This window comes from Hordeum vulgare, chromosome 3H (genome assembly GCF_904849725.1).
Source record: "Hordeum vulgare subsp. vulgare chromosome 3H, MorexV3_pseudomolecules_assembly, whole genome shotgun sequence".
In the NCBI taxonomy this organism is placed as follows: domain Eukaryota; kingdom Viridiplantae; phylum Streptophyta; class Magnoliopsida; order Poales; family Poaceae; genus Hordeum; species Hordeum vulgare.
This window is the reverse complement of record NC_058520.1, coordinates 442,901,433-443,045,611: the sequence shown is the minus strand read 5'-3', so window position 1 is coordinate 443,045,611 and position 144,179 is coordinate 442,901,433. Positions and strand designations below refer to the sequence as shown.

The window sequence follows — 144,179 nt, the reverse complement described above, 5'->3', positions numbered from 1 at the left end:
GCTGTATCACCCTTTCCTCTTCAAGGGAAAAACCAACGCAAGCCCAGTCTCCGTCAACGTGCCAATCTATGGCACTGTTGTCTGTTGCCGTAGCAGAAGAATTTCTGGCGCCGTTGCCGGGGAGGATCAAGTCAAGAACTCATCCAAGTAAGTGTCGCAAACTCATCTCTTGCATTTACTTTTTTTGCCTCTCGTTTTCCTCTCCCCCACTTCTGAAAAACAAAAATTTACAAAAATATTTGCCTTTTTCGTTTGCCTTTTTCATTTGCCCTTTTCTTTCGCTTGCTTTCTGTTTGCTTGTGTGCTATGTGCCTTCAATATGCTTGCATCTTCGCTTGCTGAAAATCTAGTGATATGGATCCTCACCCACTTGCTAATCTATTTAAGAGATCCACATATGTGGAACCATTTGCTATTGAGTTGAGCGCACTTGACTTTCTCTATGGAGTTTTGCTTGAGATGCGTGAATCTGAAAATCGTGATGAAGAAACTTATGAAGTGATTCACGAGGGCTCCTTGAATGAAAAGCATGATTGCAATGATTTCATTATAAATCCTATTAATGACAATCATGCTAAAAATATGCAAACCCTAAGCTTGGGTATGCTAGTTTTGCTATGTCCACTACTTGTTGCAATGATCATGATTGGGTTAATGATTTTTCTTATGATCTTGAAAATTTGTTTAAGCCTCATGATGAATATGATATTTGAAGTAATATTGAAAGTGGGTTTGGAGAAGTCATGACTTTAGTTGATGATAATCCCACTATTTTTGAAGAGCGTCAACTTTGCATGCATGTGGATCATGAAAAGAATATCCTATGTGATAGCTATATTGTTGAATTTGATTATGACCCCACATGCAATTGTTAGGAGAGAGGAAAATATTGTGGTAGGAACTTTCATGTTACCAAATTGTTGGAAATATGCCTTAGAGGCAATAATAAATTAGTTATTATTATATTTCTTAGTTCATGATAATCGTTTATTATCCATGCTATAATTGTATTGATTGGAAACACAATACTTGTGTGGATACATAGACAAAACACTGTCCCTAGCAAGCCTCTAGTTGACTAGCTCGTTGATCAAAGATGGTCAAGGTTTCCTGGCCATAGGCAAGTGTTGTCACTTGATAACGGGATCACATCATTAGGAGAATCATGTGATGGACTAGACCCAAACTAATAGACGTAGCATGTTGATCGTGTCATTTTGTTGCTACTCTTTTCTGCATGTCAAGTATTTGTTCCTATGACCATGAGATCATATAAATCACGGACACCAGAGGAATGCTTTGTGTGTATCAAACGTCGCAACGTAACTGGGTGACTATAAAGATGCTCTACAGGTATCTCCGAAGGTGTTCGTTGAGTTAGTATGGATCGAGACTAGGATTTGTCACTCCGTGTGACGGAGAGGTATCTCGGGGCCCACTCGGTAATACAACATCATACACAAGCCTTGCAAGCAATGTGACTTAGTGTAAGTTGCGGGATCTTGTATTACGGAACGAGTAAAGAGACTTGCCGGTAAACGAGATTGAAATAGGTATGCGGATACTGACGATCGAATCTCGGGCAAGTAACATACCGAAGGACAAAGGGAATGACATACGGGATTATATGAATCCTTGGCACTAAGGTTCAAACGATAAGATCTTCGTAGAATATGTAGGATCCAATATGGGCATCCAGGTCCCGCTATTGGATATTGACCGAGGAGTCTCTCGGGTCATGTCTACATAGTTCTCGAACCCGCAAGGTCTGCATACTTAAGGTTCGACGTTGTTTTATGCGTATTTGAGTTATATGGTTGGTTACCGAATGTTGTTCAGAGTCCCGGATGGGATCACGGACGTCACGAGGGTTTCCGGAATGGTCCGGAGACGAAGATTGATATATAGGATGACCTCATTTGGTTACCGGAAGTTTTTGGGAATTACCGGAAGAGTTTCGGGCTCATCGGTAGTGTACCGGGAGTGCCGGGAGGGGTGACGGGGACCATCGAGAGGGGTGTCACGCCCCAAGGGGCCTCATGGGCTATGGGAAGAGATAAACCAGACCCTAGTGGGCTGGAATAAGTTCCCACTAAGGCCCATAAGGTTTGAGAAGGGAAAAACACAAGGTGGAAAGAGTTTCCAAGTGGGAAGGTGGAATCCTACTCCAAGTAGGATTGGAGTAGGACTCCTCCACCTCAAATTTCGGCCAAACCTTGAGGGTTTGAGGCTGCCTCCTCCCCTCCCTCCCTCCTATATATACTGTGGTATTATGGCTGACTTGAGACAACTTTGCCACGGCAGCCCGACCACATACCTCCACGGTTTTTCCTCTAGATCGCGTTTCTGCGGAGCTCGGGCGGAGCCTTGCCGAGACAAGATCATCACCAACCTCCGGAGCGCCGTCACGCTGCCGGAGAACTCTTCTACCTCTCCGTCTCTCTTGCTGGATCAAGAAGGCCGAGATCATCGTCGAGCTATACGTGTGCTGAACGCGGAGGTGCCGTCCGTTCGGCACGAGATCGTGGGACTGATCGCAGGACGGTTCGCGGGGCGGATCGAGGGACGTGAGGATGTTCCACTACGTCAACCGCGTTCACTAACGCTTCTGCTGTGCGGTCTACAAGGGTACGTAGATCACACATCCCCTCTCGTAGATGGACATCACCATGATAGGTCTTCGTGCGAGTAGGAAATTTTTTGTTTCCCATGCAACGTTCCCCAACAGTGGCATCATGAGCAAGGTTCATGCGTAGATGTCTTCTCGAGTAGAACACAAGAGTTTTTGTGGGCGGTGATGTGCGTTTTGCTGCCCTCCTTAGTCTTTTCTTGATTCCGTGGAATTGGTGGATCGAAGCGGCTCGGACCGACATTACTCGTACGCTTACGAGAGACTGGTTTCATCGCTACGAGTAACTCCGTTGCTCAAAGATGACTGGCGGGTGTTAGTTTCTCCAACTTTAGTTGAATCGGAATTGACCGAGGAGGTCCTTGGATGAGGTTAAATAGCAATTCATATATCTCTGTTGTGGTGTTTGCGTAAGTAAGATGCGATCCTACTAGATACCCATGGTCACCACGTAAAACATGCAACAACAAAATTAGAGGACGTCTAACTTGTTTTTGCAGGGTATGCTTGTGATATGATATGGCCAACAATGTGATGTGATATATTGGATGTATGAGATGATCATGTTGTAATAGTTAATATCGACTTGCACGTCGATGGTACGGCAACCGGCAGGAGTCATAGGGTTGTCTTTAAACTAACGTTTGTGCTTGCAGATGCGTTTACTATTTTGCTAGGATGTAGCTTTAGTAGTAATAGCATGATTAGCACGACAACCCCGATGGCGACACGTTGATGGAGATCATGATGATGGAGATCATGGTGTGACGCCGGTGACAAGAAGATCATGATGATGGAGATCATGGTGTGACGCCGGTGCTTTGGTGATGGAGATCAAGAAGCACATGATGATGGCCATATCATGTCACTTATGAATTGCATGTGATGTTAATCCTTTTATGCACCTTATTTTGCTTAGAACGACGGTAGCATTATGAGGTGATCTCTCACTAAAATTTCAAGACGAAATTGTGTTCTCCCCGACTGTGCACCGTTGCGACAGTTCTTCGTTTCGAGACACCACGTGATGATCGGGTGTGATAGACACAACGTTCACATACAACGGGTGCAAAACAGTTGCACACGCGGAACACTCGGGTTAAGCTTGACGAGCCTAGCATGTGCAGACATGGCCTCGGAACACATGAGACCGAAAGGTCGAGCATGAATCGTATAGTTGATATGATTAGCATAGAGATGCTTACCACTGAAACTATTCTCAACTCACGTGATGATCGGACTTGAGATAGTGGATTTGGATCATGTACCACTCAAATGACTAGAGAGATGTACTTTTTGAGTGGGAGTTCTTAAGTAATATGATTAATTGAACTAATTGTCATGAACATAGTCTAATGGTCTTTGCGAATTACGATGTAGCTTGCGCTATAGCTCTACTGTTTTTTATATGTTCCTAGAGAAAATTTAGTTGAAAGTTGATAGTAGCAAACTTTGCAGACTAAGTCTATAAAACCAAGGATTGTCCTCGTTGCTGCGCAGAAGGCTTATGTCCTTAATTCACCACTCGGTGTGCTGCACCTCCAGCGTCGTCTGTGGATGCTATGAACATCCGACATACACGTTTCTGATGACTACGCGATAGTTCAGTGCAAAATACTTAATGGCTTAGAAGCAAGGCACCGAAAACGTTTTGAAACGTCACGGAACATAAGTGATGTTCTAAAGAGATGAAATTGTAATTTCATGCTTGTGCCCTTGTTAAGAGGTACGAGACCTCCAACAAGATTCTTTGTCCAGAAAGTAAAGGAGAAAAGCTCAATCGTTGAGCGTGTGCTCAGATTGTCTGAGTATGACAATCGCTTGAATCAAGTGGGAGTTAATCTTCCAGATGAGATAGTGATGGTTCTCCAAAGTCACTGCCACCAAGCTGTGAGAGCTTCGTGATGAACTATAACATATCAAGGATAGATACAATGATCCTTGAGCGATTCGCGATGTTTGACACTGCGAAAGTAGAAATCAAGAAGGAGCATCAATAGTTGATGGTTTGTAAAACCACTAAGTTTCAAAGGGTTAGAAGGGACACTTCGTGAAACGGAAAAACAGTTGCTGCACTAATGAAGAGACCCAAGATTAAACCCAAACCCGAGACTAAGTGCTTGTGTAATGAGGGGAACAGTCACTGAGGCGGAGCAACTCTAGATACTTGGTAGATAAGAAGGCTGGCAAAAGTCGAAAGAAGTATATTTGATATACATGATGTTGATGTGTACTTTACTAGTACTCCTAGTAGCATGAGGGTATTGGATACCGGTTCAGTTGCTAAGTGATTAGTAACACGAAATGAAAGCTACGACATAAATGGAGACTAGTTAAAGGCGAGGTGACGATACGTGTTGGAAGTGTTTCCAAGGTTGATATGATCAAACGTCGCACGCTCCCTCTACCATCGGGATTGGTGTTAAACCTAAATAATTGTTATTTGGTGCTTGCGTTAAGCATGAACATGATTGGATCGTGTTTATTGCAATACGATTATTCATTTAAAACGAATAATGGTTACTCTATTTTCTTGAATAATCACCTTCAATGGTTTATTGAATTTCGATCGTAGTGTTACACATGTTCATGATATTGGTGCCAAAAGATACGAGGTAATGATGATAGTACCATTTACTTGTGGCACTGCCGCTTGAGTCATGTTGGTATAAATTGCATGAAGAGGTTCCATGCTGATGGATCTTTATACTCACTTGATTTTGAATCACTACTGACATGCAAATCATACCACATGAGCAAGGCCTTGTTTTCATTGAGATGAAACAAGATAGTAACTTGTTGGAAGTGATACATTTTGATGTATGCAGTCCAATGGGTGCTGAGGCACGCAGTGGATATCATTATGTTCTTACTTCAATGACGATTTGAGTAGATACAAGAGTACTTACTTAATGAATCCCAAGTCTGAAATATTGAAAAGTTCAATTCTGTTTCGGAGTGAAGTTCGTCGTAACAAGAGGATAAACTGTCTATGATATGATCATAGAAATGAATATCTGAGTTACGAGTTTTGGTACGCAGTTAAGACAATGTGGAAATTGTTTCGCAATTCATGCCTCCTGGAACATCATAGTGTGATGATGTGTCTGAACGTCCTAGCCACGCACTATTTGGTATGGTGCATGCTATGATGTCTCTTATCAAATTACCACTATCGTTTATGGGTTATGCATTAGAGACAACCGCATTCACTTTAAATAGGGCACCGCGTATTTCCGTTGAGATGACACAGTATAGATTGAGGTTTAGAGAAATCTAAACTGTCGTTTCTTGAAAGTTTGGGGATTCGACACTTATGTGAAAAAGTTTCAGTTTGATAAGCTCGAACCCAAAGCGGATAAATGCATCTTCATAGGATATCCAAAATAGTTGGGTACATCTCCTATCTCAGATCCGAAAGCAAAGTGTTTGTTTCTAGAAACGGATCCTTTCTCGAGGAAAGGTTTCTCTCGAAAGAATTGAGTGGGAGGGTAGTATAACTTGATGAGGTTATTGAACCATCACTTCAACCAGTGTGTAGCAGGGCGCAAGAAGTTGTTCCTGTGGCGCCTACACCAATTGAAGTGGAAACTGATGATGGTGATCATCGAGCATCAGATCAAGTTACTACAAGCCTCGTAGGTTGACAAGGTCGTGTACTACTACAGTGTGGTACGGTAACCCTGTCTTGGAGGTCATGTTGTTGAGCAACAATGAACTTACGAGTTATGAAGAAAGCAATGGTAGGCCCGGATTCCGACAAATGGCTGGAAGCCATGAAATCCGAGAGAGGATCCATGTATGAGAATAAATTGTAGACTTTGGAAGAACTACTTGATGGTCAGAGGACTGTTGAGTAAAGATGGGTCTTTAAAAGGAAGACAGACGATGATGGTGATAAGTCACTATTAAGAAAAGCTCGACTTGTCGCAAAGATGTTTTCGACAAGATCAAACTGTTGACTATGATGAGTCTTTCTCACTCGTAGCGATGCTAAAGGTCTGTTAGAATTATGTTAGTTGTTGATGCATTATTTATGAAATATTGCACATAGGATGTCAAAACATTGTTTTCTCAACGGTTTCCTTGAGCAAACATTGTATGTGATACAACCAGAAGGTTTTGTCGATCCTAAAGATACTAGCAAGTATGCAAGCTCCAGTGATCCTTCAATGGACTGGTGCAAGCATCTCGGAGTTGAAATATACACTTTGATGAGATGATCAAAGATTTTGGGTTTGTACAAGGTTTATGAGAAACTTGTATTTCCAAAGAAGTGAGTGGGAGCACTATAGAATTTCTGATAAGTATATGTGGTAGACATATTGTTGATGAGAAGTAATGTAGAATTTCTGTAAAGCATATAAGGTTGTTTGAAAGAAGTTTTCAAAGGAATACCTGGATTGCGCTACTTGAACGTTGAGCATCAAAGATCTACGGAGATAGATCAAAAGCGCTTAATGAAAGTTTCAATAAAATGCATGCCTTGACAAGTTTTTTGAAGGAGTTCAAAGTAGATCAGCAAAGAAGGAGGTCTTGGTTGCGTTGTAAGGTGTAAATTTGATTAAGACTCAAAACCCGACCACGGCAGAATAAAGAGAATAGACGAAGGTCGTCTTCTATGCCTTAGCCGTAGAATCTAAAGTATGCCATGCTGTGTACCGCACCTGATGTGTGCCTTGACTCAAAGTCTGTTGAGAGGTACAAAGAGTGATCCATGATTGAATCACTAGCAGCGGTCAAAATTTATCCTTAGTAACTAATGGACTAAGGAATTTTTCTTGATTATGGAGGTGGTTAAAGAGTTCGTCGTAAAGGGTTACGTCAATGCAAGCTTTGACACTAATTCGAGTAACTATGAGTAGTGAAACGGATTCGTATAGTAGAGTAGATATTTGGAGCATTTCCGAATAGCACGTAGTAGCAACATCTATAAGATGACATAAAGATTTGTAAAGAACGCACGGATCTAAAAGTTTCAGAACCGTTGACTAAAACCTCTCTCACGAGCAAGACGTGATTAGACCCCATAACTATATGGGTGTTGGATTCGTTGGAATCACATGGTGATGTGAACTAGATTATTGACTCTAGTGCAAGTGGGAGACTGTTGGAAATATGCCCTAGAGGCAATAATAAATTAGTTATTATTATATTTCTTAGTTCATGATAATCGTTTATTATCCATGCTATAATTGTATTGATTGGAAACACAATACTTGTGTGGATACATAGACAAAACACTGTCCCTAGTAAGCCTCTAGTTGACTAGCTCGTTGATCAAAGATGGTCAAGGTTTCCTGGCCATAGGCAAGTGTTGTCACTTGATAACGGGATCACATCATTAGGAGAATCATGTGATGGACTAGACCCAAACTAATAGACGTAGCATGTTGATCGTGTCATTTTGTTGCTACTGTTTTTTGCATGTCAAGTATTTGTTCCTATGACCATGAGATCATATAAATCACGGACACCAGAGGAATGCTTTGTGTGTATCAAACGTCGCAACGTAACTGGGTGACTATAAAGATGCTCTACAGGTATCTCCGAAGGTGTTCGTTGAGTTAGTATGGCTCGAGACTGGGATTTGTCACTCCGTGTGACGGAGAGGTATCTCGGGGCCCACTCGGTAATACAACATCATACACAAGCCTTGCAAGCAATGTGACTTAGTGTAAGTTGCGGGATCTTGTATTACGGAACGAGTAAAGAGACTTGCCGGTAAACGAGATTGAAATAGGTATGCGGATACTGACGATTGAATCTCGGGCAAGTAACATACCGAAGGACAAAGGGAATGACATACGGGATTATATGAATCCTTGGCACTAAGGTTCAAACGATAAGATCTTCGTAGAATATGTAGGATCCAATATGGGCATCCAGGTCCCGCTATTGGATATTGACCGAGGAGTCTCTCGGGTCAGGTCTACATAGTTCTCGAACCCGCAGGGTCTGCATACTTAAGGTTCGACGTTGTTTTATGCGTATTTGAGTTATATGGTTGGTTACAGAATGTTGTTCGGAGTCTCGGATGGGATCACGGACATCACGAGGGTTTCCGGAATGGTCCGGAGACGAAGATTGATATATAGGATGACCTCATTTGGTTACCGGAAAGTTTTCGGGAATTACCGGAAAAGTTTCGGGCTCATCGGTAGTGTACCGGGAGTGCCGGGAGGGGTGATGGGGACCATCGAGAGGGGTGTCACGCCCCAAGGGGTCTCATGGGCTATGGGAAGAGATAAACCAGCCCCTAGTGGGCTGGAATAAGTTCCCACTAAGGCCCATAAGGTTTGAGAAGGGAAAAACACAAGGTGGAAAGAGTTTCCAAGTGGGAAGGTGGAATCCTACTCCAAGTAGGATTGGAGTAGGACTCCTCCACCTCAAATTTCGGCCAAACCTTGAGGGTTTGAGGATGCCTCCTCCCCTCCCTCCCTCCTATATATACTGAGGTATTAGGGCTGATTTGAGACAACTTTGCCACTGCAGCCCGACCACATACCTCCACGGTTTTTCCTCTAGATCGCGTTTCTGCGGAGCTCGGGCGGAGCCCTGCCGAGACAAGATCATCACCAACCTCCGGAGCGCCGTCACGCTGCCGGAGAACTCTTCTACCTCTCCGTCTCTCTTGCTGGATCAAGAAGGCCGAGATCATCGTCGAGCTGTACGTGTGCTGAACGCGGAGGTGCCGTCCGTTCGGCACTAGATCATGGGACTAATCGCGGGACGGTTCGCGGGGCGGATCGAGGGACGTGAGGATGTTCCACTACATCAACCGCCTTCACTAACGCTTCTGCTGTATGGTCTACAAGGGTACGTAGATCACACATCCCCTCTCGTAGATGGACATCACCATGATAGGTCTTCGTGCGCGTAGGAAAATTTTTGTTTCCCGTGCGACGTTCCCCAACACAAATTACCTCTCGTTATGTTGAGATTGCTATTATCTCTTTCTTCTTCCTTGCATTTGGTAACTATTGGTTGTCTTGCCAATTTGTTTTCCTATAAAATGCCTATGCATAGGAAGTATGTTAGACTTAGATGTGATTTTCACATGCTTTATGATGCTCTCGTTGTGCTTCAATTCTTGTCTTTTGTGTGAGCATCATTGAATTATCAATGCCTAGCTAAGGGCGTTAAACAATAGCGCTTGTTGGGAGGCAACCCAATGAATTTATCTTTGCTTTTTGCTTTCTGTTTTGTTGCGTCCACACCATCATAATTCTGTTATGATTGTGTCTTTTGTGTTTATTTTTGTGTTTGAGCCAAGCAAAACCTTTATGACTAGTCTTGGTGATGGTTGTTTGATCGTGCTGGAAAAAGACAGAAACTTTTCGCTCACGAGATTATTTTTCATTGTTATTAAGAAAGAGCTTTTGAGTTGATTCTTTTTTATGCTGGTGATATGCCTTTTGCCCAGGAAGTCGTAATTGTTCAGAATTTTTGAGGTACATAAGTATACGAAGTATACAGATTGCTACAGACTGGTCTGTTTTTGACAGATTCTTTTTTTGTTGAGTTGGTTGCTTGTTTTGATGAAACTGATAGTATCGGGGGGGGGGGTACTAGGCATGGAAAAGTGAGAATACAGTAATGTAACACCAATATAAATAGAATTCAAGATTGCTACATTACCTAAAGAGGTGGTAGTTTGTTTTCTTGTGCTAATGATATCACGAGTTTCTGTTTCTGTTTTGTGTTGTGAAGTTTTCAAGTTTTGTGTGATGTTCTCATGGACAAAGGGATAAGGAGTGGAAAGAGCTCAAGCTTGGGGATGCCCAAGGCATCCCAAGCCAAATTCAAGGACACCAAAAAGCCTAAGCTTGGGGATGCCCCGGGAAGGCATCCCCTCTGTCGTCTTCAATCCATCGGTAACATTACTTGGAGCTATATTTTTATTCACCACATGATATGTGTTTTGCTTGGAGCGTCTTGTATCGTAGGAGTCTTTTCTTTTTGTTGTGTCACAATCATCCTCGCTGCACACCTTTTGAGAGAGACATGCACTCATCGTGATTTTGCTAATTTTGCTCTGTGTGCTTCACTTAGATCTTTTAGAGCAGAGCGGTGCGTAACTTGGTAGTTGGCTTGTGCTATGAAAGTAGTCCCAAAGGTGATATGTACCTAAAGAGGATACAAAAACCTCCATCTTCATGGGCATTGAATAGAAAGAGAAGTTTTGTTTCCTCTCAATTAATTTTGAGACGTGGATTTGGTAAGATTAAGAGTTATGTTAGTAGGGTGTTGTGAATCTAGAAATACTTGTGTTGAGGTTAGTGATTCTCGTAACATGCACGTATGGTGAACTGCTATGTTAAAAAGTCGGAGCATAATTAATCTATTGATTGTCATCCTTTGTGTTGCGGTCGGGATCGCACGATGATTAACATCTACCAACCCTTCCCCTAGGAGTATGCGTTTAGCACTTTGTTTCGATTACTAATAAAAACTTTCTCAACAAGTATGTGAGTTCTTCATGACTAATGTGAGTCCATGGTATAGATGCACTTTCACTTTCCACCATTGCTAGCCTCTCTAGTATCGCGCAATTTTCGCCGGTGCACAAACCCACCATATGCCTTCCTCAAAACAGCGACCATACCTACCTATTATGGCATTTTCATAGCCATTCCGAGATATATTGCCATGCAACTCCCACCGTTCCGTCTCATGACTTGTGCTGTCACTCCCATATTGCCTTTGAATGATCGTAAGATAGCTAGCGAGATGTTTCAACATCATACGCCAATCTAGATCGTTGCACATGCCGGTACGCTGCCAGAGGCTTTTTTATAGAGTCATCATCGTTGTGAGCTTTGAGCTGTGAGTAAATAAAAGTGTGATGATCATCATTATTAGAGCATTGTCCCATGTGAGGAAATAAAAAAAGAGAGGCCAAAGAGCCCAAATAAAAAAGAGAGAAAAAAGAGGCCAAAGAGCCCAAAAAAGAGAGAGAGAAAAAGAGAGAAGGGACAATGCTACTATCTTTTTCCACACTTGTGCTTCATAATAGCACCATGTTCTTCATGATTAAGAGCCTCTCATTTTGTCACCACCATATTCTAGTGGGCATCTTTATTATATAACTTGGCTTGTATATTCCAATGATGGGCTTCCTCAAATTGCCCTAGGTCTTCGTGAGCAAGCAAGTTGGATGCACACATACTAGTTCTCCTTTTCAGCCTTCACATACTTATAGCTCTAGTGCGTCCTTTGTATGGCAATCCCTACTCCTTCACATTGATATCTATTAATGGGCATCTCCGTAGTCCTTTGATACTCCGAGTCAATGTGAACATCTCCTCCTTTTTGTCTCACAACCGCCACCACACTCTATTCCACGTATAGTGCTATATCCATGGCTCACACTCATGTATTGCGTGATAGTTGAAAAAGGTTTGAGAAAGTAAGAGTGCGAAAACAATTACTTGGCCAATACCGGGGTTGTGCATGATTTAAATTAGTTGTGTGAGGATGATGGAGCATAGCCATACTATATGATTTTGTAGGGATAACTTTCTTTGGCCTTGTTATTTTGAAAGTTCATGATTACCTTGCTAGTTTTCTTGAAGTATTATTGTTTTCGTGTCAATGGCAAACTATTGTTTTGAATCTTACGGATCTGAACATTCATGTCACATGAAATAAGTTACAAGGGACAACTATGCTAGGTAGCATTCCACATCAAAAATTCAGTTTTTATCACTTCCCTGCTCGAGGACGAGCATGAGTTAAGCTTGGGGATGCTTGATACGTCTCCAACATATCTATAATTTTTGATGGTTTCATACTATTATCTTGTCAAACTTTGGATGTTTTGTATGCCTTTTATATCTTTTTTGGGACTAACTTATTAACCCAGTGCCAAGTGCCAGTTCCTGTTTTTTTCCGTGTTTTTGACCCTTTTCAGAGGAGGATTTTGAACGGAGTCCAAACGGAATTAAACTTCGGAAAAGATTTTTTCTGAAACAGAAGACGAATGGGAGACTTGAGAACCAAGGCAGGGGCCACCAGGGACTGCACAAGCCCTCATGGCCCGGCCAGGGGGGCTCGCGCCTCCCAGGCTTGTGGGCTCCCTGGGCCTCCTCTGCCCTAGGTCTTTCGCCTATATATTCCCTAAAATCCCAGAAAAAATCAGGAGATCATCGAAAGTACTTTTCCGCCGCCGCAAGCTTCTGTCTCCGCAAGATCCCATCTGGGGCACGTTCTGGTGCCTTGTCGGAGGGGGGATTTGGATACGAAGGGCTTCTTCATCAACACCATGACCTCTACGATGATGCGTGAGTAGTTCACCATAGACCTACTGGTCCATAGCTAGTAGCTAGATGGCTTCTTCTCTCTCTTGGATCTTCAATACAAAGTTCTCCATGATCTTCATGGAGATCTATCCGCTGTAATCTTCTTTTGCGGTGTGTTTGTCGAGATCCGATGAATTGTGGATTTATGATCAGATTATCTATGAATCTTATTTGAGTTTCTTCTGATCTCTCTTATGCATGATTTCATATCCTTGTAATTCTCTTCGAGTTGTGGGTTTTGTTTGGCCAACTAGATCTATGATTCTTGCAATGGGAGAAGTGCTTGGTTTTGGGTTCATATCATGCGGTGACTTCACCCAGTGATAGACGGCATAGCGAGGCACGTATCGTGTTGTTGCCATCAAGGGTAACAAGATTGGGTTTTCATCATTGGTTTGAGATTATCCCTCTACGTCATGTCATCTTGCTTAAGGCGTTACTCTATTCATCATGAACTCAATACACTAGATGCATGCTGAATAGCGGTCGATGTGTGGAGTAATAGTAGTAGAAAATGCAGAAAGTATCGGTCTACTTGTCTCGGACGTGATGCCTATATGTATGATCATTGCCTTAGATATCGTCATGACTTTGCGCGGTTCTATCAATTGCTCGACAGTAATTTGTTCACCCACCATAATATTTGGTATTTCGAGAGAAGCCTCTAGTGAACACTATGGCCCCCGGTCTACTTCACACCATATTTTCAGCCTTATTCTTTTACTTCGTTGCACTTTTCGCCTTGAGATCTCACTTTGCAATCAATCTTGAAGGGATTGACAACCCCTTTATAGCATTGGGTGCAAGCTCTTTTGTGTTTTCGTAGGTACTCTAGACTTGACGAGATTCTCCTACAGGATTGATGTCACACCCAGTTCTGGGCCTTCCTGACTAATTAACTTATTTCAAAAATTAGGACCAATTTTTTTTGTGAATGCTTGTGATGCTTGGAGTGACTATTGTTTGCCTGCTTGCTTGAATGCTTGTGATTGCTCCCCAATAATTCTTGCGATCCTCCAACTCACCTTCTCATCCCATGTTCTCCTGCCTAATAATCATGCCATGTGTTTAGGGCAAATATCTAAATTTTTTTACCAAATATTATTTTCACCAAAAACCATTTCTTTGAATTAAACTTTCAAACCCTGAGATGAGACTTGTACTACAAGTCCTCAAATTAGGGAGTTTATTTGGCACCAATTATTTATTTAAAACCTATTATCAAAATGTCATCCAAAAACCACAATATTATTATATTAAAAATTATTTTATTATTTTATTTAAATGCCTTTCTGTGAGTCCAGAAGTGGTCTCTTATGAAGGAAAGTTATTTTTATTGCTTTCAAATTATTTAAGAAAATTTAGGGAAACTCAGTGGATATATTTATTCCATATATGTGAGTTCCAACACATGGTCATGTTCAAAATATTGGTCAAATCCCTTCAAAACCCTTCCTCCCTATTTCAAGATTTTGAAATATTTCTATTAGTAATATTCTCAATAAATTCTAGTAAAATTTTAGCATGTCATCTATGATATTCTTGATGATCTTGCCAAGTTTCATCTCAATCCAAGTTGATTTGACTTCCCTAATCATTCTAAAACCATATGTGTCCAGATTCAAATTTGAGCAACTCTTAATTTAGAAGTGTCTCCAATTGTGCTCAAATTTGGTGGACATCTTCTAATACTCCAATAAAGCATCCACACCAAGTGGTACATCAAGGAGAATAGAAGAACTTGTCCTAATACCCTCAAAACTCTCTGTGTTGATTTCTAACTTAGGTAAACTTTACATTATAAAGTTTCACCATTTGACCCCAAACTTTTTGTGCATTCCTTAATGCTCAAATAATGCCCCTACACCAAATATTAGATTTGTGGGAATTGAATTGAATAGGGTTGTAAGCAGAAAGCCATTTCTGCCCATTTCATGGGTTTTCCAAGTCTACATTGGAAAACTTCTCCAGAAAATCCCAAATTTGGTGTGCAAGCTTATTTTCATATATTATTTGATCCTGTTAAATCTCATAGCCACTGGAATCCATCTGGTGGCCTAACCACAGATCAAACACCTTGTGTGCGTTCACTAAATTGGCTTGTTTTGCCCCTTCCACTTTTACCCTTTAGCTCAACTTTCTACCACAACCTCACATAGTTACATTTTACCTCCAGTAACATCCCCATGGCCACTGGTCAACTATTGGAGAAGGACCCTATGTAACTACTTCTCATTTTCACCCTTGGCAGCACTGTTTTACCTCTCTTCCCATACTTCTGCGTAAGCTAATATCCCCAACTCTTTCCAGAGCCTCTCTAGTGTGTCAATGCTTCATTTAAAACCAAGAAATGGCATGCTCATGTGGAGAAAATGAACATCACATCTACAAGTTCATTTCTGGCTGAAAAGTAGCTTTGTACAGCAAGTGCTACTACACTTCTTTTCTTGAGCTGAATTTTTGCAGGTTTGTAGTCCTTCTATACCACATGCTCCAGGACATGGTTTCATCTCCTCTCTCTGCCTGTGAAAACCACTTGTATCAGCCTCTAGTTTCCTGCTGAAATGTTTACCTCAGTCAACAGCCGTTCAAACCAACTCCACTTGAAGCCAAACTCCTCACTCACCTTCCAGGTAGCATGCCCCACCTCCCAGACATGTTTGACTGGCCATTTGGACCCTGTCGGCACAGGTGACCGTGGTGACCACCACTCTGGCCTGCAGTATTGGTGGTCTGCACCCTCTCCTCCTTCTATAGCTCGGTCCCCTCCTTAGCAGCATGCCCCAGCGTGCCAGGATGCTCCCCTTGACTAGTCCAACCCACCCCGACGCCTAGAAGCAGCCAAGCCCTCCCTGGCACGCATGCTCTCGCCGTGCACCGAAGCTCCACACAGCTCCTGAGCTCTCTCTCTCTCCATTCCCACTATCATCTCCTCCTCCCCCTTGAGCATTAGCAGCCGGGGGCATCTCTCCTCTCCTCCTGGGATCCATCCCGGGTCCCCTCGAGCTCCCCATTCCCTCCTTCCCTCCTCCTTCTGCAATGGCCGAAGCCCCACCGGAGGCCTCCTCTCGAGCCGACCAACCACGGTGATTCCCCCTCGCCTCTAGCCCTCCTGGCCGGAGAAGCTCCTCCCCTCGCCTCCATCTCCCTCCCTTCGCTGCTAGAGCCGGAGCTGGAGAGGTCGTTGGCCTCCCGCAGATGCGCCGCCAGCTCCCCTATTGCAGCCCCTCCGCGGGCGCCATGTGTGGGAATGGTGGCGGCGCAGCCTCCTAAGCCCGCCGACGCTCTCATCTGAGCAGGGGGTGGCCCGAGACGCGGCGCCCGCGCGACAACCTCCACCCCGCTGCTCTCCCGAGCTGGCGAGAGGAAGGGGACGACCCTGCAGGCGGGCCCCCCTGGACAGCCACTCCAGTGGGCGAGCTGGATTAAGTGGCCGCGCCCCGCCCAACGGGCGTTTCCCTCGCGCGGTGGCGCCTTCCCTAAAGTGTGCATCTGACATGGCCGGGTGCTCGCGGATGGAGCCACTGGGCCGGCCCGAAGGCCTATCTGGCACTGGTGGCGCAAGATAACCCCCCCAGAGGCTGAGCTTTCTCATTTTTATTTCTCATAACTTATAAATTCCATCAGAAATTCATACTAACTCTAAATTGATTGATTCAAATTTCTACAGGTTCCTAAATTCAAGATCCATCCACAAATGTGCTTTGCACATTTTTCCAAGAAGATTTTCTGTAGTGTTCTTATTCAAATCCAGATCTGGATATTATTAGCCCCACCTTTCAAAAATCCGATAGGCTTCAAATCAACTCCAATTGGAGTGATTCAAATTTCCACATCCTTCTTATAGCATGTACTAATTTTAGAGCCTTGGTCAACATTTTTTTATCAAGCTTCATTTTGTTGCTTATAATAAATAGCTTCCTATTGCTATTTACTCCATAGTAGAAATTCCTAGAATATTCATTTCAACTCCAAATCCAGTGAGACCACTTCCAAAATATTTCTAAAATCATGCTCTGTTCAATGGGTGCCTTCACTCATTTTTTACATAATGAATTCTGTTGGCTTCTTCAATGATCACTTATTCCTCCTTTTATCCATTCAAAATTCCCTGATGGTCCAATTCTCCTTTATCAAGAGTATTATCATGATCATGTTGATGGCATAAAGCAAGAGTTTATGAAAACCCTGTCGGGTGCCACTAATGCCCGAGGGTGATGATGAGTTAGGTGGTCACTTTTGGTGAAGTGATACACCCGGTATTTGTGTGAGTATGGTTTCGGAAATGGGATTAGATTTATGATGTGTCGACCGTCCCAACCTTACCAGTACGACCACGTTACCCCTTATGGGATGGGGCTATGTTAATTACTCTGGTCGGTGCTAGCAAAGAGCCACATTACTAGTGGCGGGAGTGATGTGTGGTCACTCTCGTGATGGGGTCGTGCCGGGCAGGACGACTATGCCATTTTTATGAGTTCCAGTCACACCGTTGGTCCCCACATGGTTGGTACTGTCCAGAGTTGGTGCTCGTAAGACGTACAACATGTGGGCTGGGTACCAATCGAGTGGACCTCTTTGTCTAGTATCGTCAGGGGAAATGCATTGATCGGGTACTTACCTCGGGTATGTGATATACCCCGAGTCGTGGATGACACGGAAGTTTCCCGGATCTCGTGGGTCCAGCGTACTACCTCTGCAGAGTGTAAACTATTCGAATAGCCGTGTCCATAGTCAAGGACAGTTGGGTAATCCTGCTTAAACTACGTCTAGTTGTTTCCGCATAAACCAAGTGTGTGTGAGTGTGTGTGTGTGTGGTGATGTGAAAGGTGTTGCTATGATAGCAATGATATGACCAAGTTCGGTGACTTGGCGTATAGGGTGAACCCGGATGGTTCAGCCCTCGACAGATATATTGATATCTGTAACCTGTTCTTCAAGAGTAATTCTTTAACTTGATGCATATTCATGATCATTCCACCCAGATGAGTTACACTAAAGATGCATGGTATTGTTATCCTTCACTTTTGTTGTTCATGTCATGAGCTGTTTGCGAGTACATTCAAAGTACTCATTGGCTTGCCACTGGTTATTTCATTGACCAGGTATGAAAGAACATGATATGGTGAAGATTAACTCGGTGACGTTCATGCGAGCTAGGACGCTTCCCAGTTAGAATGCCTGTAGGATAAGGCTGATGGCATGTGTTCACGCTTTCAACCAATAATTCCGCTATTGGTCCAGTTTGGAGCTTTGGCCTTTAAGGCCCTATATATGTAAGACTTGACTGAGGTGGTCATTTATTGTATCAAACGGTATGTATGGATGTAAGACTCTTTTATTCGGTATCTTTGTTCGGTGAGCATTGATCTCTGGGATCACTAAGCATGGCGGTCTCGACTCGTAAGTCGGGGTCCCCACAATTGATACCTTGGTCCTCAAACTGAGGGAAATACTTACTGCCCCTGTGCTGCATCACCCTTTCCTCTTCAAGGGAAAAACCAACGCAAGCCCAGTTTCCGTCAACGTGCCAATCTCTGGCACTATTGTCTGTTGCTGTAGCAGTTAACACTTCAGAAATGTAGTATATTGGCCTTTGTACCTTGTATGCTTTGACCGATTCTTCCCATTCCACGGTGTGTACGGTGCTAACCACTTGGCTAGTGGTAGCGATGTACATGAGCAAGGGCTCTTGGCTGCTTGGAGCAGCCAACACCAGCTGGTTGGAAAGTAGATCTTTGAGTTGGTCGAATGTGACTTGCGCTTCATCAGACCCCTCGAACCTATCAGATTTCTTCATCAATCGCTAGAGAGGCAGGGCCTTCTCACCGAGTCTCGAGATAAAGCGACTCAGGGCTGCGAGGCATCCAGTAAGCCTTTACACATCGTGGATGCGCTCCGGCCATCTCATCTGGATGATGGCTCCGATCTTATCGGGATTAGCATTGATTCCTTGCTCGGAAATGAAAAAACCGAGTAGCTTACCAGCCGGTACACTGAAGGTGCATTTGGCCGGGTTGAGCTTGATCCCGAAGCATCGAAAATTGGCGAAGGTTTCGGCGAGCTCGGCAGAAGGTCGGAATCTTTCCTGGACTTGACGACGATGTCGTCCATGTATGCTTTGACATTCCGACTGATTTCTCTTTGTAGACATTTTTGAATCATACGTTGGAATGTAGCCCCGGCATTTTTGGGACCAAATGGCATCGTGATGTAACAAAAGCACACGAATGGGGTGATGAAGGCTATCTTTATTTCCTCCGGTCCATACATTTCGTATCTGGTGGTACCTGGAGTACGCATCCAGGAACGACATACATTCACATCCGGTAGTAGAATCTATGATTTGATCTATGCGGGGCAAAGGGAAGTGGTCCTTCGGGCAGGCCCGATTGAGATGCTTGAAGTGAATACACATTCGGAGTGTATTGTTCTTCTTTGGCACTAGGACCACGTTCGCCAACCACTCGGAGTGGTAGATCTCGTAGAGGAACTCGACAGCTAGGAGCTGAGAGATCTCCTCGCCGATTGCCTTACGCTTCTCCATGAAGGAGCAACGCAAGTGTTTCTTGACAGGCTTGATCTTCGGGTCCACTCGGAGGCAATGCTCAGCTAGCTCCTTTGGAATCCCCGGCATGTCAGACGGCTTCCATGCGAAGATGTCCCAGTTCTCACGGAGGAACCGTATGAGCTCGGCTTTCTATTTGTCTCCGAGTGAAGTGGAGATGTTGGTCGCCGCAACACTCGGATCGGTAGGGTGGACCTGAACCTGCTTCATCTCGCCGGCTGACTGAAAGGCAGATTCAGTAGCTGACCGCCTTCACTGGAGCAGATGTGCGGCGTTCACCACCTTCTTGTACCCATCAAGCTCGGCTGCGAGGACCTGCTCGTTGGCGATTCTAGAGCCTTGCTGGAGGCACTCTTCAACAACCTTCCGATTCCCAGTCACCACGATCACGCCCTTTGGACCTAACCAGGATGGCGTGATAGGCGCTGTGAAAGTCGACCACTTCGAAGGTCAACCTCTCCTTGCGAAAAAATTTCTCATTGCCGAATACAACACTCGAAGTGATCTGAGTGAGTGACTCGGCTTTCTTCCCAAGGATGACCCCATGGAATTGCATGTTACTCTTTCTTAGCCGGGACAACAGGATGTCCATGGACTTGAGCGTGTCCATGTAGATGATGTTGATGTTGCTGCCTCTGTCCATCAGGACTTTCCGCAGTCGAAACCAGTTGACTGCAGGGTCGACCACCAACGTCTGCCCCCCAGGGGTGGCTATGCTGGCAGGGTGGTCCGACTGGTCGAAGGTGACGTGGATCTTAACCCAGTCGAGGTACTTTGTGATAGCCAGAGCTGCCATGTTCACCTCTCGATTGATAACTTTCAATCGGCTCTTGCTCTCGACGTCGGCAAAGATCATGAGGGTCGCCTGAATGTTAGGATACCCGGAGGCATCCGCAAGGTCGTCCTCATCCTCCTTTTCTCTAGAGGTCTCTCCGCGCACCTCCGTCCGGAGCAGTCGGCATTCATGAGTCGTGTGCTTGGTGGGGATAGTCTCCTCATCCTTGTCTTTGCGAGAATGAATCGGACATGACTGGTCCAACAGATTTCTCTTCGACTCAGCTTTCTTCTTGCCAACCTTCTCATTCTTCTTCCTGGATTTACCTTGACGTTGTCCTTGGACAGAAGCTACTTCGGCTTTACCTGATGGGTCGCCTTTTTTGCTTTTGCTTCTTTCCAGCGTTGACCCACTGAGGGGTTTCGCTGGCTCGGTCCTTGCCGCCGCGGAGGCGTTCTTCTTCTTCGCCATTCGCATACCGATTGGCGATCTCCATGGCCCTACCAAGGGACAGGTCCCCCGATCGGCCTAACTTGAGGATGAGCTCTTGATACCGAGTGCCTGCTTTGAAAGCGCACACGGCCTGGTGCTCGATGACGTTCTCAACGGTGTTGTGGATAGTGGTCCACCGCTGGATGTACTCCGAGAGAGTCTCGTTGTTCTTCTGAACGTAGTGTTGCAGTTCCGTCAATCCACCTAGGCACTTGTACGTGCCCTCGAATGTCTTGACAAACACTCGGACAAGATCGCCCCAGCTATGGATGCTGCTGGGGGGAAGCTGGTTGAGCCACACCATTGCAGATCTCTCCAACATGAGGGGCAGATGTTTCATCACGATGTAGTCGCCACCACCGCCGATCTGGAGGCCACTCGATAGTCTTCCAGCCAGGTCTCTGGCTTTGACTTGCCGTTGAATTTGCCGATCCCCATTGCCAACCGGTAGTTGGAGGGGATTTCGGCCTCTCGGACATTTTGGCCGAAGCACTCGAGGTCGGACACTCCCGGGACACCTCGCGATCCATCAGTCACTTGTTGCATGATGATAGACCGAGCGTTGAACTCGGGGGCCCGGTTGTCGCCGCCCTCATGACCCCGACTCGGATTGGGGCTTGGCCTATGGTCATGAGGACGGCGATCGAGTGAGCCACTCCCCTGAGGGGGTGACCTACTTCGGTCCCGATGACCTTGCCTCCAGTCTCCCTGCAAGCCTCTTGGAAGAGGAGGAGACCTTTCCCGTTGCCTGTGCACGTGCGGGCTATGAGCCGACTGCATGGTGTCCGCCTAGACAGACTTGCTGTGAATGCGGTGCCGTGACTGCATATGTGGGCTATGAGCTGACTACACGGTGTCCGCCTCGACGATCTTGCTATGAATGCGGTGCCGCGACTACGACACTATGGAATTCTGTTGTAAGGCCGTCTTCAGTAGAGCTTGGATCTGCTGAATGCCTTCCCGAGCTGCGCTATCACTTGGCTGAACAGAATCAGCGATCCGATTGGCGGCGACTAGGTTCAGTAGAAGAGTCTGCATCACCTCAATGTGTCGCGGGCGGTCATTCGGAAACAACTGCGTGTGGCTGTGAGTGGAGCTTGGCTGGCCCGTTGCAGCCCGAGCGTCGACTGAATGCTGGAGCCGCTTGAGGCACTCGCTGATACGTCTCCATTGTATCTACTTCTCCAAACTCTTTTGCCCTTGTTTTGGACTCTAATTTGCATGATTTGAATGGAACTAACCCGCACTAATGTTGTTTTCAGCAGAATTGCCATGGTGTTGTTTTTGTGCAGAAATAAAAGTTCTCGAAATGACATGGAAATTTACGAGGATTTTTTGTGGAATATATAAAAAATACTGGCGCAAGAATTACCTGGAGGGATGGAGCGAGGAGCCCACAAGACCAAGAGGCGCGACCCCCCTGGCCGCCCTCGCAGGCTTGTGGGGCCCTCGAGGCTCCGCCGCCTCCAACTCCAGCTCTACTTAGTCCCTTTCGCCCAGAAAAAAAAAATCAGAGAGAAGAGTTGATCGTTGATACGTCCATTTTGCATCATGTTTTCATGTTGATATTTATCGCTTCTTGGGCTGTTATTTCACTTCACGGTACAATTCTTATGTCTTTTCTCTCTTATTTTGCAAGGTTTACATGAAGAGGGAGAATGCCGGCAGCTGGAATTCTAGCATGAAAGTGGAGCAAAGTTGAGATACCTATTCTGCGCAACTCCAAACACCGTAAAAATCAACGAGGATTTTTTTCGGGATTTATAAAAAATACTGGGCCGAAGAAGCGCGAGAGGGGCGCCAGCAGGTGGCCACAAGCCTGCTTAGTGCGGCCACCCCTGGCCACGCCAAGGGGGCTTGTGGGCAGCCTGCTGGCCCACTGGCCCCCCTCTTCTGCTATATGAAGGGTTTCGTCCAGGCAAAAAATGAGAGATGAGCTTTTTCGCGGATTCGCCTCCACCACGAGGCGGAACTTGAGCAGAACCAATCTAGAGCTCCGACAGGACGATCCTGCCGGGGAAACTTCCCTCCCGGAGGGGGAAATCATTGCCATCGTCATCACCAACACTCCTCTCATCGGACGGGACTCGTCACCATCAACATCTTCATCAGCACCATTGCTGTGGCAACAAAAGTCGTTCCCTGGCGCTTAGGAATTCTTCTTGTTACTTCTCTGATTTGCGTTGGTTTTTCCCTTGAAGAGGAAAGGGTGATGCAGCACAGGAGCAGTAAGTATTTCCCTCAGTTTGAGAACCAAGGTATCAATCCAGAAGGAGGGCCTCTTCAAGTCCGAAGTACCTGCGCAAACACAAACAAGCTTGCACCCAATGCTTCAAAGGGGGTGTCAATCCCTTCAAGATTGTTTGCAAAGTGAGATCTGAAGGCCGAAAGTGCAATGAAGTAAAAAGTGTAAGGCTGAAAATATGGTGTGGAGTAGACCCTAGGGGCCATAGTGTTCACTAGAGGCTTCTCTCAAAATAGCAAGTATTACGGTGGGTGAACAAATTACTGTCGAGCAATTGATAGAACCACGCAAAGTCATGACGATATCTAAGGCAATGATCTAGCATATAGGCATCACGTCCGAGACAAGTAGACCGATACTTTCTGCATCTACTACTATTAGTCCACACATCGACCACTATCCAGCATGCATCTAGTGTATTGAGTTCATGACGAACAAAGTAATGCTTTATGCAAGATGACATGATGTAGAGGGATAATCTCAAACCAATGATGAAAACCCCATCTTTTTACCCTTGATGGCAACAACGCGATACGTGCCTCTCTACCCCTTCTGTCATTGGGTGAGGTCACCGCACGGTATGAACCCAAAACCAAACACTTCTCCCATTGCAAGAATCATAGATCTAGTTGGCCAAACAAAACCCACAACTCGAAGAGATTACAAGGATATGACATCATGCAGAAGAGAGATCAGAAGAAACTCAAATAAGATTCTTAGATAATCTGATAATAAATCCACAATTCATCGGATCTCGACAAACACACTGCTACTGCAACAAAAGACCTTCCAACGGTGCCAGAAACAAGCGTGTTGACGGGAGACTATTCTTGTCTTGATACTCCTTAGCAACGGCACCAGGAATCCTTCTCCTACGGCTACGCCTTTAGGGACTTCCTTGGCAAATATGCAAAGGATTCCCCCGTGGCCTTTGAGCCTTGCGTTGGTGTTCCCTCGAATCGGAAAGGGTGATGTAGCACAGCGGCGGTAAGTATTTCCCTCAGTTTTGAGAACCAAGGTATCGACCTAGTGAAGGATTGTCACAAGTACCTGCACAAACACAAAGAGCTTGTACCCAACGCTATGAAGGGGTTGTCAATCCCTTATAGATTGTTTGCAAAGTGAGAACTGAAAGCAAAAAAGAAGCAAAGCAAAGTAAAAGTGAAAGCGGAAACGATAGTTGTGAATAGACCCGGGGGCCGTAGTGTTCACTAGTGGCTTCTCTCATGAAAACAAGTAGACGGTGGGTGAACGAATTACTGTCGAGCAATTGATAGAAACGCGCAAAGTTGTGACGTTATCTAAGGCAATGATTATATCTATAGGCATCACGTCCAAAACAAGTAGACCGATACTTTCTGCATCTACTACTATTACTCCACACATCGACCGCTATCCAGCATGCATCTAGTGTATTAAGTTCATGAGAACAGAGTAACGCCTTAAGCAAGATGACATGATGTAGATGGACAATCTCATATCTAAGATAAAAGCCCATCTTGTTACCCTTGATGGCAACCACACAATGCGTGCCTTGCTGCCCCTTTTGTCACTGGGAAAGGACACCACACGGTATGAACCCAAAACCAAGCACTTCTCCCATTGCAAGAATCATAGATCTAGTTGGCCAAACAAAACCCAAGACTCGGAGAGACTTACAAGGATATCAAATCATGCATATAAGAAATCAGCAAAGACTCAAATATAATTCATAGATAATCTGATCACAAATCCACAATTCATCGGATCTCGACAAACACACCGCCAAAGAGGATTACATCGGATAGATCTCCATGAAGATCATGGAGAACTTTGTATTGAAGATCCAAGAGAGAGAAGAAGCCATCTAGCTACTAACTACGGACTCGTAGGTCTGCAGTGAACTACTCACGAGTCATTAGAGAGGCGATGATGTTGATGTAGAAGCCCTCCAACTCCAAAGTCCCCTCCGGCAGGGCACCGGGAAGGGTCTCCAGATGAGATCTCGCAGAAACGGAAGCTTACGCCGGCGGAAAAGTGTTTTCGTGGATGCCCAGATTTTTTTTCGGGATTTTAGGGAATATATAGGCGAAAGAGCTAGGGCAAGGGGGCTCCAGGGAGGCCACAAGCCTGGTAGCCGCCGCCCCCTGGTGGCGGCTACACGGCTTGTTGGCCCCCTGTGGCTCTCCTGCCTTGGCCCTCAAGTCCCCTGATCTTCTTCCGTTCTGGAAAAATTTATTTCGAGGATTTTATTCCGTTTGAACTCCGTTCCAAAATCAGATCTGAAAAGAGTCAAAAACACAGAAAAAACAGGAACTGGCACTTGGCACTGAATTAATAAGTTAGTCCCAAAAAAGATATAAAAGGTACACAAAACATCCAAAGTTGACAAGATAATAGCATGAAACCATCAAAAAATTTAGATACATTTGAGACGTATCACACACCGCAAAAGAAGATTACATCGGATAGATCTCCATGAAGATCATGGAGAACCTTGTATTGAAGATCCAAGAGAGAGAAGAAGCCATCTAGTTACTAGCTATAGACCCGTAGGTCTATAGTGAACTACTCACGCATCATCGGAGAGGTCATGGTGTTGATGGAGAAGACTTCCGTGTCCGAATCCCCCCTCAGGCAGGGCACCAGGACGTGCCCCAGATGGGATCTTGCGGAGACAGAAGCTTGCGGCGGCGGAAAAGTGATTACGATGCTCCCCTGATGTTTTGGGAATATTTGGGAATTTATAAGCGCAAGATCTAGGTCAGGGGACCTCCAGGGGTCCCACAAGCCTGCATGGCGCGGCCCCCCTGGCCGCGGGGTAGGGGCTTGCGGGTCCCCTGGGGCTCTTCTGGCTTGGCACTTCTGAAAGGGGTCAAAAACATGAAAAAAACAGGAATTGGCACTTGGCCGCTCCGATCTTCCTCCGTTCCAGAAAAAATCTTTTCGAGGATTTTCTTCTGTTTGGACTCCGTTTCAAAATCTCCTCTGAAAGGGGTCAAAAACATGAAAAAAACAGGAATTGGCACTTGGCACTGAGTTAATAAGTTAGTCCCAGAAAATAAATAAAAGGCATGCAAAACATCCCCAGTTTGACAATATAATAGCATGAAACCATCAAAAATTATATATACGTTGGAGACGTATCAAGCATCCCCAAGCTTAACTCCTGCTCGTCCTCGAGTAGGGAAGTGATAAAGAATGAATTTTTGATGTGGAATGCTACCTAGCATAGTTGTCCTTTGCAGCTTCTTTCACGTGGCATGAATATTCAGATCCGTACGATTAGAAACAATAGTTTGCTATTGAGATGAAAACAGTAATAGTTCAAGGAAACTAGCAAAGTAATCATGAACTTTCAAAATAACAAGGCCAAAGAAAGTTATCCCTACAAAATCATATAGTCTGGCTATGCTCCATCATCCTCACACAACTAATGTAAATCATGCACAACCCTGGAATTGGCCAAGTAATTGTTTTCACACTCTTACTTTCTCAAACTTTTTATAACTATCACGTAATACATGAGCGCGAGCCATGGATATAGCACTATAGGTGGAATAGAGTGTGGTGGTGGTTGTGAGACAAAAAGGAGGAGATGGTCACATTTACTTGGCGTATCAATAGGCTATGGATATGCCCATTAATAGATATCAACGTGAATGAGTAGGGATTGCCATACAAGAGATGCACTAGAGCTATAAGTATGTGAAAGCTCAAGGGGAAACTAGTGGGTGTACATCCAACTTGCTTGCTCACGAAGACCTAGGGCAATTTTGAGGAAGCCCATCATTGGAATATACAAGCCAAGTTATAAAACAAAGACTCCCACTAGCATATGGTAGTGACAAAGCAAGAAGCTCTCAGTCATGAAGAACATGGTGCTATTATGAAGCACAAGTGTGGAAAAAAGATAGTAGCATTGTCCCTTCTCTCTTTTTCTCTCATTTCCCTTTTTTTATTTGGGCTCTTAGGCCTCTTTTTTATTTTATTTTATTTTTGTTTTTGGGCTCTTTGGGTTTTTTTTATTTCCTCACATGGGACAATGCTCTAATAATGATGATCATCACACTTTTAGTTACTCAAAGCTCAAAGATCACAATGATGATGACTCCAAAGGAAATGCCTCCGGCAGTGTACCGGGATGTGCAACGATCTAGTATGATCATGCAATGGCAATATGAAAGTGACGACACAAGTCATGAGACGAAACGGTGGTAGTTGCATGGCAATATATCTCGGAATGGCTATGAAAATGCCATAGTAGGTAGGTATAGTGGCTGTTTTGAGGAAGGAATTTGGTGGGTTTGTGCACCGGCGAGAATTGCGCGGCGCTAGAGAGGCTAGCAATGGTGGAAGGTGAAAGTGCATCTATACCATGGACTCAACATTAGTCATAAAGAACTCACATACTTGTTGCAAAAGTTTTTGTTAGTAATCTAAACAAAGTGGTAAACGCATACTTCGAGGGGAAGGACTGGTAGGTGTAAACCATCGTGCGATCCCGACCTCAACACAAAGGATGACAATTAATAGATCAATTGTGCTCCGACTTCCTAACATAGCGGTTCACGATACGTGCATGCTACGGGAATCACTAACTTCAAAACAAGTATTTCTAGATTCACAACACCCTACTAACATAGCTTTTAATATTACCGAATCCGTGTCTCAAAACTAATTGAGAGGAATCGAAACTTCTCTTTCTACTCAATGCACATGAAGATGGAGGTTTTTGCATCCTCTTTGGGTACCTAGCACATGGGACTTCTTTCATAGCATAAGCCAACTACCAAATCATGCACCGTCGTACTCTAAAGATATAAGTGAAGCACAGGAGCAAAAGTATCTAGCTCAAAATATATAAGTGAAGCACTAGAGCAAAAGTATCTAGCTCAAAAGATATAAGTGAAGCACAATGAGCATTCTAGCAAAATCATGATGAGTGCATGTCTCTCTCTCTCAAAAAGGTTTGCAGCAAGGATGATTGTGACACAACAAAAAGAAAAGACTCCTATGATACAAGACGCTCCAAGCAAAACACATATCATGTGGTGAATAAAAATATAGCACCAAGTAATGTTACCGATGGATGGAAGACGAAAGAGGGGATGCCTTCCCGGGGCATCCCCAAGCTTAGGCTTTTTGGTGTCCTTGAATTTGGATTGGGGGCCTTGGACATCCCCAAGCTTGAGCTCTTTCCACTCCTTATCTCTTTGTCCATGAGAACGTCACCCAAAACTTGAAAACTTCACAACACAAAACTTAAACAGAAACTTGTGATAACATTAGTACAAGAAAACAAACTACCACTTCTTTTGGTACTGTAGCAAACTTGAATTCCATCTATATTCATGATGAGCTACTGTATTCTCACTTTTCCATGGCTAGTACCCCCCGATACTAACCATAGTTTCATCAAGACAAGCAACCAACTCAATAAAAACAGAATATGTCAAAAACAGACTAGTCTGTAGTAATCTGTATACTTCGTATACTTCTAGTACCTCAAAAATCTGAAAAATTACGATGGTCTAGGTAAAAAGAATATCAATCCGCAGCAAAAAGAATCAACTCAAAAGCTCTTTCTGAATAAAAAGGAAAAATCATCTCGTGAGCGAAAAGTTTCTGTCTTTTTCGAGCAAGATCAAACAACCATTACCAAGACCACTCATAAAGGTTTTGCTTGGCTCAAACACAAAAAGAAACACAAAAACACAATCACAACAGAATTGTGAAAGTGTGGACTCAACAAAACAGAAAGAAAAAGATAAATTCATTGGGTTGCCTCCCAACAAGCGCTATTGTTTAACGCCCTTAGCTAGGCATAGAAGCGATAGAATCACGTATCGTCGTCTTTGGTGCTCAAACCATAAGTAGCCCTCATCATGGATTCATAAGGCAATCTTATTTTATTTCTAGGAAAGTGTTCCATGCCCTTCCTTAAAGGAAATTTAAGTCTAATATTCCCTTCTTTCATATCGATGATAGCACCGATAGTCCTTAGGAAAGGTCTACCAAGAATAATAGGGCATGTAGGATTGCAATCAATGTCAAGCACAATGAAATCCACGGGTACATAGTTCCTATTTGCAATAATAAGAATATCATTGATCCTTCCCATGGGTTTCTTGATAGTAGAATCAGCAAGATGCAAATTAAGAGAACACTCTTCAATCTCATTAAAACCCAGAATATCACATAAAGACTTTGGAATCGCAGAAACACTAGCACCCAAATCACACAAAGCATTGCACTCATAGTTTTTGATTTTGATTTTGATGGTAGGTTCCGACTCATCATGAAGCTTTCTAGGGATAGAGACTTCTAATTCAAGTTTCTCTTCAAGAGCTTTTATCATAGCTTCGACCATATGATCTGTAAAGGCTTTGTTTTGGCTATAAGCGTGCGGAGAGTTTAACATGGATTGCATCAAAGAAATGCATTCAATCAAGGAGCAACTATCATAATTGAATTCCTTGAAATCCACGGTAGTAATTTCATTACTACTCAAAGTTTTAACGTCTTCTACTCCACTTTTAACGCTTTTAGCATCAAGATAGATGGACTCCGAATCATTGGGGCACTTTTCAACCAAAGTGGATTCATATCCAGCCCCATAATTATTAGGTTTGACACAAAAAAACAAAGATTCAATGGGAGTCACACCAAGCACTTTAAGATCTTTGTGATTCTCATCACGAGAACACGCCTTTTTAAACCATTCATGTCTAGCACGAATTTGGGCGGTTCTTTCTTGGCTCTCAATCATGGAAACACGCATAGCTTTCAAAGTTTCATCCATGTTGATTTTGGGAGGAGCACATCTAACTTTCAAAGCATCAACATCACAAGAAATCCTATCAACGCTCTTAGCCAAATCGTCAATTTTGAGTAGTTTTTCCTCTATGGACGCATTGAAAATCTTTTGAGAGTTGATGAACTCTTTGATATTACTCTCTAGATCAGAGGGTAGTATATTGTAATTCTGATGGGTATTGTTGTAGGAGTTGCCAAAGTTATTAGAGGAGTTACTAGGAAAAGGCCTAGGAACATAGTTTCCCCTAAAAGCGTTGTTGTTGCTAAAATTATTCCTACCAACAAAATTTACGTCCAAGCTAGCGTTGCTACTCTCAATCAAAAAAGACAAAGGTAAATCATTAGGATCCAAAGGAGCACTTCTACTAGCAACCAAATTCATTAACTCATCCATCTTAGTATTCAACGAGTTAATTTCTTCTATAGCGTGTACCTTCTTACTACTAGGTGACCTTTCAGTGTGCCACTGAGAGTAGTTCATCATGATGTTGTCTAGGAGCTTTGTGGCTTCTCCTAACATGATTTCCATGAACGTTCCACCCGAGGCGGAGTCCAAGATATTTCTAGAAGCGAAATACAAGCCAGCGTAAAAGATGTTAATAATCATCCAAAGGCTCAAGCCATGAGCGGGACAATTTCTAATATTAATTTCATTCTCTCCCAAGCTTGTGCAACATGCTCATGATCAAGTTTCTTGAAATTCATGATATCATTACGGAGGGAGATGATGTTAGCCGGCGGAAAATACTTGGATATATAAGCATCTTTGCACTTATCCCAAGAATTGATACTATTTTTGGGCAAAGAAGAAACCCAAGTTTTTGCGCGATCTCGCAACGAGAAAGGAAAAAGCTTCAATTTAATCACGTAATTATCCACATCTTTTTTCTTTTGCATATCACAAAGCTCAATGAAGGTATTGAGATGGGATGCGGCATCTTCACTAGAAAGGCCAGATAATTGCTCTTTCATAACAAGATTCAGCAAAGCGGCATTGATTTCGTATGACTCCGCACTAGTGGCGGGAGCAATCGGAGTACTAATAAAATCATTATTATTAGTATTCGAGAAGTCACAAAGCTTGGTGTTTTCGTTCATGGTGACTTCAGCAAGCAGGCTAGCACATGAGCAAACAAAAAGCGGGCGAGAAAAAGGGCGAACGAAAAGGCGAACGAAAAAGGCAAATTAGTGAAGTGGGGGAGAGGAAAACGAGAGGCAACTGGCAAACAAAGTAAATGCAAGATATGATTTTGCGACACCTACTTGGATGAGTTCTTGACTTGATCTCCCTACCCGGCAACGGCGCCAGAAATTCTTCTGCTGCGGCAACAAAAGTCCTTCCCTGGCGCTTAGGATTTCTTCTTGTTACTTCTCTGATTTGCGTTGGTTTTTCCCTTGAAGAGGCAAGGGTGATGCAGACAGGAGCAGTAAGTATTTCCCTTAGTTTGAGAACCAAGGTATCAATCCAGAAAGAGGGCCTCGACAAGTCCAAAGTACATGCGCAAACACAAACAAGCTTGCACCCAATGCTTCAAAGGGGGTGTCAATCCCTTCAAGATTGTTTGCAAAGTGAGATCTGAAGGCGGAAAGTGCAACGAAGTAAAAAGTGTAAGGCTGAAAATATGGTGTGGAGTAGACCCTGGGGGCCATAGTGTTCACTAGAGGCTTCTCTCAAAATAGCAAGTATTACGGTGAGTGAACAAATTACTGTCGAGCAATTGATAGAACCGCGCAAAGTCATGACGATATCTAAGGCAATGATCTAGCATATAGGCATCACGTCCGAGACAAGTAGACCGATACTTTCTGCATCTACTACTATTACTCCACACATCGACCGCTATCCAGCATGCATCTAGTGCATTGAGTTCATGACGAAGAGAGTAACACTTTAAGCAAGATGACATGATGTAGAGGGATAATCTCAAACCAATGATGAAAACCCAATCTTGTTACCCTTGATGGCAACAACACGATACGTGCCTCGCTATGCCGTCTATCACTGGGTGAAGTCACTGCACGATATGAACCCAAAACCAAGCACTTCTCCCATTGCAAGAATCATAGATCTAGTTGGCCAAACAAAACCCACAACTCGAAGAGAATTACAAGGATATGAAATCATGCATAAGAGAGATCAGAAGAAACTCAAATAAGATTCATAGATAATCTGATCATAAATCCACAATTCGTCGGATCTCGACAAACACACCGCAAAAGAAGATTACATCGGATAGATCTCCATGAAGATCGTGGAGTTCTTTGTATTGAAGATCCAAGAGAGAACAAGCCATCTAGTTACTAGCTATGGACCCGTAGGTCTGTGGTGAACTACTCACGCATCATCGAAGAGGTCATGGTGTTGATGGAGAAGCCTTTCGTGTCCGAATCTCCCCTCCGGCAGGGCACCAGGACGTGCCCCAGATGGGATCTTGTGGAGACAGAAGCTTGCGGCGGCGGAAATGTGACTACGATGCTCCCCTGACTTTTTGGGAATATTTGGGAAATTATAGGCGCAAGATCTAGGTCAGGGGACCTCGAGAGGGCCCACAAGCCTACATGGCGCGCACCTGGCCGCGGGGTGGGGGCTTGTGGGGGCACCTGGGGCTCTTTTGGCTTGGCCCCCAAGCTCTCCGGTCTTCTTCCGTTCCAGAAAAAATCTTTTCGGGGATTTACTTCTGTTTCAAAATCTCCTATGAAAGGGCTCAGAAACATGGAAAAAACATGAACTGGCACTTGGCACTGTGTTAATAAGTTAGTCCCAGAAAATAAATAAAAGGCATGAAAAACATCCCAAGTTTGACAAGATAATAGCATGAAACCATCAAAAATTATAGATATGTTGGAGACGTATCAACCATCTCATCTCCAAACCCTAGTTCATCATTTGTAACCAATCTCCGTCTCGCGACTCCGATTGGTACTTGTAAGGTTGCTAGTAGTGTTGATTACTCTTTGTAGTTGATGCTAGTTGGATTATTTGGTGGAAGAGTTTATGTTCAGATCCTTGATGCTACTCATTACCTCTCTGGTCATGATTATGATTATGCTTTGTGAGTAGTTACTTTTGTTCCTGAGGACATGGGATAAGTCATGCTAGTAGTAGTCATGTGAATTTCGTATTCGTTCGGTAATTTGATGTGTTGTATGTTGTTTTTCCTCTAGTGGTGTTATGTGAACGTCGACTACATAACACTTCACCATTATTTGGGCCTAGAGGAAGGCATTGGGAAGTAGTAAGTAGATGATGGGTTGCTAGAGTGACAGAAGCTTAAACCCTAGTTTATGCGTTGCTTCGTAAGGGGGTGATTTGGATCCACTAGTTTAATGCTATGGTTAGACTTTGTCTTAATTCTTCTTTCGTAGTTGCGGATGCTTGCGAGAGGGGTTAATCATAAGTGGGATGCTTGTCCAAGTAAGGGCAGTACCCAAGTGCCGGTCCACCCACATATCAAACTATCAAAGTAAGAAACGCGAATCATATGAACATGATGAAAACTAGCATGACAGAAATTCCCATGTGTCCTCGGGAGCATTTTTCCTCCTATAAGACTTTGTCCAGGCTTGTCCCTTGATACAAAAGGGATTGGGCCAGTTTTCTGCACTGTTGCTACTTTTGTTACTTGTTGCTTGCTACGAATCATCTCACCACACAATCACTTGTTACCGACAATTTCAGTGTGTGCAGATTTTACCTTGCTGAAAACCACTTATCAGATCCTTCTGCTCCTCGTTGGGTTCGACACTCTTACTTATGGAAAGGACTACGATTGATCCCCTATACTTGTGGGTCATCAAGACTCTTTTCTGGCGCTGTTGCCGGGGAGTGAATTGCCTTTGGTAAGTGGAACTTGGTAAGGAAACATTCATATAGTGTGCTGAAATTTATTGTCACTTGTCACTATGGATACTAATCCTTTGAGGTGCTTGTTCGGGGTATCTTCACCTCGAGCGGAAGCACAAATAGGTGCTCCTCAACCTGCTGCACCTACTGAAAATATTTGCTTTGAATTTCCTTCGGGTATGCTTGAGAAACTGCTGGCTAATCCTTTTACAGGAGATGGAACATCACATCCAGACTTGCATCTAATCTATGTAGATGAAGTTTGTGGTTTATTTAAGCTTGCAAGTTTGCCCGTGGATGAGGTCAAGAAGAAGGTATTTCCTTTATCTTTGAAGGAAAAGGCGTTGACATGGTATAGTCTATGTGATGATACTGGATCATGGGACTACAATCGGTTGAAATTGGAATTTCATCAAAAGTTTTATCCTATGCATTTAGTAAATCGTGATCAGAATTATATTTATAATTTTTGGCCTCTAGAAAGAGAAAGCATCGCTCAAGCTTGGGGGAGGCTTAAATCAATGCTATATTCATGCCCCAATCATGAGCTCTCGAGAGAAATTATCATTCAGAACTTCTATGCTCGGCTTTCTCATGATGATCGCACCATGCTTGACACTTCTTGTACCGGTTCTTTTATGAAGAGAGATATTGACTTCAAATGGAATTTATTGGAGAGAATTAAACACAACTCTGAAGATTCGGAGCTTGAAGAAGGTAAGGAGTCAGGTATGAATTTCACGTTTGATTGCGTTTAATCCTTTGTTGAGACAAATACTTTCTGTGACTTTAGCGCTAAGTTTGGACTTGACTCTGAGATAGTAGCTTCATTGTGTGAATCCTTTGCTACCCATATTGATCTCCCCAAAGAGAAGTGGTTTAAATATCATCCTCCTTTAGAAGTCAATGTAGTCAAACCCAATCCAGTTGAAGAGAGAGTCATTGCCTATAATGATCCTGTGGTTCCCAGTGCTTACATTGAGAAACCACCTTTCCCTGTTAGGATAAAGGATCATTCTAAAGCTTCAACTGTGATACGCAAAGGCTATATTAGAACACCTACACCCCCTGAGCAACTTAGAGTTGAACCTAGCATTGCTATTATCAAATATCTTCTATCCGACGATGTTGAGGGACATAATATTCACTTCTGTGAAGATGCTGCTAGAATTGCTAAACCTCATGTTAGAGACAAACATAGGCATGTTGTTGGCATGCCTGTGGTTTATGTTAAGATAGGAGATCATTGCTATCATGCTTTATGTGACGTGGGTGCTAGTGTTAGTGCAATACCTCAATTATTATATGATGAAATTAAAGACGAGATTGCACCTGTTGAGATAGAGCCTATTGATGTCACTATTCAGCTTGCCAACAGAGATACTATCTGTCCTGTGGGAATTGTTTGGGATGTTGAAGTCTTGTGTGGTAAAACGAAGTATCCTGCTGATTTCCTTGTTCTTGCTACTGCACAAGATAGCTTTTGTCCCATCATATTTGGCAGACCTTTTCTCAATACCGACAATGCTCATATTGACTGTGAGAAGCAAACTGTCGCTGTTGGCTTTGAAGGCGTGTCACATGAGTTCAATTTCTCCAAGTTTGGTAGACAACCTCATGAAAGGGAGTTGCCTAGTAAGGATGAAACTATTGCCTTAGCTTCTATTGTCGTGCCTCCTACTAATCCCTTAGAGCAATACTTGCTTGAGCATGAAAATGATATGCATATGGATGAAAGGGATGAGATAGATAGAGTTGTCTTAGAACAATGTCCTATCCTTAAGAATAACTTGCCTGTTGAAATCCTTGCGGATCCACCCCCACCAAAGGGTGATCCTGTGTTCAAGCTTAAATAGTTGCCAGATACTCTTAAGTATGCTTATCTTGATGAAAAAGAGATATATCCTGTTATAATTAGTGCTAGCCTCTCAGAGCATGAAGAAAAGAAGTTACTAAAAACTCTAAGGAAGCACCATGCTGCTATTGGATATACTCTTGATGATCTTAAGGGCATTAGTCCCACTCTATGCCAGCGCAAGATTAAAACTGATCCTGATTTCAAACCAGTTGTTGATCATCAAAGGAGATTGAATCCTAAGATGAAAGAAGTAGTAAGAAAAGAAATACTAAAGCTCCTCGAAGCGGGTATTATCTATCCTGTTGCTCATAGCGATTGGGTGAGTCCGGAGCATTGCGTCCCTAAGAAGGGAGGCATTACCATTGTCCCTAATGATAAGGATGAATTGATCCCACAGAGGATTATTACTGGCTATAGGATAGTGATCGATTTTAGGAAATTGAATAAAGCCACTAGGAAAGATCATTACCCTCTGCCTTTTATCGACCAAATTCTAGAAAGACTGTCTAAACACACACACTTCTTCTTTCTAGACGGTTATTCTGGTTTCTCCCAAATACCAGTTGCACAATCTGTTCAGGAGAAAACCACTTTCACCTGCCTTTTCGGTACCTTTGCTTATAGACGTATGCCTTTTGGATTATGTAATGCACCTACCACCTTCCAAAGATGTATGATGGCTATATTCTCTGAGTTTTGTGAAAAGATTGTCGAGGTTTTCATGGATGACTTTTCCGTTTACGGGTCTTCTTTTGATGATTGCCTCAGCAACCTTGATCGAGTCTTACAGAGATGTAAAGACACCAATCTTGTCTTGAATTGGGAGAAGTGCCATTTTATGGTTAATGAAAGCATCGTCTTAGGACATAAAATTTCTGAAAGAGGTATTGAAGTCGATAAGGCTAAGGTTGATGCAATCGAGAAAATGGCATACCCCACAGATATCAAAGGTGTAAGAAGTTTCCTTGGTCATGGTGGTTTCTATAGAAGGTTCATTAAAGAATTCTCTAAGATTTCTAGGCCTCTTACCAATCTCTGGCAAAAGGATATTCCTTTTGTCTTTGACGTTGATAGTGAAGAAGCCTTCGAAATACTTAAGAGGGCTTTGATAACTGCACCTATTGTTCAACCACCTGATTGGAACTTACCTTTTGAAATCATGTGTGATGCTAGTGATTATGCTGTTGGTGTTGTCCTAGGTCAAAGAGTCAATAAGAATTTGAATGTTATTCACTACACTAGTAAAACTCTAGACAGTCACCAGAGAAACTATGCTACTACGGAGAAGGAATTTTTAGTAGTCGTGTTTGCATGTGAAAAGTTCAGGTCTTACATAGTTGATTCCAAAGTCACTATTCACACTGATCATGCTGCTATTAAGTACCTCATGGAGAAGAAGGACGCTAAACCTAGACTTATCAGATGGGTTCTCTTGCTACAAGAATTTGATTTGCACATTGTTGACAGGAAGGGTGCTGATAACCCAGTAGCAGATAACTTGTCTAGGTTGGAAAACGTTCTTGATGACCCACAACCTATTGATGACAGCTTCCCCGATGAGCAATTGAATGTCATCAATGCTTCACGTAGTGCACCATGGTATGCTGATTATGCAAACTATATCGTTGCCAAATATATACCACCAAGTTTCACATACCAGCAAAAGAAGAAATTCTTCTTTGACTTGAGACACTACTTTTGGGACGATCCTCACCTTTACAAGGAAGGAGTAGATGGAGTTATTAGATTTTGTGTACCTGAACATGAACAGGGACAAATCCTACAGAAGTGTCACTCCGAGGCCTACAAAGCACACCATGCGGGAGATAGAACTGCACACAAGGTATTGCAATCAGGTTTCTATTGGCCCACTCTCTTCAAGGATGCCCGTAAGTTTGTCTTGTCTTGTGACGAATGTCAAAGAATAGGTAATATTAGCAAACGTCAGGAAATGCCGATGAACTATTCACTTGTCATTGAACCATTTGATGTCTGGGGCTTTGATTATATGGGACCTTTTCCAAAATCCAACGGGTATACTCATATCCTAGTTGCTGTTGATTACGTCACTAAGTGGGTAGAAGCTATCCCCACTAGTAGCGCTAATCACAAAACTTCTATCAGGATGTTGAAAGAAGTTATCTTCCCTAGATTTCGAGTCCCTAGATATATAATGACCGACGGTGGTTCACACTTCATTTATGGTGCTTTCCGTAAAACGCTTGCTAAGGACGATGTCAACCATAGAATTGCGTCTCCCTACCATCCTCAGTCCAGTGGTCAAGTAGAGCTAAGCAACAGAGAGATTAAACTAATTCTGCAAAAGACTGTCAACAGGTCCAGAAAGAATTGGTCTAAGAAGCTCGATGATGCACAGTGGGCTTATAGAACTGCCTATAAGAATCCCATGGGCATGTCTCCTTACAAAATGGTGTACGGTAAAGCATGTCATTTACCTCTTGAGCTAGAGCATAAAGCTTATTGGCAATCAAAGAGCTCAACTTTGATTTCAAACTTGCCGGTGAGAAGATGTGACATCCTCGACTTTTGCTACAGTAGTAATCGTAATTAAGCTACAGTGATCAACCGTTAATGATGCCACGTCATCGGATTTCCATCTCAGACCCGCGTTGATTCGAGTTTGTCCGGATTTCAGATTTGAAAACAAAAGTAGGGTACGTTATGAGTTCATTGCAAATATTACAAGAATATATATGTAAAAACGAGGAAAGTATTAAAGAAACAATAATGATAAAAGAAAGAAAGAAAACTGAAAGAAAGGATTAATAAAAAGAAAAGGGAAAAGGAGAAAACAAAATAAATCTAATCAAAAAAAAAATGAAAACAACCCCCCACTCCCCCGTGGCCCAACTGGGCCAAAAGGCCCAGCCGGCCACCACCCCCACCCTCCAAAACCCTAGCGCCACCCCACCCCCACGCCAACTCCCTCCCCCCCCCCTGGGCGCCGCCGCCGCCAGCCCCCCCCCTCGTGGGGGCCCCACCCCACGACGCCAGGCCCCCCCCGCGCCTCCTACCCCCACGACCTCTCACCCTCCCGTAACTCCCTCCCCTCCTGTCGCCCCTCTCCCCCATCTCGCCCCTCCCTGGCCGCCCCTCTCCCACCGGCCGGCGGCCACCCCTCACCACGCCGGCGGCCTCCTCTCCCCACGGCCGCCTCCCTCCACCGAGCACCCTCTCCCGGCGGCACCCCCCCACCTCTCGGCCTCCACCCCGCCGGCCGGGGCGCCGGCCACCTCGCCCCCCCCCCCATCTCGGCGGCCGGCCCCTTCGGGAGGTCCATCTCCGGCGGCCCTCTCTACGGTGGCCGCCCCTCCCCGTCGGCGGCTCCACCTCCGGGGGCCTCTCCTCACCGGGGCCCTCCTCACCGGCTCCTCCTCGCCGGCACGTCACCACCACCGTCACCGTCACCGCCTCCACGTCCGTCTCCACCGTCAACTACGTGCGAACTCCGGCTTCACCGGGCCGTCACGTCACCGTCGGTGAGCCCCTCCTCGGGCTCCTCCCACCTTACCGTTCTCCTCGACGTCACGGTTCCGTTCCGGCAAACGGGGCCTCGATCCGTCGACGGTGGACTCCGGTAGAAGGATTCGAAGTTTGTGTTCTTCTAGGTGGAGTAGCAAAAGAACTTCTCTGTCTCTGTTAACAGAGAGATGAGAGATGAGTGTTGAGAGAAAAGAAAAATGAAAAAGAATAAATTGTGTATTAGTTGCGTATGTATGTATGTATGTATGAGATGTGATGTATGTATTTGTGTATTTGAGTATTTAGAGGAATACGGTATTTGCACGGATAGGTATCTAATAAAAATAAATGAGGAAATAACCTTAAGCCACTTACCGGTGGGGCCTATGCACCGCTGTCAATGACAGGGAGGCCCCACGCGATGATTAAAAATAATGTTTTTCTTAAATAAATAAATAGATAGATATATTAGTTAAAATAATTAATTAACATAATTAGAGTATGACACGTGGGTCCCTCGTTGAATTAATCTGATTAATAAATAATTAATCTTAATAAAAACTTGTGCCTATGACGTTCGGGACCCGCTGGTCAGTTGACCGGTCAAATGTGATGTCAGCCTGACATCGCGATGATGTCATAATAGGATTTTACTAAATCTTTTAAATCTGTTTTTAATTCTTAAATAATTAATAAAACTTCAAAAATTAATATTAAATAATCCGTAAGTCAGATCGAAATAATTTCAACATGAAAGTTGATCAGCAAAGCGAGACGAACCCGGATACACGGTCCGTTCGTCTGTCACGCGTCCCTAGCATAGCAAACATGGAACTTTTCCATCGTTTCCAGTGTAACCGGTAGTAGCCCGAGGCCCGGAAAATATCGTCAGGTATTCTTCCGACCCGTCTATGACGGATGTTCCTGCGTTAGCTCATGCCTAGCCTGCATATTTCCATGTCGTGTTTTGTGTTGCATCGGTGCTATTATTTATTGTTTCTTCCCCCTCTTCTTACCGGTAGACCCCGAGACTGACGCTGCTGCCGGGTACATCTACGACCCTGCCGATCAGTCCATTGCCGCAGAGCAGCAAGGCAAGCAAACTCCCCTTGATCATTCCTATATCGCCTATGCCTTTCTTCCTACTGCTTGCATTAGTATTCTGCTACTGTTGTAGTTAGCTCCTATATCTGATGCATAGCCTGTTTTTGATGAACTGCTACTTTCAGTCCTGTACCTTTAACCTGCTTAGTATAGGTGGAGCAGTCATCCCCTCTGACCCCGTAGATCAGTTGCCCCGCTTGTTTTCAAATCTCGATCTCTGATCGACGAGCCAGACCCGACACAGCACATTCACCCCCCTTCGTTGTACGACGCTACAGGGATACTATCGGGTACCGAGGGTGACACCTCGCTAAGTACTCCTGATGATATCTCTGTAGTATAGCTAGTCGATCGTGGTTATCGAGGGTGATTCCTCTTTCACCATTCCCGATGACGCCTCTGTCGCGCAACCCCGCGAGTGTGGGACCCCCGAGGGTGATTCCTCTAAGCCCACCTTGACGGGTACATCGTTCGGGATCCAACGAGGGTGATACCTCGGATTTCCCCGATGTTACAACCACACAGTTACTCGACCATGTTACTGGGATCTTCGGTGATTAGTTGTAAGACGGGTGGATTCCCGCGAGACTGTGTTGTCGGCCTATTTAAAATGCTAATGGATTTTGGTATTTGATCTGGGTTGGTCGGAGACCTTTTCGCACTAACCGGCTACGCGGGAAGAATTATGGGTACTCGGCGTCGCGGTATCAGCCGAAGCTTTTCAGATGCCAGCAGTGTAGCGGCGCGCGCCCGAGTGGTCCCGAGATGCATCGCGCTTGTGATTAAGGGATGCTAGGACTGACGTCGGCCGCCCACGCCACGTGCAGGAGCGTGAAGGGGAACTGGGCCCATGAACCCTTTGTGCTTAGGATTTAGACCGGCGGGCTGGCCTCTCTGATTAGTCTTAGGTGGGGCTGCGACGTGTCGATATTCCGAGGCCGGGCAGGACCCAGAAAAGTATGTCCGGCCAGAGTGTTATCGAGCGTGACGGGACATGTGGTGCACCCCTGCAGGGATGAAAATTAACTATTCGGATAGCCGTGTCCACGGTTACAGGACGACTTGGAGTTGTGCCCCGATCTTATACAACTACAATTGTTACTTAACTGGAATTAGTTTGCCTCGGGATTGCTTCCTCGCAGGGAGTCGAGGGAGGATCCTTAGGCGTGACCTCACTTTATTATTGATGCAACAATATGATTATTAATGTGTTACCCCCCCCCCCCCCCTGTTCTACTCTCGTCTATTGCTGCAAGACCCTGAAGATGCTAGTCTTCGATAGGACTAGGCCTTCTCTCTCTATTCTCGCATTGCTGCAGTCAGTCCACATATAACCCCCCTTCTTTGATACTGATGCATAATTAGAATAGTTCTGATGTAAGACTTGCGAGTACTTTGGATGAGTACTCACCGCTGCTTTGCTCCCCCCTTGTCCCCTTGATCCGTTTGCTGCGACCAGATGATGAAGCCCAGGAGATGGAGGTCCCCGCCGCCGACGACTGCTACCCCGACGGTGCCTACTACTACGTGGAGGCCGCTGATGATCAGGAGTAGTTAGGAGGTTCCCAGGCAGGAGGCCTCACCTCGTTCGATCGTTGTATCTTTTGTTGCTTCCGCTGACTCGTGTGCTTATCGAGCTTTCGTATTCTAGCCCTCGAGGCCCCTGGCTTGTAATATGAAGCTGATGTTATTTTATTTGTGTCTAGAGTTGTGTTGTGATATCTCCCCGTGAGTCCTTGGGTTTGATCGTACGCATTTGCGTGTATGATTAGCGTACGATTAAGCCGAGGGCGTCACAAGTTGGTATCAGAGCCAACTGCCTGTAGGTAGCCCCCTTTCCAACTCCTTGGCCGAAGTTGAGTCTAGTGTTTGAAAAACTTACTAACACTGATGTTGTGGCTTACGGGCCCACATCTCAATTGGGTGGTATTAGTATCTTTTACTCCTTTTCTATACTCTGGGCTCTACTTTCTCTTCTCTCTCGGGTCAAAGATTTTACTAACTCTAACATTAGGTTCTCGAATCACATCAATCCGGAGCGCTGGACTATCTACTCTTTTTCTCCTGAATATGTATTACACACACTGTCATTGACATTCGTCAATCTTATTTTCAGATGCGTCCCGCAAGGCAGCACGTGCGCCTGACACAGGCCACCGAGACGACTGGGTTCCCGGCCATTTTGGTCGATCTCCTGACCAGGCTGGGATATCGCTGGTACCCCGAGTACACTGTGTTCGAGGATTTCCGCGAGTACAACCAGTGCCAGTACCAGGCTGAGGTTCGCATCTTCGACCAGAGGGGCGGTGAGACCCTCGAGCGCCACGTGTTCTGTGGTATTGGAGTGTCGGTCGAGATGGCCGTCCACGATGCGGCCTACATCGCCATCACCCGACTCCGTGGAGCGTACCCTCACCTGGAGGAGAGCCCTTTCAGATACATCCCGCATGCTCCTGCTGGGGATGAGACTGGGTCTGATCTCACTGCCTACGCTTCTGACGTTCGGGAGCGCAGCGACCGTTCCTACGTCGCTGTCTGCGCCCCCTACGTGACGCGTCGGTACGACGCGCGGATTCTGGTACAGTACACTGAGGCAATGGATCGTGCCTTCCGAGCTCTGACTGTGGAGCTGTATGCTACGCGCACTCGTCTTTACGACGCATTGACAGAGCTGCAGCCATCACACTGTCCGAGGGTTCCCCCTTTGCGCATCCGCGAGCCGAGCAGGACAGAGCTACCATCAGCTCTCGAGTGGACAGATGTCGGGGGTAGAACCCCTGCACTTGGACCTCAGCTCCTCGACTGGATGCGGTACCGTCACCAGAGTCACAATGGGACACAGGGTCCTGTCCCTACCTTCTATCACCGCCAGCTACCAGGATTCGTTCGTCCTCTCCGACGTTGATGTAGCCTTATCGCTACATCTCGTTGTGGTACTCTTCCACCGCGTGCCTGCGCGCCGCCTAGTGAGTCCAGGGTATCGTCAAATGCGTCCGGGCTATCGCCAAATTTCGAGTTTTTAATCGTTAGTCTGTAATCGAACTTATGTATGGGTCTGTATGTCGAACTCAACTACTATGGAGTATCTATCGCATTTCCCTTTCATTATGCTTGATTACTTCATGAATGCGTGCGATGCCTTTCGATTACTTTAAGCTAAACTACCCCTGCTAAATATTTAACAGGATGGTTAGACCAGCTGGCCGCCCGCGTGGCCGTGCCAACGATGCACCACCCCCGCCTCCTGAGTATATGGCGGGGATGATCCAACAGTTTGAGCTGAACCGCCAGTTTATGCAAGGGCTCATGGATCAGTTCCAAAGGCCGAACATGAACCAACCACAAGGCGTGACACTGCAAGACTTCTGCCGTCTCAACCCTGCGATCTACCGCAGCTCAACTCAGCCTCTTGATGCTGATGACTGGCTCCGTGACATTTCTTATGAGCTAGAGTCTGCCAATGTGCCCCTGGCGAGCTATGTCAACTTTGCCGCCTACTTTCTGAAGGGTCCCGCTGCTCAATGGTGGGACAGCCACAGGCGCTCTCAGCCCGATGGAACTATCATCACTTGGGCAGAGTTCAAGGCTGCTTTCCGTGCTCGATACATTCCCCAGGGAATCATGGACCGGAAGAAGCGTGAGTTCCGCAACTTAGTCCAGGGCAACAAGACTGTGGATGCTTATCAGCGGGAATTTCTGGAATTATCTCGCTATGCTGAAGAAGACATTGCGACTGATGCACGCAGGCAGGAGAAGTTCCGTGAAGGCCTCCACCCTGATATCAAGCTGACACTCCTCGTTCAGGACTATGCTGATTTCGCCACCCTCGTGAACAAGGCTATTCAGGTTGAGACTGGTCTGCAGGAATACAAAGATAGCAGCAAGCGCAACCGTGACATGGGCTCATCTTCGGGCTCATCTGCACAGAAGCGGAAGATCTGGATTCCCAACAACATGTATCATGCACCTGCTCCTACTCCGAGGCCGTCCTATGCTGCACCTCGCCTGCCTCCTCCACCACCTAGGCAGCCGAGGCTTCCAGCTCCACCGCCTCGAGTTCCTCCTTCCCGTCCCGAGGACGGGCTGTGCTTCAAGTGTGGCCGTCCAGGTCACCGTGCTAGAGACTGCAGGCAGAATCAGAATCAGCTGGCACTTCCCGCAACTGGCCGTGGCAACAACCAGAACCGCATCTTCAACGCTAAGCCTGCTTATGTTCGTGGTCAGGCCAACAACATTGATATGGGTCAAGCTCAAGACCAGCCTGCTACCGTGATGGGTACACTTCTCGTTAACTCAGTACCTGCTTCTGTATTGTTTGATACACGAGCATCGCATTCCTTTATGTCGGAAAATTTTGCATACATGCATGACATTAGGAGCGAAGAGATGAACCTCCCGATAGTGGTAAACACCCCTGGGGGCGAATGCCGAACCTCTGTGGTTTGCCCCCATGTTCCAGTTGAAATTGAAGGATTAGAATTCCTTGCCAACCCCATCCTACTAAAGTCATCCAACATTGATCTCATATTGGGGATGGACTGGTTGAAAGCTCATACGGCATCGATCGTTTGTGCCACCAAAACCGTCCACCTCCTACACCCTTCAGATGAACTAGTAAGCTACCATGCTCATCTCGTCCGTAATGCTGAGGCACGGCTGTATGCCTTGAATGCATTAAATGCGTCGCCTCTTGAAGGGATTGAAAACATACCAGTGGTCCGAGAGTTCCAAGATGTCTTTCCAGAAGAACTTCCGGGGATTCCCCCTGCTCGAGCTGTCGAGTTTGTCATTGACTTGGTACCCGGTACCACTCCTATTGCCAAGCGCCCTTATAAAATGCCACCACATGAACTCCTTGAACTTAAGCAAGAAATTGATAACTCGCTCCGTCTGGGTTTCATCCGTCCGAGTTCCTCTGCTTGGGGAGCACCTTCTCTCTTTGTTAAGAAGAAGGATGGGACAAATCGATTGGTTCAAGACTATCGTCCTATCAACCAGGCCACTATTCAGAACAAATATCCTCTTCCGCGGATAAATGATTTGTATGATCAACTTGCTGGTTCCACCGTCTTCTCTAAGCTCGACTTGAGATTGGGATACCACCAGATCCGTGTTCGCAAGGAGGATATTCCAAAGACCGCCTTTGTTACTCGATATGGATCATACGAGTACACCGTCATGTCCTTCGGCTTAACCAATGCACCGGCAACTTTCTCTCGATTGATGAATTATATATTCATGGACTACCTCGACAAATTTGTCGTGGTATATCTGGATGATATTCTGGTGTTTTCAAAGAACAAAGAAGAGCATGCTGAACATCTTCGTCTTGTACTGGATAAGCTTCGGGAGCATAAACTCTATGCGAAGTATTCCAAATGTGAGTTCTGGCTAGACGAAGTGACTTACCTTGGTCATGTGATTTCCAAGGATGGTATTGCGGTCAACCCCGAACGAATTCAAGCTATTCTTGACTGGACTCCCCCGAAGAATGTCAAGCAAGTCAGAAGTTTTCTCGGACTCGCCAGCTATTGCCGTCGATTCGTCGAGAACTTCTCCAAGATTGCGAAGCCCTTAACCAACCTGCTTCACAAAGGTGTTAAGTATGAATGGACTGATAAATGTCAGGAAAGTTTTCAGGCACTCAAGGACAAACTGACGTCCGCTCCAGTACTTGCTCCTCCAGATACGAAAAGGGATTTCGTCATATACTGTGATGCTTCTCGTCAAGGAATAGGTTGTGTCCTAATGCAGGATCGCAAGGTGATCGCTTATGCTTCACGTCAACTGCGTGCTCATGAAGAGAACTACCCAGTTCATGATCTCGAACTTGCCGCAGTCATTCATGCATTGAAGGAATGGCGACAATACCTTGTCGGTAATCGCTGTGAAATCTACACCGACCATCAAAGTCTGAAGTACTTGTTCACTCAACCGGAGCTGAACCTGCGTCAACAAAGATGGATGGAGCGTATAGCAGATTTTGACTGTAGTATATCATATACCCCTGGCAAGGCTAATGTAATGGCTGATGCCTTAAGTCGCAAGTCATACTGCAACCACCTCCAGGTTCATCAGGTTCACGATCGTCTGCAAGAGGAATTCCGTAAGCTGAACCTCCACATTGTTCCTCAGGGTTACCTTGTTCCTCCCCCTGAAGAGTATCAAAAGATGAACCTTCGTGTTGTTAATCAGGGTTCCCTCAGTAACCTAGTGGTTGAACCAGATCTTATGAGCTCCATAAAGAATATACAAAACTTTGACGATGATGTCGACAGGATTAAGAGTTATATTGCGAAGGGTAAACCCTCCTTTTTCACTGTTGATGAAGGTGGTGCCTTGTATTTCAAGGGTCGCCTATTCGTTCCAAATAAGAAGGAAAATCTCAGGATGACTGGGAAGGTGATGGAAGAAGCTCATGACACACCATTGTCTATTCACCCGGGTAGTACCAAGATGTACCAAGACATCCGGCAAAGATTCTGGTGGCCCAATATGAAACAAGACATTGCACGCTATGTGGCAGAATGTGATATATGCCGGCGTATCAAGGCAGAACACCAAAAGCCTGCTGGAACTCTGCAACCTATCTCTATTCCCGAGTGGAAATGGGATCACGTTGAAATGGACTTCGTCACTGGTTTTCCCAGGTCTCAGAAAGGTAATGATGCTATTCTTGTCGTCATTGATCGACTGTCCAAAGTTGCACATTTCCTGGCCGTCAAAGAAACGATTAATGCTAGTCAGCTGGCAGATCTTTATATGTCAAGAATTGTTTCACTTCACGGTATTCCGTTGGTAATCAGTTCGGACCGTGGCAGCTTGTTTACTTCAAAATTCTGGGAAAGTTTTCAGAAGGCTATGGGGACTCATCTGTCCTTCAGCACTGCATTTCATCCTCAATCCCAGGGACAAGTTGAACGAGTCAACCAAATTCTCGAGGACATGCTTCGAGCTTGTGTCATTTCTTTCGGTAAGAAATGGGAGGAATCTCTCCCGTATGCCGAGTTCTCGTACAACAATAGCTATCAAGCTAGTCTGAAGATGGCCCCTTTCGAAGTATTGTATGGGCGAAGGTGTCGAACTCCTCTGAATTGGTCAGAAACTGGAGAACGATCACTCTTCGGTCCGGATATTATTCAACATGCCGAAGATCAAGTCCGCATTATTCATGAGAATCTGAAGGCTGCTCAGTCTCGTCAGAAGAGTCAGTATGACCGTCATCATCAATATATGGTCTATCAACCTGGCGAAAAGGCTTATCTTCGTGTCACACCAATGAGAGGTGCACACCGTTTCGGAATCAAGGGCAAGTTAGCTCCTCGTTATATTGGTCCTTTCACTGTTCTCGAAAGGCGTGGAAGAGTGGCTTATCAATTGGAACTGCCGGCGAACCTTTCTCAGGTTCACGATGTCTTCCATGTTTCTCAGCTCCGTCGCTGCTTCAAGGACCCTATTCGAGCAGTGGATCACGATATGCTTGAGCTACAACAAGACCTCTCTTATAAAGAGCATCCGGTCCGCATTCTCGACCAAGCTGAACGTAAGACTCGTCGCAAGGTCACTAAGTTCCTTAAGGTGCAGTGGTCAAATCACTCTGAAGATGAAGCCACTTGGGAACGCGAGGATCATCTTCGTGATGAATACCCCGGGCTTTTTCCCTCTACCTCTTAATTCTCGGGACGAGAATTCTTGTTAGTAGGGGAGAATTGTGACATCCTCGACTTTTGCTACAGTAGTAATCGTAATTAAGCTACAGTGATCAACCGTTAATGATGCCACGTCATCGGATTTCCATCTCAGACCCGCGTTGATTCGAGTTTTTCCGGATTTCAGATTTGAAAACAAAAGTAGGGTACGTTATGAGTTCATTGCAAATATTACAAGAATATATATGTAAAAACGAGGAAAGTATTAAAGAAACAATAATGATAAAAGAAAGAAAGAAAACTGAAAGAAAGGATTAATAAAAAGAAAAGGGAAAAGGAGAAAACAAAATAAATCTAATCAAAAAAAAAAATGAAAACAACCCCCCACTCCCCCGTGGCCCAACTGGGCCAAAAGGCCCAGCCGGCCACCACCCCCACCCTCCAAAACCCTAGCGCCACCCCACCCCCACGCCAACTCCCTCCCCCCCCCCTGGGCGCCGCCGCCGCCAGCCCCCCCCTCGTGGGGGCCCCACCCCACGACGCCAGGCCCCCCCCGCGCCTCCTACCCCCCACGACCTCTCACCCTCCCGTAACTCCCTCCCCTCCTGTCGCCCCTCTCCCCCATCTCGCCCCTCCCTGGCCGCCCCTCTCCCACCGGCCGGCGGCCACCCCTCACCACGCCGGCGGCCTCCTCTCCCCACGGCCGCCTCCCTCCACCGAGCACCCTCTCCCGGCGACACCCCCCCATCTCTCGGCCTCCACCCCGCCGGCCGGGGCGCCGGCCACCTCGGCCCCCCCCCATCTCGGCGGCCGGCCCCTTCGGGAGGTCCATCTCCGGCGGCCCTCTCTACGGTGGCCGCCCCTCCCCGTCGGCGGCTCCACCTCCGGGGGCCTCTCCTCACCGGGGCCCTCCTCACCGGCTCCTCCTCGCCGGCACGTCACCACCACCGTCACCGTCACCGCCTCCACGTCCGTCTCCACCGTCAACTACGTGCGAACTCCGGCTTCACCGGACCGTCACGTCACCGTCGGTGAGCCCCTCCTCGGGCTCCTCCCACCTTACCGTTCTCCTCGACGTCACGGTTCCGTTCCGGCAAACGGGGCCTCGATCCGTCGACGGTGGACTCCGGTAGAAGGATTCGAAGTTTGTGTTCTTCTAGGTGGAGTAGCAAAAGAACTTCTCTGTCTCTGTTAACAGAGAGATGAGAGATGAGTGTTGAGAGAAAAGAAAAATGAAAAAGAATAAATTGTGTATTAGTTGCGTATGTATGTATGTATGTATGAGATGTGATGTATGTATTTGTGTATTTGAGTATTTAGAGGAATACGGTATTTGCACGGATAGGTATCTAATAAAAATAAATGAGGTAATAACCTTAAGCCACTTACCGGTGGGGCCTATGCACCGCTGTCAATGACAGGGAGGCCCCACGCGATGATTAAAAATAATGTTTTTCTTAAATAAATAAATAGATAGATATATTAGTTAAAATAATTAATTAACATAATTAGAGTATGACACGTGGGTCCCTCGTTGAATTAATCTGATTAATAAATAATTAATCTTAATAAAAACTTGTGCCTATGACGTTCGGGACCCGCTGGTCAGTTGACCGGTCAAATGTGATGTCAGCCTGACATCGCGATGATGTCATAATAGGATTTTACTAAATCTTTTAAATCTGTTTTTAATTCTTAAATAATTAATAAAACTTCAAAAATTAATATTAAATAATCCGTAAGTCAGATCGAAATAATTTCAACATGAAAGTTGATCAGCAAAGCGAGACGAACCCGGATACACGGTCCGTTCGTCTGTCACGCGTCCCTAGCATAGCAAACATGGAACTTTTCCATCGTTTCCAGTGTAACCGGTAGTAGCCCGAGGCCCGGAAAATATCGTCAGGTATTCTTCCGACCCGTCTATGACGGATGTTCCTGCGTTAGCTCATGCCTAGCCTGCATATTTCCATGTCGTGTTTTGTGTTGCATCGGTGCTATTATTTATTGTTTCTTCCCCCTCTTCTTACCGGTAGACCCCGAGACTGACGCTGCTGCCGGGTACATCTACGACCCTGCCGATCAGTCCATTGCCGCAGAGCAGCAAGGCAAGCAAACTCCCCTTGATCATTCCTATATCGCCTATGTCTTTCTTCCTACTGCTTGCATTAGTATTCTGCTACTGTTGTAGTTAGCTCCTATATCTGATGCATAGCCTGTTTTTGATGAACTGCTACTTTCAGTCCTGTACCTTTAACCTGCTTAGTATAGGTGGAGCAGTCATCCCCTCTGACCCCGTAGATCAGTTGCCCCGCTTGTTTTCAAATCTCGATCTCTGATCGACGAGCCAGACCCGACACAGCACATTCACCCCCCTTCGTTGTACGACGCTACAGGGATACTATCGGGTACCGAGGGTGACACCTCGCTAAGTACTCCTGATGATATCTCTGTAGTATAGCTAGTCGATCGTGGTTATCGAGGGTGATTCCTCTTTCACCATTCCCGATGACGCCTCTGTCGCGCAACCCCGCGAGTGTGGGACCCCCGAGGGTGATTCCTCTAAGCCCACCTTGACGGGTACATCGTTCGGGATCCAACGAGGGTGATACCTCGGATTTCCCCGATGTTACAACCACACAGTTACTCGACCATGTTACTGGGATCTTCGGTGATTAGTTGTAAGACGGGTGGATTCCCGCGAGACTGTGTTGTCGGCCTATTTAAAATGCTAATGGATTTTGGTATTTGATCTGGGTTGGTCGGAGACCTTTTCGCACTAACCGGCTACGCGGGAAGAATTATGGGTACTCGGCGTCGCGGTATCAGCCGAAGCTTTTCAGATGCCAGCAGTGTAGCGGCGCGCGCCCGAGTGGTCCCGAGATGCATCGCGCTTGTGATTAAGGGATGCTAGGACTGACGTCGGCCGCCCACGCCACGTGCAGGAGCGTGAAGGGGAACTGGGCCCATGAACCCTTTGTGCTTAGGATTTAGACCGGCGGGCTGGCCTCTCTGATTAGTCTTAGGTGGGGCTGCGACGTGTCGATATTCCGAGGCCGGGCAGGACCCAGAAAAGTATGTCCGGCCAGAGTGTTATCGAGCGTGACGGGACATGTGGTGCACCCCTGCAGGGATGAAAATTAACTATTCGGATAGCCGTGTCCACGGTTACAGGACGACTTGGAGTTGTGCCCCGATCTTATACAACTACAATTGTTACTTAACTGGAATTAGTTTGCCTCGGGATTGCTTCCTCGCAGGGAGTCGAGGGAGGATCCTTAGGCGTGACCTCACTTTATTATTGATGCAACAATATGATTATTAATGTGTTACCCCCCTCTGTTCTACTCTCGTCTATTGCTGCAAGACCCTGAAGATGCTAGTCTTCGATAGGACTAGGCCTTCTCTCTCTATTCTCGCATTGCTGCAGTCAGTCCACATATAACCCCCCTTCTTTGATACTGATGCATAATTAGAATAGTTCTGATGTAAGACTTGCGAGTACTTTGGATGAGTACTCACCGCTGCTTTGCTCCCCCCTTGTCCCCTTGATCCGTTTGCTGCGACCAGATGATGAAGCCCAGGAGATGGAGGTCCCCGCCGCCGACGACTGCTACCCCGACGGTGCCTACTACTACGTGGAGGCCGCTGATGATCAGGAGTAGTTAGGAGGTTCCCAGGCAGGAGGCCTCGCCTCGTTCGATCGTTGTATCTTTTGTTGCTTCCGCTGACTCGTGTGCTTATCGAGCTTTCGTATTCTAGCCCTCGAGGCCCCTGGCTTGTAATATGAAGCTGATGTTATTTTATTTGTGTCTAGAGTTGTGTTGTGATATCTCCCCGTGAGTCCTTGGGTTTGATCGTACGCATTTGCGTGTATGATTAGCGTACGATTAAGCCGAGGGCGTCACAGAAGAGGTTATTTGATATTAGCTCACTTGATGAATGGAGAACTCAGGCATATGAGAATGCCAAGTTGTTCAATGAAAAGGTTAAGAGGTGGCATGATAAGAGGATACAAAAGCGTGAGTTCAATGTAGGTGATTATGTCTTGCTATATAATTCTCGTTTAAGATTCTTTGCAGGCAAGCTTCTCTCTAAATGGGAAGGTCCCTATGTTGTTGAGGAAGTATATCGTTCCGGTGCTATCAAGATCAACAACACGAAAGGTAATTGTCCGAGAGTGGTAAATGGGCAGAGAATCAAGCATTATATCTTAGGTACTCCCATAAATGTTGAAAGCAATATTATCAATACCATAACTCCGGAAGAATACCTAAGGGATATTTATCAGCCTGTTTCAGACTCCGAAAACGAAGAGGTATGTGATTCGGTAAGAAACAGAGTCCAAAACTTTTCCCGTAGGAAATTTTCTCCGTTTTGGAATATTTGAAAAAAATACAAAAATTGGAAGTAGTCCGGAAAGTGCGCGAGGAGGCGACAAGCCTGCCCGGCGCGGGCTCACCCCCTGGCCGCGCTGGGAGGGCTTGTGCCCACCTCGTGCACCTCCCGAACTCGGTTTTCGTGCAGGGTACTCCTTGTGGTCTGAAAAAAATCATTATATATAGTCTCGTTTGGTTTGACCCCTGCATCACGCATATTTCCTTTGTTTTTCGTTTTGAGCCTGTTTCTATTGCAGATCTAGATCGCTATGACTTCCCCAAAAGCTCCGAAGGGCAAGATCTTCGAGAAGGTCATCAATCCCTACCTCACGGGAGTGCTGCAACACCCTCAATCTATCGAGATGCGTGTGGGGATGTTGCACATCCGTGATGTTGAGGGGCCCAAGAAGACCGGAAGCGTGGAGACGAGGCTCGAAGCAATGGAGCAACAAGTCTTCAAGTGCCAAGGGATGGTGGAGCGTGGACTCAACGCCAACCACATGATGATCACAGAGTTCACCAGCAAGCACAGGATTGATGCCAATGACATTGGGAAGCACCTCTCCAGGCTCTATGACAGGATTGATCAACTCCAGGCCTAGATCTATGACCTGCAGAACCAAAACAGTGAGTATGAGTATAGATTTAAATCAATACGTTTGGCTGCAAATTTGAGGATTCCGGAGACTCATTCATCATTCCATGATGGAGCACCTATGCCTTGGAAGATGAAGGATCAAGCCCATGTTGCAGTAACTCCTCCACCATCACCACCAAAGGAAGACAACTAAACATGGGTATGGGCAATCCCCTTGGCTTGTGCCAAGCTTGGGGGAGTTCCCAGGTATCGTATCACCATCACATCTTTTGCCTTTACCTTTGTTTTAGTTTTCCTTTTCAGTTTTATCTTTCTCTAGTAGATTAAAAGTCTTAGTGTTTTTAGTCTTGAGTTTTGCTTTGTGTCACCCCCGATGTATTCGAGCTCGTGAGCCATGTAATAAAGAGTGTCTTAGTTGAAGGGCTTTGCCTCTTTCCATGATCAATAGAGTGAGAATAGAACAAAAGCATGAAAGATCATGTAATGATCTTATGGGAAGTGATGGCTTCACATATAAAAAGAATGATGATTGAAACTTGTTGAGGGTAGACAAACGTAGACCTTGGTCATGGTTTCAATTAATAGGAAGTGATAAAGAAGGAGAGGTTCACATATAAATATATCATCTCTGACACCATCTATGATTGTGAACACTCACTAAACTATTGCATGCCTAGAAGTAGATGTTGGACAAGGAAGACAACATAATGAATTGTGTTTGCTTGGCTCCGAACAATGTTATATGATTAGAGATCCCTTAGCATGTGACGATTGCTTCCACCTCACATTAGCCAAACCTCCCGCACTAAGTAGAGATACTACTTGTGCATCCATAAACCATCAACCCAGTTTTGCCTTGAGAGTCCACCATACCTACCTATGGATTGAATAAGATCCCTCAAGTAAGTTGTCATCGGTGCAAGCAATAAAAATTTCTCTCTAATATGTATGATCTATTAGTGTGTGGAAAATAAGCTTTGTACGAACCTGTGATGAGGAAGACATAAAAGTGACACACTGCATAATAAAGTTCTTTATCACGAGAGGCAATATAAAGTGACGTTCCTCCGCACTAAGAGAATACGCATCCAAACCTCAAAAGCGCATGACAACCTCTGCTTCCCTCTGTGAAGCGCCTATCTTGTACCTTTACTTTTTGCCCTTGAAAGAGTCATGGTGATCTTCACCAATTCCTTATCTCGCCTTTATCTTGGCTAACGTCATATGCTTGGGAAAGATCTATATTCATATATCAACTTGGGGATAAGTATTCATGAATTATTATTGTTGACATTGCCCTTGAGGTAAGCAGTTGGGAGGCAAAACTATAAGCCCCTATCTTTCTCTGTGTCCAGCTGAAACTTTGATCTCATGAGTACCACGTGCGTTGTAGCAATTGATGAGAACGAAAGAATGATTGAGTATGTGGATTTGCTTTACGAGCTCTTATTTGACTATTTCTGATGTTGTGATAAATTGCAATTGCTTCAATGACTAAAGGCTATCGGTTGTTACTTCTCGGTAAGGTTCTTGATCCATGCTTTGCTTTGTGAAGGAATTATCACTTTAGCATGAGAGATTATATGTTGGTATTGTTGTTCTGATCATGATCATGATGCATGCATGCTCGTATCTTATTTTGTCGACACCTCTCTCCCTAAACATGTGGACATATTTATTGAGCTAGGCATTCGCTTGAGGACAAGCCAGGTCTAAGCTTGGGGGAGTTGATACGTCCATTTTGCATCATGTTTTCATGTTGATATTTATTGCTTCTTGGGCTGTTATTTCACTTCATGGTACAATTCTTATGCCTTTTCTCTCTTATTTTGCAAGGTTTACATGAAGGGGGGAGAATGCCGGCAGCTGGAATTCTGGCCTAAAAGTGGAGCAAAGTTGAGATACCTATTCTGCGCAACTCCAAACGCCATAAAAATCAACGAGGATTTTTTTCCGGATTTATAAAAAATACTCGGCCGAAGAAGCGCCAGAGGGGCGCCAGCAGGTGGCCACAAGCCTGCTTGGCGCGGCCACCCCCTGGCCGCGCCAAGGGGGCTTGTGGGCAGCCTTATGCCCACTGGCCCCCCTCTTTTGCTATATGAAGGGTTTCGTCCATGAAAAAATCAGAGAGGAGCTTTTTCGTGGATTCGCCGCCACCATGAGGCGGAACTTGAGCAGAACTAATCAAGAGCTCCGGCAGGACGATCCTGCCGGGGAAACTTCCCTCTCGGAGGGGGAAATCGTCGCCATCGTCATCACCAACACTCCTCTCATCGGAGGGGACTCGTCACCATCAACATCTTCATCAGCACCATCTCATATCCAAACCCTACTTCATCACTTGTAACCAATCTCTGTCTCGTGACTCCGACTGGTACTTGTAAGGTTGCTAGTAGTGTTGATTACTCTTTGTAGTTGATGCTAGTTGGATTATTTGGTGGAAGAGTTTGTGTTCAGATCCTTGATGTTACTCATTACCTCTCTGGTCATGATTATGATTATGCTTTGTGAGTAGTTACTTTTGTTCCTGAGGACATGGGATAAGTCATGCTAATAGTAGTCATGTGAATTTGGTATTCGTTCGGTAAATTGATGTGTTGTATGTTGTTTTTCCTCTAGTGGTGTTATGTGAACGTTGACTACATAACACTTCACCATTATTTGGGCCTAGAGGAAGGCATTGGGAAGTAGTAAGTAGATGATGGGTTGCTAGAGTGACAGAAGCTTAAACCCTAGTTTATGCGTTGCTTCGTAAGGGGGTGATTTGGATCCACTAGTTTAATGCTATGGTTAGACTTTGTCTTAATTCTTATTTCATAGTTGCGGATGCTTGTGAGAGGGGTTAATCATAAGTGGCATGCTTGTCCAAGTAAGGGCAGTAACGAAGCGCCGGTCCACCCACATATCAAACTATCAAAGTAACGAACGCGAATCATATGAACTTGATGAAAACTAGCATGACAGAAATTCCCGTGTGTCCTCGGGAGCGTTTTTCCTCCTATAATACTTTGTCCAAGCTTGTCCCTTGCTACAAAAGGGATTGGGCTACTTTGTTGCATCGTTGCTACTTTTGTTACTTGTTGCTTGCTAGAATCATCTCACCACACAATCACTTGTTACCGACAATTTCAGTGCGTGCCGATTTTACCTTGTTGAAAACCACTTATCAAATCCTTCTGCTCCTCGTTGGGTTCGGCACTCTTACTTATCGAAAGGACTAAGGTTGATCCCCTATACTTGTGGGTCATCAATCGCGTTTTACGATACGGAGGCGCTGCCTCCACTTGTTCTTCCTCTGGAGTGCAGATCTAGATTCCGTTCTGGGCTCCGGAGAGGGGAAAGCGTCGCCGTCGTCATCATCAACCATCCTTCATCACCAATTCCATGATGCTCTTCATCATTCGTGAGTAATACCATCGTAGGCTTGCTGGACGGTGATGGGTTGGATGAGATCTATCATGTAATCGAGTTAGTTTTGATGGGGATTGATCCCTAGTATCCACTATGTTCTGAGATTGATGTTGCTACTACTTTGTTATGCTAAATGCTTGTCACTAGGGCCCGAGTGCCATGATTTCAGATCTGAACCTATTATGTTTTCATCAATATATGTGTGTTCTTGATCCTATCTTGCAAGTTGTAGTCACCTACTATGTGTTATGACCCGGCAACCCCGAAGTGACAATAGCCGAAACCACTCCCGGAGATGACCACAGTATGAGGGGTTCATGTATTCACTAAGTGCTAATGCTTTGTTCTGGTTCTCTATTAAAAGGAGAACCTTAATATCCCTTAGTTTCCATTAGGACCCTGCTGCCATGGGAGGGATGGACAATAGATGTCATGCGAGTTCTTTTCCATAAGCACGTATGACTATATACGGAATACATGCCTACATTACATTGACGAACTGGAGCTAGTTACATATCTCCCCATGTTATAACTATTGCATGATGAATGTCATCCGGCATAATTATCCATCACCGATCCAATGCCTACGAGTCTTTTCCTACTGGTCTTTGCTATGTTACTTTGTCACTACTGCTGTCACTGCTCCTACTGTTACCGCTACTGCTGTCACTACTGTTACTATTACCGTTGCTACCGCTGCTATCATGCTACTTTGCTACTGAAACTTTGCTGCAGATACTAAGTCTATCAGGTGTCGTTGAATTGACAACTCAACTGCTAATACTCGAGAATATTCTTTGGCTTCCCCTTGTGTCGAATCAACAAATTTGGGCTGAATACTCTACCCTCGAAAACTGTTGTGATCCCCTATACTTGTGGGTTATCCAGACTATTTTCTGGTGCCGTTGCCAGGGAGGCATAGCTCTATTCTCTGAGTCACTTGAGATTTACATCTGTTGATCACTATGAGGAATCCGAGAGATCCAAAAACTAAAGTTTTGCCCTCAACTACGAGGACAGGTAAGGAACTGCCATCTAGCTCTGCACTTGATTCACCTTCACTTATGAGTAAGTTTGCGACACCACCACCTGCTAGAAATTCTGATATGTCGCGTGTGGTTGATGATGCTACTTCTGCTATCCATAATGCTTGTGATGATGCTTTTCTTGATACTGCTTTGCCACTGGGTGCATTCCTTGATGCACAAATTGCTAGAGTTACTGCTGAATGTGATGATACTTCTGAAACTGCTGAAATTATTGAAGTTGAACCTACTATTTCAACTGTTAGAACTAGCTCTCCTAGATATGAATTGCCAGATATACCTGAGGGTTATGTTATGGAGGGACAGGTAGCTGAGGACTTTCTTGCTTGTAAGGATAGCTATGATCTTGAGAAATTACTGTGCAAGTGGAAAGGAAAATCTCTGAATGCTAGGATGAAATACGACCCTAAGTTTGCTACTTCGCCTATCTTTGTGACCGATAAGGATTATTAATTCTCTATCGATCCTGAGTTAATCACTTTGGTCGAATCTGATCCTTTTCATGGTTATGAGTCACTTTGGTCGAATCTGATCCTTTTCATGGTTATGAGTCTGAAACGGTTGTAGCACATCTTACTAAGTTGCACGATATAGCCACCCTATTCATGAGTGAGGAAAAGATCCGCCACTACTATATCCTTAAGTTGTTTCCTTTCTCGCTAAAGGATGATGCTAGGACTTGGTTCACTTCTCTTGCTCCTGGTTGTGTGCGTAGTCCCCAGGATATGATCTACTACTTGTCTGAGAAATATTTTTCTGCCCATAAGAAACAAGCTGCCTTGCAGGATATATATAACTTTGTGCAGGTTGAAGAAGAGAGTCTCCCACAAGCTTGGGGGAGGCTTGTCGAGCCATTGAATGCTTTGCCTGATCACCCTCTTGAGAAGAATGAAATACTTGATATCTTTTATAATGAATTAACCGATGCTTCTAGGGACCACCTAGATAGTTGTGGTGGTTGTGTTTTCACGGAAAGAACTGTGGAACAAGCTGAAATTCTATTGAATAATATCTTGAGCAATGATAATGCTTGGACTATTCCCGAACCACCTCCAAAGCCAACTCCGAAGAAAAGAGGTATTCTATTCCTCAGTCTTGAAGATATGCAAGAAGCCAAGAAATCTATGCAAGAGAAAAGCATTAAATCTGAAGATGTTAAGAATCTACCACCTATCGAAGAGATCCATGGTCTTGATAACCCGACACAGGTAGTAGAGGTAAATTCTCTTCGTAGATTCAATGAGAGTGATATTCCTTTTGATAAACCTGCTAGCTTATGCTTAGATGAATTTGATAACTTTGTTGCCAAACAACAAAGTTTCAATGATTATGTTAGCAGACAATTGGAACATAATGCTCGTATGCTTAGTCATTTAAGTGCTTGTGTGGATATAAATGTCAATGATCTTAAGCTTTTGAGTAAACATGCCTATATGGTCACTACTCAGGTAGAACAAGTACTTAAGGCTCAAAATGACTTGCTCAATGAGCTGAATGACAAGTCTGTTAGAATTATCACTAGAGGTGGTAGAATGACCCGTGAACCTTTGTATCCTGATGGTCATCCTAAGAGAATTGAACAAGATTCTCAAGGAGTTAGAACTGATGCACCTAGTCATCCTAGGAAGAAAAAGAAAGATGATAGGAACTTGCATGCTAGCAACCCTGTTGTTGTTACACCCGGGAATCCAAACGATGTCTCTGTTTCTCATGCGGAAACACAATCTGGTGATGAACATGAGACTAGTGATAATACCGATAGTGGTGTTCGTGATGATGCTCAACCTAGCAATGATAAGGATGTGGCGATTGAACCTGTTGATCTTGATAACCCACAACCTAAGAATAGGAGATATGATAAGAATGACTTCATTGCTAGGAAGCATGCTAAATAAAGGGAACCATGGGTTCAGAAACCCATGCCCTTTCCTCCCAAACCATCCAAGAAAAAGGATGATCAGGATTTTGAGCACTTTGTTGAAATGATTAGACATGTCTTTCTGCAAATGCGTTTGACAGATATGGTCAAAATGTCTCCTTATACTAAGTACATGAAGGATATTGTGACTAATAAGAGGAGGATACCTGAGGTTGAGATTTCCACCATGCTCGCTAATTACACCTTCAAGGGTGGAACTCCTAAGAAACTAGGTGATCCCAGAGTGCCCACTATACCTTGCTCCATTAAAGGAAATTATGTTAGAACCACTTTATGCGATCTTGGAGCTAGTGTTAGTGTTATGCCCCTCTCTCTTTATCATGGACTTGAATTGGATAAGTTGACACCCACTGAAATGTCTTTGCAAATGGCGACAAATCAACTGCTTTTCCTATCGGCATTTGCGAGGATGTGCCTGTTGTGGTTGCTAACGTTACTATCTTAACGGACTTTGTTATTCTGGATATTCCCGAGGATGATGCCATGGCGGTCATCCTTGGAAGCCCCTTTTTAAACACCACAGGGGCTGTTATTGATTGCAACAAAGGCAATGTCACTTTCCATGTCAATGTTAATGAGCATACAGTGCACTTTCCGAAGAAACAATATCGAGTACATTGCATCAATGCTATTGAAAAAACTTCATCGATTCTTATTGGGAGCTTTGAATGCCCTATACCTACTGTCAAGATGAAGTATGATTTGCTTGTTGGGGATATACACATCCCCATTGTGGTAACCTAGTGACTATTCGAAAATTCTCTGGTTTTATGCGATTCGAAAAAAGTTTGTCAAGGAGACTTGATCAACGTCATTGACGGATTTCTTTCGATGACCATGAGATGGATGAATCTAGGAGTCACAACCCTCTGTTCCAAACTTTTATTTTCGTTTGTTTAGAAGAAAAATGGTAGATTTAGCTTTATTTTCCTGTTTTCTGCTTTTCGCGTCCCTTAGAAAAGTGTCCCGGAAATAAAAGTTCTTCAAATGCCCTGAAAATCAAGTATGATTTTTTTTGGAATTTTTGAAAAATCTGAGACAAAGAGCTAGTCAGGGGGATGCACTAGTGAGCCACAAGCCCAAGAGGCGCGGGCACCCTCCTGGCCACGCCTACCGGGCTTGTGGGCCCCACGTGCCCCCCCTCCACTTATTCCAGCTCTCATCTCCTTCTGCTACCTCCAGAAAAAATCATTCCACAGCTCAAACCCGTGTTCTTGCTCTTCTTGCTGCGTTTTTCGATCTCCTTGTGAAAGGCCCCATTCACCAAAATTTTTTGGGGGAATTGTTCCTTGGTATGTGACTCCTCCATTGGTCCAATTAGTTTTTGCTCTAGTGCCTTGTTCGTTGCGTATTATTGCTGCCTTGGTGACCCTGTTCTTGGATGCTAATTTTAGTTGGTCCCAAGTAGTTTTGATGCATCATATGGCCTCTAGGCACTTGAAGGAGCAGTGGCTATGAGTTTTGTTGAGCCTTGTTCACTTTTCTCTTTAGTCACTAAAAATTTCAGAAAAGGAAGATGTTCAGGAGAAACTATCATGGTGGTTCTTCAAGCAAGAGGGGTCCCCGTCTTGTGATTCGGGAGCCCGATCCTTACCAACCGAGGAACGCACAGGTACAACCATGTGAATGGCCTTCTCATGAATTCATGATTGATGCGGGTTTCAAAGACGGGTTTGATACATTTGTTCACAACGCCGGGCTCGAAGAATTCATCTCCGATAAATGTGAACAGTATACTACTCTCACTGCCTCTTTTGTTTGTAGATTCAAATTTTCCGCTGTCCGTGACACATCCATACTGTTTGATCTGTATGACAAAGCGTATACCATTGATTTAGAGGATTTTAACAGAATTTGCAAGATACCTGATTGGGGTAGTCTCAATGATCCTCCTAAGTCTTCGGTTAGAGATTTTATCTCTAGTATTACTGTTGGAGAAACTAGAGATATTACGCAGGCTACCATGGGGAGCATTCATTTTCCTGCCTTGCATTACTTTGCCCTCTTCATAGGTAGATGCATTAACGACAAGATTGAGCATTCTCACCTTTGCGCACCTGACCTTAGTATTCTTAAGAGCGCAGTAACGGGTGATAGAACTTTCAACATGGGAGCTATAATCACGAGGAGGCTAAATAATAATGCTAATGAATGGGATTTCTTTGGTGGGATCTATGCCGCTCGCATAGCAAATTTTCTTGGAGTACCTATCCGCGAAGGAGATCCCCCGCTCCATACAGCTTTCCTTGATCGCGCCGCTATGACACGTTATTAGTTCCTTGAGAGGGATAATGAATCCCTCCTATATCGGTTAATATTTAACCGATAACGTGTTTTCCATATTACCCTTCCTGCTCCTACCTTCTTTGACTTTCAGGTAAAACGGAGATATTACATAACCAGAGGAGAGGCAGAGGAGTATGAGAGGGAGTGATACGTCTTCAACGTATCTAAATTTTTGATGGTTTCATGCTATTATCTTGTCAAACTTTGGATGTTTTGTATGCCTTTTATTTATTTTCTCGGACTAACTTATTAATTCAGTGCCAAGTGCGAGTTCCTGTTTTTTCCATGTTTTTGACCCCTTCCAGAGGAGATTTCGAAACGGAGTCCAAACGGAAGAAAATCCCCGAAAAGATTTTTTCTCGAACGGAAGAAGATCGGGGGACTTGGGAGCCAAGCCAGAAGAGCCCCAGGGGCCCGACAAGCCCCCACCCCGTGGCCAGGGGGGCACGCCATGCAGGCTTGTGGGCCCCCTGGAGTTCCCTTGACCTAGATCTTGCGCCTATATATTCCAAAATATTCCCAAAAAAATGAGGAGAGCATCGTAATCACTTTTCCGCCGCCGCAAGCTTCTGTCTCCGCAAGATCCCATATGGGGCACGTCCTGGTGCCCTGCCGGAGGGGGGATTCGGACACGGAAGGCTTCTCCATCAACACCATGACCTCTCCAATGATGCGTGAGTAGTTCACCATAGTCCTACGGGTCCATAGCTAGTAACTAGATGGCTTCTTCTCTCTCTTGGATCTTCAATACAAAGTTCTCCATGATCTTCATGGAGATCTATCCGATGTAATATTCTTTTGCGGTGTGTTTGTTGAGATCCGATGAATTGTGGATTTATGATCAGATTATCTATGAATCTTATTTGAGTTTCTTCTGATCTCTCTTATGCATGATTTGATATCCTTGTAATTCTCTTCGAGTTGTGGGTTTTGTCTGGCCAACTAGATCTATGATTCTTGCAATGGGAGAAGTGCTTGGTTATGGGTTCATACCGTGGGGTGACCTCACCCAGTGACAGAAGGGGTAGTGAGGCACGTATCGTGTTGTTGCCATCAAGGGTAAAAATATGGGATTTTCATCATCGGTTTGAGATTATCCCTCTACATCATGTCATCTTGCTTAAAGCGTTACTCTGTTCGTCATGAACTCAATACACTAGATGGATGCTGGATAGCGGTCGATGTGTGGAGTAATAGTAGTAGATGCAGAAAGTATCGGTCTACTTGTCTCGGATGTGATGCTTATATGCTAGATCATTGCCTTAGAGATCGTCATGACTTTGCGCGTTTCTATCAATTGCTCGACAGTAATTTGTTCACCCACCGTAATACTTGCTATTTTGAGAGAAGCCTCTAGTGAACACTATGGCCCCCAGGGTCTACTCCACACCATATTTTCAGCTTTACACTTTTTTACTTCGTTTCACTTTTCGCCTTCATATCTCACTTTGCAAACAATCTTGAAGGAATTGACAACCCCTTTGAAGCGTTGGGTGCAAGCTTCTTTGTGTTTGCGCAGGTACTCTGGACTTGACGAGACCCTCCTTCTGGATCGATACCTTGGTTCTCAAACTGAGGGAAATATTTACTGCTCCTGTGGTGCATCACCCTTTCCTCTTCAAGGGAAAAACCAACGCAAGCCCAATCTCCGTCAACGTGTCAATTTCTGGCGTTTTTGTTTGAGAAGTAGCAGAAGGATTTCTGGCGCCGTTGCCGGGGAGGAAGATCCAGTCAAGAACTCATCCAAGTAGGTGTCGCAAACTCATCTCTTGCATTTACTTTGTTTGCTAGTTGCCTCTCGTTTTCCTCTCCCCCCACCAATTTTCCTTTTTCCTTCACCTTTTCGTTCGCCCTTTTTCTCGCCCGCTTTTTGTTTGCTTGTGTGCTTGCTTGCTTGCTGAAGTCACCATGAACGAAAACAACAAGCTTTGTGACTTCTTGAATACTAATAATAATGATTTTATTAGTACTCCGATTGCTCTCGCCACTAGTGCGGAGTCATAAAAAATCAATGCCGCTTTGCTGAATTTTATTATGAAAGAGCAGTTCTCTGGCCTTCCTAGTGAAGATGCCGCATTCCATCTCAATACCTTCATTGAGCTTTGCGATATGCAAAAGAAAAGAGATGTGGATAATGACGTGATTAAATTGAAGCTTTTTCCTTTCTCATTGCGAGATCGCGCCAAAACTTGGTTTTCTTCTTTGCCCAAAAAAAGTATCGATTCTTGGGATAAGTGCAAAGATGCTTATATATCCAAGTACTTTCCGCCGGCTAAGATCATCTCTCTCCGTAATGATATCATGAATTTCAAGCAACTTGATCATGAGCATGTTGCACAAGCTTGGGTGAGAATGAAATTAATGATTAGAAATTGTCCCACTCATGGCTTGAACCTTTGGATGATTATTCAAATCTTTTACGTTGGCTTGAATTTCGCTTCTAGAAATATCTTGGACTCCACCTCAGGTGGAACATTCATGGAAATCACGTTAGGAGAAGCCACAAAGCTCTTAGACAACATCATGACGAACTACTCTCAGTGGCACACTGAAAGGTCACCTACTAGTAAGAAGGTACACACTATAGAAGAAATTAACTCGTTGAGTGCTAAGATGGATGAGTTAATGAATTTGGTTGCTAGTAGAAGTGCTCCTTTGGATCCTAATGATATGCCTTTGTCTTCTTTGATTGAGAGTAGCAATGCTAGCTTGGGCGTTAATTTTGTTGGTAGGAATAACTATGGCAACAACAACGCTTTCAGAGAAAACTATGTTCCTAGGCCTTTTCCTAGTAATTCCTATAATAACTTTGGCAACTCCTACAACAATACCCATGGAAATTACAATAGATTACCCGCTGATCTAGAGAGTAATATCAAAGAGTTCATCAACTCTCAAAAGATTTTCAATGCGTCCATAGAGGAAAAACTACTCAAAATTGACGATTTGGCTAAGAGCGTTGATAGGATTTCTTGTGATGTTGATGCTTTGAAAGTTAAATGTGCTCCTCCCAAAATCAACATGGATGAACCTTTGAAAGCTATGCGCGTTTCCATGATTGAGAGCCAAGAAAGAACCACCCAAATTCGTGCTAGACATGAATCGCTTAAAAAGGCGTGTTCTCGTGATGAGAATCACGAAGATCTTAAAGTGCTTGGTGTGACTCCCATTGAATCTTTGTTTTCTTGTGTCAAACCTAATGATTATGGGGCTGGATATGAATCCACTTTGGTTGAAAAGTGCCCCATTGATTCGGAGTCCATCTATCTTGATGCTAAAAGCATTAAAAGTGGAGTAGAAGACGTTAAAACTTTGAGTAGTAATGAAATTACCACCATGTATTTCAAGGAATTCAATTATGATAGTTGTTCTTTGATTGAATGCATTTCCTTGATGCAATCCATGTTGAACTCTCCACACGCTTATAGCCAAAACAAAGCCTTTACCGATCATATTGTCGAAGCTATGATAAAAGCTCTTGAAGAGAAACTTGAATTGAAAGTCTCTATCCCTAGAAAGCTTCATGATGTGTGGGAACCTACCATCAAAATCAAAATCAAAAACTATGAGTGCAATGCCTTGTGTGATACGGGTGCTAGTGTTTCTGCGATTCCAAAGTCTTTATGTGATGTTCTGGGTTTTAATGAGATTGAAGAGTGTTCTCTTAATTTGCATCTTGCTGATTCTACTATCAAGAAACCCATGGGAAGGATCAATGATGTTCTTATTATTGCAAATAGGAACTATGTACCCATGGATTTCATTGTGCTTGACATTGATTTCAATCCTACATGCCCTATTATTCTTGGTAGACCTTTCCTAAGGACTATCGGTGCTATCATCGATATGAAGGAAGGGAATATTAGATTTCAATTTCCATTAAGGAAGGGCATGGAACACTTTCCTAGAAATAAAATAAGATTGACTTATGAATCCATGATGAGGGCTACTTATGGTTTGAGCACCAAAGCGACGATACGTGATTCTATCGCTTCTATGCCTAGCTAAGGGCGTTAAACAATAGCGCTTGTTGGGAGGCAACACAATGAATTTATCTTTTTCTTTCTGTTTTGTTGCGTCCAGACTTTCATAATTCTGTTGTGATTGTGTTTTTTGTGTTTCTTTTTGTGTTTGAGCCAAGCAAAACCTTTATGACTAGTCTTGGCAATGGTTGTTTGATCCTGCTGGAAAAAGACAGAAAATTTTCGCTCACGAGATGATTTTTCATTTTTATTCAAAAAGAGCTTTTGAGTTTATTATTTTTGCTTCTGATTGATATGCTTTTTCCCCAGACCTTCGTAATTTTTCAGAGTTTTTGAGGTACCAGAAGTATATGAAATATACAGATTGCTACAGACTGGTCTGTTTTTGACAGATTCTATTTTTATTGAGTTGGTCGCTTGTTTTGATGAAACTATGGTTAGTATCGGGGGGTACTAGCCATGGAAAAGTGAGAATACAGTAGCCCATCATCAATATAGATGGAATTGAAGTTTACTACAGTACCAAAAGAAGTGGTAGTTTGTTTTGAGGACGTGGCGACTGCGACCGCATGAGGAGAACTACGCCACCCATGATCTCGAGCTAGCAGCTGTAGTGCATGCTCTGAGGACGTGGCGACATTACCTTCTGGGAAAGCGATGTGAGATATATACAGACCACAAGAGTCTAAAATATATCTTCACCCAGAGGGAGCTGAATATGAGACAGCGGAGATGGCTTGAGTTAATCAAGGATTACGACCTCAACATTCAGTACCATCCCCGCAAGGCGAACGTGGTAGCCGATGCCTTGAGCCGGAAGGCAGGCTCCTTGAACGTCACGCTCAAGGAAAGGATACCCGTCTTGTGTGAAGAGATGGATGGCTTAGGACTTGAGATAGTCGAACCAGGGTACCTGGCGAACCTCGAAGTCAAGCGTACTCTGGCAGACGACATCAAGGATGCCCAGAAGGGGCACAAGAGTATCGAAGGCCTCAAGAGGAAGGTGCGAGAAGGCAAAGCCCCAGGATTCTCGATTGATGAGCAAGGAGTATTGTGGTACGGGAAGCGCTTATGCGTACCCAACAAGGCCGAACTTAAGGACTTGATCATGCAAGAGGCACATGACACACCATACTCTATCCATCCAGGTGGTACCAAAATGTACCAAGACATCCGAGAACGATTCTGGTGGCATGGCATGAAGAGGGAAATTGGCTCCTATGTCGCTAAATGCGATGTATGTCAGCGAGTCAAGGCTGAACACCAGCGACCCGCTGGGTTGCTACAACCTCTTCAAGGGCCGGAATGGAAGTGGGATATAGTCGGCATGGACTTCATCACCGGGTTGCCCCGGTCGAATAAGGGTCATAACTCCATTTGGGTCATAGTTGATCATTTGACCAAGGTGGCCCATTTCATCCCCGTTAACACCACTTACGATGGCAGCCAGCTGGCCAGTCTGTACATTCATCGAGTGGTGAGTCTCCATGGAGTTCCCAAAGAGCTCGTGTCCGACCGCGGCACGCAGTTCACCTCAAGATTCTGGAAAAAGTTTCAAGAAGCTCCCGAAACCAAACTCTCCTTCAGTACGGCTTTCCACCCGCAGACGGGCGGACAGACCGAGAGGGTAAACCAGATACTTGAGGACATGCTCCGCGCTTGTGTTTTGGCCCATGGTGCCAAGTGGGAAGACTGCCTACCATTTGTTGAGTTCTCTTACAACAACAACTACCAGTCCAGTCTTCAGATGGCCCCATTCGAAGCATTATATGGGCGGAAATGCCGCACCCCGCTCAATTGGTCCGAAACCGGTGAAGGACTAGTTTTCGGACCTGAAGCACTGCAGGAAGCAGGGGACAAGGTTCAGCTTGTCCGAGAGAACTTGGAGGCAGCTAAGTCAAGGCAGAAGAGCTATGCGGACCCTCGCCGCAGAAACGTGGAGTTTGTTCCCGAAGACCAGGTGTACTTGCGAGTCACGCCTCTCAAGGGGACCAAGCGTTTCCACGTCAAGGGGAAGCTAGCTCCAAGGTTCATTGGACCCTTCAAGATCACGGGAAGGCGCGGGGAAGTAGCTTATCAGTTGGAGCTACCTCCTGAACTTTCGGGTGTGCACAACGTGTTCCACATGTCACAACTCCGGAAGTGTTTGCAAGTGCGGAACCATCCCGATCTTTACAAGGACATTGATCATCAAGCTATTGACCTTCAACTGGACCTTACCTACCGCGAGAGACCGATCCGCATTTTGGACGAAGCAGAGCGTTGCACCAGAAGCCGCACCATCAAGTTTTTCAAGGTTCAGTGGAGCAACCATACCGAAGCAGAAGCCACATAGGAATGAGAAGACTATCTCCGATCAGAATTTCCCGAGCTATTTAACGCTTAGCTTAGGAATCTCGGGGACGAGATTCTTGTAAGGGGGATAGGTCTGTCACACCCTGTTTTTCACCCCAAGTTTTCTGTGTTGCAAAAATCAGAGCTTGTTAAAACTTTTTCAAATAATGCTCTGAGTGCAATGTCAGCCATTGTTTGAGTGTATGCTTGCTTGTTTGATGACTCCAACCCATGAAAAATTATTATTTTGCTCTCTTCAAAACCCTTTTTCCTTTATATGAAGATCACCTTCATCATGTTGGGATGCACTACTAGCTCATGAAGCCAAGTGACACTTCCAACCAAAGTTGGTGATCTGATCCAAATATTATTTTCATTCATTATAAACATTAATTGGTGATTTAAAATATTATTTTCCTATTTTATATCTATGTCTATTTCTGAGGCCAGTAATGATATTTCCACAAGGAAAATTACTTTCCTGCCTTAGAAAATTCTGAGTAAATTCATGGAAGCTCAGAAGGACATATATTTTCCATATATAAGATTTTCAACCCTATTTATATTAATATTATGTGAGTAAAATCCTGAAAACCATTTCTGTCTGTTTTAGCTTTTTGAGATGTTTCCAAAGGAAATTATCTCGGTAAATTCCCATAAAATACAGGAGCCCTCCCAAACCATATTAGGTGCTCACCTAAAATCTCACCTTGATCCAAGGTGGGGAAGTGCACTTAAAGAGCCCAAAACCCTCTCTGTCCAGAGTAGAGTTGGAACAACTCTACATTGCAAAGTTTCTCCAATAGAGCTGAAACTTTGCAGAGGTGTTTAACACCCCAAATGAGGACTCCACACCAAAAATGGGAGTTGTGAGACTCTGTTTGGCCACACTTCCTTTGTAAAGGACAGTACTGGTCATTTTGAGACATATTCAAGTTTGCAAAGCCAAACTTGTTCAATGGAGCTCAGATTTGGTGGAACCCCATGTTTTTACCCCAAGACCAAACCTGTTAAGTTTCATTTACAGTGGTGGAGTTGAAGCACCCCAAGTCACTGTCGAACACCTACTGACAGGAAGGTAAAAACCTTCCTAGCCACTGTTTTACCCAATGTCAAGGCCCCAGACTTGGTGGGTTAGAGCACCAGAACACCCTGAACACCCAGTCAATCAGCCCCTCCCCAACTCCAAGCACAAGTGACAAGAACTCCAATTTGAGCTGCAGGGCAGTACTGGCAACACTAGTGTTCCTTGCTCCCTTGACCAGCTCGAGCTCCCACTAAACCACAACGGCTAGGCACACTCCCAGCAACACTCGGGACATGAAGGACACATCCCAAGTGCCCCATAGCGAGCCAGCATGCCGTGGCATGCCAAATCTGCGCTCTGGGCACGCTGCAGAGAGCCACCCGCAAGGGGCCGACGCTCCGGCCGGTCCGAGCCTCCCCAGTTATGTCCAAGCGCTCCCCCGACAACCATTCAGTGCAAAGCTACCCCAGGGACCCTCTCCCCCTCGCGCAAGAGCTCAGGCGACGTGTGCCTGTGCGCGCCCGACGCGGCCGAGCATGCACGGTCCCTGCAGCTCGTCCCCACTCACTTTCCCTCTGCGGCCGTTGCACCAGGAGGCCCTAAACCACGTCCCGAACCCGTGGTTTCGCGGCCAGCACCTCACTGTACTTGCACGCGTGCCACGGTGAGTCACCGGCGCGCCCGAGTCGGGACACCGTCGTTGGCCTATAAATAGGTCCCCCCCGGCACACCAACACCCTCCAAGCAGCTTCAGCACAACCAGTAGACCCTCCCTAGCCGCCCAATCGAGCTCGCAGAGCCCCGGTACTCGAGATCGACCGAGGCCCCTCCGCCTCGGAGCTCCGGTCGATCTCCGGCTACACGTCGGCTCCTGCGCTGCCCGACCTCTCATTACACTCCCCTCGACACCAGGAACGTTTCCCCTAACTCTCCAGAGCAAATCCATACCCCTAGCCCCTAGTTCAACACGAACCCGAAACCCTTCCGCTACGAGCACCTCGTCGCCGGCGACCCAGACCACCTCCGGTGACGTCCCGACCACGAGCAGGTAGGCGGAGGCACGAGGAACCCGTTCCCGTTCCTAGCTAGGCCCGAGGACAACGGCAGCCTCGCCGGCGTCCATCTCCACCTCTCTGGCTGGAGGTAGGAGAAGGACCCGACAGGTGGAGCCCACTTGTCGGTGTCCTGGGGAAGCCAGCGCGCGTAGCCGCTGACGCTGACCCCACGGGCCCGCAGGTCAGGTTTGAACCTGGCCCGCGCGCGCCTGGTGGCCAGGCCTGCTGGCTGGGCCGGCTGGATCTGTTTCCCCTGGCCTTTTTCTTTTGTTTTAATCCAGAAACTAAATGATTTTTATAAAAAGATTTAGCCAGTAGAAAAATATAATTCTTCCACCAGGATTTTTCTAAAAATGAGTGGTATTTGATTCTGTAATAGTTTACATTTATCAAAAACAGAAACTATTTTGGTATAATAAAATGATATTAAAAAGCACTTGTTTTGCTTCTGTTTGCTTTTAAATAAATATGCTTAGCTAATAAAACAATAGGAAACATTTTTCAAAATAATATCCTGAATTTATTCAAGCCTTGCAACATTTTTTAAAAGCACTTTGTGATTTGTTTTAGTGAGAGCTAGTATTTATTTATTCCTTTCTCGACGGTAGAGTTACTGAGTGACTGAGGATCCGGAGCGGAAGACCTCGAAGACCCCGGATACCTAGCTGACCAAGGCAAGCATGCCCTTTTGCCATGACTTAAGTATATAAAATGATGCATGCTAGAATAGCAAGTATTTTTCCGTTGCATGTGATCCCGATGCCGGTTCATCATTGATGTGATGGTACCGAAGGCTTCTTCGAAGCACTTGCATTGATAATATTCACATGGCTCCTCGGAGCACAAACATGATGATCTGACCCTACCATCTACGAGGATCATGCTACTGTCATGTTGACTAGCAGAGTAGAATCACTGCATTGAACTTGACCCTACCCCGTGAGGGTCATGTCATACCATGTTGACAAGTAATAATAGAGCATTTTATCATGAGCATGATGATGAGTTAAATAAAGAGTTTATGAAAACCCCGTCGGGTGCCACTAATGCCCGAGGGTGATGAGTTGGTGATCACTTTTGGTGAGGTGATGCACCGGTGATTTTGGTGTGAGTACGGTTTCGGAAATGGATTAGATTTATGATGTGTCGACCGTCCCAACCTTACCAGTACGACCACGATACCCCTTTATGGGACGGGGCTTTGTTGATTACTCTGGTCGGTGCTAGCAAAGAGCCACATTACTAGTGGCGGGAGTGATCGGTGTCACTCTCGTTATGGGGTCGTGCCAGGTAGGACGACTATGCCATTATTATGAGTTCCAGGCACACCGTTGGTCCCTGCATGGTTGTTACAGTCCAGCGTTGGTGCTCGTAAGACGTACAACATGTGGGCTGGGTACCAATTGAGTGGACCTCTTTGTCTAGTATCGTCAGGGGAAAGATGATGATCGGGTACTTACCTCGGGTATATGTGATATACCGCGAGTCGTGGATGAAACGGAAGTATTCCGTTTCTCGTGGGTCTAGAGTACTACCTCTACAGAGTGTAAACTATTCGAATAGCCGTGTCCGCGGTCAAGGTGAGTTGGGTGGTGCTGCTTAAACTACGTCCAGAGTTTCCGCATAAACCAAGTGTGTGTGCGTGGTGTTAAAAAGGTGTTGTTATAATCATGATAATCACAATAATATGATCAAGTTCGGTGACTTGACATATAGGGTAAACCCGAATGGTTTAGCCCTCATTAATATCTTGAGGATATGACAAGTTCAGTGACTTGGCATATAGGGTGAACCCGGTGTGTTCAACCCTTGACAGATATGTCAATATCTGTAACCTGTTATTCAAAAGTAGTTCTTTAACTTGTTGCACATACTTGATCATACCACCACATTGCATTCCACTAAAGATAACTGTTACTGTCATTCCTTATCATATACATATCATGGGCTGTTTGCGAGTACATTCAAAGTACTCATTGGCTTGCCACTAGTTATGTTATTGACCAGACATGGAAGGACCGGAGTTTGGCGATGAGTACGCCGTCGGAGACGGACCTGCGATCTAGGACGCTTCCAAGTCAGAATGCCTGTTGGTATAGGCTTGATGGCATGGGCATCGCTTAGCCCTTACGAGTTTCCGCTACTCGATGTATCCGTTTTATTTGGCTTTAGGCCTTGCTCTTGAACCCGACCATCTGGTCATTTGACGTAATAATTCGGTACTTGGATGTAAGACTCTATTATTCAGTATTTGTGTTCACTGAACATTGATCCTTGGGGTCACTGGGCACGGCGAACTCGACTTGCTAGTCGGGGTCCCCACAGAACTGGTATCACAGCCATACTGACTATCGGAAGCCTTAGATAGCAAGGACGTTAACCCAGAACGTTAGGACGCCAGCCTTGCACAAGATTCTTGCACATACAACCTCCTGACTTCTCTCCTATGCCTTGTAGATGGCTGCCGTACCTGAGACGCTTCTGGAGACCGACTTTCCACTACTTCTGGTGGATTCTCTCGAGAAGTGCCACGTACGACGCACGCCCATCTTCCTCTACCATGAGCACTGGGTCAACGCCGACACCAAGGAATATCACGTGGACGTGATAGTGAAGGCTAATGACTCCCCATCTAGTTGGTTCTTCGAAGGACCACAGATGGGAGAGCTGATGTTGGCAGTGGAGACGGCTGCACGAGATGCGCTCGTGCAACTCCGCAGCATCCTCCCTGAGATGGCTAATGAGCCTGTCACTCGTCATCTACCTTTCATTAAGGAAGGAGCGGATAGGAGCTGGACACTCACCCCAGCCACGGAGGATGGGATGCCACTAAGGTTTCAGACCTACTTCAGTCTCTCGTCAGACACCTTGACACACTTCCTGGTTAAGGAATCAGTCAAGCTTCGCCAGGAGCTGCACCTAGTCAAAGGCCTACTCCACACTAAGAAGATGCATAACCGCAGAGTAAAGAAGGCAGGCGCACCTGAAGGGAGGGCAGCTGTTGCCACTAGGGGTGGTGTGTTACCCATCCAGGCAGTCCCTCTTCGGAGTCGCCGCCTGACAGCGGAAGAGTACACTGAGATCTTCGCCGCCTCGCCCAAGAGACGTTGAGACATGCGGATTCTTTCTTCCACTCCTATAAAGGAAGAGGATGTTGATGAAGATGAGGATCCTATTGAGTCCGCCTTTGAGACCGAGCAGTCCGCCGCGTAGGTTTTCGCGTAGGCGATTTGGAGTACCCCAAGTATAGGGTATCCATGTATCCGTTTTTAATTTGCGTATGTGTGCTTGATGTAAGTCACCTATTGCCTTGGGTAGCCTGTAAGTGACTACGTCACCTAGTTGTCATGAATGCAATTTCCAGTTTGTCAAAAACTTTGGTTTTAAAGACTTGGCACATGCACGTATTGGACCCCCTCTTACTAGGAGCAAATCCTTGTACTCCCGAGCAAGGTGGCATTTTGACCTGTCTGTTTCTATGACAGGATGGTGAACACAACCCGCAACAGCACCTTCGGCAACCCCGGCGCCGGCTCCTCAGGGACGCCGCAGGGAACCGAAGGAGAAGCTCACGCTGGAGGTCACCACGAGCAGCCTAGAGACCTTCCGCCACCACCTCCTCCTGAGAACTTGACGATGGCTCAGTTCCTTCAAGCTCTTCGATAGGAGCGTCAAGCCAGCAATGCCGCTATCCAGCAGCTGACCCAAGTCCTGGTGGACAACCCGCCGCGGAATGAGTATGGCGGTGGTCGCTCTACTCTTTCTGAGTTCATGCGGACTACGCCCCCCATATTCACGGAGTCGACTGAACCCCTGGACGCCGATGACTGGATTCGCACCATTGAAGACCTCCTTGCGCTGGTCAAGTGCACCGATGATCATGAGAAGGTCCTTTATGCTTCTCACTGTCTCGGAGGCACCGCCAGGGCATGGTGGGATGGATTCCAGATCATGCGGACAGGGCAAGTCATCACGTGGGGGATGTTCAAGGAAGGATTTCGCGCGGCTCACATTCCGCCTGGACTGATGACCATTAAGAAGCAGGAATTCCGAGCCTTGAGGCAAGGCAGTGGAACTGTTAAGGAGTACCTACAGAAGTTTAATTTCTTGTCGAGGTACGCGCCTGAAGATGTTCACTCTGAGGCCGCTAAGGTGGAACGCTTCATGGAAGGGTTACAACAGTCCCTGCAATACCAGCTGGTGGTTTGCGACTGCCAGACTTTCAGCGAGTTGGTTAACAAAGCGCTTATGCTGGAAGACAAGCGTCGTGCAATGGACGACACCCGCAAGCGCAAACTGATAGGTAGTGGAGGACCCGGTAACGCAAGACCAAGACCATGGCAGTCAGCACCTGCAAGACCCAACTTTCAGCAGCAACAGTACAAGTACCCGGTGTTCCGCCAGAATTATCAGCCTCAGCAGCAAATCAAGCCAGTAGTCAAACCGCCGAACTACGGTGGAGTCAAGACCAACCCTCCGGGGCAAGTCACCTGCTTTGGGTGTGGTCAGACTGGGCACTATTCTAGGCAGTGCCCCAACAAGAAGCCCGACGCACCGCGTCCCAATGCACCCAACCCCGGTCAAGGTGCACCAGGGAGGAACCAGGCCCCTCGCAACCAACAGTTCAATGGTAGGGGCCGGATCAATCACATCACTGCAGAAGAAGCACAGGAAGACCCGGACTACATTCTGGGTACGTTCCTCGTCAACTCAACTCCAGCAACAGTGGTGTTTGATTGTGGTGCCTCGCATTCTTTTGTTACTCAAGGTTTTGCGGAAAAATGCGGTTTAAAACCCACTTTACTCCGCGGGCAGATGGCAATCCAAACCCCGGGAGCAGTATTAAGGACCAACCTAGGATGTAGAAGGGTCGAGATAGTTATCAATGGGACGAGTTTCTTGGCAGACCTCATTGTGCTTAAATCACAAGGTGTGGAAGTAATCCTCGGTATGGATTAGTTGGCCAAGCACCAGAGTCTTTTGGACTGTGCCAACAGGGCCATCACCATGATAAGCAACCAAGGGGCCAAGGTCAAGTTCGTCTCCGAGCCAGTATCGGCTCACGCACCTCGAGTCAACAGTCTCTCCGAGGTAGAGCTTGATCAAGTGCCTATAGTCTGTGAATACCCGGACGTCTTTCCTGACGAGCTACCCGGAATGCCTCCTGACCGAGACATTGAGTTCATCATTGAGCTTATGCCCGGATCGAGGCCTATTTATAAAAAGCCTTACAGGATGGGTTCCGAGGAGTTGGCAGAGCTGAAGAAGCAGCTGGATGAGCAACTCAGGAAAGGGTTCATTCGTCCGAGTGCGTCACCTTGGGGATCACCTGTTCTATTTGTTTCAAAGAAGGATGGTACCATTCGACTCTCCGTCGACTATCGTTCCCTTAATGAAGTCACAATTAAGAACAAGTATCCACTCCCCAAGATAGAAGACCTGTTTGACCAGTTAAACGGGGCCAGGGTATTTTCCAAGATCGATCTCCGATCGAGATACTACCAGTTGAAGATCCGACCCGAAGACATACCCAAGACTGCATTCGTGACCCGGTACGGTCTATATGAATGCACGGTCATGCCCTTCGGTTTGACGAATGCCCCAGCCTACTTCATGTACCTCATGAACAAGGTCTTCATGGAATATTTGGACAAGTTTGTCGTCGTGTTCATCGATGACATACTAATCTTCTCCAAGTCCGAAGAAGAGCATGAGCAACACCTGAGGCTAGTTCTGGGAAAGCTTCGAGAGCACCAACTTTACGCCAAATTCAGCAAGTGTCAGTTCTGGCTGAACGAAGTTCGATTTCTGGGTCATACCCTGACGGCACGCGGTTTAGCCGTGCATCAGTCCAAGATTTCTACAGTGACCAACTGGGAATCACCCAAGGACGTGAAGGATGTCAGGAGTTTCCTTGGGCTCGCGGGATACTACCGCAAGTTTGTCGAAGGATTCTCCAGCATCGCTCGACCTATGACTCAGCTCTTGAAGAAAGGCCGGAAGTTTGAGTGGACACCAGCGTGTGAAGCAAGCTTCCAGGAGTTTAAGAAGAGGCTAACTACCGCCCCGGTATTGGCTACTCCGGACATCAACAAGGAATTCGTGATATATTGTGATGCCTCGGGAACCGGGCTCGGTGGAGTCCTGATGCAAGATGGCAGGGTCGTGGCGTACTTGTCATGGCAACTGCGACCGCATGAGGAGAACTACGCCACCCATGATCTCGAGCTAGCAGCTGTAGTGCATCCTCTGAGGACGTGGCGACATTACCTTCTGGGAAAGCGATGCGAGATATATACAGACCACAAGAGTCTGAAATATATCTTCACCCAGAGGGAGCTGAATATGAGACAATGGAGATGGCTTGAGTTAATCAAGGATTACGACCTCAGCATTCAGTACCATCCCGGCAAGGCGAACGTGGTAGCCGATGCCTTGAGTCGGAAGGCAGGCTCCTTGAATGTCACGCTCAAGGAAAGGTTACCCGTCTTGTGTGAAGAGATGGAGGGCTTAGGACTTGAGATAGTCGAACCAGGGTACCTGGCCAACCTCGAAGTCAAGCGTACTCTGGCAGACGACATCAAGGAAGCCCAGAAGGGGCACAAGAGTATCGAAGGCCTCAAGAGGAAGGTGCGAGAAGGCAAAGCCCCAGGATTCTCGATTGATGAGCAAGGAGTATTGTGGTACGGGAAGCGCTTATGCGTACCCAACAAGGCCGAACTTAAGGACTTGATCATGCAAGAGGCACATGACACACCATACTCTATCCATCCAGGTGGTACCAAGATGTACCAAGACATCCGAGAACGATTCTGGTGGCATGGCATGAAGAGGGAAATTGGCTCCTATGTCGCTAAATGCGATGTATGTCAGCGAGTCAAGGCTGAACACCAGCGACCCGCTGGGTTGCTACAACCTCTTCAAGGGCCGGAATGGAAGTGGGATATAGTCGGCATGGACTTCATCACCGGGTTGCCCCGGTCGAATAAGGGTCATAACTCCATTTGGGTCATAGTTGATCATTTGACCAAGGTGGCCCATTTCATCCCCGTTAACACCACTTACGATGGCAGCCAGCTGGCCAGTCTGTACATTCATCGAGTGGTGAGTCTCCATGGAGTTCCCAAAGAGATCATGTCCGACCGCGGCACGCAGTTCACCTCAAGATTCTCGAAAAAGTTTCAAGAAGCTCTCGGAACCAAACTCTCATTCAGTACGGCTTTCCACCCGCAGACGGGCGGACAGACTGAGAGGGTAAACCAGATACTTGAGGACATGCTCCGCGCTTGTGTTTTGGCCCATGGTGCCAAGTGGGAAGACTGCCTACCATTTGTTGAGTTCTCTTACAACAACAGCTACCAGTCCAGTCTTCAGATGGCCCCATTCGAAGCATTATATGGGCGGAAATGCCGCACCCCGCTCAATTGGTCCGAAACCGGTGAAGGACTAGTTTTCGGACCTGAAGTACTGCAGGAAGCAGGGGACAAGGTTCAGCTTGTCCGAGAGAACTTGGAGGCAGCTAAGTGAAGGCAGAAGAGCTATGCGGACCCTCGCCGCAGAAACGTGGAGTTTGTTCCCGGAGACCAGGTGTACTTGCGAGTCACGCCTCTCAAGGGGACCAAGCGTTTCCACGTCAAGGGGAAGCTAGCTCCAAGGTTCATTGGACCCTTCAAGATCACAGCAAGGCGCGGGGAAGTAGCTTATCAGTTGGAGCTACCTCCTGAACTTTCGGGTGTGCACAACGTGTTCCACATGTCACAACTCCGGAAGTGTTTGCAAGTGCGGAACCATCCCGATCTTTACAAGGACATTGATCATCAAGCTATTGACCTTCAACTGGACCTTACCTACCGCGAGAGACCGATCCGCATTTTGGACGAAGCAGAGCGTTGCACCAGAAGCCGCACCATCAAGTTTTTCAAGGTTCAGTGGAGCAACCATACCGAAGCAGAAGCCACATAGGAATGAGAAGACTATCTCCGATCAGAATTTCCCGAGCTATTTAACGCTTAGCTTAGGAATCTCGGGGACGAGATTCTTGTAAGGGGGATAGGTCTGTCACACCCTGTTTTTCACCCCAAGTTTTCTGTGTTGCAAAAATCAGAGCTTGTTAAAACTTTTTCAAATAATGCTCTGAGTGCAATGTCAGCCATTGTTTGAGTGTATGCTTGCTTGTTTGATGACTCCAACCCATGAAAAATTATTATTTTGCTCTCTTCAAAACCCTTTTTCCTTTATATGAAGATCACCTTCATCATGTTGGGATGCACTACTAGCTCATGAAGCCAAGTGACACTTCCAACCAAAGTTGGTGATCTGATCCAAATATTATTTTCATTCATTAAAAACATTAATTGGTGATTTAAAATATTATTTTCCTATTTTATATCTATGTCTATTTCTGAGGCCAGTAATGATATTTCCACAAGGAAAATTACTTTCCTGCCTTAGAAAATTCTGAGTAAATTCATGGAAGCTCAGAAGGACATATATTTTCCATATATAAGATTTTCAACCCTATTTATATTAATATTATGTGAGTAAAACCCTGAAAACCATTTCTGTCTGTTTTAGCTTTTTGAGATGTTTCCAAAGGAAATTATCTCGGTCAATTCCCATAAATTACAGGAGCCCTCCCAAACCATATTAGGTGCTCACCTAAAATCTCACCTTGATCCAAGGTGGGGAAGTGCACTTAAAGAGCCCAAAACCCTCTCTGTCCAGTGTAGAGTTGGAACAACTCTACATTGCAAAGTTTCTCCAATAGAGCTGAAACTTTGTAGAGGTGTTTAACACCCCAAATGAGGACTCCACACCAAAAATGGGATTTGTGAGACTCTGTTTGGCCACACTTCCTTTGTAAAGGACAGTACTGGTCATTTTGAGACATTTTCAAGTTTGCAAAGCCAAACTTGTTCAATGGAGCTCATATTTGGTGGAACCCCATGTTTTTACCCCAAGACCAAACCTGTTCAGTTTCATTTACATTGGTGGAGTGGAAGCACCCCAAGTTACTGTCGAACACCTACTGACAGGAAGGTAAAAACCTTCCTAGCCACTGTTTTACCCAATGTCAAGGCCCCAAACTTGGTGGGTTAGAGCACCAGAACACCCTGAACACCCAGTCAATCAGCCCCTCCCCAACTCCAAGCACAAGTGACAAGAACTCCAATTTGAGCTGCAGGGCAGTACTCGCAACACTAGTGTTCCTTGCTCCCTTGACCAGCTCGAGCTCCCACTAAACCACAACGGCTAGGCACACTCCCAGCAACACTCGGGACGTGGAGGACACGTCCCAAGTGCCCTAGAGCGAGCCAGCATGCCGTGGCATGCCAAAACTATGCTCTGGGCGCGCTGGAGAGAGCCACCCGCAAGGGGCCGACGCTCCGGCCGGTCACAGCCTCCCCAGTTATGTCCAAGCGCTCCCCCGACAACCATTCAGTGCAAAGCTACCCCACGGACCCTCTCCCCCTCGCGCAAGAGCTCAGGCGACGCGTGCCCGTGCGCGCCCGACGCGGCCGAGCATGCACGGTCGCTGCAGCTCGTCCCCACTCGCTTTCCCTCTGCGGCCGTTGCACCAGGAGGCCCTAAACCACGTCCCGAACCCGTGGTTTTGCGGCCAGCACCTCACTCTGCTTGCACGCATCCCACGGTAAGTCACCGGCGCGCCCGAGTCGGGTCACCGTCGTTGGCCTATAAATAGGTCCCCCCGGCACTCCAGCACCCTCCAAGCAGCTTCAGCACAACCAGTAGACGCTCCCTAGCCGCCCAATCGAGCTCGCAGAGCCCCGGTACTCGAGATCGACCGAGGCCCCTCCGCCTTGGAGCTCCGGTCGATCTCCGGCTACACGTCGGCTCCTGCGCTGCCCGACCTCTCATTACACTCCCCTCGACACCAGGAACGTTTCCCCTAACTCTCCCGAGCAAATCCATACCCCTAGCCCCTAGTTCAACACGAACACGAAACCCTTCCACCATGAGCACCTCGTCGCCGGCGACCCAGACCACCTCCGGTGACGTCCCGACCACGAGCAGGTAGGCGGAGGCACCATGAACCCGTTCCCATTCCTAGCTAGGCCTGAGGACAACGGCAGCCTCGCCGGCGTCCATCTCCACCTCTCTGGCTGGAGGTAGGAGAAGGACCCGATAGGTGGAGCCCACCTGTCAGTGTCCTGGGGCAGCCAGCGCGCGCAGCCGCTGACGCTGACCCCAGGGGCCCGCAGGTCAGGTTTGAACCTGGCCCGCGCGCGCTTGGTGGCCAGGCCCGCTGGCTAGGCCGGCTGGATCTGTTTCCCCTGGCATTTTTCTTTTGTTTTAATCCAGAAACTAAATGATTTTTATAAAAAGATTTAGCCAGTAGAAAAATATAATTCTTCCACCAGTATTTTTCTAAAAATGAGTACTATTTTATTCTGTAATAGTTGACATTTATCAAAAACAAAAACTATTTTGGTATAATAAAATGATATTAAAAAGCACTTGTTTGCTTCTGTTTGCTTTTAAATAAATATGCTTAGCTAATAAAACAATAGGAAACATTTATCAAAATAATATCCTGAATTTATTCAAGCCTTGCAACATTTTTTAAAAGCACTTTGTGATTTGTTTTAGTGAGAGCTAGTATTTATTTATTCCTTTCTCGACGGTAGAGTTACCGAGTGACTGAGGATCCGGAGCGGAAGACCTCGAAGACCCCGGATACCTAGCTGACCAAGGCAAGCATGCCCTTTTGCCATGACTTAAGTATATAAAATGATGCATGCTAGAATAGCAAGTATTTTTCCGTTGCATGTGATCCCGATGCCGGTTCATCATTGATGTGATGGTACCGAAGGCTTCTTCGAAGTTCTTGCATTGATAATATTCACATGGCTCCTCGGAGCACAAACATGATGAGTTGACCCGACCATATACGAGGATCATGCTACTGTCATGTTGACTAGCAGAGTAGAATCACTGCATTGAGCTTGACCCTACCCTGTGAGGGTCATGTCATACCATGTTGACAAGTAATAATAGAGCATTTTATCATGAGCATGATGATGAGTTAAATAAAGAGTTTACGAAAACCCCGTCAGGTGCCACTAATGCCCGAGGGTGATGAGTTGGTGATCACTTTTGGTGAGGTGATGCACCGGTGATTTTGGTGTGAGTACGGTTTCGGAAATGGATTAGATTTATGATGTGTCGACCGTCCCAACCTTACCAGTACGACCACGATACCCCTTTATGGGACGGGGCTTTGTTGATTACTCTGGTCGGTGCTAGCAAAGAGCCACATTACTAGTGGCGGGAGTGATCGGTGTCACTCTCGTGATGGGGTCGTGCCAGGTAGGACGACTATGCCATTATTATGAGTTCCAGGCACACCGTTGGTCCCTGCATGGTTGTTACAGTCCAGAGTCGGTGCTCGTAAGACGTACAACATGTGGGCTGGGTACCAATCGAGTGGACCTCTTTGTCTAGTATCGTCAGGGGAAAGATGATGATCGGGTACTTACCTCGGGTATATGTGATATACCGCGAGTCGGGTATGACACGGAAGTATTCAGTTTCTCGTGGGTCCAGCGTACTACGTCTGCAGAGTGTAAACTATTCGAATAGCCGTGTCCGCGGTCAAGGACAGTTGGGTGGTGCTTCTTAAACTACGTCCAGAGTTTCCGCATGAACCAAGTGTGTGTGCGTGGTGTTAAAAAGGTGTTGTTATAATCATGATAATCACAATAATATGATCAAGTTCGGTGACTTGACATATAGGGTAAACCCGGATGGTTTAGCCCTCCTTAATATCTTGAGGATATGACAAGTTCGGTGACTTGGCATATAGGATGAACCCGGTGTGTTCAACCCTTGACAGATATGTCAATATCTGTAACCTGTTATTCAAAAGTAGTTCTTTAACTTGTTGCACATACTTGATCATACCACCGCATTGCATTCCACTAAAGATAACTGTTACTTTCATTCCTTATCATATACATATCATGGGCTGTTTGCGAGTACATTCAAAGTACTCATTGGCTTGCCACTGGTTATGCTATTGACCAGACATGGAAGGACCGGAGTTTGGCGATGAGTACGCCGTCGGAGACGGACCTGCGATCTAGGACGCTTCCAAGTCAGAATGCCTGTCGGTGTAGGCTTGATGGCATGGGCACCGCTTAGCCCTTACGAGTTTCCGCTACTCGATGTATCCATTTTATTTGGCTTTAGGCCTTGCTCTTGAACCCGACCTTCTGGTCATTTGATGTAATAACTCGGTACTTGGATGTAAGACTCTATTATTCAGTATCTGTGTTCAGTGTACATTGATCCTTGGGGTCACTGGGCACGGCGAACTCGACTTGCTAGTCGGGGTCCCCACAGAACTGGTATCGGAGCCATCCTGACTATAGGAAGCCTTAGATAGCAAGGACGTTAACCCAGAACGTTAGGACGCCAGCCTTGCACAAGATTCTTGCACATACAACCTCCTGACTTCTCTCATATGCCTTGTAGATGGTTGCCGTACCTGAGACGCTTCTGGAGACCGGCTTTCCACTACTTCTGGTGGATTGTCTCGAGAAGTGCCACGTACGACGCACGCCCATCTTCCTCTACCATGAGCATTGGGTCAACGCCAACACCAAGGAATATCACGTGGACGTGATAGTGAAGGCTAATGACTCCCCGTCTAGTTGGTTCTTCGAAGAACCACAGATGGGAGGCTAATGACTCCCCGTCTATTATTTAGTATCTGTGTTCAGTGAACATTGATCCTTGGGGTCACTGGGCACGGCGAACTCGACTTGCTACTCGGGGTCCCCACATAAGGAGTGGAAAGAGCTCAAGCTTGGGGATGCCCAAGGCATCCCAAGCCAAATTCAAGGACACCAAAAAGCCTAAGCTTGGGGATGCCCTAGGAAGGCATCCCCTCTTTCGTCTTCAATGCATCGGTAACATTACTTGGAGCTATATTTTTATTCACCACATGATATGTGTTTTGCTTGGAGCGTTGATGACCCACAAGTATAGGGGATCAATCGTAGTCCTTTCGATAAGTAAGGGTGTCGAACCCAACGAGGAGGAGAAGGCTCTGATAAACGGTTTTCAGCAAGGTAATAATTGCAAGCACTGAAAGTAGCGGTAACAAGTGATGGTGTAGTGAGGTGAAACATAGCAAGCGAAAAGTAACAAGTAACAAGTAGTAGCAACGGTGCAGCAAGTGGCCCAATCCCTTTTGTAGCAAGGGACAAGCCAAAACAAAGTCTTATAAGAGGAAAAGCGCTCCCGAGGACACACGGGAATTTCTGTCATGCTAGTTTCATCATGTTCATATGATTCGCGTTCGTTACTTTGATAATTTGATATGTGGGTGGACCGGTGCTTGGGTACTGCCCTTACTTGGACAAGCATCCCACTTATGATTAACCCCTCTCGCAAGCATCCGCAACTACGAAATAAGAATTAAGACAACGTCTAACCATAGCATTAAACTAGTGGATCCAAATCAGCCCCTTACGAAGCAACGCATAGACTGGGGTTTAAGCTTCTGTCACTCCAGCAACCCATCACCTACTTACTACTCCCCAATGCCTTCCTCTTCGCCCAAATATGGTGAACTGTTATGTAGTCTACGTTCACATAACACCACTAGAGGAAAAACAACATACAACATATCAAAATACCGAACGAATACCAAACTCACATGACTATTATTAGCATGACTTATCCCATGTCCCCAGGAACAAAAGTGACTACTCACAAAGCATAATCATAATCATGATCAGCGATGTAATGAATATCATCAAGGATCTGAACATAAACTCTTCCACCAAGTAATCCAACTAGCATCAACTACAAAGAGTAATCAACACTACTAGCAACCTTACAAGTACCAATCGGAGTCGCGAGACGGAGATTGGTTACAAGAGATGAACTAGGGATTGGAGAGGAGATGGTGTTGATGAAGATGTTGGTGGAGATGCCTCCGCTCCGACGAGAGGAGTGTTGGTGATGACGACGGCGACGATTTCCCCCTCCGGGAGGGAAGTTTCCCCGGCAGGATCGTCCTGCCGGAGCTCTAGATTGGATCTGCTCAAGTTCCGCCTCGTGGTGGCGGCGAAACCACGAAAAAGCTCCTGAATGATTTTTTTTTCTGGAACGATACCCTTCATATAGCAAAAGAGGGGGGCCAGTGGGCTGCCAGGGTGCCCACAAGCCCTATTGCCGCGGCCAGGGGGGTAGGTCACGGCAAGCAGGCTTGTGGGCCCCTGGTTGCTCCCCTCTGACACTTCTTTCGCCCAGTACTTTTTATAAAATCCAAAAAAATCCACGTTGATTTTCAGGACATTTGGAGTTGTGCAGAATAGAGCACTCAGACTTGCTCCTTTTCCAGTCCAGAATTCCAGCTGCCGATATTCTCCCTCTTCAAATAAACCTTGCAAAATAAGAGAGAAAAGGCATAAGTAAGGTTCCAAAAAGTATAATAACAGTCCATAAAGCGATAAATATCAACATGAAAGCATGATGCAAAATGGACGTATCAACTCCCCCAAGCTTAGACCTCGCTTGTCCTCAAGCAAAAACCAAGACCCAAAACATGTCCACATGTTTAGGGAAGAAGGTGTCGATAAAACAAAATACGGACATGAGGGCATCATGATCACACATAGTACATCAATATATCATAGAGATTCTTATTGGAAAGTAACAATTCCTTCACAAAGCAAAGTATGAAACAAAAACCGTACCGAGAAGTAGCAAACAACAGTCCATAGTCATTGCAGCAATTGCAATTTATCATATTATCAGAAAGATTCAAATGAGAGCTTGTAAGGCAAATCCGCATACTCAATCATCTCTTTTGTTTTCCACAATTGTTACAACTCACGTGGTACTCATGATATCAAAGTTTCAGTTGGACACAGAGAAAGATAGGGGCTTATAATTTTGCCTCCCAACCATTTACCTCAAGGGTAAAGTCAACAATAATAAAGCATAAGTACTCACCTCCAAGTTGATATATGAATATAGATCTTTCCCAAGCATATGACATTCACCAAGAAAAAGGGCTAAATAAGGAATTGGTGAAGATCACCATGACTCTTACAAGGGCAAAAAGTAAAGGTACAAGATAGGCCCTTCGCAGAGGGAAGCAGAGGTTTTCATGCGCTTTTGAGGTTTGGATGCGTGTCCTCTTAGTGCGGAGGAACGTCACTTTATATTGCCTCCTGTGATAAAGAACTTTATTATGCAGTCTGTCGCTTTTATGTCTTCCTCATCGCAGGTTCGTACAAAGGTTATTTTCCACACACTAATAGATCATACATATTAGAGAGCAATTTTTATTGCTTGCACCGATGAAAACTTACTTGAGGGATCTTATTCAATCCATAGGTAGGTATGGTGGACACTCATGGCAAAACTGGGTTGAAGGTTTATGGATGCACAAGTAGTATCTCTACTTGGTGCAGGAGTTTTGGCTAATATGAGGTGGAAGCAATCGTCACATGCTAAGGGATCTCTAATCATATAACATTGTTTGGAACCAAGCAAACACAATTCATTATGTTGTCTTCCTTGTCCAACATCTACTTCTAGGCATGTAATAGTTTGGTGAGTGCTCACAATTATAGAAAGTGTCTAAGATGATATATTTATATGTGAACCTCTCTTTACTTATTACTTCTTATTGATTGCAACAATGTTGGTCTACTCTCAACAAGTTTCAATCATCATACTTGTTATATGTGAAGCTATCACTTTCCATGAGATCATCTCATGATCCTTCATGCTATCATTCTTTTCATACTTTTGATCATGGCACAAAACAAAGCCCTTGACGAAGATACTCTTTATTATATAGCTTGCAAGCTTGAATACCTCGGAGGAGACACAAGGCAAAAGACTCAAACTGAACACTAAAGACTTATTCCACTAAGAGAAGAAATAAAAACTGAAAAGCAAAGAACTAAAACAAAGGTAAAAGCAAAAGATATAAAGGTGATGCGATACGAGGGCAACTCACCCAAGCTTGGCAGAATCCAAGGGGATTGCCCATACCAATGCTTAGTTGTCTTCCTTTGGTGGTGATGGTGCGGGTGGTGTTGAAGTAGTCTTTGCCTTTGATTCCAAGAGAGCTATCAATCTTTGATTTATACCTTTGAGATCTGCGACATGGTTTTCCAGCAAAACAACTTCACGAGAAAGGGAAATATTGCGAGCACGAGTTGTTTCACAAACCTCAAGAGTTCAATCAAGGAAGGAGACAACATGTGAAGGAAGGGTTGGAGAAAATCTACTCCTTCAACGTCTTCAATGTTGAACCTTGGTTGAGCTTCCTCCCTAGCTTGGGTTTTCTCCCTAGTTTTGTCCCTGGCTTCCATGACTTCTACTATTTTCAGATCAGCATCTTCTTCTTCATGAACTTGAGGGATATTATTCTCCCCCACAGATTCCTGAGACATCTTTGCTCCAAATCTGCGGCAGACAACAGGCTCGAAACGAAAACAGAGGAAAACTGCGCGATACGGAGATCAAAACCCTCGGGTGTATATATAATGATTTTTTCTGGACCAGAAGGAGTGCTCTGCAAGAAAACGGAGTCCGGGAGGCACACGAGCTGCCCACAAGCCCTGTTATCGCGGCCAGGGGGGAGGCCACGGCAACCAAGCTTGTGGCCGCCTCGTGCGCTCTCCAAACTGCTTTTTATTTTTCTAATTTTCCAAAAATTCCAAAATGGAGAAAATTTCCTATTGGAAAAGTTTCGGAGTCCATTTACTTACCGAAACAGATACCTCTTGGTTTTCAGGGTCTGAAACAGGCTGATAAACATCCCTTATGTACTCCTCTGGAGTTATGATATTGATGATATTGGTCTCAACATTTATGGGAGTACCAGAGATATAATGCTTGATTCTTTGCCCGTTTACCACTCTAGGAAAATTGCCTTCCGTGTTATTGATTTTGATGGCACCGGAACGATATACTTCCTCGACAAAGTAGGGACCTTCCCATTTAGAGAGAAGCTTGCCTGCGAAGAATCTTAAACGAGAATTCTATAGCAGGACATAATCACCTACATTGAACTCCCGTTTTTGTATTGTTTTGTCGTGGATCTCTTAACCTTTTCCTTCAACAACTTGGCATTCTCATATGTCTGGGCCCTCCATTCATCTAATGAGCTGATATCAAACAACCGTTTCTCACCGGCAAGTTTGACATCGAAGTTGAGCTCTTTGATTGCCCAATAAGCTTTGTGTTCAAGCTCAAGAGGTAAATGACAGGCCTTACCATAAACCAATTTATACGGCGACATGCCCATGGGATTCTTATAAGCAGTCCTATAAGCCCATAGTGCATTGTCAAGTTTGCTAGACCAATTCTTCCGAGATCTATTGACGGTCTTTTGTAAGATCAATTTGATCTCCCTATTACTCAACTCCACTTGACCACTAGACTTAGGATGATAAGGAGATGCAACTCTATGGTTGACATCGTACTTAGCGAGCATCTTGCAGAAAACACCATGAATGAAGTGTGAACCGCCATCAGTCATCAGATATCTAGGGACTCCAAATCTTGGGAAAATGACTTTTTAAGCATCTTAATAGAGGTGTGGTGATCAGCATTTTTAGTGGGGATAGCCTCTACCCACTTAGTGACATAATCCACAGCAACTAAGATGTGAGTATACCCATTGGAACTCGGGAAAGGTCCCATATAATCAAAGCCCCAGACATCAAATGGTTCAATGACCAGTGAATAGTTCATAGGCATTTCCTGACGCTTACTGATGTTCCCTATTCTTTGGCATTCATCACAAGACAGGACAAACTTACGGGCATCCTTGAAGAGCCTGGGCCAATAGAAACCTGATTGCAATACCTTATGAGCAGTTCTGTCTCCAGCATGGTGTCCTCCGTAAGCCTCGCAATGACACTTCTGTAGGATCTGTCCCTATTCATGTTCAGGCACACAACGTCTAATAACGCCATCTACTCCTTCCTTATAGAGGTGAGGATCATCCCAAAAGTAGTGTCTCAAATCAAAGAAGAATTTCTTCTTTTAATGGTAGGTGAAACTGGGTGGTATGTATTTGGCTACGATATAGTTTGCGTAATCACCATACCATGGTGCACTATGTAAAGTGCGGATGACATTCAATTGCTCATCAGGAAAGCTGTCATCAATAGGTCATGGGTCATTAAGGACATTCTCTAGCCTAGACAAGTTATCTGATACAGGGTTATTAGCACCCTTTCGGTCAACAACGCGCAAATCAAATTCCTGTAGCAGGAGAACCCATCTGATTAGCCTAGGCTTAGCGTCCTTCTTCTCCATAAGGTACTTAATAGCAGCATGATCAGAGTAAATAGTGACTTTGGAGTGAACTGTATAAGATCTGAACTTTTCACATGCAAACACGACTGCTAAAAACTCCTTCTCCGTAGTGGCATAGTTTATTTGGGCACTGTCTAGAGTTTTACTAGCATAGTGAATGACATTCAACTTCTTGTCAACTCTTTGTCCTAGAAAAGCACCAACAGCATAATCACTAGCATCGCACATGATTTCAAAGGGCAAGTTCCAATTAGGTGGTTGAACAATAGGTGCGGTTATTAAGGCCTTCTTAAGTATTTCGAAAGCTTCCTCACAATCCTCATCGAAAACAAAAGGAACATCCTTGTGCAAGAGGTTGGTAAGAGGCCTAGAAATCTTAGAGAAGTCTTTAATGAACCTTCTATAGAAACCGGCATGACCTAGGAAACTTCGTATACCTCTGATATCTGTGGGGCAAGGCATTTTCTCAATTGCATCAACCTTAGCCTTATCAACTTTAATGCCTCTCTCAGAGATTTTGTGTCCTAAGACGATGCCTTCATTAACCATGAAGTGGCACTTCTCCCAGTTCATGACAAGGTTGGTATATTTGCATCTCTGTAAGACTCGATCAAGGTTGCTGAGGCAATCGTCAAAGGAAGAACCGTAGACGGAGAAATCATCCATGAAAACCTCAACAATCTTTTCACCAAAGTCAGAGAATATAGCCATCATACATCTTTGAAAGGTGGCAGGTGCATTGCACAAGCCAAAAGGCATGCGTCTATAAGCGAATGTACCGAAGGGACATGTGAAGGTGGTTTTCTCTTGATCAGATTGTGCAACAGGTATTTGCGAGAAACCTGAATAACCGTCTAGAAAGCAGAAGTGTGTGTGTTTAGATAGCCTTTCTAGCATCTGGTCGATGAACGGTAAAGGATAATGGTCCTTCCTGGTTGCCTTGTTCTGTTTCCGGAAGTCTATCACCATCCTATAGCCAGTAATAATCCTCTGCGGGATTAGTTCATCCTTATCATTAGGAACGACGGTGATACCTCCCTTCTGAGGTATGCAATGTACTGGACTTACCCAATCACTATGAGCAACAGGATAGATGATTCCTGCTTCCAGAAGCTTTAATATTTCTTTTCTCACAACCTCTTTCATCCTTGGATTTAATCTCCGTTGATGATCAGCAACTGGTTTAGAATCAGGATTGGTTTTAATCTTGTGCTGACATAGAGTGGGACTAATACCCTTAAGATCATCAAGAGTATATCCAATAGCAGCACGGTGCTTCCTCAAGGTTTTTAATAACTTCTTCTCTTCGTGATCCGAGAGGTGAGCACTAATAATAACAGATATATCTCCTTCTCATCAAGATAGGCATACTTAAGAGTATCTGGTAACTATTTTGGCTCGAACACAGGATCTCCCTTTGGTGGGGGAGGATCCCCAAGCAGTTCAACAGGCAGATTATTCTTGAGAATAGGATATTGTTCTAAGACAATTTTATCTATCTCATCTCTTTCCTCCATATGCATATCATTTTCATGCTCAAGCAGATATTTCTCTAAAGGATCCGTAGGAGGTACGGCAATAGAAGCAAGAGCAATGATTTCATCCCTACCAGACGACTCTTTTTCATTGGGTTGTCTTCCAAACTTGGAGAAGTTAAATTCATGTGACACACCCTCGAAACTAACAGTGACAGTCTGTTTAATGCAATCAATGTGAGCATTGACAGTGCTGAGAAAGCGTCTACCAGATATGATGGGACAAAAGCTATCTTGTGCAATAGCAAGGACAAGGAAATCAGTAGGATACTTCGTCTTACCACACATGACTTCTACGTCTCTCACAATTCCCAGAGGGCAGATAGTGTCTCTATTAGCTAGTGTAATAGTGACATCAATGGGTTCTAACTCAGCAGGTGCAATCTCGTCTTTGATTTCATCATACAGGGAACGGGGTATTGCACTAACACTAGCTCCCATATCACATAAACCTTGGTAACAGTGATCTCCTATCTTGACAGAAACAACGGGCAGGCCAACTAGAGGTCCATATTTGTCTTTCGCGTGAGGTTTAGCAATTCTAGCGGAGTCCTCACAGAATTTGATCACATGCCCATCTATGTCTTCGGCTAAGAGATCTTTGATATTAGAAACACTAGGTTCAACTCTAATTTCCTCACGGGGTGCAAGTGGTCTAATGTAACCCCTACGTATCATAGTTGGAGCTTTAGAATAATTCTTTCTCCTAGCAGGGTAAGGTGGTTTCTCAGCGTAGGCACAAGGAACAACAGGATCACTAAAAGCAATGACTTTCTCCTCAACTAAATTGGTTTTGACTATGTTGCTTTCTACAGGAGGATGATATTTAAACCACTTCTCTTTGGGAAGATTAACATGAGCAGCAAAAGATTCACATAGAGAAGCTACTATCTCAGAGTCAAGTCCATACTTAGCGCTAAAATCTCTAGAACTGTTTGTCTCAACAAAAGATTTAACGCAATCAAACTGGAAATTCATACCTGACTCCTTACCTTCTTCAAGCTCCCAATCTTCAGAGTTACGTTTGATTATTTCCAATAAATTCCACTTGTGATCAATATCCTTCTTCATAAAAGAACCGGTACAAAAAGTGTCAAGCATGGTACGATCTTCATGAGAAAGCCGAGCATAGAAGTTTTGAGTGATAATTTCTCTCGAGAGCTCATGATTGGGGCATGAATATAGCATTGATTTAAGACTCCCCCAAGCTTTAGCTATGATTTACTTGTCACGAGGCCAAAAGTTATAAATATACTTCCGATCACGATGTACTAAATGCATAGGATAAAACTTTTGATGAAATTCCAATTTCAACCGATTGTAGTCCCATGATCTAGTATCACCCCATAGCCTATACCATGTCAATGCCTTATCCTTCAAAGATAAAGGAAAGACTTTCTTCTTTACCTCATCCTCGGGCAAACCTGCAAGCTTAAATAAACCACAAAGTTCATCTACATAGATCAGATGCAAGTCTAGATGTGATGATCCATCTCCTGTAAAAGGATTAGTGAGCAGTATCTCAAGCATACCCGAAGGAATTTCATAAAAGATATTTTCAGTAGGTACCTCAGGTTGAGGAGCAACTCCTCGTGCTTCCGTTTGTGGTGAATATACCCCTAACAAACTCCTCAAAGGAACAGTTTCCATAGTGACAAGTGACAATAAATTTCAGCACACTATACAAATGCTTCCTTACCAAAATTCCACTTACCAAAGGCGCGGCCACCTCCCCGGCAACGGCGCCAGAAAAGAGTCTTGATGACCCACAAGTATAGGGGATCAATCATAGTCCTTTCGATAAGTAAGAGTGTCGAACCCAACGAGGAGGAGAAGGCTCTGATAAACGGTTTTCAGCAAGGTAATAACTGCAAGCACTAAAAGTAGTGGTAACAAGTGATGGTGTAGTGAGGTGAAACGTAGCAAGCGAAAAGTAACAAGTAACAAGTAGTAGAAACAGTGCAGCAAGTGGCCCAATCCCTTTTGTAGCAAGGGACAAGCCTGAATAAAGTCTTATAAGAGGAAAAGCGCTCCCGAGGACACACGGGAATTTCTATCATGCTAGTTTCATCATGTTCATATGATTCACGTTCGTTACTTTGATAATTTGATATGTGGGTGGACCGGCGCTTGGGTACTGCCCTTACTTGGAAAAGCATCGCACTTATGATTAACCCCTCTCGCAAGCATTCGCAACTACGAAAGAAGAATTAAGACAATGTCTAACCATAGCATTAAACTAGTGGATCCAAATCAGCCCCTTACAAAGCAATGCATAGACTCGGGTTTAAGCTTCTGTCACTCCAGCAACCCATCATCTACTTACTACTCCCCAATGCCTTCCTCTAGGCACAAATATGGTGAAGTGTTATGTAGTCGACGTTGACATAACACCACTAGAGGAAAAACAACATACAACATATCAAAATACCGAACGAATACCAAACTCACATGACTATTATTAGCATGACTTATCCCATGTCCTCAGGAACCAAAGTGACTACTCACAAAGCATAATCATAATCATGATCAGCGGTGTAATGAATAACATCAAGGATCTAAACATAAACTCTTCCACCAAGTAATCCAACTAGCATCAACTACAAAGAGTAATCAACACTACTAGCAACCTTACAAGTACCAATCGGAGTCGTGAGACGGAGATTGGTTACAAGAGATGAACTAGGGATTGGAGAGGAGATGGTGCTGATGAAGATGTTGGTGGAGATGCCCCCCGCTCCGACGAGAGGAGTGTTGGTGATGACGATGGCGATGATTTCCCCCTCCGGGAGGGAAGTTTCCCCGGCAGGATCGTCCCGCCGGAGCTCTAGGTTGGATCTGCTCAAGTTCCGCCTCGTGGTGGCGGCCCAACCATGAAAAAGCTCCCGAATGATTTTTTCTCGAACGAAACCCTTCATATAGCAAAAGAGGGGGGCCAGTGGGCCGCCAGGATGCCCACAAGCCCTGTTGCCGCGGCCAGGGGGTAGGCCGCGGCAACCAGGCTTGTGGGCCCCTGGTTGCTCCTCTCTGACACTTCTTTCGTCTAGTATTTTTTATAAAATCCAAAAAAATCCACGTTGATTTTCAGGAAATTTGGAGTTGCGCAGAATAGAGCACTCAGACTTGCTCCTTTTCTAGTCCAGATTTCCAGCTGCCGGTATTCTCCCTCTTCAAATAAACTTTGCAAAATAAGAGAGAAAAGGCATAAGTAAGGTTCCACAAAGTATAATAACAGTCCATAAAGCGATAAATATCAACATGAAAGCATGATGCAAAATGGACGTTGTCGTGGGTATAAGTTTGACAGTAGATGTGTAGGGTACGAAAGGATGGGCAGAGCCTTAGCTACGGCGAGGTTGTATGAGTTCAGGCCCCTCTACGGTGGAGGTAAAAGCCCTACGTCTCAGTGCTCTTGGGAGCTTGATGTCGAGTGGAATATGGATTACAGTAAAAGCCAACCCCTGCACCAGTGGGGAAGGGCGGCTTATATAGAATGCGCTGCCCTTCACAACGGTCCGGTGCACAGGGGTGGAGTAGTGGCGAATAAATGCCTACGTTACAGGTAACGTATGCCTTAAATGCTAATAATGGTGCATGAAAACGTATGACCGTTGCCCTCCAGGGAGGTTACGATATACAGAGTGGAATCCAGTCGGTAAGTTTAATACGCTCCGAATGCTCGTGCCCGACTGGATGATGGGGGAATCGTCACCAACTGGATGATGGGAAGTCCTTAATTCAGTCGGACTGTCTAAGGGCCTTGTCCCTTATGAAGGGTAGTCCTTGGGTAGGACCTATAGGGCAGGCCTATGACCCTACCCTGGGACTATAACCCCATCATTAGTCTCCGAATGGATCGGGGTTGGAACGACGAAGTGATGCCTGGAGTACGGATCCGACTGGTATGGATGCGACTTTGGCATTGTTTGCCTAGATCCATTTTATCCTCTTGACGAGTGATCCGAGTGGATATATCCGTGAAACAAACCGTTAGAGACCGAGTGCTTTCGCGGAATCTTTCGACGTGACCGGTCAACTGACAGCGGCGGATTTTCTAGGATCCTCAAATTTTGGTTGTCGCGCGCTCAGCGGGGATGACGACATCGTCATCGAGTAGTTTCTGCCGCCTCGATTACCGCGCCTTTATCTCCTCCACTAATATCGCAGCAGCCGTTCGGGGGATAAGATTTTGGGGCCACCTGTTAGTGACCCAGTCGGAAGCTTATTTAAACCTCCCCAGCGAGGGTTTCTCGTTGCGCTCTCCTGATTACTCGCACTCGCCCCGCTTCTCCCGTAGCTCCCTGCGCACTCCAAGCCTCCTCCTTCCTTTCCTCCTCTGCGGATCTGCTGCCTCCACCATAACAAAGGGACAGACGAACAAGCTCGAGTCGCAGAAGAAGAAGAAGAAGAAGGCGGCGGCTCCTGCTCAGCGGCGACAGCGGGCAGTGCCGGCGGGGTTGGATCCAGGGGGATTTCCTCGCTTCCACGGTGACGGCGGATGACCTGCTGGAGCTGGTGGAGCAAGGCATGATTGCCAACAAGTCGTGGAGGCTGCCGGCGGAGGGCGAGACGGAGCCGGCGCCGCAGGAGGGAGAGCGCATCTTGCTGCTCAGTCACGTGTACCGGGGCTTCTCTCTGCCTCCTCACCCCTTCTTCAGAAGTATCATGAACCACTTCGGGGCGCAGCTCCATCATTTTCCTCCCAACGCGATAGCTCATCTTGCTGCATTCGTCGTGCTTTGCATGTGCTTTATCGGTTGTCCTCCCCATTGGGGGCTCTTTAAGTACATCTTCTCCGCTAGATCCCAAACTATCAAAAAACTTAGCCAGTCGGACGACAAAACTCATATCCTCCAGCTCTGCGGGGGCTTAGGCTTCTAGAAGAAAAACAAAAGTAGCTACCCCGCTCTTCAGTTGTCCGAGTCTGTTAGGAACTGGCAGTCGACTTGGTTCTATTGCCAGGACGTCGCTTGTCCGAATGCTGCAACTGGGCTGCCACCTTTTAGCCTAGACCGACCAGCTCCTCCCAGGCAGCTCGCGCTCTCGAAGGTGGAAAAGATCCAGATCCAACCTCTATCGAAGCGCTGATAGATGTCGTCCACAAGGGAGTCACCGGCACGGATTTGCTGGAGACTTTTCTGGGTCGGCGCATCCAGCCGCTGCAAGCTCGACACCACACCATGTGGCACTACGCAGGGCCTGGGGACTCCACTCGGACTCATCCCGAATGCGTGACCGGGGAGGTTGTGACGGCGTGGGTCCGCAGCATCACAAGCGCGTGCGATAACCCCAGAGGAGCCCGGCGAGTGAAGCCCTTCTGCGCTGACAATCCTCCTCTGAATGAGGTGAGCACATCTTGTCGAGTGCTTTCAATCCCCTTAGATTTATCGCTTTTCCTTGCATCACCGCCTGACGTCGGATGTTGTGGATTGTATTTTGTGCAGGCGTGGACCAACTGGTATTCTCCCGTCTCGAACGGGAATCCGGCTGAGGAAGAGGAGGGCAGCCAGGAGGGCAGCGTGGACAGCGTCGAGTACGTCTCCGACAGTGGGGAGACGGAGGAGGAGACCGAAGAGGAGGAGGGGGAAGTTGGGGAGCAGAGCTCGCCACCTCCACCATCAGAGCCTCGCACCAAGCACCTTCACGAACCTGCGACTCCGTCGGCTCCTTCAGTGGCCCCGAGTGCCTCGCCATCTCCTCCCGAGGCTCCGAGTGCTCGGTGTGTGAAGAGGACCAGGGACGCTGCTACCGAGCCCACGGACCAACCTTCCAAGGTGGCCAAACCGAGTGGGTCCAAGCCTCGGAAAGCTTTGCCTCGGATGAGGATCGTTGTTCCTGTTGCCTCAGCGTAAGTGTCTCGTTCTCCTATCTTCTTTCAGTATTTGACTGAACTCATGCTTATTGGTTGAGTGGATTTTACTCGACAGAGCTGCTACCTCCGCCACCTCTCTGCAATGCCAGGAAGACGATCCCATGGATACGGATAACGTTGCCACATCCCAGCAAGGTACGTTGTGACGACTCCGAGAGTTTGCATTATTGTTCCGCGAGTTCTATCTTTAATCTTGCCCTTTTTTGTAATCTCATGTTGTTCAGTTGGGCTTCCTTTTGAGGTGATTCATCTAGAGGAGGACGACCAGAAGAGGTCAGGGCACACTTTGGCGCCTGTCCTTGAGGCTGTTCCATCTGCTGTTGCTCCCACCATGGACGCGCCGCCGACTGAGACGATGCCGTCGACTGAGACGGTGCCCCTTGCGGCTGAACTGACTGGAGCGGGACTTGGGATGCCCAAGGAGTCTCCTGTCGTGCCGGGTCCGTCGACCGTCCAGTACGACGCCGGCACCTCCCGGAAGACCAAGTGGGAGCCGCCAAGGAGGCCATGGTGCATGTGGAGTTGATGGCGGGTGATGCCAAGGGGGCGTACGACTCCATCGCATCTTTGTACAAGAGAAGCTTGGAGCTTCGGGACGATATCCGAGTAAGTGCGCTAGTAAGTATTTACTTTCCTCTTGTAACCCACTGGGGGTTTAAGCGATATACTCGGATACAGTAGGATTATTTTGCAGTGGGTTCACTCCGAGTGAACCCAGTGGGTGTAGTCCCCGAGACTTCTGTCGAGTGCTTGCACCGGCAGTTGTCTTTATATACATTTTCTGTGACTTGATCGGATCAGAACTGATCTGCCCGAATGGTTCCAGTGGGGGCACTCCGAGTGCACTCACTGGAAGTAGTCCCCGAGAGTAGTTTTACTCAGGTCGGGTAGTAGTAGCCTCATAGGCTTGTTTTTGTCATGTAGCTCAATAGGGCGGACCTGTTCGAGCTTCATGCCAGTGGGGTCACTCTCAGTGAACCCACTGGGTGTAGTCCCCGAGACCGCTTTCGACTGCTTGCGTCGGCACGGGTCTGAAGAACTTTGAGCTTTTATTGTTTTCCTTGTTGAATGTGTCTGATCTTCTCTTCGCGCTGATATGCACAAGACTTGCGAAATGGGATCAGCGTACAATGCTCTGAAGGCTGAAAAGATTCAGCTTGCTGCGGAATTGGAGGCAGCTGTGAATGACTTAGCTGGTGTGAAGGGGGCTCTTGCTGACCGAGAGAAGTCTTTGGAGGAGTCCCGTGAGGCGAACAAGGCATTGGTGGCCGAAATTGAGAAAATGGGCAAGCAAAGAACTGAACTGATAGGTCAGATGAAGTTGATGAACAGTCGGTGCATATCGCAGGAGAAGTACGTCAGCGACTGGGCAAGGAAGATGATTGCACTGCTCGGTGGTAAGTTTTTTGCCGAGTGTTTCTTGACCTGCGCTTACTTTCTGCTCGTCTTGTCTTTGCAGATTTTTGTATGGACGCTGAGGCTGAAGCAGCTGACATTGCGCGGTCGGTTATTCCTAACGTTCCACTCGGCGACGAAGCCAATCGAGACATACTCCGAGTGCACATTCACCTTGGCAGAGTGGGACCTTTCATCGGCCGCCTGAGAGAAGTCGTCGGCCGAATCGACAAGGAGCTGTGGCCCGAAGACGATTCCCGGTGGGAGATAGAAGGGTTGATGACTCGGCTGGAGGATGTCCCGAACCGAGTGCAGGCGTGGAAGAAGTCTGCCGCTCGTTGTGGTGCGGACGTGGCGCTATCGCTGGTCCGAGTGCACTGCAAGGAAGCTCGCGAAGAGAAGCTGAAGGCGTTGCAGGTCGCCAACACCAAGAAGCTTCGATTCGAAGATTTCATGGAGACCTTCCTTGAGACAGCCACTCGCATCGCAGACGGGATCGACCTTGACACTTTTGTGGAGCCTGCCAGTCCCGGTGCCAGTCCTGGTGACGCTTGAAAAACTTTACCTCGGTATGCCGAGTGGTATCTGTATCAAACTTTGGCCACAGCTGTTGGCTGTCACATTCATGGTCCGGTGTGGATAAGCTTGATCTACACCGAGCCGACTATCTTTGAACCAACTTTGAATTCGAATCAAAATTTTGCTCTTCTTTCGCCAATTTTTTTTGACACGATTTCGGCTCGTGGTTTTTGTTTGGCGTTTCTTGGTGAAGCCAATGGCAAACATGCGGAGCATGTAGTTGTCAATTGTCTTCATATCCACATGAGCCTCAATGAGGGGCTGCTAAGCCTCCGAGTGGATCTCTAGGATACACTCGAAGGAAGCTTTTTACTTAGGCGATTCTGGATCGCCGCTAAGTCCCCGAGCGTGACTGTAAGGTCGCACTTGGAGCGAGTTGCTACTCATGTAGTTGTCAGTTGTCTTCACATCCACATGAGCCTCAATGAGGGTCTGCTAAGACTCCGAGTGGAACTCTAGGATACACTCGAAGGAAGCTTTTTTACTTAGGCGATTCTGGATTGCAGCTAAGTCCCCGAGCGCGACTATAAGGTCGCACTCGGAGCGAGTTGCTACTCATGTAATTTTCAGTTGTCTTCACATCTACATGAGCCTCAATGAAGGTCTGCTAAGCCTCCGAGTGAATCTCTAGGATACAGTCGACGGAAGCTTATTACTTAGGCGATTCTGGATCGCAGCTAAGTCCCTGAGTGCGTTTTTGGAGCGCACTCGGAGTGAGTTTGTACTTAGGCGATTCTGGATCGCAGCTAAGTCCCCGATTGTGACGTTTAGTGCACACTCGGAGAGAGTTTGTACTTAGGCGATTCTGGACCGCGGCTAAGTCCCCGAGTGTGACGTTTAGTGCACACTCGGAGAGAGTTTGTACTTAGGCGATTCTGGATCGCAGCTAAGTCCCCGAGTGCGACCTTTAGTGCACACTCGGAGAGAGTTTGTGCTTAGGCGATTCTGGACCGCAGCTAAGTCCCTGAGTGTGACGTTTAGTGCACACTCGGAGAGAGTTTGTACTTAGGCGATTCTGGATCGCAGCTAAGTCCCTGAGTGTGACGTTTAGTGCACACTCGGAGAGAGTTTGTACTTAGGCAATTCTGGACCGCAGCTAAGTCCCCGAGTTTGACGTTTAGTGCACACTTGGAGAGAGTTTGTACTTAGGCGATTCTGGATCGCAGCTAAGTCCCCGAATGTGACGTTTAGTGCACACTCAGAGAGAGTTTGTACTTAGGCGATTCTGGATCGCAGCTAAGTCCCCGAGTGTGACGTTTAGTGCACACTCAGAGAGAGTTTGTACTTAGGCAATTCTGGGCCGCAGCTAAGTCCCCGAATGTGACGTTTAGTGCACACTCGGAGAGAGTTTGTACTTAGGCGATTCTGGATCGCAGCTAAGTCCCCGAGTGCGACCTTTAGTGCACACTCGGAGAGATTTTGAACTTAGGCGATTCTGGATCGCAACTAAGTCTCTGAGTGCGACCTTCAGTGCGCACTCGAAGCGAATTTTTAATTTTTTAGACCGGAGTCTGCCAACGCGGTAGAATTTTGAATTTGCAAGAAATCAATCTGCTTTGTATTACTTCAATGATACTTGTTCTTTACATTGCCTCAGTCGGCGGTCACGTGTAGAAGCGCTTCAGGAGATCTCCGTTCCATGCTCGCGGCTCGTCCGTTTCCCTGTCGAGGTTGTAGAGTCGATATGCTCCATTGTTCAGCACCTTGGAGATAATGAAGGGTCCTTCCCAGGCGGGAGCCAACTTGTGAGGTTTCTGCTGATCCACTCGGAGCACCAGGTCGCCTGCTTGGAATGTACGACTCCTGACGTGTCGCGCGTGAAAACGCCATAGGTCTTGTTGATAAATGGTTGAGCGAGTCAGTGCCATCTCGTGCTCCTCTTCTAGAAGATCCACTCCGTCTTGCCTGGCTTGCTCTGCCTTGGCTTCGGAGAAGAGTTCGACTCGTGGAGAGTTGTGAAGCAAGTCACTCGGAAGGACTGCCTCTGCTCCATAAACGAGGAAGAACGGGGATCGCCCTGTAGATCTATTTGGAGTTGTGCGGAGGCCCCACAACACCGAAGTCAGCTCGGTGACCCATGCGCCGGCAGCATGTCCAACTTCCCGCACGAGTTGAGGTTTCAACCCTTGAAGAATAAGTCCATTCGCCCGCTCTGCTTGCCCGTTTGTTTGGGGATGCGCCACAGATGCAAAATCCACTCGGATACCTTGGCCTGTACAGAAACCTTTGAATTTGTCCGAGTCAAAGTTTGTGCCATTGTCAGTGATTATGCTGTGCGGTACCCCGAATCTGGAGATGATGTCCCTGACAAACTTGATGGCCGTAAGGGCTTCGAGCTTCTTGATGGGCTTGGCTTCAATCCACTTGGTGAACTTGTCGACTGCCACCAACAGATGTGTGAATCCCCCTCGGCCTGTCCTGAATGGACCGACTATATCTAATCCCCACACTGCAAACGGCCAAACAAGAGGGATTGTCTTCAGTGCAGATGTTGGCTTGTGGGACTTGTTCGAGTAGAACTGACAGCCTTCGCATCGGTCGACCATATCCTTCGCCATTTCCTTCGCCTGCAACCAGAAGAAACCAGCTCTGAATGCTTTGGCGACGATTGCTCTTGAGGAGGCATGATGATCGCAGGTTCTCGAGTGAATTTCTTCCAGGATTAACTGTCCCTCCTCAGGGGAGATGCATCGTTGAAGGACGCCTGAAACGCTTTCCTTGTACAACTGGCCATCTATGACGGTGAAAGATTTTGACCTGCGGACGATCTGCCTCGCTTGGACTTCGTCCTCCAGTAACTCTTGCCTCAGGATGTACGCAATGAACGGCACAGTCCAATCGGGGATGAGAGCAAGAATCTCCATGATCAAATCAACCACAGCGGAGACCTTGACTTCAGTCGGATCTGTCGAGCTCTTTGGTTTTACTGGTTCCTCTGTGAAAGGATCTTCTTTAACTGAGGGAAGGTGTAGGTGCTCGAGGCAGACATCACTCGGGACTGGTCTCCGAGTGGATCCAAGTTTCGCCAATTCATCAGCTGCTTGGTTTTTCAGTCGCAGAACATGGTGGAGTTCCAGACCTTCAAACTTCTTCTCGAGCTTCCTAACTGCGTTGCAGTATGAAGTCATGGTGGGGTTCCTTACATCCCACTCCTTCATCACTTGATTAACCACCAAATCTGAATCGCCATAAACCATCAGGCGACGGACGCCGAGTGTGATGGTCATGCGCAATCCATAAAGGAGAGCTTCATACTCTGCCTCGTTGTTGGAGGAATCGAAATGTATCTGCAACACATACTTGAGTTTATCACCTTTTGGCGATATGATCACTACGCCAGCGCCGAAGCCATTCAACATCTTGGACCCATCGAAGAACATTGTCCAATGAGCCGAGTAGATGTGAGTCGGTTGCTGTTGTTCTACCCATTCTGCTATGAAGTCAGCCAGAGCTTGAGACTTTACAGCCTTCTTGGCTTCGAACTTGATGTCGCAGTATAACATCTCCATTGCCCACTTCGCCACTCGGCCTGACGCGTCCCGATTGTGGAGGATTTCCGACAACGGAGCATCAGAAACGACAGACACCGAGTGGTCTTGGAAATAATGAGCCGCCTTCTTCGCGGTCATGTAGATCCCCTAAATAAGCTTTTGATAATGGGGATACCTCTGCTTGGAAGGAGTCAGGACTTCGGAGACATAATACACTGGCCGCTGAACCTTGTATGTTTTGCCTTCATCTTCGCGTTCGACTGTGAGAACAGTGCTGACGACTTGATTTGTAGCCGTGATGTACAAAAGAAGGGGTTCTTTACAGAGCGGGGCAGTAAGAACCGGTTGGGTGGAAAGCAGGGCTTTGAGGTCGTCGAATGCAATTTGGGCTTCGTCTGTCCACTCGAAAGTATCTGATTTCTTCATGAGTCGGTACAGAGGTAGCGCCTTCTCGCCGAGTCGACTGATAAACCTTCTCAAAGCCGCTAGGCAACCTGTGAGCCTTTGAACATCATGTATTCTGACCGGCCGCTCCATTCAGACGATGGTCCCGATCTTTTCTGGGTTGACATCGATCCCTCGTTCGGAAACGAAGAAACCGAGTAACTTTTCGCTGGGAACACCGAATGAACACTTGGCAGGGTTGAGCTTGATATCGTACCTACGAAGGTTGGCGAATGTTTCTGCCAAGTCAGTCAGCAGGTCGGAACCTTTGCGTGACTTGACTATGATATCATCCATATACGCCTCCACATTCCAACCGATCTGGTCAAGGAGGCATTTTTGGATCATGCGCATAAAAGTTGCTCCTGCATTCTTCAAACCGAATGGCATAGTGATGTAGCAGAAGCACCCGAATGGGGTGATGAAGGCTGTTTTTAATTCATCGGGGCCATACAGACGGATCTGATGATAGCCCGAGTAGGCATCAAGGAATGACAAAAGCTCGCAACCCGCAGTCGAATCGACAATTTGATCAATGCGAGGGAGCGGGAAATGGTCTTTCGAGCAGACCTTATTGAGATGCTTGAAGTCGATGCACATTCGGAGAGACGTGTCCTTCTTGGGCACCATGACAACATTGGCGAGCCACTCGGAGTGGTGTACCTCGCGAATGAAGTTGGCTACCAAAAGTTTAGCCACCTCCTCTCCGATTGCTTTCCTCTTGTGCGCGGCGGACCGACGCAGGCATTCTCAGACGGGCCGAGCAGCAGGATCCACATGCAGTCGATGCTCAGCCAACTCCCTGGGTACACCTGGCATGTCAGCGGGCTTCCATGCGAAAATGTCCCAGTTCTCACGGAGGAATTGGATGATCTCGGCTTCCTATTTTGGATCGAGGGTGGTGGAGATGTTCGTCAGGGCAGCGGTGTCGTCCGTCGGGTGGATGCTGACCTTCTTCGTGTCTCCCGCCGACTGGAATGCGGACTCCGAAGCTGGCTTCTTCGAACGCATCAAGTGAGCGGGGTCGGCTGTCTTCTTGTACTCGTCCAGCTCGAGGATAGCCATCTACTGATCGGCGATCCTCGACCCCTGCTGCAGACACTCCTCGGCCCGCTGCCGATTGCTCGTGACAGTAATCACACCTTTGGGACCCGGCATCTTCAGCTTCAGATACACGTAACATGGACGGGCCATGAAATGCGCATACGCCGGACGGCCCAGAATCGCATGGTATGCACTCTGGAAGTCTACCACCTCGAATGTCAGCTTTTCCTTGCAGAAGTTCTTGTCGGAGCCGAAAACGACGTCCAACGCGATCTGGCCGAGTGACTTGGCCTTTCGTCCAGGGACGACTCCGTGGAACTGCATGCTTCTCTCGCTAAGTTTGGACATCGGAATGCCCATCCCCTTGAGAGTGTCGACGTACATGATGTTCAAGCCGTTGCCGCCGTCCATGAGGACTTTGCGCAGTCGGACTCCTTCCACCACCGGGTCGACGACCAGAGCCTGCCTCCCTGGGGTGGGCACCTGTGCTGGATGATCCGACTGGTCAAAGGTGATCGCAGTCTGAGACCATTTGAGGAACGTGGGGTTGGTTGGGGTGGCCATGTTCACCTCCCTGTTCACCAGCTTCAGTCGGCTCTTGCTTTCCACATCAGCAAAAATCATCAGTGTTGCATGGACTTGGGGGAACGGATCCTCCTTGTCCTCATCATCCTGTTCATTGTCCTTTTCACTCGGCTGCCCTTCGCCGAACCCTTGGATCAGGAGGCGACATTGCCAAGTGGTGTGCTTCGGGAATATGGCGTTGCCTTCTTCGTCCATCTTCGTGTGGATTGGACATGGCTGATACAGGATGGAGTTTCCGAATTGCTTCTTCTTGGGGGTGAACTGTGCCTTCCCCTTGCCCTTGAACTTGGCATTGGTAACGGATGCGTCCTCTGCCTGTGGAATGGACGGAGCTTTCTGCTTCTGCTTCCGAGTGTTGTTCCCATCCCCATCGGCGACTGCTTTATGCTTGCCGCTACGTATGCGGTCCGCTTCTTCGCCATTTGCATAGCATGCTGCTATCTCCATCATCTTGCTCATGGAGATGTCGCCTGTCCGACCGAACTTCACGTACAGATCTCTGTACCGCACGCCTGCCTTGAAGGCGCAGACTGCTTGGTGCTCTGTGAAGTTCTCCACCGTGTGGTAGAGGGTTGTCCAACGCTGGATGAAATCGCGTAGGGGCTCATTCTGCTTCTGGACATAGTGCTGGAGCTCCACGAGACCAGCAGGGCGTTTGCACGTGCCCTCGAAGGTCCTGATGAAGACTCGGGCCAGATCTGCCCAGCTGTAGATGCTTGAAGGAGCCAACTGGTTCAGCCACGCTCGCGCCGAGCCGTCGAGCATCAGGGGGAGATGTTCCACCACCGATCTGGACTGCCACTCAGTAGTCGTCCAGCCACGTTTCTGGCTTGGATTCTCCTGTAAACTTGTTGATCCCCGTCGCCAATCGGAAGTTGGGAGGATGTGAGACGAACGGATGGCCCGACTGAAACACTCGGGGCCAGAGACGATGGTCCTGCTTCCACTCGAACGGTCTCTATCATGACCATAACAGTGGGCTCGACTCGTGTCGACCTTCCTCTGGGCGATGTACCCTCTTGCGTCGGGCCTTGGATCATACGTGTCACCGACTGAACGCCGATCATCATGATGTCGGGGCCCGTAAGGCCCACCCCGCGGAGGGGTGCGTGAACGGCGACGATCTTCGGGATTCATGGAACGGCTCCCTCCTCTGTGTCGCTGATGAGAGTCGGGGCTGAAAACCGACCGATGCGTGTTCGCGTGAACAGAACTGTTGTGTATCCTGTTGTGCGACTGAGAGACCGCCGAATTCTGCTGTTGCGCCGTGTGCAACAGGGCACGGATCTGCTCGATCCCTCTGCCAGCCTTTGAATTAGTCGGTTGGAGGGAATCGGCTATCTTGGCAGCGGCAGCCAGCTTGAGGACGGGTGTGCAGAACACCTCCACATTGCTCTAACGAGTGCGTCGACTGGCAGAACGGCGGGGCTGACGGCGAGCGCCGGATGACTCGCCGACCTCGTGCTCGTTCCGACTAGTTTGGCGGGGACTTTCATGGGAATTGGCCATGAGAACTTCGGCTGCAGGCCTGCGACCCAAGTACTCGGAAGGCAACTCAGTCGGAACTGAGTCCAAGCGCTGGGACGGCGGCGTGACCACAACCGACTCGAGGACCGCCACTTGAGAGGACGCGTTCTGGCACGCCTGGGCGTGTCGCACCCAACGCTGGAGCCGCGGACGGCGAGACCGCTTGTTGCCGCGCGTGATGGGGGCGAAGATCGACACCGGAGCCGACTGCTGGAGAAGAAGGACGCCGCGGGCACCGGCACGGAAGTGCATAGCCCCGCGACTGGGGAGCGCCTCGACGTCGAGAGGCGCATCCCGAAGCCATGCCGAATCGTCGACGATGAAGGAGAGTGCGCCGAAGAGGATCTCATGACCCATGCACAAATCTCCACCGGACGACATGATGAAAAGATGTAGTCGCAAACTCGCCGGAAGTCGCTTAGACGCCTGCCCCATGGTGGGCACCAACTATCGTGGGTATAAGTCTGACAGTAGATGTGTAGGGTACGAAAGGATGGGCAGAGCCTTAGCTACGGCGAGGTTGTATGAGTTTAGCCCCTCTACGGTGGAGGTAAAAGCCCTACGTCTCAGTGCTCTTGGGAGCTTGATGTCGAGTGGAATATGGATTACAGTAAAAGCCAACCCCTGCAACAGTGGGGAAGGGCGGCTTATATAGAGTGCACTGCCCTTCACAACGGTCCGGTGTACAGGGGTGGAGTAGTGGCGAATAAATGCCTATGTTACAGGTAACGTATGCCTTAAATGCTAATAATGGTGCATGAAAACGTATGACCGTTGCCCTCCAGGGAGGTTACGATATACAGAGTGGAATCCAGTCGGTAAGTTTAATACGCTCCGAATGCTCGTGCCCGACTGGATGATGGGGGAATCGTCACCGACTGGATGATGGGAAGTCCTTAATTCAGTCGGAACTGTCTAAGGGCCTTGTCCCTTATGAAGGGTAGTCCTTGGGTAGGACCTATAGGGCAGGCCTATCACCCTACCCTGGGACTATAACCCCATCAGACGTATCAAGCGTCTTGTACCATAGGTGTCTTGTCTTTTTGTTGTGTCACAATCATCCTTGTTGCAGACCTTTTTTAGAGAGAGAGACATGCACTCATCGTGATTTTGCTAGAATGCTCATTGTGCTTCACTTATATCTTTTGAGCTAGATACTTTTGCTCTCGTGCTTCACTTATATCTTTTGAGCACGACGATGCGCAATTTGGTAGTTAGCTTATGCTATGAAAGTAGTCCCAAATGTGTTAGGTACCCAAAGAGGATGCAAAAACCTCCATCTTCATGTGCATTGAGTAGAAAGAAAAGTTTCATTCCTCTCAGTTAGTTTTGAGACATGGATTCGTAATATTAAAAGCTATGTTAGTAGGGTGTTGTGAATCTAGAAATACTTGTATTGAAGTTAGTGATTCCCGTAGCATGCACGTATGGTGAACCGCTATGTTAGGAAGTCGGAGCATAATTGATCTATTGATTCTCATCCTTTGTGTTGAGGTCGGGATCGCGCGATGGTTTACACCTACCAACCCTTCCCCTCGGAGTATGCATTTAGCACTTTGTTTCGATTACTAATAAAAACTTTTGCAACAAGTATGTGAGTTCTTTATGACTAATGTTGAGTCCATGGTATAGATGCACTTTCACCTTCCACCATTGCTAGCCTCTCTAGCGCCGCGCAATTCTCGCCGGTGCACAAACCCACCAAATTCATTCCTCAAAACAGCCACCATACCTACCTACTATGGCATTTTCATAGCCATTCCGAGATATATTGCCATGCAACTACCACCGTTCCGTCTCATGACTTGTCTCGTCACTCTCATATTGCCATTGCATGATCATACTAGATCGTTGCACATCCCGGTACACTATCGGAGGCATTTCCTATGGAGTCATCATTGTGATCTTCGAGCTGTGAGTAAATAAAATGGTGATGATCATCATTATTAGAGCATTGTCCCATGTGAGGAAAAAAAAGAGGCCAAAGAGACCAAAAAAAGAAAATAAAAAAAGAGGCCTAAGAGCCCACATAAAAAAAGAGAAATGAGAGAAAAACAGAGAAGGGACAATTCTACTATCTTTTTCCACACTCGTGCTTCATAATAGCACCATGTTCTTCATGATTGAGAGCTTCTTGCTTTGTCACTACCATATGCTAGTGGTAATCTTCGTTTAATAACTTGGCTTGTATATTCCAATGATGGGCTTCCTCAAAATTGCCCTAGGTCTTCGTGAGCAAGCAAGTTCGATGCACACCCACTAGTTTTCCTTTTGAGCTTTCATATACCTATAGCTCTAGTGCATCTCTTGTATGGCAATCCCTACTCATTCACATTGATATCTATTAATGGGCATCTCCATAGCCTATTGATACGCCGAGTCAATGTGACCATCTCCTCCTTTTTGTCTCACAACCAGCACCACACTCTATTCCACCTATAGTGCTATATCCATGGCTCGCGCTCATGTATTGCGTGGTAGTTATAAAAAATTTGAGAAAGTAAGAGTGCGAAAACAATTACTTGGCCAATTCCGGGGTTGTGTATGATTTACATTAGTTGTGTGAGGATGATGGAGCATAGCCAGACTATATGATTTTGTAGGGATAACTTTCTTTGGCTTGTTATTTCAAAAGTTCATGATTACTTTGCTAGTTTGCTTGAAGTATTATTGTTTTCATGTCAATAGCAAACTATTGTTTTGAATCTTACGGATCTGAATATTCATGCCTCATGAAAGAAGTTGCAAAGGACAACTATGCTAGGTAGCATTCCACATCAAAAATTCATTCTTTATCACTTCCCTACTCGAGGACGAGCAGGAGTTAAGCTTGGGGATGCTTGATACGTCTCCAACGTATCTATAATTTTTTATGGTTTCATGCTATTATCTTGTCAAACTTTGGATGTTTTACATGCCTTTTATTTATTTTCTGGGACTAACTTATTAATTCAGTGCTAAGTGCCAGTTCCTGTTTTTCCATGTTTTTGACCCCTTTCAGTGGAGATTTTGAAACGGAGTCCAAACGGAAGAAAATCCCCGAAAAGATTTTTTTTGGTACGGAAGAAGATCGGGGGACTTGGGAGCCAAGCCAGAAGAGCCCCAGGGGCCCCACAAGCCCCCACCCTGCGGCCAGGGGCACGTCGTGCAGGCTTGTGGGCCCCCTGGAGGTCCCCTGACCTAGATCTTGCGCCTATATATTCCCAAATATTCCCAAAAAATCAAGAGAGCATCGTAATCACTTTTCCGCCGCCGCAAGCTTCTGTCTCCGCAAGATCCCATCTGGGGCACGTCCAGATGCCGTGCAGGAGGGGGGATTCGGACACGGAAGGCTTCTCCACCAACACCATGACCTCTCCGATGATGCATGAGTAGTTCACCATAGACCTATGGGTCCATAGCTAGTAACTAGATGGCTTCTTCTCTCTCTTGGATCTTCAATACAAAGTTCTGCATGATCTTCATGGGGATCTATCCAATGTAATCTTCTTTTGCGGTGTGTTTGTCGAGATCCGATGAATTGTGGATTTATGATGAGATTACTATGAATCTTATTTGAGTTTCTTCTGATCTCTCTTAGGCATGATTTCATATCCTTGTAATTCTCTTCCAGTTGTGGGTTTTGTCTGGCCAACTAGATCTATGATTCTTGCAATGGGAGAAGTGCTTGGTTTTGGGCTCATACCGTGCGGTGACCTCACCCAGTGACAGAAGGGGTAGCGAGGCACGTATCGTGTTGTTGCCATCAAGGGTAAAAAGATGGGGTTTTCATCATTGGTTTGACATTATCCCTCTACATCATGTCATCTCGCTTAAAGCATTACTCTGTTCGTCATGAACTCAATACACCAGATGCATGCCGGATAGCGGTCGATATGTGGAGTAATAGTAGTAGATGCAGAAAGTATCGGTCTACTTGTCTCGGACGTGATGCCTATATGCTAGATCATTGCCTTAGATATCGTCATGATTTTGCGCGGTTCCATCAATTGCTCGACAGTAATTTGTTCAGCCACCGTAATACTTGCTATTTTGAGAGAAGCCTCTAGTGAACACTATGGCCCCCACACTCTACTCCACACCATATTTTCAGCTTTACACTTTTTTACTTCATTGCACTTTCCGCCTTCAGATCTCACTTTGCAAACAATCTTGAAGGGATTGACAACCCTTTTGAAGCGTTGGGTGCAAGCTTGTTTGTGTTTGCGCAGGTACTCTGGACTTGACGAGACCCTCCTTCTGGATCGATACCTTGGTTCTCAAACTGAGGGATATACTTACTGCTCATGTGTTGCATCACCCTTTCCTCTTCAAGGGAAAAACCAACGCAAGCCCAATCTCCGTCAACGTGTCAATTTCTGGCGTTGTTATTTGAGAAGTAGCAGGGAGGCAAAGGCTGCTCGCCTCCGTGAGGCAGGTATTCAGGCGGTAGCTGCCGCGCTCCCATACAACCCCCATTATGATTTTGGATATCGCCCGGACCAGCCATGGGAGTAGATCAACTTAGGCCAAAAGCCTAAGCTTGGGGTAGTACGTGTTTCTCACCGACTTTATATTCATGCTCACACTTTCACTTTGATAGTCGGTGTTCACACCTTGCCACTGTGTCATCCATGCTAGTTTATTTCTTTTTCTCGCTTCCTTCTCGTGTGTTTGTTTAGATTGAGAAAACCCAAAAAGATTTCTCGTTCTTCTTTTGCTTGTTGGGAGCTTTCCCATGTAAATATTTTTCTTTTTCTTTGTGTCAAGGTAGAAGACCATGGTTACAATGTTTAGTGGCTCTCGCATGCCTATCTGTTTATCTGTCAAAGATCCATACTACTTTGTCTTCTCCTTTGTGTTTGCTTGCAGATTCCAGCTTAGTCCAATGCACGAACACTCTTATTATTGTTCACATCATTCGGTCGTGCAAGTGAAAGACAATAATGACGATATATGATGAAGTGACTGAGCCTTGAAAAGCTGGTATGAACTCGATCTATTTTGTTTTTGTAAATATGACTAGCCCATGGTTCCTAATTCAGCTTTGTTATGAGAGAAACATGTTTGCAATGACAACTTAGAGATCATAGTTTCTCATGCTATGCTTAATTAGCTAGGAGCTTATAATGGTTTGTCTTGGATGCCAACATGAATTTCAAGATGATTATGATGTAGTATGATAGGATGGTATCTGCCTTTGAATGATTCAAGTGGCTTGACTTGGCACATGTTCACGCATGTAGTTCAAACAAAATCAACATAGCCTCTATGATATTCATGTTTATGGTGATTTATGTCCTACTCATGCTTGCACTCAATGTTGGTTAATTTCAATGCATTTTGATGACTGTTGTCGCTCTATAGTTGGTCGCTTCCCAGTCTTTTGCTAGCCTTCACTTGTACTAAGCGGGAATACTGCTTGTGCATCCACTTCCATAAACCCAAGGTTGTTCCATATGAGTCCACCATACCTACCTATATGTGGTATCTATCTGTCGTTCCAAGTAAATTTGCATGTGCCACTCTCTAAATCTTCAAGTAATAATATGTTTTGCATGCCTGAACCGCTCATGTGGTGACAAGGGCGATCAGTATCTTCCATGCTAGGCGTGTTATCCTTGATATGTGTTTATTCACTATCACTCACGAGAAAGGGGTCGGTAATTGGAATACCCAGTTCCATGCTCAAATCAAAAAGATAATTGCAAACAAAACTCCCCCCTGGATTGTTGTTGGTATGGACGGCACCCGAGGATTCGGCTAGTCGTGGAGTGTGCTTGATCGGTGGTGGGGGAGTCAAAACTTTACTTTTCTGTTTGGGAACCGCCTATAGCATGTGTAGCATGGAAGATGGTGAAAACTCTTGGTCATTGCATTGACAATGAAAGCATGCCACCCAAAATTATTTATCTCTGTTTAAAAGCTTGAGCTCTGGCACCTCTGCAAATCAATGCTTCCCTCTGCGAAGGGTCTATCTATTAATGTTTCTGTTGAGTCATCCTCTTCTTTCAAAAATCACCAATTAGAGAGCACCGCCGTCATTTCTATGCTTTGCTTTTAATTGTTATTGAGTATGACTGTGACTGGATATTCTTTGCCACGAATTACAATGTTCAGTCAGCCCTTGGTCTTTGAAGGTGCTCTGCATTTATGTTTTGCGGTCTCAGAAAGAGCTAGCGAGATACCATCTGTTCATACTGCTTCACGGTTGTTTTGATTGAAGTGTTGACATTTGAAACTTACTATTATTGCTCGCTAGTTGATTATGCCATTGATATGAGTACCTCTTGAGACCTAAATGTCATTGCTTATGTGGTTAGCTTATGATCTTGTTGAAAATCTGAATATGAGTTAGACATAATTACAGCAACAAGATCAAACAGAGTTCGTAAAAGTTTTTCTTTTGTCTCTTTCTATTTGTCAACTGAATTGCTTGAGGACAAGCAAGGCTTTAAGCTTGGGGGAGTTGATACGTCTCCATCGTATCTACTTTTCCAAACTCTTTTGCCCTTGTTTTGGACTCTAATTTGCATGATTTGAATGGAACTAACCCGGACTAACGCTGTTTTCAGCAGAATTTCCATGGTGTTGTTTTTGCGCAGAAATAAAAGTTCTCGGAATGACCTGGAAATTTACGAGGATTTTTTGTGCAATATATAAAAAATACTGGCGTAAGAATTACCTGGAGGGACGGAGCGAGGAGCCCACAAGCCCAGGAGGCGCGGGCCCCCTGGCCGCGCCTGGCACGCTTGTGGGGCCCTCGGGGCTCCACCGCCTCCAACTCCAGCTCTATTTAGTCCCTTTTGCCCAGAAAAAATTAGAGAGAAGAGTTCATCGCGTTTTACGATACGGAGGCGCTGCCACCACTTGTTCTTCCTCTAGAGGGCAGATCTGGAGTCCATTCTGGGATCCGGAGAGGGGAAATCATCGCCGTCGTCATCATCAACCATCCTTCATCGCCAATTCCATGATGCTCTTCATCGTTCGTGAGTAATCTCATCATAGGCTTGCTGGACGGTGATGGGTTGGATGAGATCTATCATGTAATCGAGTTAGTTTTGATGGGGATTGATCCCTAGTATCCACTATGTTCTGAGATTGATGTTACTACTACTTTGCTATGCTTATTGCTTGTCACTAGGGCCCGAGTGCCATGATTTCAGATCTGAACCTATTATGTTTTCATCAATATATGTGTGTTCTTGATCCTATCTTGCAAGTTGTAGTCACCTACTATGTGTTATGACCCGGCAACCCCGGAGTGACAATAGCCGGAACAACGGAGATGACCATAGTATGAGGAGTTCATGTATTCACTAAGTGCTAATGCTTTGTTCTGGTTCTCTATTAAAAGGAGAACCTAGTTACATATCTCCCCATGTTATAACTGTTGCATGATGAATTTCATCCGGCATAATTATCCATCACCGTTCCAATGCCTACGAGTCTTTTCCTACTGGTCCTTCCTACGTTATTTTGACGCTACTGTTGTCACTGCTGCTATTGTTACCGCTACTGTTGTCACTGTTGTTACTGTTACCGTTGCTACCGCTGCTATCATGCTACTTTGCTACTGAAACTTTGCTGCAGATACTAAGTCTTTCAGGTGTGGTTGAATTGACAACTCAACTGCTAATACTCGAGAATATTCTTTAGCTTTCCCTTGTGTCGAATCAACAAATTTGGGTTGAATACTCTACCCTCGAAAACTGTTGCGATCCCCTATACTTGTGGGTTATCACTCGCATTCGGCCAGGTTGGCTAATCGCGCGTTTTCCAGCACGATCTCCTCGAGGGTGTTCCCGGTGATGGGGGTGTGGAGGGTTGATCCTTCCTCCGCCGGAGTTCCTCTCGCAGCTGCTCGGTGAGCGGTTATGGAATGTGGTGGTTGTCGTCGCCGTGGTGACACTCTCTACCGTCACGCTCGGAGAATTCTTCGTGGCGTGATCTGGGTTGCCTCCCCTATTGGTGTCGGCCATCAGGATCTCGGCTGCACCCGTACTGCTGTCGCAGTCGGAGTCACCGAATGACTTCTCGCTCGACGAAGGGAAGAGGCTGACGGTGGGCTCGTCGGAGTTGAGCATGGCCACCTGCCCGGAGATGGCCGGGTTGGCCATAGCATGCTTGGTGCACCGGTGCATTCACGAGCACCCGGAGCCCTTGCGGTGAATAGCAGCGGGACATGGGGATGCCAAGTGATACGGCACCGATGGTTGCCGGATCAGGACTCCATGCGCTACAGTGCTGAAATGCGACGTACCTCACGCGGGAAGGGCGTTGGTGTGCAGAGGCGCATCCTGCAGCCATGCCGAGTCGTCGACGATGAGGCTGAGGGAACCAAAGAGGATCTCTCTGTCGAGTGTCATCATGTATATGTAAGTGTGGAAAATCTACAACTGAGTTGGATTTGCTAGACGCGCAGCCCCACAATGGGCGCCAACTGTCGCGGGAATGACGCTGACAATAGTACGGTGGGGCACAAACGGAAGAGCGAATTCTAATTAGGCGCAGCAGATGCACTCGGATTTACGAGTCCAGGCCCCATTGGGAAGTGGTAACAGCCCTATGTCTTGAGCCCTAAGGCTGGTGTTTTCTTATGGGAGGTGTGAAAGATTACAAGTGCTGAACCCTTGAGCTGGAGCCCCGGAGTGGCTTATATAGTAGCTGCCATGACCGGCCAAGCTTCATCACAAGGCAATTAATGGTAATAAAGAGGGGAGTTACTAGAAACGACAACTTTAACCCTTGGTGTTACTGGTAACGTGAGTCTTCACTTCACTTCATGTGGTGTATTAAGTCCTTAGCCGTTGCTGCCTCATCGGTGCCTTCACCTTGCTGTGGTCCGAGTGACGGGATGCGTCCGACTGACGCAAGGTGGTCCGAGTGACTCTGAGCACGCCGAGTGACGGTTGCTGAAACAAATGAGGTTGAGGCTTCAACGGTGACTTTAAGGACAATGATGTTTGTAAGGGGTTCTATGTGGGCCTAAGGAAGCAGGTCCGTAGACCTACCCCTAATGTACAATCCCATCAGGATACGTGTCGAGCCACCAACGCCGCCCAACGTCGATGAACTCCACTCCAAAATTCCTGGAGGGCTTCACCCTCACGCCGAAGAAACCGGGCTTGTTCTTCGGTGTCTTCTTCTGTGCCATCGAGGAGCGGGCGGCAATGTATGGTGTGGAGCGGTGGAGGACGGAGGCGTGCGGTGCCGGCGGGGCAGGCGGAGGCCGAACCGGAGGCGGTCGGAGAGGAGGCGGACGGGGTCGGGGTGGATGCGACCGGAGAGGAGGCGGACAGGGGTCGGGGCGGAAGCGGACGGAATGGGGCGGACGGGGTCAGAGCGGAGCGGAGACGGACGCAACGGGGTGGAATCCGCGATGGGGGACTAGAGCTGTGGCGGGGCGGCGTTTGTGAGCTGCGGTCGAGCGGGGAGCTGCGGCGGGCGGGGGGGAATAAAGACCGGATTGTGGTTGGCGCACGGCTGCGGTTTTTACATCTTCTGCCTCCGGAGATGTAAATTTACACCGCGAGGTGCTGAAATTTACATCACCTGGAGGCGGAGATGTAATTTTTTTGCATATGGTCCATCTTTTGGAGTGCTGTTTTTTTGCATCACAAGATCCAACAGTTAGTTATTTTTACATATGGACCGTCTATTGGAGATGCTCTAAGAAGAGTTCTAAACCTGTGATCAATTCCATGTAACTAGTTGCCAAATATATTAGCAACACTATAATGAGGATACAACAATAGTAGAAAATGGGTCTTTCGGTCGGAGCATGTCATAGTCTGCAGTGGCCGGCGGTGGGGCGACACGCCTGTCAGACAGGGAGAACCCCTCCATCTCCTCAACGCGCCCCGCGCCGCGCGGTAGCACCCCGAGAATGTGCCTGGTGGGGATGTTGGCGACGTCGTTCCTCCAGACCCAGCAGGCGAAGGTCTTGGTGTGGCCGCGCTTCAGCATCCTGCTGTCGAGGCGGTCGACCCTGAGCCTCTTCCCCAGGATATCCTCCGCCCCCTGCACCGACCAGAACTGCATCAGAACCCTCTCGATGACTACACGGACATGGAGCAGGAGAGCGTCGAAGGAAGCGTGGTCGTGCTCATGCCAGGACGCAATGTTGAACACGACGCCGTCGACCCGGATGGACCCACGCTGCACCACATTGACCTGGTGCGCCGGGTGAGTGAAGATGACAAAGAAGTGCTCCGGGTGGTGAGCCGTGACGTGCAGCAAGTGCACCGGGACAGAGAGCTGCACCTCTAAGGCTCTCCCACCGCCATGGGGGACGTGGCATTGACCCCATCGGCGGCAGAGAGAGTGACGACATGGCTCCGAAGGAAGAAAACCGTCTGGTCGACCGCCGGGGAGGGAATGGTCACCGAACGGCTCTCCCTGGAGCGACGTGCAGGATCGATGTGGTGCAGCATGGCCGGTGCCATTGATGACATGGCGATGGAAGGCGGCGGTGGGAAGCGAAGGCGAGCGTGGAGCGGCTGCGCAGGTGGTGCCGACCCTAACCTGCTTCTAGCAGAGCCGGTTCTAACACTTAGGCGAGGATTTTGCGGGCATAGCCTGCCGATGTGCCCAGCCCTTTTGCACATGATACAGTGAACTGGGTCTCGACAGTCGGCAAGGCGGTGGCGTTTGCTCAAGCAGCGGAAGCGGCGGCCGCAGAATTGGATTAATAAGGACGCGTGCAGCCTGTCGGCATTGATGTCTCCGTCGCGGTCCGGCCGGTGCCCTCCCGGGTGCAGGTGAGAGACCGGCGGGTCAGCAGCGACGCAGCCGTTCCTCTGGTAAATTACCTCGGTCCAACTCCTGTCCACCCCCGAAATGGCAAGCCGAGACTCCGGAGATGGGGCGACGACGATTGATTTGAGGCGACGTGCCAGCAGCGACACTGAATACGCATGGCCGATGGAAGGTGCGTCCGATGGTGACGCGAGCCTCGGGGAGCGGGAGGGGGGCAGTGCCGGGACCGCGGGGTGTTCGGGCGCTAGCCTCGGAGTCGGAGACGGACCGGTGGACAACAGATGCGCCCCCATAGGGGCAGAGTTGGAGCACTCTCCCCTTAGCAGGATCCGCGGCGGGGACGCCGGATATGAAGTTGACCGTGGCGACGGCAGCTGCGACGGACCGGCAGGCCGGAAGTCGCGCGAGCAGCTCGTGCGAGGACCCGACGATGGACTGACGGATCTAGCCGGAGACCGGCAGGCCATTAAGGCTGGTGGGTGGCCGCCGCGGCCGGAGTGGCCCGCGGCGCGAGGGAGGGTGGAGCTAGCTATCCTATCGCAACGATGTTGCTTTGGGCCAATCGCTGCAGTTTAGGTTCAGCCCTGAATCAACACACACGGGAGGTGGGCTACGTGCTAGATCGAGCCCTGAATCAACTGACAGCTGAAACTCTGACGAAACTAACAAACTGAATTTTCTGAACATGACAAACTGAATTTTCTGAACTGACAATCTTCGCTCACGTTTGTGATCTGGCTGCACAGCCGCCGTTCGACATCGTGCCCCAGTTCTACCTGGTGGCGCCAGTGAGGCATCCACTTACCTGGGTAGCTGATGTCCGCTGTGCATGCTGTGTTGAAGTAACGACAGCAATGGCTAGCGGTGGCAAGAGCCTACGGTGCATGGGAAGGAGAGGAAGGATGGAAAGGGGAAGCAGTGATATATTCAGTTTTCCTTCTGTTTTCTATTTGACTTGATAACAGGAAACTGTAGCATGGGATGTATGGAAGTAGGGTTTTTTCATCTATTAATTGGTTATACAGTTGAGTTGAATCCTTTGCATCTTTTTTCCGATTTCATTAAGATGTATTCAAACTCTTATACCATGGTGCACCCAACTCTTATTTCTCACACGAACATTGATAATAAAACAAATGCTTATTTAATTTTCAACTTAGTAATTTTCCAACTCAGAGCGGATAGGAGATGATGCAGCCAAAGGCACTCTTTGGTGCTCCTTTATTTTAGTTTCCCCTTTTCATGTGTGTACAAGAGATCGTTGCCATCATGTCTTTCCAAACATGTGTTAACCAGTAATTTTTTTTATCCGAGTCATCTTTCCCTCCAACGGAAACATAATAGGCAAAAAACCCTTCTCCAAACAACCTAATCCTAACCGTATACCGATACTACTCATCTAGCTAGCCTTCAAAGCATGTATATATTAGATAGACTCAATCTACCATCGACGATTTTTTCTTACATCCAAGATCGAACTTCACCGATGGTACCAATCCAACAGAGTTGCTGATGCAGGACGCGGAGGGAGAGAGGGGAGCCGACCGTGAGAAGGTAGGATCGGTTCCTCCGTTCCTGCTTGATCTCCGCCCATCCGGGAAAGCACGACTTGCTGTAGGGTGTCCTCCCGCTGTACGGCGCGCGTGCGTCGTCAGGCGTTGCCCGCAGAAGAGGTCGACCGTGCGTTGCCAACGGAAGACGCCGACCGCGAGTCAGTCGCCGAGCGTTGAGGCCAACCAACCTAGCGCCGCACAACAGGGGGCGCGGAGCGGGGGACGCGGGCAGAGGGCGTCGCGCCTGGGTGCCGCCGACTGCGCGCTCGTCCGCGAGAGCGCTGCCCACCCGGATCTCGGAGGATAGCACGGAGTGGTGGGGTTGGGGTGGAAGGTTGACGACGGCGCAGCCATGCCGTAGGGAGAGGTGGGGGTTGCACCGTTGCTCCGGGAGGTGTCAGTCACGTCGTAGCAAGGCGTGCGCCACGGCGCGCTGGGGGCAGCTCAGATGAGCTGGTGAGTGGATAGCACGAGAGGGGAAGGGGATGTGGAACGGGATATTTGGTGACCGGTGAGTGAAGAGAGAGTGAGGTCGGGTAGAGACTTGCCTAGTGTGATTTTTTGCCTAAAAAATCTACATCCACAAACCCCAATCAACATATCTCAAAAGGAACCAGGGTTCAGAAAAGGCAGGGAAAAAAACAAGTAGAATACTTTAGCTGAATTTTTGCCTATAGAAGTTAACCGTACGTCTGTACGTGACTAGATCATAAAAATTCAGCTACTGCTGGATAAGTCATACACTGAAAATAGAAAGGGGCATGTCGTAAGTGCAGTAGTTTCGGTTGTAGAATTGTTTTTTATTGCAACATCGAAGTATATATTAGAGCATACTAAGCAAGGAATTTAGACAATATGTCATGTTTACCAAATTTATTTGTTCTCAGTCTTTTTATTCGTTTACTTTGTAAGTTGCATATGAATTATGATATTGTAGCCCGAAAAAAACTGATACTCTATTCAAATTATATTTTATATATATATATCACTTTTTCAGGATGTCTTAGTCATAGATACGGATATTGATGACCATCAAAATAAACTTACCAACAAGAGCCCGAAGGTGATAGAGACCATCAAAAAGAAGCTACCAATAAGAGCCCGACGGATATGTCATCGGAAGAGAACAAAAACTCAACAATTACCATACAACATATAGATATATCCAATTCAGGTCATACCAAACCAAAAAGATAAAATACTAATATTACACCACAAGGTAGTTACTTTTACACTGATTAACAACTTTTCCATTCTATTGGTCTTTTTCATGATCTACTAATTTGGCTTCATGTCGTCCCATGATATATTATATTTGCACCCCGCGCGATATTTCAATTATTAAGTCAATCATGCCCTTACATTCAAATACTAAGTTGGTGCACATCAATATGCATTATTATCAAATGCTGAGATGAGATGCCTTACACACGATGATGTGTTTTTGCACAATGATGTAAGTCAAACCATACAAACTCTTTTAAACTAACAAAATGTATTATATTTTTGCACGGTAAGTGTATTAACATTTAAATGTATTCTATCTTTGGAACTATAGGTAATAAATGCATACATATATTGCATTAGTGTCCATGAGCATCTACAAGATAGAGTGGGTGGAAAGGTACACATTGCAAGCACGTTTGTGTCTTCCGTGCTAAAGAAAGATGAGATAGACCCGGCAACACATCGTCACATTGTAAAACGAGTAAATACTTTCCTCGAGCATGACATGCTCAGTCTTAACTCACTATGCTTACATATAATGATGCAACACTTTTTTACGTAAGAGTAGTTACGTGTTATATTATATTATATTTATTGCTTGGAAACACTTGGAAGAAACGAGAGATACATGTATTGGACTCACTTGGAATTGGCATGAACCGAAGTGACCTCACTATGACGGTAAATGTCTACTTCATGTGTTTCTTTCCCTAGACATTACATTTCATTTGCCTAATACGTGGTGGATTTTTTCGATTTAACAGATACAAGGACTTGACAAGCATATAAAAATCGCATGTGATATGCCGGAGTTTAAGAGAGGTGATAGGTGGCAGGACGTCGATGTTATGAATTGGACAGTCGTAGAACAGTTCCAAAAGCCACTCCAAACAAATGGGTATGATGAACACATCTCATATTTGAACTGAATTATAGAGATCTTTATGATAGATAGAATAGTAAGTCTTGTGAATAATAAATTTTGTACACAAATATGGTCTTATTTTATAGCTAAAACATTGAGATAGTAGATACATTTGACGATGCATGGAGACATGTACAATGAACATTCTAACTTGTTTAAATACTTTATTTGTATTGAGATGAAAGCCTAAAGAAATATTTCAATATTGCAGCACGTCATGTGGATTGTTTATGTTAAATTTTATGGAGTATTGGACATGAGAACTTTTGTCAGATCAATTCACTCAGGTATCTCTTTTTTCTAAATATCAGATTCCATCTCAAATGCACGTTATTTTTAACAAATTATTTTTAATAGCTATATGCAGGAGGACATGAAAGAATTTTGATGAAAATTAGTTGTCATACTATTGGAGACAGAACTTCATAAGTTAAAAGGAAGTCCAATATACTATCATCGTGACAATGAAGAAGAAGTATATGATTCTGATGTTGCCATCCTGGATAATTGAAAGAGTAAGCGACAAGATTCACCTGATGGAGCCGAATACAAAAGCCCCCTTCCGACCCCCATCGTGGGCATAGGCCCGCATGATTTAGTTGATAAAATATGCAATGACATCATGTCAATTAATGATGCTGATTCGTTGGAGTAAGCAGCATGTCTAAGAAATATAAAGTTTCAATGTAAACTATTAAAATGTTACAATTATTAATTGTTACCTACAGGAAGGAGTGGGCACGAAGCTCTAAACCCCATCCGATAGGATTAAGTCTTAGAAGAATTCAAGGTATACTCCACATGACCATCCGTTGGACATTGATTGTTTCAACATGGCTATACGTATACTTGCATGTGACAAGGCCTTACTGGCGGTAGATCCTCCGGTGCGCTATATGGATCTTCAATTTTCTATGAGTTACCACAATCATAGATTATATTATCATTGTCACCATCATGTTTCTTAACCATTTTTCACCCAGACGGCTGTGACCGAGGCCGCTCTTGCTTCCGTACGAGATCTAGATTCGCGGGTACAACCAGATATTCAAGCGCTAGCAGCATTGCTTCGTAGCTGGACTGAGATAGAGCGCAACATCTCATCATGCAATTTGATAAGTTTGGTCTACTTTATATGGTTGTCGTGATAAATGTTTATTTTTAATGAGTGTTGCTTGTAGATTTTGCTTCCTCATACATTCCTTGGCCACTACATATTGTTTGTGATCAACAAACATACCCGTCAAGTATCTATTATGGGCCCTCTTTTTCCGTCCTTATCCTCGGAGAGATATGCACTAAAATTTCAAAGGATTTCATTCTACCTGAATGATGCACTCGAATTAGCACAACCAGGTTGGAAGTCCGATATTTTTTTCTCGCCACGTAAATTAGCAATTGATGTTCCAACGAGCCTAGACCGGTCAGTTACTATGAAAATCACTATGCACATTTTATATTCATTGTCATTAACTCCCAAAATAATGATAGTGTATTCATCTACGGCTATGAATCTGGTTATTTTGTTTTCCATTTTATGCTCTCATGGTATGGTAACAAATTTGTTCATCCAATTTGCACGGTGAGTGTCCTATAGCACATATTAATAAAAAAATTGAAGCATAATTGCATGCTAATGAGATACATTGCTCATACAGGATGATTATGAGATGAGAAAGAATTTTTTGATACACTTGCTCGACTATCATGCGAATGAAGCTGAAGACAACATCCCGTATGATGTACGACAAATTCTCAAGTGCCTCAAGTAGGAAGTTAGTAATCTAGATAATAAAAGTGGACTTATCTCTACACACGTGTACTCAAACTATATTTTTTATCAAATTTTTTATTCATCTCCATGGATTTGTTTATTGTATTTTGCCATGTGTTGTGGCTATATATTTATAACATAAATTTATGATGCAATATGTTTTGGCGAGGAAAAAAATAACCTCTGTTATATGTAAATCTGTGGGTTGCAACGGATAAAAGAAAATACTATGAGATTTTTTTACTATACCATGGTATTCCTCATATAGACTTGGAAGTGTCAATAAAATCTCATCGTTGACTTCAGGAAGTACGTTAGGCTTTTTGTCTCATTCATTCACGTATAATATTAAGATTTGAGCAGATATTCGCCAGAAAATAATAGGGGGGTTGATTGACATGAAGTTTGTTTATCAATTTATTGAGTGGAGGTGGGCTTTGCAAGCAAGCAAGTTGTCTACAAATGATCCCCGACGCAGGATGTATACAAAGAAAGCTTGTCGTATGTGGTACAAATAGTAGACATTGCTTATGTCTATTATACATATGATTATGTGTTTTAATTTGAAAGTTTAGTTATCACGAACTTGGTTTGTATCCACTATGTAGGTGACTGTTTCGTCATGTTTGTTTGTGTCAATGGCATTTTAACGGATGTGCTAATTTTATCAATGTTTTAGTTATTATCTATATTTCAAAACAAGTTTGTCCATGCTCATAAATTTTCAATTACCTTTAACATTGTTCTCTCCCTAAAATATATTCAATAAAAGAACGAGCGTCTAAAATATCTAAATTCCATGCTATCAGTTTATCAAGTATTTTTTCATATAATATTTCGTATGTAGTGGCAACGCACGGGCATTTAACTAGTATGAGATAAAGAGAGTACTAAACAATCCATGTTACCTTCTTTTCCATTCTCTATCATGACAAAATTATTTTTAGTCCTTTGCATTTTTTCTCATAGCATGGCCAAAGGTGGGCTTTATTTGTCATAGGAAAACTCGCAAAAACCGGGCTTTATTAATCACAAGAAAAACTAGTTTTTTTCTTCTTTATCCAGGAAATGGCGTTGTCGTGCTTTGACCGCTCGTGACCAACAAGAGGGGTCCAGAGTGGAAGGTGTTCATGCTGGGGGGCGGGGGGTTGTTTCGATCGAATTCAATCGATGCTGGCTGCATCCCCATTGAACGTTTTTGTTCCGCTTGGTCTAGGCTAAAATGTGACGTTCGGTAGTTATTGGGGTCCTAGATTTTCCCAAGAAAAAATGTGTTACAATGTAATCACGCAGGAAAAAAAACATAATCTATTAATTTGGTATTATGAATGTTGATGTTTTCCTCTGAACTTGATCAAACTTTGAATCTTTTGATGTAAGACAAACCTAAAATGAGAACTAGGGTACATATAGAACAGTTGTTAGGGCAGATTTATGCCTAAGTGATTTTGGTGATTGATGACAGTACCTCAGTGGACTAATCGTGTGCATTGAGCATTTCAGATAATACATGACAAAGTCACAAGACGATTTGGCACCCCTCTGTGGAATAGAAGCACGGTGTCTTCTACGATTTTCTTTGGTGGTTTTGAGTCGTAGGAACGTTGTACTATTAAGAGGGGATCCGTGTCGGAAAGGTTTGGGTGGAATCAGTCTCCCACGCACACATTTTATCTCCATCTCTTTTCCCTTGCAACTATGGAGCTTGTTCCCTCTGTGGTCTTTCTCTCTATCTTACAAAAAGGTCTCTCGCGGTAGTACCGCTGGAGGTGAGCGGTAGTACCGCTGGTGCTGGTGGTAGTACCGCTGGGCTGGTGGTAGTACCGCCCCAGCCTGGCGATAGTACCGCGAGCTGGCGGTAATATCGCCCCTGGCCAGCGGTAGTACCACTCCAAGACTGTAGTACCGCCAACCTTGCGGTTGTACTGCGTTGGACTTTTTGCAAAGACTTTCTTGACGGTGGTAGGCCCGGTAGTAGCCCTTGCGCTACCATGGGCCCAGCGGTAGTACCGTTGGAGCTGGCGGTAGTACCGCTGGAGGGGTAGCAGTAGTACCGGCCTGCTCGTGCTGAGAGTGAGGGTAACGGTTGGAATTGTTACCTCACTATATAAAGGGTTCTTCCACTTCAAGAACCCTACCTTTGACCCTCCAAGACTCCATTGTTGCTCCCTAAGCTCATAAGTGCCCGATCTCTCTCCCTAGCCAATCAAACTTGTTGATTTTCTAGGGATTGGTGGAGAAGGCCTAGATCTACATTCCACCAAGAGAAATTTGATTCCCCCCACTAATCCCTTGCGGATCTTGTTACTCTTGGGTGTTTGAGCACCCTAGACGGTTGAGGTCACCTCGGAGCCACATTCCATTGTGGTGAAGCTCTGTGGTCTTGTTGGGAGCCTCCAAGCTTTTGTTGAGTTAGGCCCAACCTTGGTTGTAAAGGTTCGGTCGCCGCCTTCAAGAGCACCTATAGTGGAATCACGACACCTTGCATTGTGTGAGGGCGTGATGAGAATACGGTGGCCCTAGTGGCTTATTGGGGAGCATTGTGCCTCCACACTGCTCCAACGGAGATGTACTTCTTGTCAAAGGGAAGGAATTTCGGTAACATATCATCATCTTCATCGGTTCCACTTGTGGTTATCTCTAACCATTAGATTGTGTATGTTAGTGTTGTAGATTATTTCTTACTTGTCTTAGCGATTATAGTTGGTAGCATCATATAGGTTGATCACCTTGTTGTCATTTTAGAGAACCTTTATGTTGCTAACCCTAACTTGTTACGAATAATTAAAAAGTGGTAGTTGCCTATTCACTCCCCCCCCCTCTAGTCAACCATATCGATCCTTTCAATTGGTATCAGAGCCACGTCTCTTTATTAAGCGTTTCACCGGCTGAAGAGTATGGATGAGGATGAGGGAGAAACCCATGGGCAACCCGATGCCATGGCCTTGACTTCGATCACCTGGGACGACTTGAATGCGGCTATGGCCAACCTCAGGACGTCCTTGACGAACGAAGTCAAGATCATGCTTAAAGAGTTAATTGAGGGAATTAAAAGTTCTCCCGAACCGGCGTTGGTGGCTAAACCCGTCAACACGGATTCGGAGGCCAATTCCTCCAAGGAAGCGGCTAAAGGTATGCAGCCTTCTTCCCCTCACGATATTAATGGGACTGGAACCTATACCTCAGTTCCACCTCCCATGGTCTATGGAGGGCCGGTTCCTACTCTGCGTATTAATCTTGTAGGTCCTCCTCCTAAGCTTGTTAAGGGTGATTTTGCTAACTGGGTATTTTCCATTAAGTCTCATTTGAATCACAGCTCAACAAATTTATGGAGAATCATTGAGCAAGGCTACTATCCACATGACCCAAGCAACCTCACTCTAAGAGAAGAAGCGGACAATAAATATAATCACTCCGCGTTGTTTATTCTCCAGTCCGCAGTGCCTCCTGAAGATCTTCCTCACTTCCGCCCCTTCACTCTGGCTAAGGACTGTTGGGAACACATTATGGTTATGTACAAGGCAAGCTCAAGCATTCAACGGTCCAACTATGAAGTGGTGCTTGATGAGGCCGATGAGTTTGTGATGAAGGAAGATGAGGACCCTCGTGATCTCTACCGAAGGGTGACTGCTATTGTTGTTGCTCTCAAGGATCATGGAAGCAAGGATGTGGATGACACATGGATCAAGCGCAAGTTTCTCAAGGCCATCATGCCATTTAGCAAAGCCATGTCATCTGTCATTCGCCAACGACCAGATTTCCACTCCTTGTCCTCTAGTGAGGTGTTGGATGAATTCATTGCAATGTCAATCATGAAGAAGACCGCTGATAACGCACTTGCTCGCGTTCGGTCAAATATAACTTCACCCAACCTTGCTTTAAAAGCAAAGGCTGCTTCTGAAGAAGAAGAAGAGGATGAGGAAGAGGAGAGCTGCCATGAAGACACTAAGTATGCTTATCACGAGCACATGGCTCTTGCGTCAAGGTAATTCTGGGGCAACAAGAGAAACTCAAGGCCCAACTTCTCCAAGAATAACTCAAGTGGGTTCAAGTCCAAGCAACGTGTGAGGACATGCTATAACTGTGGCAATGTGAGTCACTTCGTGGCAGAATGTCCCTATGAGAAGAGGGAAGACAACAAGGGCAAGATCATTCGTAAAGACAAAGCCAAGTCTTTCCCAAACAAGAACAACTTTGTCCAGAAACCCCATCCAAAGGGTATGGTGGCACTTGAAGAGTACCCCTCTGATGATGATGACGATGACGATATGGTGGCAACTGCGACTGTAGCCATTGCCACCCCTTCTCCCAAGATGTCTCTCTTCAACGCCCCAACGATAACCGCATCGCCAAGTGCCTTATGGCCAAAGGTATCGATCAGGTAACACCCGGCATTAAGACCACCATTACTACTGCTCCTTCATTGTTAAATTGTGTTGATAATAGTGATGTTGTGGAACTTAATGAGCATGATTTTGACAAATTTCTGTGTAAAATCAAAGGAGAATCCAAGAAGTACTTTGTTGCTCTTTTGGAACAACTGGGTGAGTCTAATGAGCTCATCGAGTCTCATGAGGAGACTATCTCCGAGCTGCAAGGACATAGTCGTGACTATGCCGATGAGATTGCTGAATTATCTATTGCACTAGAAAAAGAGCGCAGTCTTTGTTTGGCTATTGAGGAGTCACACAACGATGATTGCGCTAAATTGCAAAAGGAACTAGATCATGCTATTGTTCTTACTCGTCTGCTTAAGTCTGAAAAGGCTGCACTTGGGGTTGGCCATGACAGACTCAAAGCGGAGTTTGATACACTTGACAAGGCTCACAAGGTCTTGAAAGGTGCTCATTTCTCCCTGAAAGAGTCTCATGATCAACTCCAAGCAAAGCTTACCAAGGAGATCTCTACTTGTCCTCCTTTCGTTATAATTGATAATGCTTGTACAACTAACCCTTGTTGTGAGCATGTACATCTTGTGGAGGAAAATGCCAAGTTGAAGGATCAACTTGAGAAGGGCCTTGTGTCATGCATCCAAGGCGGGAATAACCTAAACGACCTTTTGAGCAATCAAAGGGGTGTTGTAGGAAAGGAGGGACTTGGACTTACATCCAAGTCGAAAAGGAAAAGGAAGAACAGGAACAAACGATCCCCTACCCTCATGGACATCTTTGTCAAAGAGGGCGAAGGGACTCAGAAGGAGAACAGGAACAAGGTGGAGAATGGTAGCATCAAGAAGGGCAAAACCATTCCTACCAACACAGCCGGCAAACTCAATCCATCCTATGTTTTATGTCGTGCTGGTGATGGGCATGTCTATGCCAGATTTGTTGGTTCTTACTATGAGTCCATTGAATGGGCTATTTGGGTTCCTAAGACCCTTGTCTCTAACATTAAAGGACCCATTCAAAAATGGGTACCTAAAACCAAGCCTTGATCTATTGCAGGAGTTTGCTTCTGGTGCGGTGTCATGGCTGCTCGATAGTGGAGCAACAAATCATATGACCGGAAGCAAGGACTTAGTGGTGGATGTGCATCCTTCCCCATCTACGCCCACCATGTCCAATTCGCTGATGCATCAACGTCCAAGGTACTGGGATTTGGTAAGGTGGTCATCTCTCAAGAGTTATCTATTGAGAAGGTCACGCTTGTTGAGTCCCTTGCTTACAATTTACTTTCGGTTCGTCAACTTGCAATTATAGGCTTTGCCACATTCTTTAATCTTGATACCGTGGTCCTTTTGTGGAGCAAGACTCTTAAAGTAGCCTATGTTGGATATGTCGAAAATGGTCTCTATGTGGTGAACTTTTCAGAGCGACCCCATATGAGATTCTCAACGAAAACAAACCCAATCTCAAGTACTTCTGAGTATTCGGGTGTAAGTCTTTCATTCTCAAGAAAGGTGCACGTTTAGATAAATATGATTCTAGAGCTCAAGAGGGCATCTTTGTTGGTTATGCTACAAACTCTCATGCTTACCGTGTCCTGAACAAGTCCACCAGGCTCATTGAGGAAACCTGTAACGTGGAGTTTGATGAAAATAATGGCTCCCAAGTGGAGCAAAGTGGTCTTTGTGATGTAGGTGATGAAATTCCTCCCCAAGCCATAAGAAGAATGGGGATTGGTCAAATACTCCCCATTGAGGAACCCCTTGTGGCCGAAGGAGAAGGACAATGCTCTACTCAAGTGGAGCCATCGCTCTCGCAAGCCCCACACGCTTCCAATGAACAAAGAGAAAACCCTCAACTGGCTGAACAGGTTCAAGGACAAAATCGATCGCTCAAAGATGGTGATGTACCATATGATGTCCAAGTGCTTACACAAGGTTCTGAATCTACTCAAGATCAAGATCAAGTGCAGCTACAAGATCCAGATCAAATGCAGGCACAAGATCAAGATCAAGAGCAACCACAAGATCAAGAACAAACCAGTGAGCCTGCTCAAGTCGAAAATCAAGTTGATTAGGATGTTGTTTCTCAATTTCCTTCTGCGGCACCTAAGAGGGGTATTGGTGCCAAGGGAGGATCAAAACGCAAGGCCAAGCAAAGTAATCAAGTTGATGCTCCCCAATTATCAAGTGCAGAACTCTTGGAGCGTCGCGCAACCAAGATTGCAAACAAGCTAAGAGTCAAGTCAGATCTTATGAAGAACGTGCTTGGTAGTTTAAAAAGGGAGTATCCACTCATCAACAAATTTTGAATTATTTTGAGCATCACACGTTTGTTTCGTATTGTGAACCTCAACACGTACAGGAAGCGCTCGATGATGAGGATTGGCTTATGGCCATGCATGAAGAACTCAACAACTTCGAACGTAATCAAGTCTGGGAATTAGTGCCAAGACCAAAGGAGGAACATAATGTCGTCGGGAGCAAATGGATCTTCAAAAACAAGAAAGATGCCAATGGGATTGTGGTTCGAAACAAGGCAAGATTGGTGGCTCAAGGCTACTCCCAAGTCGAGGGTATCGACTATGGTGAAACCTTTCCCCTGTTGCTCGTCTAGAATCTCTTTGCATGCTGCTTGCTTTTGCTTCTCATCATAATTTCAAATTACAACAAATGGATGTAAAAAGTGCTTTTCTTAATGGTCCTTTAAATGAGTTGGTTTATGTCAAACAACCCCCGGGATTCGAACATCCCAAGCTCCCCAATCATGTATACAAACTTAATAAGGCACTCTATGGCCTTAAACAAGCCCCACGTGCGTGGTATGAGTACCTTACTGGGTTGTTACAAGATCATGGGTTTGAAATTGGGAAGATAGATCCCACTCTTTTTACCAAGAAGGTCAAAGGGGATTTGTTCATATGCCAACTGTATGTTGATGATATCATTTTTGGTTCCCCTAACGAATCTTTCAATGAAGAATTTGTTGCACTAATGTCCGAGAAATTTGAGATGTCAATGATGGGTGAGTTGAAGTTCTTCCTCGGGTTCGAGATTAAACAAGGTTTAGAAGGGACCTTCATCAAACAAGCCAAGTACACCCAAGACATGCTCAAGAGGTTCGAGCTAGAGGATGTCAAGCCGGTCAAGTTTCCCATGCCAACCAGATGCAAGCTTGAGAGTGATCCCAATGGTAAAGCAGTGGATCAAAAGGTATATTGCTCCATGATTCGATCCCTTCTTTACCTTTGTGCATCTAGACCAGATATCATGTTGAGTGTAGGGATTTGTGCATGGTTTCAATCTGCACCAAAATAAAGCCATTATATGGTTGTTAAGTGAATCTTTCGATACTTGACTCATACCCCAAACTTTGGCCTATGGTATCCCAAAGGGGCAAACTTCAACCTAATGGGCTATTCTGACTCAGATTGGGCAGGAGACTGTGTTGAGAGGAAGTCAACTTCTGGAGGATGTCAATTTCTTGGTCGTTCACTGGTAAGTTGGTCTTCAAAGAAGCAGAATTATGTCTCACTGTCTTCCACCGAAGCTGAGTATGTGGCAGCCGCGAGTTGTTGTGCACAGTTGCTATGGATGAGGCAAACTTTAAAGGATTACGGTGTCACTTGTGACAAAGTGCCTCTTCTATGTGACAATCAAAGTGCTATCAAGATTTCCCTCAATCCGGTGCAACATAGCAAGACCAAGCACATTGATATTCGCCATCACTTCATCCGTGAGCATATCAAGCGTGGTGACATTGAGGTTCACTTCATCAACACTGAAGACCAACTTGCGGATATTTTCACTAAGCCCCTAGATTAAGCAAGGTTCCGGGAGTTAAGGCATGAGCTAAATATCATTGATTCAAGAAATGTGGATTGAAACTAGGCACTTTGCACCTCACTGTGCATTATATCTTGCTCTAGGTGTAGGCATGGACATAGGGGGAGTGTTGTTCTCTCGATGAACTTTCCCTCCCCCCATTATGAATAAATCGATCAAGTCTTTCACTTTGACCATTATTAAATGGTACTTGTGCTTCAAAGACGAGCATTGGTCATGAACTCAAGGATAATTCTTCGCGGTGTCATACTTTTGTCTCAAACATAGGTGGCTCTGGCCACCGCCCACCTTTCTGTCTTGTTGAAGAAAGGTTACAAAATGACTAGTCAGCATATTTTGCTTATGTTTTCTCTTCCTCTACACCGACTAGTCGCTGCCCACAACATTTTTCACATCGTTCTAAGCCTCTATGTGTTTTTATGGAGTGGTACTACCGCCAGGGTAGCGGTACTACCGCCAGGACCCCCGCGGTACTACCGCCAAGGGGAGCGGTACTACCGCCAGGACCCCAGCGGTACTACCGCCAGGGCGAGAGGTACTACCGCAATGACAATCTGATCCTAGGGCTATGTTCAATCATTTATGGTTGTCTCAAGGGGGAGCGGTACTACCACCACAGGGAGCGGTACTACCGCTATGACCCCAGCGGTACTACTGCCAGGGGGAGCGGTACTACCGCTATGACCCCAGCGGTACTACCGCTATGATCCCAGCGGTACTACCGCCCCGCCCGTGCCGTAAGGGCTATATAAAGGGAGGGCGGCCGTTTTTCTTGCCCATGTTTCTTCTTCTTCGTGGTGCTCTCTCCCTCTACACCGAAATCCCCCCCCCCCAATTGGATCTCCCTCCGCGGAGCCTCCCCTCTCCTTCCGGTTGGAGGGTTTGCTCCCCTCCTCCTTCCTCCTTCAAGTGCAATGGATTCTGGTACAGCTCCTCTCCTTCCTCTCTTGGTTGGTGTTTTTTCTTCTAGGGTTAGGAGCTTGATGTACTAGATCCATGGATACGCTATATGCTTAGTTTTCGGATGGAACGGAGGAGAAATCTTAGGAGATTTTAGGTCTAATCTTTTTTCCTTGCATTCATCTGACATGCCCTAGTATTCTCCATGTTTGAATCTGATAGTTCTTGTCACAAGCCTTATTGGATTTGGTTTAGATGTGGATCCCATTGACTAGATTTGTCTCCATCTAAATAACCTAGAGTTCCACATGTTTTAAAGATCCTGTCATTCTTGTCAAAAGTTTATATGCTAGATGTGGATCTCTGAATAAATCTAGTTATTTTCCCGGTTTTATCTCTGTCTAGATCTGCAAGTCCACCCCCGAGCGGTACTACCGCCCCTCGGCATTTTGTTTTAATTTCTTGTGGCAACTTGTGTTTCCTTTTATGTTCTGAATGTTGCCATGACTCCTTTTGTCGCTCTTTTTGTGTGTGTGTCTTGTATGTCATAGGTGGTGGTTCTCGTCGCTCGAACCCTGTGCGTGAGACAACGTCAAAGCGGTACCGCACTACCGAAGCTCCAGAAGGTTTCGCAACTTCCAATCTCAACCCAAAGCACCCATTCAAGAAGACTGCCTCAAAGTCCAAGGAGGCCAACCTCAACCTCCGCACTATGCCTCCTAAAGAGTTTATGGCACTCCGCGACCGCGACCGTTATGTCCATGAAAGAGCTCACCTCAAAAACTGTGATCTGTTTTGGTCAAGGCAATAAGCAATGATTTATCGGGATGTGATTCTGGACTTCAAGAAGGCTTATGTCCTAGTGCAGTGGATTGACCTCCCTCACCTTTAGCGGAATCTTGAGTACTATGACGAGGCCCTAAAATTGATTCAGCAACTTGGCATTGAGGACATCATCACCTTCCATAATGACTTTGATCCAGAGCTTGTGGCCCAGTTATATGTTACTGTTCACTTCCACTCTGATGAAGATCGCTCTTTGACTTGGATGACGCATGGTCAGAAATTGACTGGAACATGTGTTGAGTTCATGCAGCTCTTGAAGGTAGAAGACAAGGGGTCGCAGACTACTGTTGGATTGCGTCCTCATAACCAACCTGGCCCCATCCCCAAGAAGAGGCTGCAACATCTCTATGTGAGGAAGAATGTGCTTCCACCGCACCTGGATATTATGCACCGGATCTTCCACAACACGTTGTTTCCTCGTATTGGCAACAAGGACGAGGTTCACTCCTATCTGGTGGATTTGCTTGTGATGTGTGAGGAGGCAAGGACGAAGGACACCGGGCATCTCGACATATCTGATGTGATGTTCAATGAGCTCAAGAATTGCATCCTGCACCGTAGGGTTCCCATCTATGGGCCTTACCTGTTCTATTTTATCCATAAGAAGTGGGCAGAATCCTATCCCGATATACCTCTCCCTGTTGAAGCTGGCTATATCACTCATGATCCTATCAAGCTGCGTCAGAAGGAGAAATGGGCCAACACCTCAACGTCTTCTCAGCCCATGGAGACTGACATAGAGACTGCTGCTGCTGGAGGAGGCCCTGCATCACATACCCGCTCCTCTGCTATGCCATCTTGGGCTATGAAGCTGAAAGATCAGATGAAGACCCTCTTCTGCATGCAGGCCAAGGGACAATATCATTCTCATGTGGCCCAGAAGGAGAACCGTCACAGGCACAAGTGTGTCTTGAGGACCCTTGATGTGGAGATCTCGAGCGGCTCTGAGGACATCATCACTCCGGAGACTGGCTAGATGAAGGCTCAAGGCTACCAGTGGGATGGGTCCGATATTGAGGAGGAGGTTTTTGACGAGGACGTTGAGGAGAAGGAGGATGAGGAGGATGCAGATGCTACGGACGAGTCTGATGCGGCTGCTTGAGTGACCACCTCTGTCCTACGTGTCCTCTCTATCCCTTTTTGGTGTCTTGATGCCAAAGGGGGAGAGAGTGTAGGGATTTTCTTTGCTTTATCTTTATCGTTGCTTTGTTTTTTGAGTCTTTCTGTGCTGAACTTGGTTGGTTTTATCGTGTTGGATTACTTATCATGGTTGTGAGACTGTTTTAATCATATGGTGTGAGACATATGCTATCCCTAAATTATCTTTATTATTATCTTCTTATCTCCCCATATGATAGCCTCTGAGTTAATTATCTTGTGCCCCTATCTTCATACTCACATGATACACCTTGCTTCTTCACTTATTATTGTATTAGGTCATTGCAAGGAGTATCAGCTTATGTTTTCTAGGGGACTTCTATCCTTGGAATAAGTGCACTACCTTTCATAGCACTATCCTAAAATCATGCACTTATCTAGGGGGAGCTAGTCCTTGGACCATAGACTTTGGGCTTGCTGTTATATTCAGTATTCTTTCTTTTGTGAAAATCCGGTATTGTCATCAATTCACCAAAAAGGGGGAGATTGTTAGGGCATATTTATGCCTAAGTGATTTTTGTGATTGATGACAGTACCTCAGTGGACTAATCGTGTGCATTGAGCATTTTAGATAATACATGACAAAGGCCCAAGACGATTCAGCACCCCTCCGTGGAATAGAAGCACAATGTCTTCTACGATTTTCTCTGGTGGTTTTGAGTCGTAGGAACGCCATACTATTAAGAGGGGATCCGTGTCAGAAAGGTTTGCGTGGAATCAATCTCGCACGCACACATTTTATCTCCATCTCTTTTCCCTTGCAACTATGGAGCTTGTTCCCTCTCTCGTCTTTCTCTCTATCTTGCAAAAAGGTCTCTGGCGGTAGTACCGCTGGAGGTGAGCGGTAGTACCGCTAGGTCCTAGCGGTAGTACCGCTGGTGCTGGCGGTAGTAGCGCTGGGCTGGCGGTAGTACCCCCCAGCCTGGCGGTAGTACCGCCCCTGGCCAGCGGTAGTACCGCTCCAACACTGTAGTACCGCCATCCTTGCGGCTGTACTGCGTCGGACTTTTTGCGAAGACTTTCTTGACGGTGGTAGGCCCGGTAGTAGCCCTTGCGCTATCATGGGCCCAGCGGTAGTACCGCTCTGGTCCTAGCGGTAGTACCGCTGGAGGGGCAGCGGTAGTACCGTTGCTGCCAACGGTAGTACCGCCCTGCTCATGCTGAGAGTGAGGGTAACGGTTGGAATTGTTCCCTCACTATATAAAGGGTTCTTCCACTTCAAGAACCCTACCTTTGACCCTCCAAGACTCCATTGTTGCTCCCTAAGCTCATAAGTGCCCGATCTCTCTCCTTAGACAATCAAACTTATTGATTTTCTAGGGATTGGTGGAGAAGGCCTAGATCTACACTTCCACGAATAGAAATTTGATTCCCCCCACTAATCCCTTGCGGATCTTGTTGCTCTTGGGTGTTTGAGCACCCTAGACGGTTGAGGTCACCTCGGAGCCACATTCCATTGTGGTGAAGCTCTGTGGTTTTGTTGGGAGCCTCCAAGCTTTGTGTGGAGTTAGCCCCAACCTTGGTTGTAAAGGTTCGGCCGCCGCCTTCAAGAGCACCTAAAGTGGAATCACGACACCTTGCATTGTGTGAGGGCGTGAGACGAATACGGTGGCCCTAGTGGCTTATTGGGGAGCATTGTGCCTCCACACCGCTCTAACGGAGACGTACTTCCTGTCAAAGGGAAGGAACTTCGGTAACACATCCTCGTCTTCATCGTTTCCACTTGTGGTTATCTCTAACCTTTACATTGTGTAGGTTAGTGTTGTGGATTATTTCTTACTTGTCTTGGCGACTATAGTTGGTAGCATCATATAGGTTGATCACCTTGTTTTCATTTTAGAGAACCTTTATGTTGCTAACCCTAACTTGTTAAGAATAATTAAGAAGTGCTAGTTGCCTATTCACCCCCCCCCCTCTAGTCAACCATATCGATCCTTTCAACAGTACATATAGTGCCAGACCGCGCAGCATATCACGGGCCGACACCGCCAGAAACGGATTCATATCTGGTCTGTGCAGCAGAGCAGCCGCACGCGAAGCAACCCTTCATCAGTTGGTGCTCTTGTTGATGCGGCCTCTCTTCTCCTTGATGAGCTTCAGGAGGCTGGGCATCATCTTCTTCTTCCTCTTGATGGTGAACGACGGCGACTTGGGGTTCTAGTTGGCCGCGGACACCGACGACCGCCGACCCTTCGACCTCCTCGACGTCGCCGACACCCTGCTCGACCTCCGTTGTCGTGCTTTGATCGCTCGTGACCAACGAGAGGGGTCAAGCGTGGAAGGTGTTCACGCTAGGGGTTGTTTCGATCTAATTCGATCGATGTTACATCCTTGTTGAACGTTTTCGTTCCGCTTGGTCTTGGCTAAAATGTGACGTTCGGTGGTTATTAGCAGTGACGTACTTAGAGCAAGTACAATAGAGCTGAGTGAGGTGGCTATAAGAAATAAAGTAGCATATTTTTATTTAGTTGGAGGAAAGAGAAGATAAACGAGCTCTTAGTTAAGAGACAGCTCTAACACGTGCTCCTTTTTCATTTTCATTGAGTTGTTAAACTTAGGGTATGCACATTATGAAATCCTAGAAGAGTCTGAATGCATCCATTGTTTACTATAGAAGAACATATATCCTCATTCGACATTGCCCACTCATAGACACTTTATGAGAGTAAAAGGTGAGCCATATAGTAAAAAAATAATATAATTTTGTAACATACCATTATACGTGTTAGTTATAAGATGAGCTATAAATGACATGACAATATCTTATAGCGAGCAGTTGATTATACTATTAACCATGCTCTTAAGGGGTGGACAATGAACCATCCTGAAATTTCGGCAAAGCATGTGCATAATGTCGTAAGAAAACATTTCTTTAAAAACAAATAAATGTATGTAAATATTTCTACTATTGGACCATCTTGATACAATGTAATCATGCAGGGAAATAATCTATTGATTTGGTATTATGAATGTTGATGTTTTTCTTGTATACTTGATCAAACTTTGAATTTTTTGATGCAAGACAAACCTAAAATGGGAACTATAAAAAGAGTACATATAGAACGGTGGACCGCGCAGCATATCACGGGCCGACACCGCAAGAAACGGATTCAAAGCCATGCATGCACTCTGGTCTGTGCAGCAGAGCAGCCGCACGCGCAGCAGGAGTCCTTCATCAGTTGGTGCTCTTGTCGCTGCCGCCTCTCTTCTCCTTGATGAGCTTCAGGAGGCTGGGCATCATCTTCTTCTTCCTCTTGATGGTGAACGACGGCGACTTCGGATTCCAGTTCGCCGCAGACACCGATGACCGCCGACCCTTCGACCTCCTCGACGTCGCCGACACCCTGCTCGACCTCCGCCGCGGGTACGCGCACTGCAGGCCGATACTCTCCGCCGTCGCGTTGAGGTCGTACAGCTCCTGCTCGAGCGCCTTCTGCTCGCCAGCCGTCTTCTCCGCCTCCGACGCCGCCTGGGCCTCCCTGGGGCCCATTTCCCGCATCTCCCGCTCCGCCGCCTCGGCCCGCATGGCCACCTCCTTCTCGCTCGCCTTGAGCGCCTGCACCCACGCCTGCGCCGCGGCCACCTTCTTGTCGGCCACCACCCGGACCAGCGCCGCGCGCCCGCTCAGGTACTCGTACTCGAACCGTGAGACGGTTATGGTCCCCTGCCGCCGTGGCGCCGCGGACGCCCTGGCCTGCATTGTGCTCTCCACGGCGGCCTTGAGCTTCTTCATTGCCGACGCCTCGGACGCCTTCGCCGCCTCCAGCTCCTTCACCGACTGCCTGATCCGTTCCTCGGCCGTGGCCATCTCCGCGGCCACGTTGTCGGCCTCTGCCACCACGCACCGTTTCTCCAGCATGGTAAGCTCCTCCTCCTTGCTCGCCGCCTCGGTCTCGGCATGCAACTGCTGCATCGCCGCCGTGAGGTTGGAGACGATGGCCTTGGACCTCTCGTCGGCGGCCGTGACGGCCTCCATCTGGGCCCTCGCCTTGAGGAGCTTCGCGTTCAGCTGCTGCACCTGCGCGTCCGCGTTCTTCTCCTGCGCCTTGAGGCGGTCGATCTCCTGGACGACTCCCATGATCTCGGTCCGGGTGCGGTCCATGGAGGTCATGAACTGGAACGCCCCCGCCTTGATGCTCTCCAGCTCGTTCTTCGCCACGGACAGCTCGGCCTCCGCAGCCTGCAGCAGCGCCCTGTCCTCCGCCTCTTCTTTCTTCTGCCTCGCCGTCGCGGTGGCCTCCGCCGCCCCATCGTTCGGGACGTGGTTCTTCTCCATGGCGCGCACCAGCTCCATCTCGCCCTGCAGGACCTCCACGTCGGCGTTCGTGTCTTCCAGCTTGGCCTCCAGCTCCCTCGCGCGGCTCACCTCCCTGCGCGCCTCCTTCACCTTTGCCCTGGCGGCCTCGATCTCCCTAGCGAACCGCTCTGCCTCGGCGACGTGCTGGGCCTCCAGCTCGCGGCGCTCCCGCTCGGCCTCGATGCGCGCGAGCTCCACCAGGACGTGCTCCTCGTTGGCCTCGTCCACGCGCCGCTTCATCTCGTCGGCGGCCTGCAGGTTGGACTGGATCTTGCACACCGTCGCCACGACGTCGCTCTCGGCCTTGGCCTTGGCCTCCGCCGCGGACTTCACCTCCAGCTTCAGCTTGCGGAGCTCCCTCTTGACGCGGTCCAGCTCTTGCGACACCTCCGCGTACTGGGCGTCCGATGCCTCCTCGGCGCCATTCTTCCGTGCCCACGTTGCTTGCAGTTGCAGCCCTGACCTCTGGGACGTCGCCTTGGCCTTGGTCTGGTCGATTTGCCGCTCCAGCTCCTTGGCCATGGCTCGTGCTCTCGACAGCTCCGACTCGGCGCCGGCTCGCTCGTTATCCACGGACGCCTTGCGTTCGTTCAGCTTGTCCATGTCGGATTTCGCTACTTGTCTCATTTCAGAGGACAGTTTCTGCATACAACAAGGTAGATATGAGCGACAATCAAACATTACTACTAAACTACTTGATGGGATGGCAAGAAACAGGGAAGATAATGTCAAGTCTTCCATGGATTTCGGAATTGAAAGAGTACCTCTTGAGCTCTGTTCTTGTCTGCCTTTCTCCCACTTATGCTCTCGCCAAAGATGCTCATTGTGGCTCTCACTGATCCACCATCCATGGTAGCCTCCATTGTGCTCCAAATGACGCAACCTAGCAACAAGAGTATACAAGCTACTAGTATATCCTCACCAGACAAATTTGTAGGTTCACAGCGACACAGACGATTGGAAATGCTTATTTGGTTGGAGGGGGAAGAAGTTGCAAAGGGCAGAGGGGAATTTATGTGCTGCTAAACGAGGACAAGTGTTTCAGCCTCAGCTCTATCCTTGTTGGCAGGACTCGGAGGAGCTCACTACCACACAACACGACTGCTCCCGTTTTATCCACCTCGTCCTTGTCCCTGCCTCCCATCACGTTTTGCTAATATTGTCTCTAGCAATTAGTAGCTGACAGCTCCCTCTCAATTTAACTCGCCGTTTCGCTTGTACTCCCTCTGTTTCTTTTTAATCCGCATATAAGATTTTAATCAAAGTCAAACTTCATAAACTTTGACTAAATTTATGGAATAAAATATCAACATTTATAATATTGAATCAATGTTAGTAGATGCCCCATAATATTAATTTTCATAACATATAGTTTAGTATTATAGATGTTGATATCTTTTAATATATATATGATTAAACTTTGTATCACTTGACTTTGATCAAATCTTATATCAGACTAAAAAAACAAAGGGAGTACAACTACTTCTGTGGGGCTTTGGTGTAAAAAGACAATGGGATTTTTGGCGATGTCTTTTGGCCACATAAGTTGCAAGTGGCTCGTGTTGCATTACGTCGATCGGACAACTGCTGTATTTCGAAGGTAGACTTTTTTCGATTAAGAAAATATATTAACTAATATCTGTGATATATCAATGGGACCGGCTAGTGGTTAGTCGACTGAAAGTAAATTTTGCGTCAGTCAACTGACCACAAACACGATTCAGTCCATATGTGCGTAGGAACGCTTCTTACTGTAGGCGGAACATCACGTCCATGGCACGATGCATGCAGCTAGCTAACATGAGACAGCTATGATAGTTAGTTACTGCTTGTCCATTGCACGGAACATCCAGCACATTTGATTATAATAATACCTATAATATACTACTAATAAAAAAAGGTATTTTTAGTCTGTTATTAAACTTGGCTATGAAAAATTGGCTAATCCCCAGACTGACGCACCATCAGAATAGAATCAACCAAAACAAATTGAGGAATTAAGATCCGCCAGGTGCACCTGGCAGGCGAGTCGAAGGTCATCGCATAGATACAGGCGTGCTTCGTACCGCCGCCGGATATGCGGACGCCGAAACCCGTCATTCAGCGGTGCCGCAGGCCTGCAGAGGCTTATTCCACTAACTGGTCGCTCCTGGAGGGAGGCAAGGTCGTCAGTGGAAGGGGAGGTGTGCACGTGAGGATGAGGTCGCTGGGGGATGCAATGCCGTGGGGAGAAGAAGTCGCATGGGTGTTGCAAGACTCTCGGAAGAGGTGAGGTTGCAAAGGGGAGATCAAGGTAGGAGGAGCTAGCAGGCAGCTAGGAGCAGTGTTTCATGGCCGTGACCATGATGCGAGAGGGCACAAACAACGGGGCTGAGGGTGCAGGAAGACTGTTCATTGCTAGCAATTTGGATAGAGGGCTACACTACGGCTCTGCCTGCGGCTGCTTTTCTCTTGAAGTTGCGGTGTTGCGATTGCTTGCTGTGGCACGAACAGACAGAGTGAGAGGGAATTTTAGAGAAAAAAATAACGTTGTTTTGGGTCATGTCGTTCTTGCTTGTTCAGTGCTACTACTGGATGGAGAGAGATACCGACTAGAAGTTGATGTTGCTCTACGCACTGATTCCAATTACTTCCTTTCATTTTTCATGCATATCAACTTATGAGAATATTGGAGATAACATATCCACATTCTTCGAGAGTTTAAATTGATATTGTTGAAAACAATTTCTTAAAGGAGAAGATATTCTATCTCTCCATTGGCTCTTTATTCTTTTCAACGGGTAATGTGTAAAGTATTTATTGTAGTAATATCTATGTTACTGCCACTTGCTACAATTGATTTTCAGATCCTCAGTAAAAAAACTAGAGTCATGAGGGCCAGTCTACTTTGTAAATATTGATGAGGCTGACTAAAACGAAGTAATTATCCACTTCACAAGAAGTGTTTTTCCCTGGGGAAACCAAGGTAATTTGTTTCCATCCAAATGCAATAATAAAATTGTGATCATTTTTTATGATATGATGTTTTTCTATATATATTTTTGTATATGGTGAAAACCTTATATCTCAGTTCCAAATTGTATTATATTTGATCTTCGCGTCAAATCTCGATAGTTGCATGGTTTCGAACAATTTTACATGGGAAGGAAGATAAGGCGAGGCAGAAGTGGACGAATAGAAAGCTACAACTCACCATGACACGTAAACTCTTGAATACCATGTGAAATCTTGAATTTATTTTGTATGTTGCAACACATGCACATGCTATTTTGGTTAAATTTGAATTCACATTCATTTTGTTCTTGTGTTCCAACGCATGGGCATATATGCTATTCCCCAAGAAATGTTCCATTAAAAAATAAATTTAAATTATTCACAGATTTAAAAATCATTATCGATGTTTATCAAAATTGGATATAAGCAATGGGGTATAACGGCACGCAAAGCAGGTTTTACGATATTTTTGCCCGTTGCAACACACGTGCATATGTACCAATGACTATAAAGATGATAGGAGCTATGTCATATTTGGTCCAAAAAAAAATTGTTTCAACGCAACTTTTCCTAAATTACAACTATAGTTGTCTTATGGTTCATCAACGGTTCAACCAAGGTAGCTACGCGATATTCGGTTAGCTACCTGAAAGCGCGACCACGCGCGCTAGGGATGTCCATGCGAGCAGCTCCGGTCTCGTTGGTCAAAAACATCACCATGGCCGCAAGACCTTCTTTAAAAATGCTAACCCTGCAGCGAGATTGCTACCGATCATCTTTATATTAAGATGTGTCTTTCTTTCAACCACACAACTCCCCCTATCATATTAAGAAAAAGGCCCATTTGGTAGCAAAATATTATCTAAGTAAACTTAGAACACAATTTTTAATTATCACAGATTTACTTACTGTGAGCTGTTACCTAATAACCCAAAAGAAGAAAAATGAACGGTCGGCTGACTTCTAATACTCGTCGTGCCTTCATCTTACAAAACAATTGAGCAAAAAAAAAAGTGAACTTGTGGCATTGGTATCCCTTCAGAAATACAAAATTATATAAAAATAGTCCAATAATGACAAAACTTGCGTACTAATTACACATAAATAGCAATTTTTATAGTTGGCAAGAATAAGCATATAATAGTGAAAAGTTTGCAAACATAAGTTTTCTAGACATGAATGAATTATTGGTGATATTACCATTAAAGAAGAAAGAAAATAAAAAACTAAAACAAAATCAAAACAATGAAGTTTTATAAGGAATAACGAAGAAGTAACAATGGTACTACCATTTAAGAAGAAAGAAAATGAAGTAAACACCAGAACAAAATCAAAATATGATGTTTTCTAGCGAAGAATGAACTAGTGACACTTATATTACCCTTTATGAAGAAAAACTAATCCAAAATAAGCAGCTGAAAATTTTGCACCCAAATTACACAAAAAATGTGCTTTTTATAATATGCAAGAATTAGCATATAATAGTGGAATTAAAAAGATACATTTCCAAAGAAGGGGTGATTTAGTGGAATTTGTATTACCCTAAAAAAATGAAATATAACTAAAAATCCAAACAAAAAAGTTTTCTATAAAAGAATGAATCAGTGGCATTTCTATTACCCTTTAAATATGGACTCAAAATATGAAGTTTTCTAACAAAGAATGAATTAGTGGCATTTGTATTGCCCTTTACGAAGAAAGAAAATAAAATAAATCTAAAACAAACAATGTCAAAATTCGCACACACTTTAGACTACAATTGCACCTTTTCACAATATATGCAAGAACAAGCATATAATTTTGAGTTTTTTTGGAAAAAAATCTTAAGAAGGAATTAATTGGTGGCATTTTTATGACTTTTAACGACGAAATAAATAAAAATAAAGTAAAACAAAATAAAAAATGCATTTTCAAAGAAATAATGAACTAGTGGATTTGGTATACCCTTTTACAAAGAGAAAAAATGAAATGAAAACTAAACTAAAATCAAAATAATGAAGTTCTCAAAGGAAGAATTAATTAGTGACATAGGTTTTACTATTTAAGAAAAAAAAAATTCTAAAACAAACAATGACAAAATTTGCACACGATATACAACAAAATTGTGTTTCTTTTAAATATGTACGAATGAGCATATAATAAGGGATTTCTATTTTTATGCCCTTCCTTGCTTTGTTCTATTTAGTTTTGCCCACCCATCTTAGTGTGCACATTCCCCCTCCTCCACTCGCCCGCGCCTTACAACAAGACAAATGATGCCTTGTTGTCGAAAGCCTTTGAGTGTCACTACGCCAATGCTGACGCATGGGACCGACATGTAAGGCCGCATGCATTCACATTGTCGGTGCTGACGCGTGGGGCCGACATATAAGCCCGCATGCATTCGCATCGCTGGTGCATACAATCATTTGTGACCCACATTGGTCCGCATGCATGACTCATTTCGAGTCACGAGTTGATCCTACACAGTTTGTCACTGACGCGTGGGACCCACGGGAATGCAGAACCGAATCAGCGTCACCTAATGTTTCCACATATGCCACTGCTCGCGTTTTCACACACGGGGAGTCGCGCCGCTGCGCCCATTGATGGTGGCTTAACGTCGCAAACCCACTCCTTCCCGCGCCATACATGCACCCCTCCATCTCATTTCCTCGCTCTCCTTCACAACCTTATCCGCCATGGGCGCCACTGCAGAACAAACCCTATCCCTCCTCTCCCTCCTCCCATTCTGCGATACCCTAGCACCATCGGACGCGCACATGCCGGTGGGATAGATTCTGAGTGCGGGGGACTTGTGGTGGCGTCTATCCCTGCCGTAGGTACGATCACCTTTGTGCACGTCGTCCATAGGTTTCGTGCAGATCTAACGCCGAAGGAGAGGGCACATCCAGACGGTGATCATAAGAGCCCAACATGGCCGCACATCCTCAAGCAGGACCACGCCGCTCGGATCCAGCGCTTCGATGCCCCAACCCGATGTTGCACTTAAACATCGTCGGGCGACGTGCCTTCTCGGATGGCCTTAGCTTCGATGGCGTGCTTGACGCATGCCGCTCGCAGGTTGAATCAGAAGATTTAGTTTAGGATTTGGGAGTAGGTTCACGACCTATTTGTCATTTTATTTAAACAAAATATGTATGAATTCGTTTGCTAGGGCTATATTGCATTTTGAGTTGTTTGCATGCACTTTGAATGACTCGTGATTTGTATGAATCTCGCCTCAAACCCGATATCGCACACAAATGAGAAAGTGAATTTGAATGATTTTACATGCAATTTTGACAACACATATAAATAAATTACAGAAAATGAAAAAGAGCCTCAAATTTGAAATCCTTTCAAATGAGGTCCTCCTATGTGCAATTGCTTGTGAGAAAGGCTATAAATTGAGAATATCATAAAATAAAAAGTTATTTTTCCATTTTCCTTGTTCCAAGCATGATTTTTTTGTGAAGCAAGTGCCATAAATAAGATTGTAAAATGTGCCCCTATAATTTTAAACTAAAGTACACCACATGGAATTTCAACTACCATTTTTCATGAATTTCAGAGTGATATTTCCATAGTTCATAGCTTCATTAAATTTCTGGCGATTTACATTAAGTAATTCAAATTTGAAATGTAAGTATGCCCTAGTTTGGTTCAATAAATTCTGAAAAATCATTTTCACCTTCCACATAAGGAATGTAAGCACTATCCACAAAGAATACTTAGTTTCTGAACAATTTTATGTGATTAGTCATCCATGCAATTTTGACAACACATTCAAGGAAATTGTAGAAAATGAAAAAGGCTAAAAATTGAAATCCTTTCACATGGAGGCCTCCTATGTGCAGTGGCTTGTGGGTGACCATGCCCCATGGGCATCTGCATGACATATCACAAACTTAAAAAAGGAAACTTCACAAACTGATCTATCTCGTATGAAGAGCAATGAGTTTCAACGAAGATGACCATGCCCCATGGGCATCTGCATGACATATTGCATGATAACATGACCATTTTTGGAATTAGTATGGGTGTTACCATAGTGATCGAGTATTCCGCAAGAAGATTGAAGATTGGTTAATAAAAAGTATTTTTTCCATTGTCCTAGTGCCAAGCATGACTTTTTTGTGAAGCAAGTGCCATAAATAAGATTGCAAATTGTGCCCTTACAATCTTCAACTAAAGTATACCACATGGGATTCCAGCTGCCAATTTTCATGAACTTTAGAGTGATATTTCAACATTTCATTGATTTATTGAATTTCTAGGGATTTACATCAAGTAACTCAAATTCGAACTGTAAGTGTGCTCTAGTTTGGTCCAATAAATTCTTAAAAATCATTTTCACCTTCTATATTAGGAATGTAGGCACTATCCACAAAGAAAACTCAATGTACCAACCGTTTTATATGATTAGTCATCCATGCAATTTTGACAACACATCCAAAGAAATTATAGAAAATTAAAAACGCTAAAAATTGAAATCCTTTCACATCAAGGCCTTCTATGTGCAATGGCTTGTGGGAAAAATGATAAACTCATAGTGCCACAAATAAAAGGTTAATTTTCCATTTTCCCAGTGCCAAGCATGCTGTTTTTGTGAAGCAAGTGCCATAAATAAGAAAAGAAAAAGGAAAAGGAAAAGACAATAGAAGAAACAAACAGGAAAACTGCTATATGTATTGGTTATAGCAGTAGCGCTTTTTCGAGCAACGCGCTATAGCTACCTGTGGTAGTAGTAGCACTTCTTCTATAAACACGTTATTGCTGTGTTGCCTTAACCCCCAAATCTGCCTCCCGCCTCTCCTTCTTCCCCAAATCCCCACTCCCTCTTCTCCCTCGCCCTCGACCTAGCCCTCAACCTCGACCTCGCCGGAGTCCTGCGCTCGCCCCCGACCCCGGCACTCGCCCCCGACCCCTCGACTCCGGCGACCGCGCCCT

General features: G+C 46.0%; 1 protein-coding gene across 1 annotated transcript; it reads right to left on the bottom strand.

Moving 5' to 3' along the window:
* Positions 1 to 134,891: 134,891 nt before the first annotated feature.
* On the bottom strand, positions 134,892 to 137,540 carry LOC123440117 (protein PLASTID MOVEMENT IMPAIRED 2-like). Its single transcript, XM_045116696.1, has 2 exons — positions 137,018 to 137,540; positions 134,892 to 136,895 (listed from the first exon to the last, which is right to left on the bottom strand). Exons 1-2 carry the CDS (start codon positions 137,114 to 137,116, stop codon positions 135,132 to 135,134), a joined length of 1,863 nt encoding a protein of 620 aa, XP_044972631.1. The 5' UTR covers positions 137,117 to 137,540; the 3' UTR covers positions 134,892 to 135,131.
* Between the last annotated feature and the right edge of the window lie 6,639 nt (positions 137,541 to 144,179).

Coding starts and splice junctions, on each gene's coding strand:
- LOC123440117 (XM_045116696.1), bottom strand. CDS start 137,116: ATGGAGGCTACCATGGATGGTGGATCAGTGAGAGCCACAATGAGCATC. Junction 136,896..137,017: donor ACAAGAACAGAGCTCAAGAG/GTACTCTTTCAA, acceptor TGTTGTATGCAG/AAACTGTCCTCTGAAATGAG.